Source organism: Pan troglodytes, chromosome 21 (genome assembly GCF_028858775.2).
Source record: "Pan troglodytes isolate AG18354 chromosome 21, NHGRI_mPanTro3-v2.0_pri, whole genome shotgun sequence".
NCBI classification, from domain to species: Eukaryota; Metazoa; Chordata; class Mammalia; order Primates; family Hominidae; genus Pan; species Pan troglodytes.
In genome coordinates, this window is record NC_072419.2 from 57078783 (window position 1) to 57180165 (window position 101383).

Consider the following 101383-nt stretch of genomic DNA (forward strand, 5'->3'; position numbering starts at 1 on the left):
TCGCTTCTCAAGGCCGGGGAAGCTCTGCCGTAAGGCTAAACGCAACACTCAGGGAGCATTTGGAATCTTGCCCTGTGGCCTCTTGCCTCTAAAGCTGCAAGACCCTTTCTGTGGCTCTGTTGTGGAAGGGTAAGGAGTAGAGAAGAACTGCTCAAATGACTGCAGAGATGTAGAAGCTTTCCTTATCAGGGAGAGAATGGGAAGCTGCGATTGCTGTTTCCTGTTACCGTAGTGAACATTTCAAAATTATGACATAAAAATGGTTTTTGTTTGTTTTTTTGAGATGGCGGTCTCGCTCTCTCACCCAGGATGGAATGCAGTGGTGTGATCACGGCTCACTGCAGCCTCAATGTCCCAGGCTCAAGTGATCCTCCTGCCTCAGCCTCCTGAGTAGCTGGAACTACAGGTGCATGACACCATACCTGGCTAATTTTTGTAACTTTTGTGGAGATGGGGTTTCACCATGTTGGCCAGGCTGGTCTTGAACTCTTGACCTCAAGTGACCCACCCGCCTTGGGTGGCCAAAAATGTTCGTTTATGTATTTATTTATTTTTGAGATGAAGTGTCGCTCTTGTCCCCCAGGCTGGAGTGCAATGGCGCAATCTCGGTTCACTGCAACCTCCACCTCCCTGGTTCAAACGATTCTCCTGCCTCAGCCTCCCGAGTAGCTGGGATTACAGGCGCCTGCCACCATGCCCGGCTAATTTTTGTATTTTTAGTAAAGATGGGGTTTCACATCTTGGCCAGGCTGGTCTGGAACTCTTGAGCTCAGGTGATCCGCCCGCCTCAGCCTCCCAAAGTGCTGGGATTACAGGCGTGAGCCACTGTGCCTGGCCCAAAAATGTTTTTTAATATCTGGGTTTTTATTGTTGGTGGTGGTGTTGGGGTGTTTGTTTGTTTGTTTGAGACAGGATCTTACTCTCTTGGCCAGACTGGAGTGCAGTGGCACGATCTCGGCTCACCGCAACCTCTGCCTCCGAGGTTCAAGAGATTCTCCTGCCTCAGCCTCCTGAGTAGCTGGGATTACAGGAGCAAGCACCACCAAGCCCAGCTAAATTTTGTATTTTTACTGGAGACGGGGTTTCACCATGTTGGCCAGGCTGGTCTCGAATTCTCGACCTCAAGCAATCCACCCGCCTCAGTCTCCCAAAGTGTTGGGATTACAGGCGTGAGCCACCGCACCCGGCCAATACCTGTTTTTAAACTATGCTTCTATGAAGATGGGTTGTGCTTGAAATTATTTCACTAGTGGAGAAACACACTAAGTAGGAGCGCGACTTCACATTTTATTTATTTTTTCAGAGAGAGGTGCCCAGGCTGGTCTCAAACTCCTGGTCCCAAGCGATTCTCCCCCCTCAGCGTCCCACAGTGTTGGGATTACAGGTGTGAGCCACCGCCTGTCACCTGTTCTTTAGACTGTGGGGATTGTCCCAGGACCTACTTGCCTCACAGGGTGTGGTGGGGATCCAGTGAGGGCATCTATGCAAAGAGCTTAGAACAGTGCCTGGCACATAGTAAGGGCTCAGGACACATTAGCAACGAATATGGTTTTAGAGATCGGGGTCCCAGACAAAGCTATGCCAGTGCTGAAACAATGTCGATTGGAACCACCTAGGAGCACCTTTTAAAACTCTCAAAGCCAAGGCCACACCCCACACCATAAATTAAGTCACAGCCTCTGGGGGTGGGGTCTGAGCATCAGTATTTTCTGGAAGTTTCCCAGGAGTTTTCAATATGCAGCCACATTTGGGAACTGTCTGGTCTAGAACTTTGTGTGCCTGAGGCCTGCGCTGGGAGAACTGACTTTGAAAAGACACAGACAGGCAGTCATTTTGTAGCTAGAGGTGAAGCAGATGGCGTGGGGGCAGAAGGGTGTGGGACCTGGGACCCAGCGGGGGGCTACGGCTCCCAGGGGCCTTCAAGCCTGGCAACCACTGGCACCCCCACTCCCCCCAGGCTGGGATGGAGCCACTGTCTGCACCCGAGGAGGCCTCCAGAGCAGGAGGCGGGAGCAGCAGCTCTGAGCCCGGCTTGGGCACCAGAGGGAGCTCGTGGGGACGCGCCACGGCTCCATCCCTGCAGCTGGTTCAAACTGGTTTGGGCAGGGTGCGGCCTGGGCGGGCTGCATTCCAGGCCTCAGGCTCGCGGCTGTCCGGGGCCTCCCCAAGGGCTGCGGACCTAGGGCAGGGAGCAGCAGGGGCAGGGCCCCCGGGCAGGAGCCCAGCACCCTGAGAGGCTGGGGAGATGTTTAAAAACTCAGTCCTCTTCGTGTAAAATCATTTACTTGGCCTCCCATGGGGGTCCCTGACTAAGGCTGGCAGCGCGGCAGAGCCCCTGGATAGGGTTATTCCCAGACATCAGTGTGCATTAGAATCGAAGCAGAGCTTGTTAAATGCGGAGGCCCAGTGCCCCCTCTCACCAAAGATCCTGATTCAGAACGTCTGGGATGGGCTTCTGGGCATCCATATTTTTAGCAAAATATTTCTAAGGTACAATCACATATTCAGAAAAAAAGGCTAGAAACAAAATGATTGTCAACCAGCCAACCTGGCCCAGGGTATGAATCGCTGGGACACTTGTGAAGGACACAGAGACCCCTTCCCCAGACCTCCTCTCTCCCCAGGGAAGAGGATTTGGGTAATTAGCACTTTTAGCTAATATCCCAGGCTTTTTTTTTTTTTCATAAGGGCAATTTCCTTTTTCTTTTTTTATTTTATTTTTTTGAGACAGGGCCTGGCTCTGTCACTGAGGCTACAGTGCAGTGGAGTGATCTCGGCTTACTGCAGCCTTGACCTCTAGGCTCAAGTGGTCCTCTCACCTCAGCCTCCCGAGTAGCTGGGACCACAGGCGCGTGCCACCACTCCTGTCTAAGTTTTGTATATTTTGTAGATACAGGAGTTTCGCACTGTTGGCCAGGCTGGCCTCAAACTCCTGGCCTCATGTGATCCGACCGCCTCGGCCTCCCACTCCCAAAGTGCTGGGATTACAGGCGTGAGCCACCATGCCAGCCTGGCTTTTTTTTTTTTTTTTAATGAGTCATTTTAGACATTCATACAGTTTTGGTATTGCTACAAACATCAGCTGAAGAAATAAAACATTCCAAATATTTAAATCCCTCTCAGCTGAACACCTGACGTCAAGAGTTCAAGACCAGCCTGGCCAACATGGCAAAACCCCGTCTCTCCTAAAAACACAAAAATTAGTCAGGCGTAGCTGGGTGCAGTGGCTCATGCCTATAATCCCAGCACTTTGGGAGGCTGAGGCGGGCAGATCACCTGAGGTCGGGAGTTCAAGACCGGCCTGGCCAACATGGTGAAACCCCGTCTCTACTAAAAATGCAAAAATTAGCCAGGCGTGGTGGTGGGCACCTGTAATTCCAGCTACTTGGGAGGCTGAGGCAGGAGAATCACTTGAACCCTGGAGAAGGAGGTTGCAGTGAGCCGAGATTGCGCCACTGCACACCAGCCTGGGCTACAGAGACTCCGTCTCAAAAAAAAAAAAAAAAAAAATTAGGCGTAGTGGCATGTGCTTGTAATCCCAGCTACTTAGGAGGCTGAGGCAGGAGGATCACTTGAACCTGGAAGGTAGAGGTTGCAGTGAGCTGAGATCGTGCCACTGCACTCCAGCCTGGGCGACAGAGCGAGACTCTGTCTCAAAAAATATATATATATTAAATCCCTCTTGGGCTGGGTGCAGTGCCTCACTCCTGTAATCCCAGCACTTTGGGAGGCCGAGACTGGTGGGTCACTTGAAACCAGGAATTGGAGACTGGCCTGGCCAACATGTTGAAACCCTGTCTCTACTAAAAATACAAAAATTAGTCAGGCGTAGCTGGGTGCGGTGGCTCATGCCTGTAATCCCAGCACTTTGGGAGGCTGAGGCGGGCAGATCACCTGAGGTCGGGAGTTCGAGACCGGCCTGGCCAACATGGTGAAACCCCGTCTCTACTAAAAATACAAAAATTAGCCAGGCTTGGTGGTGCTTGTTCCTATAATCCCAGCTACTGGGGAGGCTGAGGCAGGAGAATCGCTTGAACCCGGGAGGCGGAGCTTGCAGTGAGCCGAGATTGTGCCACTGCACTCCAGCCTGGGCAACAAAGCAAGACTCTGTCAAAAAACAAAAAAAGAAAGAAAGAAAGAAAAGAAAAAGAAATCCCTCCCTCCCATACCCCTCTCCAGTTTCTTCTCCCCCGCCCTAAAGTAACCACTTTTGGAACATGGGGTATGTCGTTCCCATGCACAGCTTTGTACTTTTGCTCCATCTGTCGGTGTCCATAAACAATATACAGTGTGGTTCTGCGTGTTTTAAAAACTGTGCTAATGGCACAGTGCCCTACAGAGCCTTCTGCAACACAACTTTTCTTCCTTAGCTTTATGTTTCTGAGATTTATCCACCAGGAGAAGTTTGCTGTGCTCAGGTCAATTTGGTGATCTGAGGCCAGTCCTGGGCTCTTTGTGGGAGATGCCTAGCCAGCAGGCAAGGGCGAGGGTCTGAGACCGGCTCCCAGGGGATGGCGAGGAGGGCTCAGAGCATCAGGGAAATCATAACAATGATGAATGGCCGAGTGTGGGCTCAGTGAGTTCCTATAAAACCCTTAAGCACTTGAGGCCCAAGTCTTTGCCAAGAATTTTCCAGAAAATGACTGGCCTGAAGGCCTGGATATTTGGATAGGGAGAAATTAGCAGTGGACAGATTTGGAAGTGGGAATTGTGCAGTGATGGACTACACAAAAGGCAGGTCAAACATGTGTTGTTTAGGCCCCTACCTAGGGTGGCCAACTACAATATAAATTCAGATTTAATGGAGAGGAAGGTGTGGGACGTCCTATATATTTATTTGCACCCTTGATACCAGCCCCTCCTTTTTAAAAAACAACAACAACAACAAAAGACAGAGTTTCACTGTGTCACACAGGCTGGAGTGCAGTGGTGCGATCATAACTCGCTGTAGCCTTGAACTCCTGGCCTCAAACAATCCTCCTGCATCTGCCTCTCCAGTAGCTAGGACTACAGTTGTGCCCCACCACACCCTGCAATTTTAATTTTTTTTTTTTTCTTTTAGAGAGATGGAGTCTCCTTATGTTTGCCCAAGCAGCTCAGCCTTTTTTTTTTTTTTTTTTTTTTTTTTGTGAGGCGATTTAACATTTAAAGAAAAGTCAGCAGGCAGGGGGCGCTGGCCCACGCCTGTAATCCTAGCACTTTGGGAGGCCGAGGCAGGTGGCTCACCTGAGGTCAGGAGTTCGAGAGCAGCCTGGCCAACATGGCGAAACCCCGTCTCTACTAAAAAATACAAAAATTAGAATTAGTCGGGCGTGGTGACAGGCGCCTGTAATCCCAGCTACTCGGGAGGCTGAGGGAGGGGGAGAATTGCTTGAACCCGGAATGTGGAAGTTACAGTGAGCCGAAATCGCACCACTGCACTCCAGCCTGGGCGACAGAGCGAGACTCCGTCTCCAAAAAAAAAAAAAAAATTAATTAAAAATAAAAATAAGTCATCAAACGAAAAATCAAAACTTCAGACTTTTCTTATACCTATTTGCCTTTTAGTACTTTCCTCATTAGCACTGTTGGGGTGGGAGATGAGGCGCACCTCGCTCTCTTCAGCCCCAAGGCTTGTAAAGGGTCTATCTAGGCCGGCCTCCAAGGGCATGGAGGGAGTGGGTGCGGTTGTGAAATGTAGTGCGCTCAATAGTTTCCTGGTGAAGTTTATTTTAAAATCTGCACCGAAGAGGAAGACGAGGACCGTTACACTCGGCCTTCCCTAAATTCCAGGACCCTCCGCCCGATGCAAACTAGATGCTTTAGTAGGATGGGAACGGGCGGGGGGCGGGCGGCTTTGGGCTTCCTCTAAGCTAGCGCCTCTCTAACCCGGACGCCCGTTAGAATCACCCGGGGAGTTTTAGAAACTACCGATGCCCAAGCCCCACTCCGAAGGATTCCGACTTAATCGGCCTGATGCGAGGCCTGGCTTCCGGGCTTTTAAAAGCTCCCCGGGGATTCTATTTTACGGCCGGGTCCGGGGCCGGGAGCCTGTACTCTACCGGGATTCCGATGGGGAGGGGTGGCTTGCCCCAATAGTTCTCAAATTTAGCTTTGGGTCAACAATCTGGTTGGAACCACCTAGCAAACATCAAAAGATCCTGATGCCCAGGTCTTAACCCAGAGACGGTGTGGTCCAGGCTTGGGAAATTCTAAAAGAGCTCCAGGTGACTGCCATCTGCAAGCGAGTTTGCAAAGCACTGATGCCCAGGTGCTGCGGAGGCGGGCGCAGCGCGCGCCGCTCGCCACTGGGTGGCGCTGCCCGCTCGGCCCGGCGCTCCTGGAGCTGCGAGCCGCGACCGCCGGGAGCGCACCTGCCCCGCCTCCGCCAGGCGGGCCGCGGGGCATGCAGCGGACCGGGGGCGGGGCTCCGAGGCCCGGGCGCAACCACGGGCTCCCAGGCAGCCTCCGCCAGCCGGACCCCGTCGCCCTCCTGATGCTGCTCGTGGACGCTGATCAGCCGGAGCCCGTGCGCAGCGGGGCGCGCGAGCTCGCGCTCTTCCTGACCCCCGAGCCTGGGGCCGAGGTAGGGGACGGGGCTGTGGAGTTGGAGGAGAGGGTTCTCGCGGTTAGGGGTCCGGGCTCCGGACCCTCGGCTTCCCCGGAGCATCCTCTCGCTCCCGGAGTGGGGGGCCCGGGGATTCCCCCCTTCCTGAAGGGTGGCTGCGGGGCGCCACCCAGAGATGTGCAGCGGGTCGTCCCTGCTCGCTCCTCCGGGCGACACCGGGCCCCGGAGGCCCAGGTTCGCTTTCCCTCCCCACCCGGGTCCCCCAGCATCCGCCGGGTCCTCAGGCGCCGCCCTTTGCCAGGCCGGCCCTGGGAGAGGCGGACCCCGGGACCTCTGCTGCCCCGGCTACCTCCGAGCGGTGCCCGGGCCGAGCGGCGCCTCAGGCTGCGGCTGTGCGGGGAGCCCCGAAGCCGCGCTGCGCTGCTGCAGCTCGGAGCGAAAACACCACGCCTCTGTCTGCGCTTTCTATTTTAAAAGCACCAAGTGAAAAGCAGATCTAAAACGAGACCCTCTACCTTCCGGCTGGAGGCATCTGTCGACGCTGTTGTGAAAAAGTTATTTGTCTGAGTTCACTAGGAGTTATTTACGGTCAGAAATTCAACCCATTCTCTTTTTAAACCACAAAAGCAGTACAGGAGTATTTAAAATAAAGGCTATGCACCCCTTTCTCTTTTCTCTCCCACCCCAATTCTAGTTTTCTTAGAAAACCAGCATTAACTCTTTGGTATAAATCATTCCGGACATTTAAAATGCATTTACAAATGTAGATATCTGTATCTGCCTAGGCAGAGTATTGGCTCGTGCCAGTGGTCCCAGCATTCTGGGAGGCTGAGGCAGGAGGATTGCTTGGGATGGGGATAGGGGACGGGGAAGAGTGAGGCTGCAGTGAGGCTTGATCATGCCACTGCACTCCAGCCTGGGCGACAGAGTGAGACATTAAAAAAAAAATCTATCTCGCCAGGCGTGGTGGCTCACGCTTGTAATCCCAGCACTATTGGGAGGCCGAGACGGGTGGATCACCTGAGGTCAGGAGCTCGAGACCAGCCTGACCAACATGGCGAAACCCCGTCTCTACTAAAAATACAAAAATTAGCCGGGCGTGTAATCCCAGCTACTTGGGAGGCTGAGGCAGGAGGATCGCTTGAACCTGGGAGGCGGAGGCTGCAGTGAGCTGAGATCAGCCATTGCATTCCAGCCTGGGCAACAAGAGCAAAACTCCCTCTCAAAAAAAAAAAAAAAACCATAAAATATCTTTCCATATATATATATACATATATATGAGTTTTCTCTTTTTTCTTTTTATTTTTCTCCATATATATATATATATATATATTTTTTTTTTTTTTTTTTTTTTTGAGATGGAGTCTTGCTCTGTCACCAGGCTGGAGTGCATTGGCATGATCTCAGCTCACTGCAACCTCCGCCTCCCAGGTTCAAGCAATTCTCCTGCCTCAGCCTCCCGAGTAGCTGGGACTACAGGCGTGTGCCACCATGCTCAGCTAATTTTTGTATTTTTCAGTAGAGACAGGGTTTCACCATGTTCGCCAGGATGATCTCTATCTCTTGACCTCGTGATCCACCCTCCTCAGCCTCCCAAAGTGTTGGGATTACAGGCGTGAGCCACAGCGCCCAGCCATCTCCATATATTTTTAAAATAATTTTTGAACAGAAGTTTTTAATTTTTTTTTTTTTGACAGGGTTTCACTTTGTCACCCAGGCTGGAGTGCAGTGACACAATCATAGCTCAATGTAGCCTCAACCTCCTGGGCTCAAGTGATCCTCCCACCTCAGCCTCCCGCATAGCCAGGACCACAGGTGCGCACCACTGTGTCAGGTTAACTTTTAAAACAAAGTTATTTTGTGGAGACGATATCTCACTATGTTGCCCAGGCGGGTCTTGAATTCCTGGGCTCAAGAGATCCTCTGGCCTCAGCCTCCCAAAGTGCTGGGATTATGGGCATGCACCACCATGCCTGGCCCATCTATATTAGTTTTAAATGAAACCTCACTTGCTGCTGTAATACTGTCCTGCAACTTGCTTTTCTTTACTCAAAATAGCGTGGGAAAATGTGTGGGGACTACTAATGGGAAGGTATGGGGCTTCGTTTTGGTGTAATGAACATGTTCTGGATGTTAGATAGTTGTGTTGGTTGCACAAATTTGTGAATATACTGAAAACTGCTGAATCGTACACTTTGAAAGGGTGAATTTTGTGGTTTGTGAATTATATCTCAATTTAAAAAATAGCATGGAGGCAGGGTACAGTGGCTTATGCCTGTAATTCCAGCGACTTAGGAAGCTGAGGTGGGAGGATCACTTGAGACCAGGAGTTCAAGACCAGTCTGGGCAACGCAGGGAAACCCCTGTCTCTACAAAAAAATGTTAAAATATAAAAAATTAAAAATAACACGAACAAAAATTTAAAAATTGAAAATAACATGAGCATGTATCCATAAACACTGTCCAACAGAAATATAATTGGAGCTACAAATGTGAGCTACCTATGCAATTTTTTTTGTTTTTGAGACAGAGTTTCACTCTTGTTGCCCAGGCTGGAGTGCAATGGTGTGATCTCGGCTCACCGCAACCTCCACCTCCTGGGTTCAAACGATTCTCCTGCCTCAGCCTCCCGAGTAGCTGGGATTACAGGCATGCGCCACCACGCCCAGCGAATTTTGTATTTTTAGTAGAGACAGGGTTCCTCCATGTTGGTCAGGCTGGTCTCGAACTCCTAGCCTCAGGTGATCTGCCCGCCTTGGCCTCCCAAAGTGCTGGGATTACAGGTGTGAGCCACTGTGCCTGGCCACCTACGCAATTTTTAGTGTTCTAGGAGCCACATGAAAAAGAAACAGGTGGCCAGGCACCATGGCTCATACCTGTAATTCCAGCATTTTGGGAGGCCAGGGCAGGCGGATCACTTGAGGCCAGGAGTTTGAGACCAGCCTGGCCAACATGGTGGAACCCTGTCTCTACTAAATATACAAAAATTAGCCAGATGTGGTGGCATGAGCCTGTAATCCCAGCTGCTTGGGAGGCTGAGGCACAAGAAACGCTTGAACCTGGGAGGTGGAGGTTGCAGTGAGCCGAGATCACGCCACTGCACTCCAGCCTGGGCAATAGAGTGAGACTCTGTCTCAAAACAAACAAACAAACAAACAAAAAAACCCCCAAAAGAATTAAAAAAGAAAAGAAACAGGTGAAATTAATTTCAATATATTTAAAATAACAGTATATCTGGGCCAGGAGCAATGGCTCACGCCTGTGGTCCCAGTACTTTGGGAGGCCAAGACTGGAGGATCGCTTGAGCCCAAGGAGTTCAAGACCAGCCTGGGCAACATAGTGAGGCCCCCGTCTCTAGTTAATAAAAAAATAAAAATAAAAAGTATATCCAAAATATTTCAACATATGATCACTAGTACAAAGTTAATGAAATTTTACATTCTGTTCTTTATCCTGAGTTTTCAAAATTAGGCTTTTGATACTGAACTTTCAGTCCATCTCAGCTTGGACTGGGCACATTTGAAGTGTTCAGTAGTCCCATGAGACGCGTGGCTGCCATGTTGGAGAGCCTAGGTCTCCGTCACCCTCTGGCTTCCTAGTGTCCCATGATGAAATAGTAATTGCTCCCATTCCTGAGCACATACTGTGTGGCACCAGTTTGCCAAACTGTGTTCATGGCTTATGTCATTGTGTCACGGCAGTGACCTGGTGACTGGGATGGTGTTATGTTGATTTTATAGCTCAGCAAACAGAGGCTCTCACGGCATAAATGACTTCGTGTGGATGGACCGTAATTTATGAATCATTCATAAATGGTTCAGGGCTGGTGCGTTTTGCCAGGCAGGGTCCTGGGGGAGGCTCCACGCTCCCCAAGCATACTTTGGTCTAGTGTCCCAGGGACTCAGGCACAGACATTTAGGTTGTCTGCGACTTTTCACTGCCTTTAGCATCCTGAGTGCATTTCTTGTTCCTTCTCTCCCTTACTCTCAGCAGCGACATGTCATTGTGCCCAGTGGCTAAGCCCCAGCTTCGTTTTGTCTCTATTAGGAATAGTCTTTAAGAGAAACTGCGTGTATTCATTTCATTTTCTCACTCAGGGCTGTCTTTAACTCAGTCACGGGTTTGCTTATGCTCATTTGTAAGGGATGTGTAACAAAGAGCCCCAACTCCCTGTAGCTCCATGCAGCCATAACCCACTGAAAGCGCTTGTTGAAGTTTATTTACCAAAAGAAACAGAAACTGCGCCAGAGCAGAGTCACGTGCAGCCTCCACTTTTAAAGCTTAATTCATTACCAGATCCCCAAGCTGGAACAGTTTCCAGGTGGGCACATGAGCAGGAAAAGGAAAACCTGGTTTGCGAACAGGCCTGGACAGCAGCCTCCTCCCAACCAGCCTGTCTCCCGGGGGCACTTTTGCCGCTTCCATGGAGCAGTAGAAATCTCAGTCCAGCCAACCCCAGCCTTAGGGGGCCTGGGCCTCCCTGTGAAGTGGGGCCTGCTTCATTCAGCACCTTCAGCCTCGGTATGTGCCAAGTCTTTCCTGGAGCTGGGGACGCCACAGGCAGTGAGACACACGAGGCCCTTCCCCTGTGGCACTGCCAGACAATAAACACATAACAAGGCCAGACACAGTGGCTCACGCCTGTAATCCTAGCACTTTGGGAGGCTGAGGTGGGTGGATCCTTTGTACCCGGGAGTTCGAGACCAGCCTGGGCAACATGGCAAAATCCCATCTCTACAAAAATTAGCTGGGCGTGGTGGTATGTGCCCCTGGTCCCAGCTACTAGAGAGGCCGAGATGGGAAGATTACCTGGGCTCTGGGAGGTGGAGGTTGCAGTGAGCTGAGATCGCATTACTGCACTCCAGCCTGGGCGACAGAGTGAGACCTATCTCAAAAAAGAAAACAAAATGAAACCGTAACAAAACCTCTAAACTGTAATGAATGTTACAAAGCACAGACATGGGCAGATGTGAGATAGGGCACCTGTGTGTGCACAGAGACTCGGGGTGAATAGAAAATTATTGTCTGGGTGCAGTCATGGAGGTCTTCCCTGAGGCAGCATTGTCTTAGGATGAGGCCTGAGCCTGAGTAGGAGTTGGCTGGCTGAGGAGAAAAATATCCCAGGCAGAGAGAACAGTTCTTGCAAAAGCCCTAGGATGGGATGAAGCAGGGGGTTTTTGGGGATGGAGAGAAGAGCAGCTGGTGGGAGGGGGAGCAGCAGGAGATGGGGCAAGTGAGGGGGCACAAGCTCTGCCTGGACTTCACACTGCTTTCCCCAGATGGAGGAGCTGCTGAGGGGCGGTGCCTTGAGCTGGGTTGGCAGGTGAGTTACTGTTTCCAGGGCCTCGGGTTTTCTGTTCAACCAGTTCCCTGCCACCCCTCTTTCTGGTTTGAACATCCCTTTTTTTTTTTTTTTTTTTTTTTTTTGAGACAGAGTCTTGTTCTTGTTACCCAGGCTGGAGTGCAGTGGCGCAAACTCAGCTCACTGCAACCTCCGCCTCCCGGGTTCAAGCGATTCTCCTGCCTCAGCCTCCCAAGTAGCTAGGATTACAGGTATGCACTACCACGCCCGGCTAATTTTTGTAGTTTTAGTAGAGACAGAGTTTCGCCATGTTGGCCAGGCTGCTCTCGAACCTCTGACCTCAGGTGATCCACCTGCCTCAGCCTCCCAAAGTGTTAGGATTACAGGCATGAGCCACCGCGCCTGGCGAACTTTTGATTTTTCTATAGTCAGGATGAGAGAAAAGAGAAATATTTCTCCAAACTCTGTACCTGGACAAAAGTAGAAAAATGTAAATTAGCCAAAGATGGCCTTGAGTTTCAAGAAAAATGTGGGAGAGGAGTTTTCTTTGCAGAAGCTAAGAATGTTACATCCAACTTGCAAACACGGCACACCTGTGGGAAACTTCCTAACATGTCGCATCCTTGTGTGACCTGCTGGTCCCCTTTGGGCATTCAAGTTTGGGATGCTGGATTAGAAGTCTGTGATGGGGGGCCGGGCGCCGTGGCTCACTCCTGTAATTCTAGCACTTTGGGAGGCCGAGGCAGGTGGATCACTTGAGGTCAGGAGTTCGAGACCAGGATGGCCAACATGGTGAAACCCTGTCTCTACTAAAAATACAAAATTAGTTGTGCGTAGTGGCAGGTGCCTGTAATCCCAGGTACTTGTGTGGCTGAGGCAGGAGAATTGCTTGAACCCGAGAGGTGGAAGTTGCAGTGAGGCCGAGATTGTGCCACTGCACTCCAGCCTGGGTGACAAGAGTGAGACTCTGTCTCAAAAACAAAAAACAAACAAAAAAGTCTGTTGGGGGGACTCCAGGGTATGGTCTACTGTGTCAAAGATGTAGTTCCAATATTTATTCCTTAAATTTTGTTTTCAGATGGGGTCTTGCTATGTTGCCCAGGCTGGTCTCGAATTCCTGGGCTCAAGCAATCTGCCCACCTCAGCCTCCCAAAGTGTTGGAATTACGGGCATGAGCCACCGCACCTGGCCTCTTCCTTAAATTGTATGGCAAACCTGCATTGTGCCATTCTGCTGTAGGCACTGGGCGAGACCAGCAAGACAGGCATGGTACCTGGTGTTGCAGGTGGGGAGGAAGCTAAGCAGACTAGTGACAAACAGAGTGACTAAATGCTGATAAATGCCACACAGGAGACACCTGAGGGGTGATAGGGACTGAGGGGAAGGAGGATGGGAAGGACCGGAGGGCAAAGATCTGACAGCAGATGCCCAGCCACAGGGGAAAGATGAGGGACTGGGAGGTGCCTGAGTGGAGGGACCTCAGTGACCACAGGGGTGTGGGGGGAGGTAGACAGGGCCACACCAGGGCCTGGGTCCCCAGGGGGGGAGTCTGAATTCTGTTCTAGGGTCATGCATGAAGGACAGGTTCTGATTTATCGACTTGTACTAGGTGTGGTAGCTCATGCCTGTAGTCCCAGCAGTTTAGGAGGCTGAGGTAAGAGGATCGCTTGAGTGCAGAAGTTTGAGGTTGCAGTGAACTATGAGTGCCACTACACTCTAGCCTGGGTGACAGAGCAAGACCCTGTCTCAAAAATAATACATGAAAAGATTCATGGCCATGTGGCTGCGGTGTTAGAAAGTACTGGGGGGACCACAGTGGCAGCAGGGAGACCAGAGATGGATGCTGCGCCATCCAGGTGTTCAAGGACTGAGCTGGCCGCCTCCCTGCATCAGAACCTTCCGGGGCATGAGAAGCCAGGGCCAAGGCAGGTGCTGGGAGAGGCAGCTTTTCTCAGATGTGCCTGACTTTCTACCCACAAAACCTGCCCAGGAGCGGAGGGAGCCTTCCTCAGGGCTCTGGCAGCCTCTCCTCACAGGACGTGGCCTTGCTTTGGGTGAGGGTCTGCCTAGAGCCTTGGATGAAGGTCTCCCATCTGGCCGAGCTTCAGCGTCACACAGAGGCCTTAAAACAAACACGTTAGGCCAGGCATGTTGGCCCACGCCTGTAATCCCAGCACTTTGGGAAGCCGGGGCAGGTGGATCACTTGAGGTTAGGAGTTCCGGACCAGCCTGGCTAACATGGTGAAACCCCATCTCTACTAAAAAAATACAAAAATTAGCTGGGCATGGTGGTGGGCACCTACAGTCCCAGCTACTCGGGAGGCTGGGGCATGAGAATCGCTCGAACCCGGAATGTGGAGGTTGCAGTGAGCCAAGATCGCGCCACTGCACTCCAGCCTGGGCCACAGAGCAAGATTCTGTCTCAAAAACAAAACACGTTCCCAAAGATTGGAAATAGCCCAGTGCCCATCAGTGCGGACCAGTGCCATAGCGATGCTTCTGATGAGTGGAGCAGTAGCGGCTGCAGTGGGAGTCAGCGCTGCTTTTGCCCGTGCACAGCAGCGTTCAGCACAGAGTGCTGAGTGAGAGGTGCAAGGGGCATGTGTGTGTGCTGCCGTCTTCTGTAAATAAAAACAGAAGGCAAAAAATATGTATTTTCATGCATCTATAAACAGGAGATTCAATTAAATCAGTTTCTCGGGTGGGGTGGGGTATAGGCATGGTTGGGAGGACTAATATAGATTATAGTTCTCAAACTTTACAAACTTTGGCATAATTTGAGGATCTTTAAAACATACTAGCTGGGGTCAGATGCAGTATCTCATGCCTTCAATCCCAGCACTTTGGGAGGCTGAAGCGAGAGGATTGCTTAAGCTCAGGAGATCAAGACCAGCCTGGGCAATATAGCAAGACCATGTCTCTACAAAATAAAATAATAAATTAGCCGGGTGTGGTGGCACACACCTGTAGTCCCAGCTTGTGAGCTGTGATCGCACCACTGTACTTCAGCCTCGGGGACAGAATGAGACAGTGAGACTAGACTCCCAAAAAAAAAAAAAAAAAAAGAGAAAAAAATACTGATTGCCTGTCCCCATCCCTGAGTATTCTGATTTAATTCATGTGGGTGCAGCCTGGTCATTGGAATTATAAAAGCTCTCCAGGAGGATTTTAAGCCTGGAAGTGACCTGGTCTGATTGGTCTGTTGGAAAATCACTCTGGGGGCTGGTGGAAAATGAATTATAGGGAGGATCCCATGAAGCAGGGCGTATGGGCCTGGGGATCTGGATTTCTTTTTTTTGAGATGGAGTTTCGCTCTTGTTGTCCAGGCTGGAGTATAATGGCGCGATCTCAGCTCACTGCAACCTCTGCCTCCCGGGTTCAAGCGATTCTCCTGCTTCAGCCTCCCAAATAGCTGGGATTACAGGCGCCTGCCACCACACCTGGCTAATTTTTGTATTTTCAGTAGAGGCGGGGTTTCACCATGTTGGCCAGGCTGATCTCGAACTCCTGACCTCCAGTGATCTGCCCGCCTGGGCCTCCCAAAGTGCTGGGATTATAGGTATGAGCCACTGCACCCGGCCTCATGCTTTTTTCACTCATGTTTTGGAGACCTTTTTATATGAATGCACAGGAGCTACCTGATTATTTTCAGCAGTTAGACAGAATTTCATTGTTTGTCTGAATGACACTTTAGGTAACCATTCCTCTGTTGACAGATATTTAAGTTATATGGAATTTTTTGCTGTCACAAAGTGTCCTGCAATAAATATCTCTGCACATACATCATTTTGCATTTATGCAAATATGTAGGATAAATACCTAGGAGGTGTATTACTGTGTCTGAGGACACATGCATTTTAGACAAGATTGAGTGCGTTTAGGGCAGTATGGCCATAGACGGCACATGCATTTTAAATGTTCGTTACTGTTGCCAAATTAACCTTCCTGGAAGTCAGGGTCTGCATGATTTTAGAACAGAGTAGTCAGCCCCTTCTGGACACTCAAACTTCAAGATCAAGCGTCCTTTTGGGACCAGGATGGGAACTCTGTGTTGCTTTGGGGACCTGAGAGGAAAGAGTTCCCGAGTTTCTTCTCTGGGTGGTGGGTCGTTTTTTAACCTGCCAAGTCCTTCCTGGTTTGCAGTTCAAACCTAACGCTACTCAGAGAATCACCTCATTTGCTCCCTGGCTTCCGGGATCTTTCAACCTTCATTTCATCACTTTCATCTTGTGCATAGAGATGAGGATGATTTTCTGCCTGGGCTGAATGGACCTTGCTATGCTAAGATTCTTCAGTATTTGTGTGTGTGTGTGTGTGTGTGTGTGTGTATGTGTTTAAGCAGCATTATTGAGATGTGATTTGCATACATATAATTCACCTGTTTAAAATGTATAATTTAATGGCTTTTCGCATATTCACAGAGTTGTACAACCATCAACCACAACCAATTTTAGAACATTTTTATGACCCCCAAAAGGAAACACTGCACCCGTTACCTGTCATTCCCCAACCCCCACCATGAATCTCCTTCCCATCTTTGTAGATTTGCCTGTTCTGGTATTTCATGTGTGTTTGTGTTTTAAAAACACAGATTGTCCAGAGACTTGAAGGCCACATTCAGCCCACAGACAGTTTTATTTGGCCGTCATAGTGTTTTTTAACTTATCAGGCTAGTTTTGAACATTTTCAAATCGAGAGAATTTGCATAAACATCTGGATTGCCATTTGTCTTGAACAAAGCAGGGTTGGCACATCCCTACCTGGCACAAGCTGGGGCCCAGTAGCAGCCAGCCCATTTAAATAGGGCCTGGGGTCTCCTGTTTGCTACAGTCTCCACCCCTCCCTGTTGTCTCCCTGACCTGGAGGCTGAACATCAGCTGCTCTTTATGACCCCACCTGCACTGCTGTTTTTCTTAGAAGTAAAATCTCTCTGTCAAAAGTGGGAAACTGGCCAAAGCGGTGGTTCATGCCTGTAATCCCAGCACTTTGGGAGGCCGAGGTGGGTGGATCACCTGAGGTCAGTAGTTCAAGACCAGCCTGGACAACATGGCAAAACCTCGTCTCTTCTAAAAATACAAAACTTAGCCAGGCGTGGTGGTGTGCTCTTGTAGTCCCAGCTACTTAGGAGGCTCTGAGGTAGGAAAATCGCTTGAACCCGGGAGGCAGTGATTGCAGTGAGTTGAGATTGCGCCATTGCACTCCAGCCTGGGCGACAGAGCGAGACTCCATCTCAAAAAAAAAAAAAAAAAAAAAGTGGGAAACTGAACATAAACAGTTTGCAGAAAATAGTATTCAGCACAACCCACTTCTCTTGTATTTATTACCTGCATGGCTTCGGTGTCATTTGAGTTTGGAGACCCTAGTAGGGTCCTTTTAAATGGAGGTGGCATCTCACTGGGAGTGACCCAGAAAAGCGACTTACTAGACTTCCTTAGCTTCTGTCATGAGACAGAGTCTGTGGATTGTTTTTCTCACAATTTTCAAATGGGGAGTCAGAAGCACAGAGATGGTCAGAGGTGCAGTTGAGACCACACAGCATAAAATGCAAGGCTGGGACTAAGGCGCCGCCCAGGCTGCTGTTCTCAGGCCACAGCTCTTCCAGGCAGTACGCGTCCCCCCCTTCCCTTCTCTCTCTTTCTGCCTTTCATCTTCCTTTCTTTTCTGCAGTGAATATTCATGAGCACTGTATTGATTACCAATCACTGGATAGCAAACTATCCCAAACCTTAGCAACTTCAAGCATCTGCCATTTCATAGGGTTCATGCATGAACTGCATTCAGCTGGAGGATTGGCCACCCTGGCAGTCCGGCATGGCCTTGCCCATGTGTCTAGCAGTTGGTGCTGGCTATTGGCTGGGACATCTCAGTTCTCCTCCATGTGGCCTCTCAACCTCTAGAGCCTCGCTCACTGGCCTCTATAGAAGAGTTGCCTGGACTTCTTTTTTTCTTAAATTTTTTTATTATTTTTTTAATTTTTGGGGGTATATAGTAGGTATATATATTCAGGGGGTACATGAGATGTTTTGATACAGGCATGCAAGGTGAAATGAGTGCATCATGGAGAATGGGCTGTCCATCCCCTCAAGCATTTGTCCTTTGAGTTACAAACAGTCCATTTATACTTTTTTTTTTTTTTTTTGAGACCGAGTCTCGCTCTGTTGCCCAGGCTGGAGTGCAGCGGCAAGATCTTGGGTCGCTGTAACCTCCACCTCCTGGGTTCAAATAATTCTTGTGTCTCAGCCTCCCAAATAGCTGGGATTACAGGTGTGCACCACCACACACGGCTAATTTTTATATTTTTAGTAGAGATGGAGTTTCACTATGTTGGCCAGACTGGTCTTGAACTCCTGGCCTCAGGTGATCTGCCTGCCTCGGCCTCCAAAAGTGCTGGGATTACAGGCGTGAGCCACCACACCCAGCCCAATTACACTCTTTAAGTTACATTATTTTCTTTTTTTTTGAGACAGGACCTCACTCTGTCACCTAGGCTGGAGTGCAGTGGCAGAATCTTTGCTCACTGCACCCTCCGCTTCCTGGCTCAAGCGATCCTCCCACCCCAGCCTCCCAAGTAGCTGGGACTACAGGCATGTGCCACCATGCCCAGCTAATTTTTGTACTTTTTTGTAGAGATGGGGTTTCACCATGTTGCCCAGGCTGGTCTCGAACTCCTGACCTCAAGTGATCTGCCTGCCTCAGCCTTCCAAAGTGCTGGGATTACAGGCATGGGCCACTGCACCTGGACTTTATGTTATTGTATTTTTTTAATTTTAATAGGTTTTTGGGGAACAGGTGGTGTTTGGTTACATGAATAAGTTCTTTAGTGAGTGGTGATTTCTGAGATTTTGCCGCAGCACTCATCACCTAAATAGAGTACATGGCACCCAATGTGCAGTCTTTTACCCCTCACCTACCTCCCACCCTTTCCCCTAAGTCCCCAAAGTCCATTGTATCATTTTTATGCCTTTGCGTCCTCATAGCTTAGCTCTCACTTACGAGTGAGAACATACGATGTTTGGTTTTCCATTTCTGAGTTACTTCGCTTAGAGTAATGGTCTCCATTTCCATCCAGGCTGCTGCAAATGCCATTATTTCATTTCTTTTTATGGCTGAGTTGTATTCCATGGTATCTATATGTATATATGCCACATATTCTTTTTTTTTTTTTTTTTTTCTTCAGACGGGAGTCTCTTTCTCTTACCCAGGCTGGAGTGCAGTGGCGTGATCTCGGCTCACTGCAGGCTCCGCCTCCTGGGTTCACGCGATTCTCCTGCCTCAGCCTCCCGAGTAGCTGGGATTACAGGCGCCCGCCACCATGCCCGGCTAATTTTTTTTTTTGTATTTTTTAATAGAGATGGGGTTTCACCATGTTAGCCAGGATGGTCTCGATCTCCTGACCTCGTGATCCGCCCGCCTTGGCCTCCCAAAGTGCTGGGATTACAGGCGTGAGCCACCGCGCCCGGCCGTGCCACATATTCTTTATCCACTTGTTGATTGATAGGCATTTGGGCTGGTTCCATATTTTTGCAATTGCTAATTGTGCTGCAGTAAACATGCATGTGCAAGTATCTTCTTCATATAATGACTTCAAGATACCCAGGAGTGGGATTGCTGGATCAAATGGTAGATCTACTTTTAGTTCTTTAAGGAATCTCCACACTGTTTTCCGTAGTGATTGTACTAGTTTACATCCCCACTAACAGCCTAAAAGTGTTTACATTCCCACTAACAGTGTAAAAGTGTTCCTTTTCATCACATCCATGCCAACAGCTATTATTTTTTGATTTTTTGATTATAGCCATTCTTGCAGAAGTAAGGTGGTATCGCATTGTGGTTTGGATTTGCATTTCCTTGATCATTAGTGATGTTGATCATTTTTTCATATGTTTGTTGGCCACTTGTATATCTTGTTTTGAGAACTGTCTATTCATGTCCTTTGCTCACTTTTTGATGGGATTTTTTTTTTCTTGCTTAGTATTCTGGATATTAATCCCTTGTCAGATGCATAGATTGTGAAGATTTTCTCCCACTCTGTGGGTTGTCTGTTTACTCTGCTGACTGTTCCTCTTGCCGTGTAAAAGCTCTTTAGTTTAGTTAAGTCCCAACTATTTATCTTTGTTTTTATTGCATTTGCTTTTGGGTTCTTGGTCATGAAGTCTTTGCCTAAGCCAATCTCTAGAAGCGTTTTTCCAATGTTATCTTCTAGAATTTTTATGGTTTCAGGTCTTAGATTTAAGTGTTTGATGCATCTTGAGTTGATTTTTGTATAAGGTGAGAGATGAGGATCCAGTTTCATTCTTCTACATGTGGCTAGCCAATTATCCCAGCACCATTTGTTGAATAGGGTGTCCTTTCTCCACTTCTTGTTTTTGTTTACTTTGTCAAAGATCAGTTGGCTGTAAGTATTTGGGTTTATTTCTGGGTCTCTGTTCTGTTCCATTGGTCTATGTGCCTATTTTTTTTATTTTTATTTATTTTTATTTTTTGAGACAGAGTTTCACTCTTGTTGCTCAGGCTGGAGTGCAATGGCGCAATCTCAGCTCACTGCAACATCAACCTCCTGGGTTCAAGCAATTCTCCTGCCTCAGTGTCCCCAATAGCTGGGATTACAGGCATGCACTACCACGGCTGGCTGATTTTTGTATTTTAGTAGAGACGTGGTTTCATCATGTTGGCCAGGTTAGTCTTGAACTTCTGATCTCAAGCAATCCACCCGCCTCGGCCTCCCAAAGTGCTGGGATTACAGGTGTGAGCCACCGCACCCAGCCTTTATAGTACATTTTGAAATCAGGTAATGTGATGCCTCCAGATTTGTTCTTTTTGCTTAGTTTTGCTTTGGCTGTGAGGGCTCTTTTTTGGTTCCATATGAATTTTAGGATTTTTTTTTCTAGTTCCATGAAGAACGATGGTGGTATTTTGATGGGAATTACATTGAATTTGTAGATGGCTTTTGGCAGTATGGTCATTTTCACAATATTGATTCTACCCATCCATGAGCATGGGATATGTTTCCATTTGTTTGTGTCGTCAGTGGTTTGTTTCATCAGTGTTTTGTAGTTTTCTTTGTAGAAGTCTTTCACCTCCTGGGTTAGGTATATTCCTAAATATTTTATTTTTTGCAGCTGTTGCAAAAGAAGTTGAGTTCTTGATTTGATTCTCAGCTTGGTTGCAGTTGGTGTATAGCAGTCTACTGATTTGTGTACATTGGTTTTTATATCCTGAAACTTTGCTGAATTCATTTATCAGTTGTAGGAGCTTTTTGGAGGAGTCTGTAGGGTTTTCTAGGTATACTATCATGTCATCAGCAAACAGCAAATTTTACTTCCCCTTTACTGGTTTGGATGCCCTTTATTTCTTTCTCTTGTCTGATTGCTCTGGCTAGGACCTCTAAGTTATTTTAAAATGTACAATTAAGTTATTATTGAATCTAGTTGCCCTGTGATACTGCCTGAACTTCCCTATGTGGCTTCTGGCTTCCCGGAGGGTGAATCAGAAGCTTTGAGGTCTCTTGAGGCCTAGACCTGGGAGTCACAGAGCCTTGCTCCCATCACATCCTATTGGTCTAAGCAAGTCACAGGCCAGCCTAGATTCGGGAGTGGGAAGAATTGGATCCCACCTCTTCACCGGAGTTGCTGCAAGGTCCTTTTGCAAAAGCATTTGTGGGATGAGAGGGAGTTGGAAGGCCACCTTTGAAACACAAGTACCTATTATTTGCCAGACTTTGTTCTAGGCTCTGGGAATTGAAAGACAAATAAAAGAGACAAAAACCTGTGTCCTCCGGAGGTTTCATTCTGGTGGGGAAGATGACAGGAAACAAGTTGAGAAAAATAGTATGTTATTTTTTGTGTGTGTGTGTTTTTTTTTTTTTTTTTGAGACGGAGTCGTCTCGCTCTGTCGCCCAGGCTGGAGTGCAGTGGCGCGATCTCGGCTCACTGCAAGCTCCGCTTCCTGGGTTCACGCCGTTTTCCTGGCGCAGCCTCCCGAGTAGCTGGGACTACAGCCGCCCGCAACAACGCCCGGCTAATTTTTTGTATTTTTAGTAGAGACGGGGTTTCACCATGTTGGCCAGGATGGTCTCGATCTCCTGACTTCGTGATCCGCCCGCCTCGGCCCCTCAAAGTGCTGGGATTACAGGCGTGAGCCACCATGCCCGGCCATGAGAAAAATAGTATGTTAGATGGTGATAAATGCTAAAGGGAAAAGTAAATTGGGGCAGGAGGACCGGGAGTAGGGGAGCTATAGGGTCAGGGAAAGCCTCACCTGGAAGAAATATTTGAGCAAAAGCTAGAAGGAAGTGAGAGACAACTTTCACCAGTAAAGGGAACAGCAGGTGCAAAGGCCCTGCGGTGAGGCTGTGGGTGGGGACGAGCAACAGGCAGTGAGATCAGGGGGAGGTGGAGGCTCCAGATGGAGTAGGGCTGGGGAGGCCCCCATTAGGTGTTTTCTGAGCAGGTAGAAGATGAGGGAGGACTCAAAAAATTGAAGCCAGGCATGGTGGTGCCCATCTGTAGTCCCAGCTACTCAAGAGGCTGAGGCGGGAGGATCCCTGAGGCCCAGGAGTTGGAGGCTGCAGTGAGCTATGGCCCCACCACTGCACTCTAGCCTGGATGACAGAGTGAGACCCTATCTCTAAGAAAAAAAAATTGGTATATAATTCATGTATAAATGTATGATTTTAAAGTATATAGTTTGTTGGCTTTTAGTATATTTACTGTGTTGTGCAGACATCACCGTGACCTAATTCCAGAACATTTCTATGACCCAAAAAAGAAACCCCATCACCATTAGCAGTTATTCCCTCCTCTCCCTGCCACTCCATGCAGAGGGGCAATCACGAATCTATTTCTTTCTGTCTCTGTGGATTTGCCGATCTCTGGACGTTTCCTCCCTCCCTTCCTTTTCTTTTGAGATGGAGTCTCGTTCTCTCGCGGAGGCTGGAGTGCAGTGGCACGATCTTGGCTTACTGCAACCTCCAGCTCCACGGTTCAAGCGATTCTCATGCCTCAGCCTCCCGAGTAGTTGGGACTACAGGCTCATGCCACCAGGCCTGGCTAACTTTTGTAGTTTTAGTAAAGATGGGGTTTTGCCATGTTGGCCAGGCTGATCTCAAACTCCTGACCTCAAGTGATTTGCCTGCCTCAGCCTCCTAAAATGTTGGGATTACAGGCATGAGCCACTGTGCCCAGCCTGGACATTTCTTGTAAGTGGAATCATGTCATGCATGACCTTTTGTGCCTGGCTTCTCTCACTTAGCATCATGTTTTCAAGGATCATCCATGTTGTAGTGTGTGCTGGTGCTCCATTACTTTTTATGGACAAATGATACTCTATTGTAGGGATACATCACATTTTATTTGTTCATTCATCACTTAATGGATATTGGGTCGTGTCTACTTCTTTTTTTTTTTTTTGAGACGGAATCTCACTCTGTTGCCCAGGCTGGAGTGCAGTGGCACAATCTTGGCTCGCTGCAAGCTCTGCTTCCTGGGTTCACGCCATTCTCCTGCCTCAGCCTCCCGAGTAGCTGGGACTACAGGTGCCCACTACCATGCCCGGCTAATTTTTTGTATTTTTTAGTAGAGACGGGGTTTCACCGTGTTAGCCAGGATGGTCTCGATCTCCTGACGTTGTGATCCGCCCCCCTTGGCCTCCCAAAGTACTGGGATTACAGGCGTGAGCTACTGCGCCTGGGCTTTTTTTTTTTTTTTTTTTAATTGAGATAGAGTCTTGCTCTCTCGCCCAGGCTGGAGTGCAGTGGAGCGATCTTAGCTCACTGCAAACTCCACCTCCTGGATTCCCCAAGCAATTCTCGTGCCTCAGCCACCCAAGTAGCTGAGACTACAGGCTTGTGCCACTACGTCCAGCTCATTTTTGTAGTTTTAGTAGAGAGGGGGTTTCACCATGTTGGCCAGGCTGGTCTCGAACTCCTGACCTCAAGTGACCTGCCTGCCTCGGCCTCCCAAAGTGTTGGGATTACAGGCATGAGCCACCACACCCAGGCTTTTCAACTTTTTGACTGTAATGAATATTGTGCAAGTTTTTGTGAGAGCATATTTTTCATTTCTTTTTTATTTATTTTTATTTTTTATTTTTTTGAGACAGGGTCTTGCTTTGTCATCCAGGCTGGAGTGCAGTGGCGCCATGATGGCTCACAGCAGCCTTGATCTTCTGGGCTCAAGTGCTTTTCCCACCCCAGCCTCCTAAGTAGCTGGGAATACAGGCACATGCCACCATGTCCGGCTAATTTTTGTATTTTTTTTGTAGAGACGGTGTCTCACTATGTTGCCCAGGATGGCCTTGAACTCCTGGGCTTAAGTGATCTGCCTGCCTCAGCCTCCCAAAGTGCTGGGACTAAATGTGTGCGCCACTGCGCCTGGTCTGTTTTCATTTCTTTCGGGTGTATTGCTTGGCCATAAGTTGACTCTGTGTTCCTTTTGAGGAGAAGCTGGACGGGTTTTCAGAGCAGCTGCACAATTGTACCCTTCCCACCAGCAGTGCGTGAGGCTTCCAATTCCTCCACATCCTCGCCAGCCCTCATCATTTTCCATTTTTGTGATTGCAGCCATCCCTGTGAGTGCAAAGTGGTACAGTGGAGGATTTGGGGTGGGGAGAGCTTTTGTTTTAACAGGACTGCACAGAGTAGATTGAAGGGCAGTAAGAACAGGAAGCTGGGACCAGCGAGCAGGCTACTGCAAGAGTCCTAGCAAGAGACGATGGTGACTTGCGCCATGGTGCTTGGTTGTATGGGAGAGAGAGTGAAGTAGTTGGATTTGGGTAGAGACATTTTGAAGGTAGAAATGAGAAGATTTGCTGGCACATTGGATGGGGTGGGAGGTGGGAGAGAAGAGTCGAGGGTGCTCCGAAGTATTTGGCCTGAACGAGAGGATGATGGAGTTTCCATTTTTTGAATTAGAGAAGATCATGGGTGGAGGACCCTTTTTTTTTTTTTTTTTTTTTTTTTTTGTGCCAGCCCCTTGGTGAGCAGGGCCAGCCCCTCTTCAATGTTTGGGCATTCCCAGCTGGGAAGCTTGCACTGCCACTTTGTGAGAAGCGGGGATGTGGGAAAAAAAAGTGAAAACCATGATTCGCAGGTGTTTGTTTAAAAAAAAAAACCCACTCACCATCTCCACTGGTCCTTCCTTGAATGTCACTTAAAGTGAGCCTCTCGCCTCCTTCCCCTCTGAGTGGAGCAGTTTATGCCCAGGGGGTTGTGAAGAACAGCGAGGGCATTCATCTGCTCACAGGCTGGTTAAAAAGGCACGTGGGCTGCAGCCTGCGGGACTCTCATTTCTGAGGCCACTTAGGGGATAATCTTGAGAGAAAATTGCCCATGGATGATTTGTGGGCATGGTGGGCTGGCTTATCCTGAGCGCCTTCCTGTTGGTCGGGAATGTCTTGGGCTTGTTTCTCCCTTTGCTGACCAGACAGTCAGCAAACTCTCGCTTTGATCCTTCCTGCTTTTGGGAACCTCCCTAGGTACCAGGGGGTGAGGTGGGGGACTGACCATAGCTGACAAGCAGCAACAAAGGGGACACATTTCTAACTTCCCCCAAGAGCATCTTGTTTTTGTTTTGAGACAATCTCACTCTGTCACCCAGGAGGGCAGTGGTACATCACAGCTCACTGTAGCCTCAACCTCCCGGGCCCAAGTGACCCTCCCAACCTCAGCCTCTCAAGTAGCCGAGACCACACAGGTGTGCACCACCATGCCCAGTTAGTTTTCTTTTTATAGAGACAAACTTTCCCCTGTTGCCCAGGCTAAACTGGAACTCCTGGGCTCAAGCGATCCTCTGGCCTCAGCCTCCCAGCGTTGGGATTACAGGCATGAGCCGCTCTACCCAGCCCCAAAGAACATCTTGTTACACATTCTAGCTCTGGAGTTAGAGTGCTCAGGGTCGAATTCTGGCTTCAATATTTATTAGCTGTGTGAGCTTGGGCAAGGGACTTAACCTCTCTGATCCTCTGTTTCTCAATCCGTATAAAGAGGGAAATAGTAGCACCTACTGCATAGGGTTCTTGTGAGAAGTAAATGAGGTAATTCAAATACAGTGACTAGCCCTTGTTTTTATTCTATGGCGAAAGAGATTGGGTGGGTGCAGTGGCTCATGCCTATAATATCAGCACTTTGGGAGGCTGAGGCAGGAGGATTGCATGAGGCCAGGAGCTTGAGACCAGCCTGGGCAACATAGTGAGACCCCTGTCTCTGCAAAAATTAAAATACAAAAAAAGAGAGAAAGCGAGCTATGGAATGCAACCCCTTATCACGCACCTATTGTGTGTCAGCACTCTGTTAAATCAGTTAGCCACATCTATGATGTCAGGTTAACCTCCTGACCATTCTGCCAAACGGGCCTGATGGTTCCTGTCACAGGGGATCCAGTGGCAGTGAAATGCAGAGGTTAAGCCATTGGGTTCCAGCTGCATGGCTGGCAGAGGGTAAGGTGAACCCAGAAGTGCCGTGACCACGCCGTGCCCTTCCTGAGCGGGCCAGGATGGGTTGCAATGCACTTCCTACAAACACAGTGCTGCAGAAACATCTTGGGAAGGAGGCATCCCACCCTGCTGGGGCATGGGCTTCTGTGGCCTCCCATGCAGGTTGTGTGTTCTTAAGCATGTCTGGATCCGTGTCTGCGTTGTGTGCACCTGCACTCCCAGGATCTCTCCATCACCCGCTGTGCCCCACTCCTCTCTCTTTCTCTTTCTTTCCCCTGGACCAGAAAGAACAACCAATCTTCTCCTCTAACCACAGTGACCTCTTGGCTCCATCCTTTCTCCCTTAGTGCGATAATGACATTTTCTCATTGTAATTTAATTTTGGGGTTGGGTGGGGGAATGATCTTTCTTTTTCCCCGTCTTCTCTCCCCTCTCCCCGACTGAGGCACAGAAATAGTCCCAGCTGTGAGATGAAGGTTGCAGAGTTTAAAATTGCAACTTGGTACTATTTATACTCCAGCCTGAAAGATGTTTTTTTGTGCAGTCGTTTATTTTGTTGTGGTGGAGATGGCTCATGCTGGAAGCAGCAGGAACTGGTGCTGTATAAACAGTTCTCTGGGGACAAGTGGGTGGTGAGGGAGCCTTCAGGTGCAGGGGGCAGGGACTAGGCCTGCCCAGAAACCCTGAGCACGCCTCCCTGGAGCGGGACGGTGTGGCCTGGTAGGGAAAGCAGATCATGTGCTTGGCGAACTTTCTTCCTGAATGCTGGCCATTACAAAAATAACAACAGAAACTGGTATTTTAGAAGTCATAAAAGTAGTAGATACTTGAGGGGGAAAAAAAACCTAATTTTTCTTTTTTTTTTTTTTGAAGACAGATCTTGCTCTGTCTCCCAGGCTGGAGTACAGTGGCACAATCTTGGCTCACCGCAACCTCCTCCTTCTGGGTTCAAGCAGTCCTCCTGCCTCAGCCTCCTGAGTAGCTGGGACTACAGACGCATGCCACCACATCTGGTTAAATTTTGTATTTTTAGTAGAGACGGGGTTTCGCCATGTTGGTCAGGCTGGTCTCGAACTCCTGACCTCAGGTGATCTGCCCACCTTGGCCTCCCAAAGTGTTGGGATTACAGGCATGAGCCACTACGCCTGGCCAAACCGCTAATTATTTCCCTAATTTTTACACAAGTGCATGAAGCAGTTGTACACTGGCAGGCCTTCTGCACGTTCGTTATTGGCTTAATTTGTGAAGCATGAAAGGGTTTTTTAAATGTGTTCCAATGTTTAAACATTGGGGCATTTCCTATCAAATTAGGATTTCTGGCTTCTCTTGGAAAATGGAAAGATCTGGCAGCTCCGGGCCTGCATTTCCTGATGGCAGCTAGTGGCCAGCAGCTGGAGGACTGGATGAGCACCTCTCAGATCACAAGCCTGATGGCCTGTTTCACTCATTTATGTTAATGTCCAGCCTGATGACTGGGTTTTATTTCTTCTTCTTTTTTTAAAGACAAGTTCTCACTCTGTCGCCCAGCCTGGAGTGCAGTGGTGCGATCACTGCTTACTGCAGCCTCAGCCTCCTGGGTAGCTGGGACTACGGACATGCACCACCATGCCTGGCTAATTTTTTTTTTTTTTTTTTGAGACGGAATCTCGCTCTGTCGCCCAGGCTGGAGTGCAGTGGTGTGACCTTGGCTCACTGCAGCCTCCGCCTCCCGGGTTCAAGCAATTCTCTTGCCTCAGCCTACTGAGTAGCTGGGACTACAGGTGTGTGCCACCACACCCGGCTAATTTTTGTATTTTTAGTAGAGATGGGATCACCACATTGTCCAGGATGGTCTCGATCTCCTGACCTCGTGATCTGCCCGCCTCAGCCTCCCAAAGTGCTGGGATTACAGGCGTGAGCCACTGCACCTGGGCTAATTTTTTTTTTTTTTTTTTTAAAGGGATGGAGTCTCACCATGTTGCCCAGACTGGTCTCGAATTCCTGGACTTAAGTGATCTTCCTGCCTCGGCCTCCCAAAATGTTGGGATTACAGGCATAAGCCACTGCTCCCGGCCATGGACCCTTTACATAACATAAAAAATTCAAGTTTCCCTTGTCAGAGTCCCTTTCCCAACTCCTCCTGCCCAGGACTAAGTAAGCCCTGTTAATAGGGTTTCCAAAGAAACTATGGGATGCCCGGTTGAATTTGAATTTCAGATAAACGACAAATTTTTTAAGTATAAGCACATCTCTTAACTATTAGCAGTCTGGCACATATCATTCCAGGCCTTTCTCTGTGAAGACATGTACTTTTTTTTTTTTTTTTTTTTTTTTTTTTTTGAGACGGAGTCTCGCTCTGTTGCCCAGGCTAGAGTGCAGTGGTGCAATCTTGGCTCACTGCAGCCTCCGCCTCCTAGGTTCAAGCGATTCTCCTGCCTCAGCCTCGGAGTAGCTGTGACTACAGGCACACGCCACCATGCCCAGCTAATTTTTGTATTTTTAGTAGAGACGGGGTTCTGCCATGTTGGTCAGGCTGGTCTCAAACTCCTGACCTCAGGTGATCCGCCCGCCTCACACATTTTTTTTGGTATGGTTTGTATCTGACACCGTCTGCAGCTTGCTTTTTCTCTCCGGGGTATCACCGGGGCCACTGTGTTTATTAGAGCAGGCTGTAAGGTTGTGGACTCCATCTGGATTAGGATCCTTGCCCCGTTGTTTGTTAACTGTGTGATCTTGAGCAGGTTACCCCACCTCTCTGAGCCTCCGTGTCCTCATCTGTACAACGTGGAGGATATGGGTAGCTTTGTTATTTCCTGTATTTGTTGATCTTGTCTCTTTTGAAAGCTGCGTAGAATGGAGAGGCCGTGGTGGCTTTAACCAGTCCTCCGTGATGGGCACCAGGACTGCTGCCTGTTTATTGCTCTTTCAAAGGAGGCAGTGGAAGGGGGTCGAGCAGGAACCGGGCACATAATCCTAAGACTTAGTTTGCTTTAAAAAAAAAAAAAAAAAAAAAAAAAAAAAAATGAAGGGTGTTTGTCTCCCTGGAAACCACTTGCTAATCTCCAGGATATCGTCTCTTTTTCAGGCGAAGGAGGTGGAGGAGACCATCGAGGGCATGCTCCTCAGGCTGGAAGAGTTTTGCAGCCTGGCTGACCTGGTGAGTGGCTGCCTGGGAGGCGTGGGTTTAGGCCCAGGCCAGACTTCAGGCCCTTGCTGGAGTTTTCTGCGGAAGCCATTTTGGTGGTGAGTTAGCAACCAGGAGGAATGGGGCAGCGGCCAGCGCTGAGAGGAAAGCCACGTGCAAACACTCCCTCCTCTCTCTCTCTCTCTCTCACTCTCTCTCTCTCACTCAACCCCAAGTGCTTCCTGAGGCGGCCATCTTGATCTCGTCCTTCCCTCGAGATGGTTTTTATTCCGCAGAGGAGCCAGGAGTGGACCACAAGGTGGCACTCTCGGGCACCGATGCAGGGAGCCGTTCAGCGGGGACGCTAGACTATATTTAACTTTCCTCAGCTCTGCACCGTCCCCTGTGCAAACATGGAGACAGCCAGGAAATGGCTTCCGGCCTGCGAGGCCTAGGAGGAGTCTCTTGCCCAGGCCACAGCCCGTGGTGGAGTTGGGCATCGAGTTCCTTCCTGAATCCTTCTGTTCTCTCTGCTTTTACCTCCTACTCTGTCTGATTGGCCCAAATCTACTAGCCTGGCTGAGGAGGAAGATGGAAGACAATGGCCCAGAAGATAAAGCCTCCCACGCCAGAGTCTCAAGAAATCGCCTCTAGAGGCTGGGTGCAGTGGCTCACACCTGTAATCCCAGCACTTTGGGAGGCCGAGGCGGGCAGATCACCTGAGGTCAGGAGTTCAAGACCAGCCTGACCAACATGGTGAAACCCTGCCTCTACCAAAAATACAAAAATTAGCCGGGTGTGGTGGCAGGCGCCTGTAATCTTAGCTACTCAGGAGGCTGAGGCAGGAGAATTGCTTGAACCCGGAAGGTGGAGGTTGCAGTGAGCTGAGATTGCGCCACTGCACTCCAGCCTGGGTGATAGACCAAGATTGTGTCTCAAAAAAAAAAGAAAAGAAAAAGAAATTGCTTCTAGATCCCAGTGTTCCTAGGATTGCTGCCAGCCAGGTGTGGAGCCCCCAGGAGTGCTGATAGAATTTTCTAGAAGCTCCCAAGCTTATTAGAGGCAAACCAGTAACCTGGGCTTGAGGTGTCTGCCTGGAGGCCCAAAGGGTAGAGCTCCATATTGTGACCAGGCCCTGTGTCTCCCCAGAGTGGAGGAAGCCTGGCCACCTGGGCCCAGTGGTGTGCGTTTATGTCCCTGAGAAGCACCGTGTCCGGACCCTGAGAGTGTTTGTGAGAACCCAAGGGAGTAACAGTAACAGCAGCCCCAGATGTTCATTGAACGCCTTTCTTTGTGCCCGGCACAAAGCCACCCTAGACAGCAGGCACTGAGTCATCCCTACCTATTCAGCGGACCTAGGCCCAGCCTCTAGGGTCACAGCAGAAATCCCAAGAGGACCTATGTGGTTTCTTCTCTTGAGTCAATGTTTACGTTCAGATGTGGGTCCAGGTGGGAGCTAGGTAACAAGACAGGCTTTTAACAGCCTGGATTGTCCTTTCTTTACCACCACGCATTGGACTCTTTCTTTCTCTTTCTGTCTTTGTCTTTCCGTCTTTCTGTCTTTCCGTCTTTCCCTCCGTCCCTCCCTTCCTTCCTTCCTTTCTTCCTTCCTTTCGAGATAGAGTCTCGCTCTGTCCCCCAGGCTGGAGTGCAGTGATGCAATCTCGGCTCACTGCAACCTCTGCCTCCCGGGTTCAAGTGATTCTCCTGCCTCAGCCTCCTGAGTAGCTGGGATTACAAGCATGCACCACCATGCCTGGCTAATTTTTGTATTTTTAGTAGAGACAGCATGTTGACCAGGCTGGTCTTGAACTGCTGGCCTTAAGTGATCCTCCCACCTCGGCCTCCCAAAGTGCTGGGATTGATTATAGGCGTGAGCCACCATGCCCGGCTGCATTGGGCACTTTCTCATGAATGGGCCCCATGATAAGCTTGAGTATGCAAAGAGAGTTCAGTCCATCTCCATTCCCATCAAGCCCCAGTGTATGTGGGGAGACTGATTTGGGTACCAGTTGGTGCCGTCCCATGCTACAGTGCTGTTGTGAAGGTAAGGTCAAGGTGTGAAGGGATTCCAGAGCCAGGGGTGCTGAGTCCTGCCTGGGAAATTGGGAAGGCTTCGTATAACAGGTGGTGATGAATCTGGGGCTGTAAGGAGAAATAGAGAATTCAACAGATGGGGAAGGAGTGCATTCAGGCAGAGGGACCAGCCTGTGCAAAGGCGGGGAGGCCAGGGATGTGGTATGGCTGGGCACTGGGTGAAGGATCGTGGTTGCGGGCAGGGAAGGCAGGTCGGGAGGATGGTGTGGATGGATGCTCCAGGGACACCTTTGTTTTCAAATCCCATCCCGTCATCCACGTGGGCATTCTGCGCAAGGAGACCCAGCATCAGCCTGAAGAGGGCTGGGGTCAGGAGTCCATGTGGACAGGCGGAGAGACCCATGTGGCCCAGCCCTGAAAAACCATCACAGCTTCCTGTGGTGGGAAGTGTGTGTCTGTGTTGCCAGGAGACTCAAGATTGCAGGCAGCATCAGGCAGGTCCTCCTAACTCGAAGCCTGGAGATGCTTCATGGAAAGATTTAATCCTGAGGCCACACACAGATGACCCACAGGTCCAATCCTGCCTGCAGATAATTTGATGTTTCTGGGGGGGAAAAAAGCAGGCATTAGCTTGTGACATTTTTAGAATTTCATGTGAAAAATCTAGAGTTCCGGCTTCTCTCAGAAAAGCAAAGATCTGGCCCTCCTGGGGTACTCATTCCTACCTTGCAAGCATCGGCCGCCATGTCACGTGGCAAGCAAGCGACCACCTGCTGTGGGCAGCAAGCATGCTTTCCAGCTTGATACAGTGCCGGCTGCTCCCGGGGAGCCTTCCTGACTCCACAGCCGCCACGTGCTTGTGTATTTTTGATAGATGATGTTTCTCTGTTCTTTTGATCCTACTGAAAGTGGGAAAGTAAAGCCAGACCAAGAGGATCCCATGTTCCAAGAAATGGAAGAGAACATGCATCCTTTTGGAAGCAAAGACTCTTCCCATGTGTCTGTGTTGACAGAATGTGCCCAGCCAGTTCTGCAAATATGTGATGCTTGTGGGACCCCTGGGGGTGTTTGAGCTTACAGCCCCTGCATGGGCACGCTGTGCCAATGCCATTTATATTCTAGAAATCCTCTTGGCCCCTAGAGGTTCATGCTTGGCTTACCTGGTATGTCTGCTGTGTGCTGTGGGGCTACATGACTACAGAGAGAGGTGTCCGGTGATCAGCCCTAGCTTGGGGCCTCTTTTTTCTCTTTAAGAGCTGCTTTGAAATCCAAGTTAGGGATGAGTAGGGTCCTCTAGGGGCAGGTGATGTCACACCACGGACCACTGTCCCCCCAGGTCCCTGCCTCGGTCTTCAGAAACACTGTTTGATCAATTTACAGGTCCGAGAGAAGGCAGGCCCTGGGCTGCACGGTTGAGAGAGAAGCCACTTCCTTTCAGATAAAATTAGGCTGTTAGAAATCAAAGTCCAGCTTCCCGTCTGCTCTATTAGTTCTTCCATTAGCCTGTCTTGATCACTGTCTGTCACTGAAATTCACCCCTCTGTTCTGGGACCTCTTTTAACATTTGATATAATGCCAATTGTTGGCACTTCACTTTCTGATTCCTTCTACTGTGGGGCCATGGACATGTCACGTTACCTCTCAGAATATTTATTTTTTCCTCCGCAAAATGAAAATAATGGTTCTGATTATCTATTGCTGTGTCAAACTACCCGAAAATTTGGTGATGTAAAACAACCACCCATTTATTTTGTGGGCTAGAGCAGGGCACAGAGGACTCAGCTCATTTGAGTCGAAGCTGGCTCCTTCATCACTTGTCTGGTACCTGGGCTGGGCTGGTTGGGGTTGGTTGGTGTAACTTGCCCCGTGCACGCTCTCCACGTGGCTGGCGTGGGCTTCCTCATAGCATGGCTGTTTGACCTCCCCAGAGCAAGCAGTCCAGTGGGCAGGAGGGAAGCTGCCACATGTCTCGAGGCCTAAGTATGGAAACTGACACAGTGTCACTTCTGTTGTAGTTTATTGGTCAAAGCAGTTACACAGCCCAGCCAGAATCAGGGGAGAGAAACTGTATTCTACCCCTCCATGGAAGGAATTAAGGAGTTTGTAGCCGTCCTTAATCCACTACAAATAGTTTCCATCTCCAAAGAGTTACTGTAAGGAATAGATGAGGCAGAGATGTGTGCTTTACACCCACTAGAATGGCTAGATCTTAAAAACCACCAAAATACCAAGTGTTGGCAAGGATGTAGAGCAATGAAGCTCTCATACATTGCTGGTAGAAATGCAAAAAAAAACTAAAGCCACTTTGGAAAACAGCTTGGCAGTTTCTTACAGGTTTTTTTTTTTTTTTTTTGGAGACACAGTCTCACTGTGTTGCCCAGGCTATAGTGCAGTGGCGCTATCTCAGCTCATTGCAACCTCTGCCTCCTGGGTTCAAGCGATTCTCGTGCCCCAGTAGCTGGGATTACAGGTGCCCACCACCACGCCTGGCTAATTTTTGTATTTTTAGTAGAGATGGGGTTTCACCATGTTGGCCATGCTGATCTCGAACTCCTGACCTCAAGTGATCCACCCGCCTTAGCCATCCAAAGTGCTGGGGATTACAGGCGTGAGCCACTGCACCCAGCCTCTTACAGAGTTGAACATGTGCTTAACCCACATCCCAGCAATTCTAGTCCTTGTCATTACCGATAAGGAATGAAAACAAGTGCCCAAACCACACAAAAATTCACACACAAATGTTCATAGAAGCCTTATTCGCCGGGCGTGGTAGCTCACGCCTGTAATCCCAGCACTTTGGGAGGCCGAGGCGGGTGGATCACCTGAGGTCAGGAGTTTGAGATCAGCCTGGCCAACATGGCGAAACCGTGTCTCTACTAAAAATACAAAAATTAGTTGGGCGCGGTGGCATGCACCTGTAGTACCAGCTACTTGGGAAGCTGAGGCAGGAGAATCACTTGAACCCGGGAGGCGGAAGTTGCAGTGAGCTGAGATTGCATCACTGCACTCCAGCCTCGGTGACAGAGTGAGACTCTGTCCCCCCGGCCCAAAAAAAAAAGAAGGCTTATTCATGATACTCCAAACTGAAAACAACCCAGATGTCCATCAGCAGTAGAATGAGTAAAGCAATTGTTGATTTATGCATATATTGGAATACTACACAGCAATGAAAAAGAATTGACTGCTATACACAGCAACATAGATGATCTCACACATGTGATATTGAACGAAAGAAGTCATGGCCAGGCATGATGGCTCACACCTGTAATTCCAGCTCTCTGAGAGGACAAAGTGGGAGGGTTGCTTGAGCTCAGGAGTTTGAGACCAGCCTGGGCAACATAGGGAGACCCCATCTTTATTTTTAAATAATAATAATACATTTAAAAAGAAAAGCTTGACACAAGAATATATTCTGTGCGATTCCACTAGTCTGAAGTTCAGGAATAGGCAGAACTAATCTATGGGTGGTATTAGTCAGGTAGTGGTTGGTTTGGGGAGGGTAGTCATGGCCTACAGGAGGCCTTATGGGGTGATGAAATATTCTATATCTTAGTCTGGGTGGTGATTACACAGATGTAAACATATGTGCGGATTCATCAAGCTGTCCACTTACGAGCTGTGCACTTTCCTTTGTGTCACTTACACCCAGTTAAAGATCATTGCTGAGCACAGTGCTATTTATTAATAATTTTTATTATAATATTATAATAAATAGCACAGTGCTATTTATTAAATGACTAACAAATGGCAGCTACTAATGCCATCATCATTGTTACCAAAGCACCAGAGGGGCATGACACTGATGAAGTTATCCACAGTAAGGCTGGATTTGTAAAGCCTTTCAGCTCAGTGCCCTCTGGGGTTTGGGTAGCTTGTCCAGTCCCTCTGAAACTCCAGTGGCCTTCGGCCCACCTTCTGCCAAGGAGCAGAGTCTTACTTCGCTCACATAAATGGAGAACATTTCCTGTTGGCCTTGGCCCAGCAGTTGCATTTGGCGTGGGTGCATGTTCTTGGGTCAAATGCCCTTGGCTCTCCTTCCTAGGGGCCTGAATCATTCTGGACAGATGACTTTCCTCTGTGGTGACCTCAGCACCTGCTGCCCAGACTTCTGGGTTCTGGAGACCAGGTCTGGAGAGGTGGGAGGATAGTTAGGGGAAGGGTCTGGGGCCTCCAGGCTAGCACACCTGGTTGGGTGTTTGTCCTGGGAGAGGCTCTAGAGCATGGAGGCTTTTTCACTGAAATCTCTTTGCTCTTCTCAGAGCGTAGCCCAAGGCGTGCAAATGTAAACACCTGTAATGTAATGAGAAGTGAGTTGGAGATGAAAAATGTGTCACTTTCCTTTTGAGTCCTCCATAAGAAGAAAGTGCTCCTCTGGGTAGCTATGGATTCCATGTTGGGGAGACTGTAGGGAGTGATGGGGACTGGGGTTAACAAAAGTGGCAGCTGCCACTCAGCTCCAGCTGATTGTTGCCATGTGGAACATGGGCTCAGTGTGGCCAGGTCTTGGCTCAGTGTGTCCAGGTCTTCTGATTTTTCACAAGAAGTCAGAGATCTGGGTTTCTAAGGGAAATATCCTGACTTTGATATCTTGGCATCTGGTTTGGTTTTACTTTTTTTGTTTTTTTTAGGCATGATTGGGCTGACACTGCCTTTGCCCAATGAACGACATCTGTAGACCTCTGGTGTTAGGAAGGGTGGTCTCAGGCCCATCTGGATTAGACTCCTCCCTCTCCCACTTTTTAGCTTTGTGACCTTGGGCCAGCTCATTTAGTTTCTCTGAGCCTCGGTTTTATCTCCCATAAAATAAGGTTGAAGAGGAAATAGTTCTTACCTCACAGGGCCTGTTCCCAGCACATGGTGAGAGTTCATGGAGTGTGCTCTGTTGGTATCGTGCCCCTCTAGACTGGACCTACATTAACCCTGCAGTTCTGTTTTTTCCTTTAATAAATTTTTAATTTTTAAAATAGAGATGGTGCTTCACTGTGTTGCCCAGACTGGTCTTGAACTCCTGGCCTCAAGTGATCCTCTCACCTCGGCCTCCCAAAGAATTGGGATTACAGGTGTGAGCCACCGCACCTGGCCCTAAAGTTTCTTTTATGGTTCCCAGCCCAGGGTGGAACCAAGAGGTAAGGTTTGGGGCCTTTCAGCCCCTAGGATTGCCTTCCCTGGCCCCTCATTCTGAGTAACTACAGTAAACCTCTGGGCAGATATAAACAGTTCCCTGTTGCCTTCAGTTTCAGCCATTGGAGAAGCTGCATCAGAGAAGGGATTTCTCTAAAAATAAAATAAGAAACAGGCTAGGAGCAGTGGCTCATGCCTGCAATTCCAGCACTTTGGGAAGCCAAGGTGGGTGGATCACTTGAGGTCAGGAGTTCAAGACCAGCCTGGCCAACATGGTGAAACCCCGTCTCTACTAAAAATACAAAAATTAGCCAGGCATGGTGGCAGGTGCTTGTAATCCCAGCTACTCGGGAGGCTGAGGCAAGAGAATCACTTGAACCTAGGAGGCAGAGGTTGCAGTGAGCAGAGATGGTGCCACTGTACTCCAGCCTGGGAGAGAGAGTGAGACTTGTCTCAAAAAAACAAAAACAAAAACAAAACTAAATAAACAAAAATAAGGGAAAAAAAAAGAGAAGAGACTTCTTTGTTCCCAATTCTTCGGGATTTAGGGGGCGAGGGTGGTCCTTGAGTCTCCTTTCTACCACTTTCTCTGTCTGCTGTAGGTTGCCAATCCCAGCCCATACCCCCAAGCTCATTCTCACTCCCCCGATTTGTTTCTTTAGAAATTAACAGAAGGATACGATTCAAGTTTGTTCCCCGATGTTCTGACCTTGCCCTGGAATTAATTATCTGCTCTTTGCTACATCAGGGTGATTTTCTCCAAGTTTAGCCTTGTTGAGGAATGAGCTTCTCTCTAGAAATCCGGCCTTGGGGAAGAAAGGGAGGAGACTGAGGACCTTTCCTTGTCACTGGTAACAAATGCTGGAGCCAGGCAGAGCGTGGAGCTGGGGTGAGACAATGGGGAGGGGTGATGACTGTGGAAACCCCAGTGATCAGGCCCATCTGGAGGGAGCAGTCCCAGCCTTTGCTGCCCGGGGAGACTCAGGCCCATCATTGCCAAAGCTGCTGACTTAAGAGAAGCTGTAGATCCAGACCTAATTACTTGAATTTTTAAAACCATATTTGTGTATTTTTTATTTTGGAATAGTTTAGATTTACAGGAAAATTGCAAAGATTGTTCAGAGTGTTGCCATATTAACCCTAAAGTTTTTTTAAATACATTTTTAATTTTTTAATAGAGATGGTGCCTCGCTATGTTGCCCAGGCTGGTCTTGAGCTCCTGGCCTCCATTGTTAACATCTCACATCACCATGGTACATTTGTCAGTACTAAGGGGCCAGGCACAATGGCTGACACCTGTAAACCCAGCACTTTGGATTGAGGCAGGAGGATAGCTTGAGGCCAGGAGTCCAAGACCAGCCTGGACATCACAGTGAAACCCTGTCTCTACAAAAGATAAACAATTAGCTGGGCATGGTGGTGGACAGCTGTAGTCCCAGCTATTCAAGAGGCTGAGGCTGGAGAATTGTTTGAGCCCAGGAGGTCGAGGCTGCAACAAGTCATGATCACACCACTGCACTCCAGCCTGGGTGACAAAGCAAGACCCTATAAAAAAACAAAAAACAACCCACGCCCCCCCACCAAAAAAAAAAACAAAAAAAAACCCCGAAGAAACCAGCATCGTTATGTTGCTGTTCACTGAACTCCACGCTTTGTTTTGATGTCACCAGTTTCTCATGAGTGTCCTCTTTCTGTTCCAGGATCCAGTCTAAGGTGCCACATGGCACGAGGTTGTCACATCTCCTTAGTCTCTTCCGGTCTGTGACAGTTGCAGTCTTACCTTGCTTTTCATCACTTGTGCAGTTTTGAGACATGCTGGTCAGGTGTTTCGTAGAAGGTCCCTCGATTTTTGTGATGTTTTTCATGTGGTTAGACTGGAGATAGGAATTTATGGAACAATCACCACAGAGGAGGAGCCTTCTTATCACATCCCATCAGAGGGTCCCCGATGCCCACATGGCATCACGGATGTGAGCCTGCATAAGGTGGTGCCTGCGGCTTTCTCCAGTGGAATTTGCCATTTCCCCCTTTCCAGACCCATTCAATCCTCTGCACATATTAGGCTTGTGCACATTTACTTTGTACTTGGAGCTTTGATCTAATACTATGTTAATTTTTTGTTGCTCAGCTTGTCCCAGCTTTGGCCATTTCACTCTTGCAGGTTGGCTTCTGTGTCCCTTGGGTAAGCCCCATCTCATCCTTTATTTTGTGGAACACTTTCTTGCTTTCTGGTGCTACAAGATGCTCCAGACTCAGCTCAGTCCTAGAACCAGCCATTTCTCATGGGAGCCCCACTTGAATTTTTATTTGTTTTAGAGACAGGGTCTTGCACTGTCGCCCGGGCTGGAGTGCAGTGGCGCCATCTTGGCTCACTGCAACCTCTGTTTCCCGGGTTTAAGCGATTCTCCTGCCTCAGCCTCCCGAGTAGCTGGGACTACAGGCACGCGCCACCATGCCCAGCTAACTTTTGTATTTTTAGTAGAGACAGGGTTTCTCCATTTTGGCTGTGGCTAGTCTTGAACTCCTCACCTCAGGTGATCTGCCCGCCTTGGCCTCCCGAACTGCTGGGATTACAGGTGTAAGCCACTGTGCCCGGCCTTCAAAAAAAAATTTTTTTTTTTTTTCAAAATATGAGATGAGGAAACCGAGGCCCAGGGAGGCTAGGGGACCAGCCTGGTGTCATAGTGGAGAACAGTGGGGCAGGTGCTTAGGCTGGGCAGCCTGACACCACAGGCCACCCTCTCAGGGCCGATTTTTGACCTTGTGGGATCAGGGCATGAAAAACGAGTATCCCTGAGGACACTGGACACCTAGAGCTAGGTGCCCAGAGAGATGGCAGTGCTGTGACCAGAGGAGGGCTAGGCGTGGGGAGAGGCATGGAGGAGTTTGGTTTTAGATGTATAGGGCAATGGGGCGAAGGTCTCGGGAAACCAAGGGCAAGGGGGAAATGTTATCCTGAACAGTGGTGGGAGCAGATTTTCACGATAACCACAAGAAGTCTGATGTACTTAGGCAGAAAGAGGAGGAAAAACAGGTATAGTTTTCAAAAAAAAATTTTAAATAAAAATCTGGGGCCAGGAATGCTGACTCATGCCTGTAATCCCAGATCTTTGGGAGGCCAAGGCAGGTGGATCACTTGAGGTCAGGAGTTCAAGACCAACCTGGCCAACGTGGTGAAACCCCGTCTCTACTAAAATACAAAAACTACCCGGGCATGGTGGTGCGTGCCTGTGGTCCCAGCTACTCGGGAGGCTGAGGCAGGAGAATCGCCTGGACCTGGGAGGCGGAGGTTACAGTGAGCTGAGATTGTGCCACTGCACTCCAGCCTGGGCAACAGAGCCAGACTCAGTCTCAAAAAACAAACAAACAAAAGTGAGTCACTAGGCCCAGCCCAAAATCTTGGGGAGGGGATTACATGAGGGTGAGGATACCAGGAGGATGAGACCACGGGGGGCACATCAGAAGCCGCCTCCACACTCCACGCCAGCATTGTGCTAAACAGCTCATCCTCAGTATCCCCGCGAAAGAAGGACCATCATCTTGCACCACTGTCCCAGTGAGCAAAGGAGGGCTCAGAGAGGTGCAGTGAGTTGCCCAAGGTCACAGAGCTCATGGTGGGTAGAGCTAAATTTAAACACTAGCCTGACTCCTTAGTCCAGCTCCTGCTGTGCCCACTGGTGTTTCTCTAACAGTGGTCCCCAGATTCCTATTCCAATGTTGCCTCAGACTGTTGGCTGAAAGTGCAGATTCTCAAACTAGGAGAGGCTGGGAATCAGCATTTGAAAGGCTTCCCCCAGGAGATTCAGTTGCTCCCCAGAATTTTATTTTTTTTCTTTTTTGAGATGGAGTTTCACTCTGTCACCCAGGCTGGAGTGCAATGGCTTGATCTTGGCTCACTGCAACCTCCGCCTCCCAGGTTCAAGCGATTCTGCTGCCTCAGCCTCCCGAGTAGCTGAGATTAGAGGTGTGTGCTACCACACCCAGCTAATGTTTGTATTTTTAGTAGAGACGGGGTTTCACCATGTTGGCCAGGCTGGTCTCGAACTCCTGAACTCAGGTGATCCACCTACCTCGGCCTCCCAAAGTGCTGGGATTACAGGCGTGAGCCACCACGCCCAGCTGCTCCCCAGAATTTGAGAGCCATGAATATGTGGCCTTTTTTGCACAGCGAGGATATGATAACATGAAAATGGAATCTCTCGTTCTCTCTCACACACACAGAAGAGTTAGGCTTGGTCCTTGGGTTCTGAAGGAAAAAGTAACCATCAGCGTCTGATATCAGTGATCAAGGGAAAAATATGTGGCTTCATACAGTTCACTTTTGGGGCCCTTGCCAAGCAGAAGAAAATGAAAACTAAAGGAGATGGTGCAAGGAAGTACTTAGGACAGTGCCTGCGTGTCAGAAGCATCTGATACATAAGAGTTGTGGCTTTCATTAACATTATTAATGAATATTAATCGTAATGATCCACTTGTTAATATTAATCCCAATGCAATGAAAACTGGACTGACTTTGACTTTGGTTTAGAGAAGAGATTCTGATTCTTTCCATTCGCTCCAGTTCAGTGGTTTAGAAAATGAAGATATTTAGTTTGGGACTGGTGTTGCTGGGTGGTTGGCGGGAAGTGATTAATTTGTGGTTCAGTAAATAATACCTGGGTAGGTCTGGGTCCACAGAGGCAATGATGTTGGTCCTCCCCTGGGGCTCTGAGTTGTTCTTGGGCCTGTATTGCGCAGGATGCCACCTGGCACCTCAGCCATCATTGGGGTCTGTGTAGACCCTGGCCAACCTCTGAGGCAGGCAGGAGGACACAGTGATGGGGCAGAAGGCCTGATGAGCTGTTTTGTTCCTTACAGATCAGGAGTGATACTTCACAGATCCTGGAGGAAAACATCCCAGTCCTTAAGGCCAAACTGACAGAAATGCGTGGCATCTATGCCAAAGTGGACCGGCTAGAGGTACGTCTAGGCAAACGAAGGTTCTGAGGCTGTGAACTTGATTTTGCTTTTGCCTTTTCCGCAAAGACGCCGATCTGGCCTTGAGCATGTCAGGCATTATGCCCAATGCAGGGGGTTGGTGGTGGGAGTTGGGGAGTCTGCACTCAAGTGATATTTCGAAAAAATCACAAGTAAGAATTTGTTTCCAGGCCAGGTGCAGTGGCTCATGCCTGTAATCCCAGCATTTTGGGAAGCCAATGTGGGAGGATCACTTGAGCCCAGGAGTTTGAGACCAGCCTGGGCAACATGGCGAAACCCCATCTCTACAAAAAATACAAAAACTAGTCAGGTGTTGTGGTGCATGCCTCTAGTCCCAGCTACTTGGGAGGCTGAGGTAGGAGGATGGCTTGAGTCCAGGAGGTCATGGCTACCGTGAGCATTGATTGTGCCACTGTATTCCAGCCTGGGCGACAGAGCAAGATCTTGTCTCAAAAAGAAAAAAAAGAATTTGTTTCCAACATTTAAAAATCAGGGTACTTTATATAAAAATCTGCATTTTAAGCTTTTGAAAATTCAGAAGCTTTGATAACCCTGGGCCCACATTTCCTTAAATACTTTAATCTGTTTATGTTTCAAGGCATAAATATATAATGTATACACGCCTAAGTATGTAATTTAGTGAATTTTTACATATATCGACATCATGTGATGATGACCCAAATTGAGAGAGAGAACATTTCCAGCCCCTGGGTTGCATTCTTGCAGTGTTCTTGCAAGAATGGATGGAGGCTGGGCGCGGTGGCTCACACCTGTAATCCCAGCACTTTGGGAGGCTGAGGCGGGTGGATCAATGGAGGCCAAGAGTTCGAAACCACCCTGGCCAACCTGGTGAAACCCCGTCCCTACTAAAAATATGAAAATCAACCGGGCATGGCGACACACACCGAGGAAGCTGAGGCACAAGAATCACTTGAACCTGGGAGGTAGAGGTTGCAGTGAGCCAAGATTGCACCACTGCACTCCAGCCTGGGCAACAGAGCAAGACTCTGTCTCAAAAAAAAAAAAAAAAAAATGGGTGGAGCTGGTGGCTGCTGCTCCTCAGAAGGGCGTGGGCTCTCCAGTTTTCCACAGTCCCCGCCATGCCCTGTTGCCTTACCGCTGACGTAGCTCACCCATCTTTTACTCGCCTGGCTAAGATGCATGGCATCTCATTTCCTCCTTGCTGCACTGCAGAGTCAGTCCCCTCACTGCCCCCATCTCCTGGAAGAGGAGCATAAGCTTTGCAAGGTCAGCACTTCTCTGGGGTCACACTACTAGTTACATCAAGACAGGACTCCAGCTCATATGTGCCGGTGCAGACACTCTTCATCCACCTGGGGCCCTGGGCTTGGGACCCTGGCTCCTTGCACAGCAGAGGACCCGGAGGCTGAGAGGAGCTTGCGGTTGTGTCATAGTCACCTGGCCAGAGGGAACGTGAGCCCCTCCCAAGCTGCAGAGGGAGGGAGCAGGCGTGGCTGTCAGCACCGAGGTAGCAGAGAATTAACATTCTTGTCAGCAGAGAATGAAGCAGGAATATAATTAAAACTTTGCCCTTGGAATAGCTGATTCATTTGAATTTTATTCCACACGTTTGAAAGAGGAAAGAAAATGTGAAGACTTGCAGCCTGGTTCTCGCCTGGCCTGGGCTGGCCCAGCTGTCAGGCCCGGTTCCTTTCTGAGCATTCAGTCCACTGATGTTGACTGAGGGCCAGGAGAGACCCTCAGCAGGGTATTACCATATCAGCCTCCTATCGCTGCTGGGAGAAATTACCACAAATTCAGTGGCTTAAAACAACACACCAGCCTCTCTGAGCCTACCCTGGCTCAGGACGCTGCCCAATTTAAAAAAAAGAAGAAAAGAAAACACCACACTTTTTTTTTTTTAGATGGAGTCTTGCTCTGTCGCCCAGGCTAGAGTGCAGTGGCATGATCTCGGCTCTCTGCAACCTCCGCCTCCCGGGTTCAAGTGATTCTCCTGCCTCAGCCTCCCAAGTAGCTGGGATTATAGGTGCTTTCCACCACGTCCAGCTAATTTTTGTATTTTTCATAGAGACAGGGTTTTGCCATATTGTCTAGGCTGCTCTCGAACTCCCGACCTCAAGAGATCTGCCCGCCTCAGCCTCCCAAAGTGCTGGGATTACAGGCATGAGCCACCACACTCATCCACAACACACATTTATTATCTTATAGTTCTGGAAGTCAGAAGCTCAAAATGTGCCTTATGGGGCTAAAGTCAAGGTGGTGGCAGGTTGGCCCGTTCTGGAGGCTCTGGGGAGAATCTTTGCCTTTCTTTGCCTCTTTTCTTGCCTTTTCCAGATTCTAGCACAGCCTGCATTCCTCAGCTCGTGGCCCCTGCCTCCTCCTTCAAAGCCCACGGAGTGACATCTTCCTGTCTCTCTGTTGCTGGCCCTCCTGCCTCCCTCTTGTAAGGACCCTTGAGATTACGTTGGGCCTACCTGGATGATTCACAGTGACCTCCCATTCCAAGATCCTTAACTTAATCACACCTGCAGGATCCCTTTTGCCAAGGAAGGTGACATATTCACAGGTTCTGGGACTAGGACATGAACATCTTTGGGAGCCGTCGTTCTGCTGCCCACACTTCTCCAGGATTTGCTTTCATTAGGCAAGTGCTGTGAAGGGAAGTAGCGACGGAGGTATGGGATCTACAGGACCTTGGAGAATGAGTGGAAGGAACTGTGTTAGGTGGGTGGGGGAACTGTGGGAACCGTGTTAGGTGGGTGCAGCTCAGGCAGGGGCTCCAGGCAGGATCTTGGCTCTGAGCAAGGAGGAGATTGGGATGTTGGAAGGATCCTGGGAGGCCAGGTATTGGGGGCAAAGGGGACTCGGACCCCAGTGGGGCCGAAGAAACTGGCAGCAGCAGCCAGGTTGTCCAACCCTTGCCATCCAAGGTCAGGACTTTGGCCTTTATCCTGAGGAGGAGGAAGCCGCCGAAGAGTCAGGACAGCCTAGTGGTTAGGGGCACACACCCCAGAGCCGGGCTTCTCAGCCCCAGTGCTGCTGACCTGGAAAATTCTCTGTTGTGGGGCTGTTCTGGGCATTGTAAGTTGCTTAGCAGCCTCTCTGGCCTCCACTCACAAGATACTATTAGCATCCCTCCAACCCCACTCCCCAGCGTGACAACCAAACATGTTGCCAAATGTCCCCTGGGGGGCAAGATTGCCGCGTTTCGAAGCGCTGATCTAGAGCTGCATAGCCTGGGTTCAAGTCCTAGTGCTGCTGCCTCCTAGTGTGTGACCTCCAGAAAATTCTGAGCCTCATTTCCCTGTAAAATGGGAGTTACGGTGGTGAGGTTCTTGCACCCAAATCCTTGTCGTATTCAACAAACGTTTGCTGCACTGTAGGCTGCCCTGAGATGGGTGCTGGGCATATGGCCAAGGGGAGATGTCGGCTTCCCTGCAGGTGGTCCTGGAGGAGCATTAGACAGGGAAGCAGGCCGGGTGGGGTGGGTCAGCCACAAGAGCACACACCAAGGGGTCCTGGCCAGAGCTGGAACAGAGGGGGCTTCCCAAGTGTGTGACCTGGACCCTAAGGCCTGAGATCTGGTGCAGGAATCCTGGGGAGGGAGCAGCTTGTGCAAAGAAAGGTCCAGAGGTGGGAAAAGGCAGCTTCTCAGGCACCTGGGGCCCGGGAGGAGCTCAAGGTCAGGAATGAGATGGAGTGAGGGGTGTAGCCCATAGGGTAGGGCCGAGGCCTGGAGTTTGGACCCTGTTCTTAGAATGACAGGACCCATCAGAGGGATTGCAGCTGCTGTAACCCCCGCTCCCCACAAACAAGAAAGTCTACATTGATTATTCTTTTTTTGATTCATTCATTCATTCATTCATTGTAGAGACCGGGGCTCACTAAGTTGCTGCCCAGGCTGATCTCGAACTTTTTTTTTTTTTTTTTTTTGAGACTGAGTCTCACTCTGTTGCCCAGGCTGGAGTGCAGTGGCGGAATCTTGGCTCACTGCAACCTTTGCCTCCCAGGTTCGAGCGATTCTCCTGCCTCAGCCTCCTGAGTAGCTGGGATTACAGGAAGGCCCACCACACCTGGCTGATTTTTGTATTTTTAATAGAGACATGGTTTCACCATGTTGGCCAGGCTGGTCTCGAACTCCTGACCTCAAGTGATCTACCTGCCTTGGCCTCCCAAAGTGCTGGGATTACAGGCATGAGCCACCACGTCCAGCAGATTATTCTTAAAGTATACCATTTGGAGGTGTGGGGTATATTTACTAGGTGATACAACAATAAGCACTATCTCATTCCTGAACGTTTTCCCAAAAGATACCGCATGTCTATTAGCAGCCATTCCCCAGCCCCCGGCTCTGGCAACCATTCATCTACTTTCTGTCTCTGGATTTGCCTGTGCTGGACATTTCATGCTAATGGAATCATACCATATATGGCCTTCTGTGTTTGGCTTCTTTCACTTGCCATAATGGTTTCAAGGTTCATCTATGTTGTAGCATGTGCCAGGACCTCATTCCTTCTGTGGTTGAGTCATCTTTTGGTATATGGCTGGACCATACTTCATTTGTCCATGCATTAGCTGGCGCACAGTTGGGTGCTTTTCACTTTACGGCTGTCGTAAACAATGCTGCTATGAACGTTTGCGTACAAGTTTTTGTGTAACATATGTTTTCATTTCTTTTGGGTAGATACCTAGGAGTGGAATTATTGGCAGATCTTTTTAGGAGAGCTATGGAAAGTTGTTTTAGGAAGTTTCTAACAATTTTCCAAAGTGACTACACCATTTTGAACTCAACTCGTTTTAGGACGTTTCAAACAGTTTTCCAAAGTGACTACACTATTTTGAACTCCTACCCGCAACTACTAAAATTTTTTTTTTTTTTTTTGAGACGGAGTCTCGCTGTGTCTCCAGGCTGGAGTGCAGTGGTGCAATCTCGGCTCACTGCAACCTCTGCCACCCGGGTTCAAGCGATTCTCCTGCCTCAGCCTCCCAAGTAGCTGGGACTATAGGCGCCTGCCACCACACCCGGCTAATTTTTTGTATTTTTATTAGAGACGGGGTTTCACCATGTTGGCCAGGATGGTCTTGATCTCTTGACCTTGTGATCCACCTGCCTCGGCCTCCTAAAGTGCTGGGATTACAGGCGTGAGCCACCATGCCTGGCCTACTATAAGTTTTAGATAGAGATTGCAAACTCAGATGCCAACAGGAGCCAGGACTGCTGAGGGACCAGGTGCTAGAAGACCAACCCCAAGCTCTCCCCATTCCTTTCTGGGAACAGCTGGAGCTCAGAAGCAACTGTCACCACCGTGGGGCGTGAATCTCCCGGCTGAAACAGACCTTACTCTGCCCTAGAGTCTCACCAACATTGAGGCTGAGTGGCACTCACCTCCTGTCAACACCCCTGCACGTCTGCTTTCCTTAGAGTAGAGAGAGATTTCTCTGTAACTGATGCTCCATTAAAAGCGGGGAGTCCTAAGTGAGGTTCCAAGAGGGCCATGGATTTTAAGATCAAGTGGGAGATGATGTATTTCTTTTCTTTTCTTTTTTTTTTTTTGGAGACAGAGTATCGCTCTGTCGCCCAGGCTGGAGTGCAATGGCGCAATCTCGGCTCACTGCAACCTCTGCCTCCCACGTTCAAGTGATTCTCCTGCCTCAGCCTCCTGAGTAGCTGGGATTACAGGCGCGTGCCACCACACATGGCTAACTTTTGTAGTTTTAGTAGAGATGGAGTTTCACCATGTTAGTCAGGCTGGTCCCGAACTCCTGACCTCGTGATCCGCCCGCTTCAGCCTCCCAAAGTGGTGGGATTACCGGCGTGAGCCACTGCGCCTGGCTGGTGATGTATTTCCTGTTAGCTCAAGTGTGTGACATCAAACAATAAAACTGAGGGACCTGCTGAGAACCTGACATTGTATGGGGCAGGTGGACTCCAGAGCCAGAGAGCTGGGGCTCTGATCTGCCCCTTTGGTAATTCACCAACCCCCTTAGAGTCAGTGTCAAGGAAGACCCCCATCTCCAGGAAGGGAATGTGCCATCCACCCCTCAGAGTCATTGTGAGGATTAAATGAGACCAGCACCTGCCATCTTGCAGATGCTCAGCAAGGACAAACTATTATGGTGGTTGTAGTTGTCCACAAGGCTGAGAGAGGGATAATTCGTCCAGGATGGACAGTCACTGCTCTGCCCTGCCAGCCGGGAGTCCTGGGGTGACTAGAGTGTCAGTGGCTTCCACAGAGTGTAAGTCCACCCTGCCCTCAGAATCAGTGTGACCTGCCAGGTGAGAGCTTGGAAACCATGAGGTGACCTCTCAGGCCAGAACTTGACCCTTTATCAGTTGTATTAATAAAAACTAACTTTTTTTTTTGAGACAAGTTCTCGCTCTGTCATCCAGGCTGGAGTGCAGTGGTGCAATCACACTTCCTGGCCTCAACCGATCCTCCCACCTCAGCCTCTCGAATAGCTGGGACTACAGGTGTGTGCCACCATGCCCAGCTAATTTTTTGTATTTTCTGTAGAGATGGAGTTTTGCCGTGTTGCTCAGGCTCATCTTGAACTCCTGGGTCAAGCAATCTGCCCACTTTGGCCTCTCAAAGTGCCAAGATTACAGGCATGAGCCACCATGCCCAGCCAACAAAAACTAGTACTTTTGAATGCCTACTACAAGCCAGGGACTATGAGTGCTTTACACATAAGAACTCACTTCAACTCCACAGCAACCCCAGGAGCAAGGTCCTGCTATTAGTCTCATTTTACAGAAAAAGCCGCCGAGGCACAGAGATGAGAAGTGACTCTCCTGAGTTCACACAGGTGGGTAGTGGTAGAACTGGGGTTTCAAAGTTTATGTTCCCCCCTCCTGGATGTCAACACACCTTTCTGGACAGGACCCATGCTCTGAAACTGGGAATTATTTGGTGGAAGTGTTCAAATTCTCCAGGCATAGTGGCTCGGCCTGTAATCCCAGCATTTTGGGAGGCCGAAGTGGGAGGATCACTTGAGCCCAGGAGTTCAAGATCAGCCTGGGCAACATGGCAAGACCCCTGTGTCCAGGGGGGGAAAAGTGTTCAAATTCCTCGGTACTTGCCAATATATTTTTAAACAATGAGGCTTTCCTTCCCTCCCTCTCAGCTGATTATAAAAGTAGTATATCTTTATTGAAGAGGAAAATATGCAGAAATCAATCATGCTCCCTGCACCCAGCCCTCAGGGTGGCTAAGATTAGCAGTGGGCCCTCTCGCTCACCTGCAGCCACCACATCCTGGCTGTGTGGGTGGACGTGTGCGTCTCCTCTCCCTGGAGTCGGAGCTGCCCTGGCCCAGGTTTCAGCCTCTCTGGCTGCGGCTTGGCTGGGCTGGCCTCACTGGCAGGCATTTTGGAGACAGTTCAGACATCGCGAGTACACATTCCTCAGCTTCGCCTCACACTCTCCACCAGATTGGTATTAACGCTGGGAGCGTAAAATTGGAATCGGCTGGAGGAAGGGGAGTCGGCACTTTCGTCTGAGTTTTACAAGCATATGTGCTGGCTGAGCCAGGCCTCTGAGGCTAGAGCCCTTGGCATATGCTTCCTGGCCCATTTCCCACCCACCCACCTCTACACACACACACATGCACACATCTGCACATACACACACACACACACACATGACGTGGCTGATTCAGCCTTTCAGCCCTGCTACAGCCAGAACCCCAGGGTGGCAGCAGCACGAGAGAAGCCTCCATCTTGGGTTCACCCAATGTCGTTTTGCTAAGGATACACTCATTCACTCATTCACTCATTCATTCATTCATGCACGTGTGCATTTATGCATCCACCACCCATATGGGCCCTGTCTCCTGGACCAGGCTCTGGTCTTGGCCTGTGAGCAGTGCTGACTCAGCAGCTTCTGTTTTAGAACCCACATTCTAAAGGGCGTGGACCATGAATAGATAAGAATTTCAGAGGGCAATGAGGGCTGTGAAGACCAGGAATCTGGGTGGCTCCAGAGTGCCTGCCGGGGCTATATGAGATCAGGTGCTCAGGGACAGTTAGATGGAAGCCTGAAAGACAGACTCGGCGCAGTGGCTCACGCCTGTAATCCCAGCACTTTGGGAGGCTGAGTCAGGTGGAACACCTGGGATCGGGAGTTCGAGGCCAGCCTGGCCAACATGGTGAAACACCGTCTTTATTAAAAATACAAAGTTAGAATGGGTGTAGTGCCTCACACCTGTAATCTCAGCAGTTTGGGAGGCTGAGGCGGGTGGGTCACCTGAGATTGGGAGTTCGAGACCAGCCTGACCAACACAGAGAAACTCCGTCTCTACTAAAAATACAAAATTAGCTGGACGTGGTGGTGCTTGCCTGTAATCCCAGCTACTCAGGAGGCTAAGGCAGGAGAATTGCTTGAACTCGGGAGGCAGAGGTTGCAGCGGGCCAAGATCACGCTATTGCACTCCAGCCTGGGCGACAGAGTGAGACTCCATCTTAAAAAAAACAAAACAAACAAACAAACACCCACACACACAAGCAGGGCCACACCCCATGGAGAAAGGAGAGCAGGGCGCTATAGGCAGGGAGTGGAGGTGCAGAGGCCCTGTGGGGTGAGGCTGGGCACTTTAAAGGAACCAAAGGGAAGCGCGTGGAGGGAGGAGGGAAGGTAGGGCTAGATGGCAGGAGGCCTGACAGGTCTTGGGAGGACTGCATTTCATGGTATTATTGAAGGAGAGGCTTTCCCAGAAGCAGCCAGCACTGAAGTGTCCTCATTCCTGTTCCTGGTATGAGAAAAATCTTTTCTATTTTACTAGTGGAACAAAGCAGGCCACAGAGGTGCTGCCTTGTCTGAGATGGCACTGTAGTCCCCACCTCTGCTGCCTTTAGCCATGTACACACATGCATACGCACACTAACACATGCCCATACATGTACTGAGCACAGAGACAGTATGAAAAGACAGACACCAGAGGTCACAAATGGGTGAGTTACATTTTACTGGGCCTGAACAGTATTTTTTTTTAAAGTGTAGATTTATTGCTAACATTGAATAAAACAAGATTTTTCGTAAAATCTGAATGTCCTTTTTAAAATGATAGTGTCTGAGATTTGATGGGCTCTTAATATGTACTAAGCACTCTACTTGTTGAATAAGGTTAGTGTTTTTGTTTTTTGAAATGGAGCTTGCCCTGTCCCCCAGGCTGGAATGCAGTGTCATGATCTCAGCTCACTGCAACCTCTGCCTCCCGGGTTCAAGTAATTCTCGTACCTTAGTCTCCCGAGTAGCTGGGAATACAGGCATGCACCACCACACTCGGCTAATTTTTTTTGTATTTTTAATAGAGATGGGGTTTCGCCATGCTGGCCAGGCTGGTCTCAAACTCCTGGCCTCAAGTGATCAGCCTGCCTTGGCCTCCCAAAGTGCTGGGATTATAGGCATGAGAGCTATTCCACCTGGCCAAGGTTGATATTGTTTTTAATCCCCATTTTTCAGATAATAAAATGGAGGCTAATAGAAGTTAAGTAACTTGCCGAAAGGCACACAAGTAACTGTTGAGAGGTAGAATTTGGATTCTAATCCAGAGAGTCCGATCATAGCTCACTGCGGCCTTGAACTCCTGGGCTCAAGTGATCCTCCTGCCCCAGCATCCTGAGTAGCTGGAACTACAGGCACATGCCACCATGCCTGGCTAATTTTTCAATTTTTTGTAGAGATGGGGTTTTACCATGTTGCCCAGGCTGGTCTTAAATTCCTGGCCTCAAGTGACCCTCCCTGGCTTCAGCCTCCCAAAGTATTGAGATTACAGTCATGAGGTACCATGCCCAGCCAGAATTCTTTTTTTATTTATTTTAATTTTATTTATTTTTAAGTTTTTAAACTTTTTATTTGCATATTAAAAAAATTGTGCATTCCAATAATTAAAATCATTTGAACAACAAGAAAAAAATGGCACTCTGATTAAACTGCATTACAGCCTGCAGGACACCTTGGGCCAGCTTGGTTTTACTCTAGATTTCACTGTTGTCCCACCCCACTTCCTTCACCAACATGCAAGTTCTTTCCTTCCCTGCCAGCCAGATAGACAGATGGGAGAGGCAGGCGCGGCCTTCGTTGTCAGTAGTTCTTTGATGTGAAAGGGGCAGCACAGTCATTTAAACTTGATCCAACCTCTTTGCATCTTACAAAGTTAAACAGCTAAAAGAAGTAAAATAAGAAGGCAATGCTTGTGGAATGTACAGTGCATATTGGCGGCGCACGCCTCATTACGATTCGCCTGCTTGCTTCTCCTGTTCAATCGTTTCTTTGGAAGGCAGTGGATTTTTCTCTTGCGTCTCTGTCTTCTTCAGTTTCGACTTATCGAATTTCTCGATCTCAGCCATATCGGATTTGTCAGACATGGTTACGGAGGAAAAGCGGAGCGAGGCACGCGAGAACGAGCGAAGTCTGGTCTGCGTAGTGGCCACCACTGAGTTGTCCAATTTTATTTATTTTTTTGAGACGGAGTTTCACTCTTGTTGCGCAGGCTGGACTGCAATGGTGCAATCTCAGCTCACTGCAACCTCCGCCTCCCGGGTTCAAGTAATTTTCCTGTCTCAGCCTCCCGAGTAGCTGGGATTACGGGCATGTGCCACCATGTCCGGCTACTTTTTGTATTTTTAGCAGAGACGCAGTTTCACCATGTTGGCCAGGCTGGTCTTGAACTCCTGACCTCAGGTGATCTACCCGCCTCAGCCTCCCAAAGTGCTGGGATTACAGGCGTGAGCCACCGCACCCCTTTTTCTTCTTGAAACTGGCAGCTCTGCACTTGAGGCCTGGAGCTGAATGGTCCCTGTGGGCCTGGACTCAGCTTTCTGGTTGACCCTGCTTCCCATTAGGCCCCCTTTACCTGCTTGTTTCCTGCCAGGCCCTTGGTGGCTTCTGAGTTCGAATATACAGCACATCCACTATTAAAATGAGCAATTGTGTGTCCTTAATGTAGATGAAAAGTACAAATAAATAAATAAGCATTTGGGCTATTTCTATAAAATCAACTTTTAACAAAAAAGGCTTTGAAATCTGATGAATGTGCCCTGAGACCCCCCGCCCCTGCCCCTGCCACTTCCTGGCTTTGTGACTTTGAGCAGGTGACCCAGCCTCTCTGAGCCTTGATTTTCCTCCCCTCTAAAATGGAGGCTAAGAACAAGGTCCCTATGGGGAAAAAGCAAGAGGCCACCAGCGGGAGCTGTGACCGTTGTCAGGGTTTCTGCAGGTGCCCCTCCAGCTAAGCAGGCCCTGCTGCCTTGCAGGGAGCCCCATTGGAGGGAGGCTGGTCGCAGTGATGAAAGGCCTGGAGTCCCCACCAGCCCAGGGAGTGTGGTCAGGAATGGGCTCCAGCCTGCACAGATGCGGCATCATGGCTTCTCCGTGTCCCTCAGGCCTTCGTCAAGATGGTTGGACACCACGTCGCCTTCCTGGAAGCAGACGTGCTTCAGGCTGAGCGGGACCATGGGGCCTTCCCGCAGGCCCTGCGGAGGTGGCTGGGATCCGCAGGGCTCCCCTCCTTCAGGAACGTGAGTATCCTGCCCCGAGAAGTGAGGGGAGGGCCTCTCCCCCTTCCCTCCGCCGACCCCAGCGTGGGGAGGAGCGCGCAGGAAGCAGAGTTCAGGGGGGCACATTTCACTTCTGCAGACAGGAAACGGGTACGGGCGGCCAGGCACCTCAGCCTTTCTCTGTCCCCCGTGAGCCCTGGGCTGTGACGGTTCGTGTGCTCATGTACCATTTATTGGGCGCCTACTGTTTGCTGAGTGCCATCTGAGGTTACGGTGGTGAGCAGAAACAGCTCCTGCCCTCCTGCCCATCCTTGCACACTTAGGGACAGTGCCCAGGATGACATCTAGAATTCCGGCCAGGTTGCCCTTCCTGAGGCAGGAGTCAGCCTCGAGCTGGCCCGACAAGCTGGGGAAGGGGGACGGGCATCCCTCCTGCATATGGCTCTCTGTGGCCTGCAAAGGCTGTTCTCTTCCTCGTCTCTCCTCTGTCTTCCTGGGATCCTCTCCATGGCCCCACAAGGAAGGAAGGATCATGTATCCTTTTTGTCTTGTTTTGAAATGGGGTCTCACTCTGTCACCCAGGCTGGAGTGCAGTGGCGTGATCTCAGCTCACTGCAACCTTTGCCTCCTGGGTTCAAGTGATTCTCCTACCTCAGCCTCCCAGGTAGCTGGGATTACAGGTGCACGTCACCATGCCCAGCTAATTTTTGTATTTTTAGTAGAGATGGGGTTTCACCATGTTGGCCAGGCTGGTCTCGAAGTCCTGACCTCAGGTGATCCACCTGCCTTGGCCTCCCAAAGTGCTGGGATTACAGGCATGAGCCACCGTGCCTGGCCAATCACCCTCATTTTATAGGTGAGAAGACGGAGGCTCAGGGAAGGAGATAAGGGGACTTGTCTGAGGCCACGGGCCTGGAGCGCCTGTTTCTGGTGACTTGCCCCCTTCACAGGAAAGGTGTCACCTAGCGGGGCCTCTTGTGGCTCCTTGGGCTCTGCCTGCAGGTATCCCCTCTACTGCCCTGTCTCCACTGTTTCTACCTGTCCACACCTTATCTCCACTTTATCACAGCAGCCCATTTAGTGAGTGCTTTTTGTTTTTGAGATAGGATCTCATTCTGTCACCCAGACTGGAATGCAGGTGTGATCCTAGCTCATCGCAGCCTGGAACTCCTGGGCTCAAGTGATCCTCCCACCTTAGCCTCCCAAGTAGTTGGGACTGCAGGCACGCACCATCACACCTGGCTAATTTTTCTTTTTGTAGAGACAGAGGCTCGCTTTGCTGCCCAGGCTGGTCTCCGTCTCTTGGACTTCAGCGATCCTCCTGCCTTGACTTCCCAAAGTGCTGAGATTACAGGCATGAGCTACCATGCCTGGCCTTATTGAGTGCTTACGAGGTTCCAGGCTCTGCGTTAGGCATTTTATATGCAGTAATTCATTTATCTTTCCCAGCCATCTTGTGTGCTGGGTACTAACAGTATCTCCATTTAACAGGTGAGGAAATGAAACTTCAGAAAGTGTCAGGGGTTCTGCCCGTGGGCAGAATTTGGCCCATGTCAACTCATTCTATTTGGCCAGGCAATGTATTTAAACATTGCGACTTGAAATGCCTGATAGGACATGTGCTTTCCAGTCACAGGCTCCTGGCCTCATTGTACCTGCCTGAGGCATGTGCTGTTCACCTGCCTGAGGCATGTGCTGTTCACCTGCCTGCTTCCAGGTGAGTGTTTTGCCCAAGCTTGTAACAGCTGGACAGTGGCCTCCCAGATCTCATGGTCTAGGAACTCCTCTTGATCCTTCAGAGACCAAGTTAAAGACACCTCCTGTGAGAAGCCCTCTGGGATTGCCCCTCTTCAGACAAACTCCATTTCTTTGCTTTCCAAAGACAATGAAGTCATGAGCTGCATCCTTTGTCCTCTCCCTCAACTTATGGTGACCATTCCCGAGTGACATTTCCCACTGATGGCTTTAAAAGCACATTTGGGGCCAGGCACGGTGGCTTATGCTTGTAATACCAGCACTTTGGGAGGCCAAGGCATGTGGATCACTTGAGCCCAGGAGTTCGAGACCAGCCTGGGCAACATGGCAAAACCCCATTTATACAAAAAATAGAAAAGTTAGCTGGGCATGGTGGCGCATCCCTGTGGTCTCAGTTACTCGGGAGGCTGAGGTGGGTGGATCACTTGAGCCTAGCCTGGGAGGTGGAGGTGGAGGTGAGCCGAGATCGCATGACTGCACTCAGCCTAGGTAACAGAGTGAGGCCCTGTCTCACAAAAAAAAGCACATTAGGGGCCAGATGTGGTAGCTCATGGCTATAATCCCACCACTTTGGGGGGCCAAGGTGGGAGGATTGCTTGAGTTCAAGACCAGCCTTGGCAACAAAGCAAGACCTTGTCTCTACAAAAAAGTATCCAAGTGTGATGGCATGCACCTGTGGCCCTAGCTACTCAGGAGGCTGAGGTAGGAGGATCACTTGAGCCTAGGAGTTTGAGACTGCAATGAACCATTGTCATGCCACTACACTCTAGCCTGGACAACAGAACAAGACCCTATCTCTGAAAATTAAAAAAAACAAAAAACAAATTTAAGACACGTGGGGGGCAGAAAGGACACAGGACCTTGGCTGCCCATGTCCTGTTAGAACCCAAGTATCCTAACAGTGGGTCCTGCCTGTCATTTAATACACTTCTTGCAGTCTGCACAGTCATCCCGATGAGGTTGGTGCTAGTGTTCCCATTTACAGAGGCAGAGACTGAGGCTTGGAGATGGAGAATCACCTATCCAGAGTCACTACTGGGTTTGGAATCCAGGCCTGTGGGGTGTGAAACTGAGGTCCCCCCAGCACTCCTGCTGCAGGGATGTGGCATCCCCCCCGGGGTGTGGCTGGGGCATGCTGGGACCTGCACCCTCTCCTCTCCGCCACACTGGGCCTTGCTAAGCCTTGGAGAGCCCCCTAGACCTACCTGCAGTGACTTGTTCCAGGAAGCGCGTCTTGGCCAGGGGTGGGTGAGTCATTCAGCAACCCCAGTGTGTTGTTCTTGGCCCCACAAGGGCTTTGTCTGGGGGAGGTGGTGCAGCCTAGTGTGTGCGTATGTGTGTGCAGACCTGAAGGCTCCAGGGCTGTGGCTGCTCCAGGGTGTGAGCTGGAGGGGCCCTTGCAGAATGATGATCATCACCGCTGGTGTTGGGGCCGACTCTGTAGTCGCCTCACACCCCACCCTGTGAAGAGGGTGTGGTCATTGTTCCTGTTTTACAGATGAGGAAACCGAGTCACTGAGGGGTTAAGTTGCTTGCCCACCCAGAAAATGGTGGAGCTGGGATTTGAACTTGTGATGTCTGGGCCCAGAGCTGGTGCCCTGCACCCCATTGGTCCATTCTATGCCCTCCCTGACCCCCGGACCTGCTCTCTGGGAGGTGAGAGTCCTCGTAGGGTGCCCAGGCATTCTCAGTGTCTTCCATCTTGATTATTTCAAAGCTGGGATTTTGTGCCGTCTGTAGTCAGTTCCCCTCAGCGCCTCCTCCCCCAGGGTGGACACCTCCTTTCCTTGACCCTGAAGGGCCATCACCCTCAGAGGCTGACATTCCAGTCTCCACCAAGGGCTTGGATCTCCACCAAGCCCTTCTCCCGGGGCCTGTTCCAATGCCCGGCATAGGTCTGAGAGGCCCAGGCAGCCGGGGGCTCGGAGAGCTTTGGTTTCTCTCCTGGTCTCTCCCCCAGGACCCCACTGCTCCCCTGAGGCAGGTGTTTGAGGCCTCCCCCGACCCCAGGCTGGCCCGAACAGTGACCATCCAGACGCAGCAGCCAGTCAGGGTGACCTGGCCATGTGGCGCCCCTGGGCTGTCTGTTCCTCACCCACCCGTGCTGCCTCCAAAGGGTCCGTGGAGTGGAGAGGGCTGAGGTGGGACAAGGATATTGGGTGGCCCCACGGGAATGCTGGCATGGGCTTCTGCCCCTGTGGGAGGAGCCACACCACTCGCCAGAGGCGCAGCCCCCAGAGAGGGCAGGCTGCCCGCTGCCCAGGTGACTTGGTGCTGGTGTGGACATTGCCTGTGGCCTGGGCTGGCCCGAGGGGTCCAGTGCAGGAAGTGACCTGGGGATACTAGCGATCCCCCTCAGCCAGCTTTCCGACTGGATCCTGGCCTCTCAGCCCTACCTTTGAGCTGCCTGAGAAAGAGGCATTTGCTCCACAGACGGAGCCAGCCTGTGCCCCAGGCCCTTGGCGCCCAGCCACAAAAATGTACGCATGACCATGCTACGACACATGTATTTCATGGCACAAAAGTCCACATTTTCATGCTGCACTATATAAACGAAAAGTTTTTAGTTATGCTTTTATATTGATCGTTATAACATTGTGAGGTTTTAATAAGAATTGCCCCTCTCTTTTATTGTAGCTAAGCCCCTTCTGTGACATGTCTTAGCTGTGTGACCATGGGCAAGTCTCTTAGGCTTTGTAAGCCTCAGAGACAGCCAGGCACAGTGGCTTCCACTCATAATCCCAGCACTTTGGGAGGCCAGGGTGGGAGGATCAGTTGAGCTGGGAACTACATAGGGAGACCACGTCTCTAATTTATAGATATTATTAAAATAATACCTTTTTGAGATCTTAAAGTTATTTTGAATTGTTCCGAGATGGCTTCTCAGTGACCTCAGAATAAAATCCAAACTCCTTGTCATGGCCTGCAAGAGGCTGCATGATCTGGTCACGTTCAGTCTCTCTCTCTTTTTTTTTTTTTTTTTTTTTTGAGACAGTCTCACTCTGTCGCACAGGCTGGAGTGCAGTGGTGCAATCTCGGCTCACTGCAACCTCCGCCTCTCGGGTTCAAGCGATTCTCCTGCCTCAGCCTCCTGAGTAGCTGGGATTACATGCGCCCACCACCACGCCAGGCTAATTTTTGTATTTTTAGTAGAGACAGGGTTTTGCCATGTTGGCCAGGCTGGTCTCGAACTCCTGACTTCAGGTGATCTGCCCACCTCGGCCTCCCAAAGTGCTGGGATTACAGGCGTGACCCACCACGCCCAGCTTAAAATAATATCTTTAAAGTTCAAAAAAAAATTAAGCCTCAGAGAGTCTGACTGAGTCAGTGAGCCGGCACGGGCAGGTTCATGAGAGGCTTTGCTTACTAGAAAACTGTTTGGATTTGATGGAAAATGATGAGGGCCCACGCTAAAGCAGAGGAGGAAAGCTCCGGAACTCTCAGGAGGGATTCCGAGCATGGAGCGGAAGAGCGTCGGCCACCTGAAAAGCCAGCCGGTAGAGTGATCTCAGCTCACTGCAACCTCCGCTTCCTGGGGTCAAGCGATTCTCCTGTCTCAGCCTCCCGAGTAGCTGGGATTACAGGCGCGCACCACAATGCCTGGCTAATTTTTGTATTTTTAGTAGAGACGGAGTTTCGACACATTGGCCAAGTTGGTCTCGAACTCCTGACCTCAAGTGATCCACCCACCTCGGCCTCCCAAAGTGTCGGGATTATAGGTGTGAGCCACTGCACCCGGTTGAAAAGCCAGCTTTGCTTGTGAGGAATGGAGTGGTCCAGGACAGACTCAACACTTAGTGCTCAGCGGTGAGCGGGAATCACGGGGCAGCTGACAGAGCCAGCCCTGCTGTGCCAGGCACTGTTTTCAGCTTGTCAATCCTCATAACATCCCACGAGGGAGGTGCTATTTCTATCTCCATCTTACAGGTGAGGAAACTGAGGCACAGAGAGGGTAACTAACTTACCCAGGATCACACAGTTGGACATGAGGATATGAATCCACGTTCTTCTTTCCATCACATATTGCCTTGGTAGAGAGCTGTGATCTCTTCAGGGAGCTTGTGTCTGGTCCAAGAATACAGACAGTGACCAAATTCAAAGAAAATTCAGTTACAGGTGGGACACAGTGGCTCATGCCTGTAATCCCAGCACTTTGGGAGGCCTAGGTGGGTGGGTCACTTGAGCCCAGGAGTTCCAGACCAGCCTGGGCAATATGCAAAACCCCATCTCTACCAAAAAAAATACAAAACTTTGCCAGGGGTGGTGGTGCATGCCTGTATTCCCAGCTACTCAGGAGGTGGAAGGATCACTTGAGCACAGGAGGTCAAGGCTGCAGTGAGCCATAATCGTACCACTGCTCTCCATCCTGGGAAACAGAGCAAGACTCTGTCTCAAACAACAGCAACAACAACAACAAAAAACAGAAAATTCAGTTAGATGGCTGTTTCTAAAGGGGGCCCTTTAGCTGGGCATGGTAGTGCATGCCTGTGGTCCCAGCTACTTGGGAGGCTGGGGTGGGAAGATTGCTTGAGCCCAGGAGTTCAAGGCTGCAGTGAGTCGAGATTGCACCACTGCACTCCAGCCTGGGTGACAGAGTGAGACCCTGTCTCTGCAAAATAAAATGTACAAAAAATTAAAAGGGATCCCAGGTCTGAGGGGTCAGGAGTGGCCTCTGAGGAGGGGCTGTGGAAGCTGAGAGCTAGATGATGAGTAAGTGTCAGTGTGGAGTCAGAAGAAAGAGCGCTCCCGGCCAAGGGAACTGCCATTGCAAAATCTCTGCAACACACCTGAGCTTGGTGCTTGAGAAATCGCCAGTCCAGCGTGGGCTGCATGAGCCAGGGCAGAGTGGAGAGAGAGAAGGTCTGGGAGGTAGCAGGGACCAGATTGTGCAGGGTCTCAAGGCCACACAGAGGAATTTAACACTATTCTAAGGGCGATTCTTGTAGCAGGGGAGTGACTTGGCCAAATTTGCTTCACTTGGCAAGAAACCAGGGCTCGTTCTCTGCTCTGAGCTCAGGCTGGCATTCAGGGTCTGTGACGTCTTAGGACTTGAACACCAGAGCTGAGCAGGGCACGTGGGTGCCCTCCAGGCTGCAGGTTTGGTTGTTTGGAATGTTTCCTCCCCTGGAAATATCTAATGCTGTGCCCTGAGCTCTCTGGAATCCTCCCCTTGCCAGGTCTCAGGGCCCTTGTCCGGTCAGAGGAAAGAAAAGAGGCTCCAGAAAGGGGCCCAGGTCTTCCAGACAAATGTCCCTGAGACCCTGCTAGAGGGGGCAGCCATCAGCCCACCGCCTGCTTGCGGAGGGCCCCTCACATCTGGAGATGGTTTCAGGCATGTGCGGAAGTGAAAGTGTGAAATGGGGCTGGAGCCCTGCGGGCTGCGGACCTCGGAAGTGCACAGAGGCCACAGCAGGTGTCCCCTTGGCCGGGCCAGCTTCCTGCTGACCGTGCCAGGCCGGCCCTCCTCCTGGCTCACGTGCCCAGAGGCACAGAGCAGCCTCACTAATTTGTTGTAAACCACTGTTTGTTTTCTGCCGCCAAAACATCTTGTTCACGAGGTGTCATTTTGATTAATTTTTCTGATGGAGAAGAACACGGTGCTTCCCAGGGAAGCTCTTTGGCTGACAGCAAAGCTGACTGGGCCAACTCCTGACTCCTGCACAGAGCAGTGCTGCCCTGGGGGAGGGAAGCTTGGCTGGGACTTGGGGCTGCCTGGCCCACCTGTTCACCCCTACCCCCACCAGGGCAGCAGAGGCCTGGGGAGACCGTGCTTGCTGAGACCTTCCCAGAAAGAAAGATGGGCAGAGGGGCTGGAGGGGAGCCAGGGTGGCTTTGGAGCAAAGCAGAGCCAGGACAGGCAGGGTGTGAGATGTCACCTGGTCCCACAGTTGCAGCGCTCCCAGGGTGATCTGGTAACAGCAATGAGTGAGTGAGTCTTCTGGGCATGAGACAGGAGGGAGGTGGGGACTGTGGCGAATTGCAGACCCCATGCCTCACGTACAGGAGTGGAACTTTGCCTGGCGCCAGCCTCGCATAAATGGCGGCCAGTGGTCACCAGGTTTTCCTATATGGGGGAGAAAGCTGGACATTTGGAGGGTTTTTTGTTGTTGTTGTTTTTTGTTTTATGAATCTTCCCATGTCAAAAAGTCAGTATTTTTCTAACTGTTGAATACTGTGTGGAAAAACATGTTGTGGCTGGAGCAGTGGCTCACACCTGTAATCCCAGCACTTTGGAAGGCCAAGGCAGGAGGATCACTTGAGCCCAGGAGTTCGAGACCAGCCTGGGCAACACAGTGAGACCCTGTCTCTATTCTAAAAAATTAAAAATAATAAAACTGTGTTGTACCATGGGCTGCACCCAGCATAGCCCCAGCTCTGGACTTTAGGCTGATGACCTGTACCTCTTCGTCCCCTCCACTGTGGAGGATTTGAGACCAGGGAGGAGTAGAGCGGCATCTTCTCCACTTTTATGCACCAGCCCTGGTTGGAACTCTTCAACTCTAAACAGCAACATGACTAGCAGCCAATAGTTATATTGAGCCCCTACTGTATACGAAGGGCTTTCTGTGCCTCATCTCAATTTCCTGTAACAACACCAGAGGCAGATGCTATTATTCTAGTTTACAAAGAAAGGACCTGAGGCTCAGAGGGGGCTCTTCACTTGCTCAGAGTCACACAGTGTAACTGGCAGAGCTGGGATTTGATCCAGCTTTGACCTTGGTCAGCTGGTCAGGTGTGTCTCTACCTCCCTCTGTGAGCTTCCCAAGGGCAGGGACTGAAACTTCAACTGCCAAGGCTGCAAACTCGAGATCTTTGGGCTAGTTCTGCCTCAACCACACTTGCTCTTCGGCCAGCGTGGTATATGGATATATTTAACTTGAGTTAGTTGCCAAAAAGCAAATTTCATGTGAGATTTTGAGGATGAGAGGGGAGGAAGTTCCTTCTGACAGCAAGTAGTTTTTATTTGGGGGGGGGGGGTTGCTGTTTGTTGAGGCCTATCTGGAAGCACCCCAACTTTGCCCTTGTGGCTTCTCATGAAGAAGCAGAGGTTTGAGTGGGCCCCTGAGCGGCGTCCCTGCCCAGCCAGCATCTGGCCTACCGTGCTCACTTTTGGTGCCTGCTGGTGTGTTTGAGTTTCCCCCCGGTAGAGCACATAGTAGGTGTTCAATAAATAGTCATCAGCGGATGTTCTGAAGACTTCTTGCCTGCCTCCCAGATTTCTTAGGGGGCGTGTCCAGGCACTGGAAGGCTGGAGAGGATTTTCAAGGCTGTAAGGGAGGTAATGAGGCCATGGGCGGAGCTGCCCTGCCCGGGCTGCCTGTAGGAGTCGTCAGTGCCAGGCTCAGCGTGCTCCCCTCCCCCAGCGACCCCCCAGCTCCCGCCCCTTGCCTCCTCTCCCCTTCCTGTCCAGCCCTGCAAGTGGTGGGGGTGCTGGGTCTCTCCCCTGCAGAATCCCCCTGCAGGAGGTGACTCGGGGAGGAGGCCGACAGCTCAGCTTTATCTGGTGGTGGAGGCTGGGTAAGACACAAACAAGAAGGGAGAGGAAATTGTGAGGCGCCTTCTCCCGGCCCTGAACCAGCCACTGCTTCTCCTGCTGCCCCCATCAGCCCTTGCAGTAAAAATGCAGCAGGAGCAGATAGCAAATATGAGGACCACGACTGTGGAGGGCCGAGGGGTGCCGGGTCCCAGCCCCCACCTACCAGCCCCCTCCCCACGGCTCCCAGGGACCTCCCGGGTTTGTTTCCTTCAAGGTCTTTGGTGGAGTGCTATAGGGGGACGGAGGGTTCCTGGCAGGCTGGTTTGGGAATCAAATTGTGTTTTTCAGGCATTTCATTCTTGCTGAGATTTTGAGGATGAGAGGGGAGAAAGTTCCTTCCGACAACAAGAAGTTTTCATTTTTGGGGGGGTGCTGTTTGTTGGGCCCTATGTGGAAGCACCCCAACTTTGCCCTGGTTGGTGGGACCCTCAACATGCCCTTCTCTCAAAGCAGCACCACCGTCAGGGGCATCCCCTGTGGCAGCAGTGCCCTGGGCCCAGCCCTGCCATCCTGGGGTTGTTGGACATTGTTTGCGGCCTTTGCACATGCCGGTTCCCCTCCCTGGAAAACCCTTCCTGCTCCCCACCTGGCAATGTTCATTATTGTTCAAAGCCCCAGTCACACGGTCCCACCCCTGGGAAGCCGCCTGGGTTCCCCCAGCCAGCCTTCCTCTGGGGTCCCCTAACCCAAACCCTCGTTCATTGCCTGGCGGGCACATGGCCTCATCTGCATTTTCTCCTGTTGTTCCCCTAGCCTGAGAGCTGCTCAAGGGTGGGGCCTGTGTCTTGTCTTTGCCATGGTGATGAGAGTTCTGATGCTGCTGGAGTGTTCTGGGCTGTCTTTGGGCTGCCACAAGCAGCACTTACCTGCCCTACTTGGTTCATCCCCAGGCCACCCAGTACAGAGTAACTGTCTCCATTCCGACTCTTCAGGTGAGGAAACCGAGGATCAGAGGAGTTAGAACATTTTAACAAAGCCAGGGCCTGGCCCATTTGATTCCAGAGTCCCACATTCTTCACACCCCAGGAACTGAAATTCAAACACTCACTGAGACCAGGCAAGGCCCTGAGTGATGCAGAGAGGCCAGGTTGGGGCTGTGACTGGCAGGGGAGGCGGGGCCCTCAGCTGCAGCCTGGAACAGAGACCAGAGTGGCCAGGCCTTGCGCTTTTTGTGGCTTTGTGTGTGTGTGTGTGTTTTCTTTTTTATAGTTACACTCTGTTGCCCAGGCTGGAGTGCGGTGGCCTGATCTTAGCTCACTGCACCCTCTTCCTCCCACGCTCAAGCAGTTCTCCTACCTCAGCCTCCCAAGTAGCTGAGACTACAGGTGCCCGCCACCATGACTGGCTAATTTTTGTATTTTTAGTAGAGATGAGGTTTCGCCATGTTAGCCAGGCCGGTCTTGAACTCCTGACCCCAAGTGATCCGCCCACCTTGGTTTCCCAAAGTGCTGGGATTATAGGTGTGAACCACCGCACCCGGCCGAGGCCTTGCACATTTTAAAAGAGCGGATGCAGATTTTCTGTGAAATCAACTGATTTTGAAAACAGGTCTGAGAGGCTTAAATAAATCTCCTCAGGGCCCTTGGTTCAGGGGCCTGCATCTGGGCCTTGGCAATGATCTGCAGTGACCGGGCAGCACCCAGAGGACCCAGGACATGAACTCGTGGGTGGGTACCCACCTCTCCCTGCCCAGCCTGGCATTTGAGTCTCCTCAGTGGGGGACATCATCAAGGATGTGAGGGGTGCCAGGGCCCACGGCTGGTCTGGGTTCACTTTGCAAAAGGGGTTCTGGGTGAGTGCCAAGGGAGGCAGTTGGTGGGATCCCTCTACACCCCCCACATTCTTTCCACCTGGCACTCCTACTTTTTGAGCCAAACACATGATGTTTTCTTAGTCTTATATGAAGTGTCAATGAATGCAGCTAACAACATCCCCTTTCATTTTTTTTTTTTTTGAGTCGTAGTCTTGCTCTGTCACCCTGGCTGGAGTGTAGTGGTGTGATCTCAGCACACTGCAACCTCCACCTCCTGGGTTCACCCAATTCTCCTGCCTCAGCCTCCCGAGTAGCTGGGACTACAGGCACATACCACCATGCCCAGCTAATTTTTGTATTTTTAGTAGAGACAGGGTTTCGCCATGTTAGCCAGGCTGGTCTCGAACTCTTGACCTCAAGTTATCTGCCTGCCTCAGCCTCCCAAAAGGATTACAGGTGTAAGCCACCTCACCCAGCCAACACCCCCCTTTCTAATCGGAATGTCACCTTCAGGGTCACTCATCATAGAGAAACTCTGTCCCTCGCAGCTCCTCGTATCATAATGCAAACCCCATTCGCCCTTAAGATTGCGGATCCAGTTCCTGTAGCATTTGGAGGGGGATAACCAAGAGCAAGGATGCAGACCAGGCCTCACAACCTCAGCACTGTGGACATTTGGGGCCAGGTCCTTCTTTGCTGTGGGGACCATTTTGTGTACTGGGGGGTGTTTTGTGCACTGGGGGGTGTTTTGTGTACTAGGGGATGTTTTGTATACTGGGGGTGTTTTGTGTACTGGGGGATGTTTTGTGTACTGGGGGTGTTTTGTGTACTGGGGGGTGTTTTGTGTACTGGGGGTGTTTTGTGTACTGGGGGGTGTTTTGTGTACTGGGGGTGTTTTGTGTACTGGGGGTGTTTTGTGTACTGGGGGTGTTTTGTGTACTGGGGGGTGTTTTGCGTACTGGTGATGTTTTGTGTACTGGGGGGTGTTTTGTGTACTGGGGGGTGTTTTGTGTACTGGGGGTGTTTTGTGTACTGGGGGGTGTTTTGTGTACTGGGGATGTTTTGTGTACTGGGGGGTGTTTTGTGTACTGGGGGGTGTTTTGTGCACTGTAGATGTTTTGTGTACTCGGGGATGTTTTGTGCACTGGATGTTTTGTGCACTGGGGGCTGTTTTATGAATTGCGGGATGTTTTGTGCAGTGCTGGGTGTTTTGCCGCATCTCTGGCCTCACTCGCTAGATGCACCCTCCCTGCAGTGTAACAACCAAAAAGGAGTCCATAAATTGCCAGCTGTCCCCGGAGGCAAAATTGCCCCGAGTTAAGGACCAGTGGCCCAGAAGAATGACAGCTGTCAAGACTGGGTGATGGTACGTGGGGACTCATCATAGTCCCCTCATTGCTTTTATATGTTTCCTATAAATATGAAAAAGTTTCCTTATAAATATGGAAAAGAATACAAAGTTTAAAAATATATGAAAGCAGGAATTCTGGAGCCAAACAGTCCCGGGTTTTGTATCTTGGTGGTGCTGCTGGCTGGCTCCATGGCCTTGGGAGAGTCTCAACCTCCCCCTCTGTGAAATGGGTGGCAGTTCTCCAGCCTCATGGCCTCAGGTCGAGGATTTGAACGTGCATGATTTGCTTTCCATTTGGCAGCTTCTAAGTAGCAGTATTTTGATGTGGGCGCTGTTCTAGCAGCTGAGGCACATAAGTTGTGGAGAGTGGCGTGCTTTGTTGAGTATTCACGTGAGGCAGGCACCCGGACGCTCTGCGCTGACCTCATTACTCACCTGCTCAGCTGCTGTGTAGTGAGGCAAGTTGCTATCATTGGCCCCATTTTATAAAGAGCAACTGAGGCAGCAGGAGGTGGAGCTTCTCCCCACAGTCAGCGGGAGGAGGTAGAAGAGGTGTCCCCAGGCTGCCTGGCTCCAGAGCCTGCAGTCCTGAGCTCCAGGCTGCCTGAAGGGATTCACTTATGCACTTGGCACAGCGCTAGCACATAGTAGGTGCTCAGTTAGGGTGGGCTGCGAGGATTGCTTTTGTAGACAGCTCTCTCTGGAGGGGCTGATTGTTCCAACCCCCCCCACCATGTGGCACCCTAGGTGTGTCTCTGACGTCTTCAAGGCTGCCAAAGCCAAGTCCTGAAGCTGCTGTTTACAGAATAACCTGTCGCCTGCTTCCTGCCGTGCGCTGATGTCGGCCACCACGGATCTCGCCTGCAGGAATTGAATGGAGTGGCTCACTCGCCTCTGAGCTGCTGCCCATCTGGGTCAGCCCCTCCACACTGCTCATGCCAGGAGCACGCCGGTGCTCAGGGGTGGCCGGGTTTGTGGTGTGTCTCAAGCGATGCTGGGTCATGAGGGGTTGGGCTAGCCACGCCCACCTGGGCACACCCGCGGGGGGTGTCTTGGGTCCCCCTTTGGGTCCCACCTCTCCCACTTCCTCCCATCTTCAGCCCTCCATTCCATCTTGACCACTGGGGGAGGGGCCCAGGCAAGGCCCCACCCTCACCCCCAGCCCTGATTGGTGGAGATTTCGGCCTCTGGCTCTGCATCCCCAACAGTTCTGTTTCCTGCTGTCTCTCTTCCCATCTCCATCTCTGTTGGTATTCTGGTCTGTCTCTATCTTTGTGTCGCTGCCTGGATCCATGTCTTTTGCGTTCATCTTGCTTGTCTCTGCCTCTCTCCATGTGTCTCTGCATCCCTATCTGTGCCACTCCATCTCCTTGTCTCTCCTGCCTGTGTCTCTGTCCCATGTCTCTCTCTATGTCACCTACACAATCGCAAACCTTCACTGTGCCCCCTGTCCCCCAGGCCACAATCCTTTCATCCCCCTTCATGCCCCACCCCCACCTGCATCTCTGGCTCCTCCAAGAGACCTTCCTGGGACCCCTTCCTCCTCAGACTGGAAGGGGAAGGGTGTGGGCTGGCGGGGATAGGACAGGTCTGAGTCTGTCTGCCGTCCACCAGCCTGGCCGGCCCAGGCTGGGCCGTGGGCACCCATTGCCCTTCTCTGAGCCCTGATGTCCACATCAGGGCATAAGTGCGCCCACAGGAGGGCCCCCCAGGGACACTTTTGACTGCGTCACTAGAGAGCAACACTTGGTACGTGGGAACTGTTAGTAACAACAGCCATGAACCTGAGGATGAATAAATGGTGGACCTGGGTCCCCACCTGGGCTTAGGGTCTCTCTGGAGAATAAAACTCACGGGCAGAAACTATCAGCGGATAATAACAAGGTGAGCTGCATGCATCTCACTTCCATGCCTCACAGAGGAAAAGAGGAACGAGCTCAAGGGAAGCTGCAGAGGACAGGCTGGGAAAGGCCTGTGGGAGGGAAGAGCCTGGCCCATGTGTGGCATTCGCAGCACAGCCCACGACAGGCTGCTGGGTCGCAGGCATTCCTGAGCGAGGTTGGGCCCGGCAGGGGATGGCAGGTGTGGTCGGTGTCGGAACGCAGGTTCTGGAATCAAGCAGTGTGCAGAGGTGAGTCGTTTGTCAATGCAGACTCCTGCCTGCTGCCTGCAGCTGTGGATTGGGTCTGGAAAAGGTGCAATCCCTTTGATGCCCACGGAGCCTGGGAAGTACTTGGCTCTGTTCCTGGTCAACTTTCTGCTGGGAAAATAAACCGTGTCTCATTAGGCAGTGAGTTCATCCCGATGCCTGTTCTGGCTGATAACATCACACCTTGTCATGCTGCCAGGCCCAAAGTCAAGGTCAAAGTTCCTGTTACTTAGGGAATCCTAATAATTAACCTGGGAACCTCAGCCGGAGAGGGAGATGCTGGTTTTTAAATGGAGTGAGAAGCTGGAGCAGGGAGGTGGCTGTTTCGGGGCTGGGCATCTCCAAGCGCCAATTTCAAGGTGCCACCCTGATCAGGATTGGTGATCACAGTCTTCCAGCCTCCTTGTCCCTTTTGTGTCTGGTAGCTCTTTGCTGGCCTGGACCTGGCTCCAGAGGCCTTGGGCAGTGCCCCTGGAAGTGTGTGCATTGGTACGGGGCAGGAGGGGCTCAGATGACAGCGGTCAGTGCTTGGAGAGACATGGGGGCACTGCTTGCAGGGCTGCCTGCCAGCATCTTTGTGCCTGACATGTGGCCTCCTATAAGCTCTCACTCTCTGGCCAGCAGTCATTTATTGAGCACCTACTGTGTGCCAGGCCCTCTGATTGATTGATTGATGAGTCACATCCCTTAGTGGCTGAGAGATGTTCTGGCACTTGTAATTTTCAAGCCTCCTTGTAAGTTAAACATTGAAGCAGTATCAGAACTGGCTCCCATAACTGTGATTTAGTTTAAATGTTCATATTTTGAAACTGAATGCATTTAATTACTTAAAATGCAACATTATAACATTGTACGTTTGTGCTGTTCACAAGCTAATGATGGCATTTTAGAAGCATATGAATTCAGGGAGCCCTGTTCAGAATGAAATGAGCCTTCACTCATTGAGCAGTATTTTCTTCCTTTTTTTGAGACAGAGTTTCGCTCTTGTTGCCCAGGCTGGAGTGCAATGGCGCGATCTCAGCTCACCGCAACCTGGGCCTCCCGGGTTCAAGCAATTCTCCTGCCCCAGCCTCCTGAGTAGCTGGGATTACAGGCATGAGCCACCATGCCTGGCTAATTTTGTGTTTTTCGTGGAGACGGGGTTTCTCCATGCTGGTCAGACTGGTCTTGAACTCCGGACCTCAGGTGATCCGCCTGCCTCAGCCTCCCAAAGTGCTGGGATTACAGGCTTGAGCCACCTCACCCAGCTGAACGCTATTTTGTAAGCACTTTCCATTATATGAGCATAATGCCCTATGAGGTAGGAGCAATTATTAGCCCCCATTTTTAGATGAGAAAACAGAGGCACAGAGAGGTTAGTAACTTGGCCAAGGTCACACAGCTAGAAAGGGGGACCGCTGCCATCTGAGGGATTTGGAAATGGGACAGTTTACTGCGCTGGATGAAGGGACTCTGCTCTCAATGCTAGCAGCTCTGGGGCTTTGGTGGGGGATGTCAAAGTGCAAATTCGAGGTCCTCTGTGACCCCCACCTCCACTCCCACCCTTATTCCCATAAGCAACATGAGTCTCACTGAGGGAATGGGCAGGTAGTGGGAAGCCTCTAAGGCTTTGTGCCCTGAGAAGTGAGTTATTCCCCATCAGAAGTCCCCCATTTCTGGTTCTGTTGAGAATGTCCATGGTGGGGTGAGGGTGGGCGGCTCAGCCAGCAGGATGTTCTCCTCTTTCCCTCTGTCTCTAGGGTTCTTGAGCCTGGAGACCACCCCACAGTGTTGCTGCCTGGAGCTTCCTTCCATCCACCTCCATGCCCATCCCGTCCCCGCACAGTCCCCTCTTAGCCTGCTTGTCTGCTCCGGGAGCTGCCAAGAACTAGCGACTCCAGCCCCTGGGCCAGGCTTAACTCTGCTGCCAAACCTCCACCCCATCTTCATTCATTCATTCATTCATTCAAGTTAATACAGTAATCCCTGGTATCCATGGGGCTTGGCTCCAGGAACCCCTTTCAGTTATCAAAAATCCATGGGTGCTTGAGTCTCTAATACAGAGAATATAGAGAGAGAATTTGCATATAACTTACATACATCCTTCCATATACTCTAAATCATCTCTAGATTACTTATAATACCTAATACAAAGTAAATGCTGGACGGGCATGGTGGCTCACACCTGTAATCCCAGCACTTTGGGAGGCCGAGGTGGGTGGATCATCTGAGGTCAAGAGTTTGAGACCAGCCTGGCCAACATGGTGAAACCCTGTCTGTACTAAAAATAGAAAAATTAGCCGGGCGTGGTGGCAAGCGCCTGTAATCTCAGCTACTTGGGAGGGTGAGGCAGGAGAATCACTTGAAACCAAGAGCCAGAGGTTGCAGTGAGCCAAGATCGCGCCATTGTGCTCCAGCCTGGGTGACTGAGTGAGACTCTGTCTCAAAAACAAAAAAACAAAGTAAATGCTATATAGATAGCTGTTACACTGTATTGTTTGGGGAATAATGACCAAAAATCAGAACATGTTCAGTACAGATACAACCATCCTTTTTTTTTTTCTTGAATTTTTTTTTTTTTTTTTTTTTTTTTGGTGAGACAGTCACTCTTTCGCCCAGGCTGGAGTGCAGTGACACAGATCATAGCTCACTGCAGCCTCAAACTTCTGGGCTCGAGCAATCCTACCACCTCAGCCTCCTGAGTAGCTGGGACTACAGGGATGTGCCACCACGCCTGGCTAACTTTTGTATTTTTTGTAGAGACAGGCTCTTGCTATTATTATTATTATTATTGTGTGACACAGAATCTTGCCCTGTCACCCAGGCTGGAGTGCAGTGGTGAGATCTCAGCTCACTGCAGCCTTGACCTCCTGGGCTCAAGCAATCCTCCCACCTCAGCCCCCCGCAAGTAGCTGAGAGACTACAGGTATGCCACCATGCCCAGCTAATTTATTATTATTATTATTAATGTAGACACAATGTCTTGCTATGTTGCCCAGGCTGGTCTGAACTCCTGGGCTCAAGTGATCCTTCTGCCTTGACCTCCCAAAGGGCTGGGATTACAGGCTTGAGCGACCACGCCTAGCCTCGGTTTTGAATATTTTTGATTCATGTTGGTTGAACGCATGGATGTGGAACCCACGGATGTGGAGGGCCGACTGCACTTATCTTTGAACCACCTGTGTGAGCCAGGCACTGTTCAGACCCTTGGCGTGGAAGGAGTAGAGGCCGCCTGCTCCTGGCCCTGGCGATGGCCTAGTGTGTGATATGCCCCAGGGAGAGCCCTGTAAGGAAGGGAAAGGAGAGGTGTCTGAGGAGGAGGAGACAGGGGGCCAGGGAGAGCCTCTGGGGAGGTGACTTGAGAGCCAGGTGGCTGGTGCCCTGGGGGAGGGAAGATGAGGGCCTGGGGACAAGGAGTTCAGGCAGTGGAGGGAGTAGGCTCTGAGGCCAGTGGGAGGCTCAGCCTGGAGGCTCTGAGACCTGCTCAGCCCTTGTTTTACTGGGACCGCTCTGCTGCATGTAGAGGGAAGATGCCAGGTGGGCGGTGTGGAGCTTAGGGAGCTTAGAGCCGCTGGAATGGTCCAGGAGACGTGCTGGTGGCCTGGCGCAGGTTGAGGGGGGCAGGCGGAGGTGGAGAGGTGTAGCCAACTCTGGATGTGTGTGTGTGTTAATTGAAATTTTCTTTTGAGAACATTGTAGATTCACATTCGGTTACAAGAAATAACATGGAGAGGCCGGACGCGGTGGCTCACGCCTGTAATCCCAACACTTTGGGAGGCTGAGGCGGGAGGATCGCTTGAACCCAGGATTTCGAGACCAGCCTGGGCAACATAGGGAGACCCCCATCTCAAAAAAAAAGAATTAGTTGGGCATAGTAGCATATGTCTGGGGTTCCAGGCACTTGGGAAGCTGAGGTAGGACGATTGCTTGGGCCTGGGAGGTTGAGGCTGCAGTGAGCTGTGATTGCACCACTGCACTATAGCCTGGGCGACAGAGTGAGATCCTGCCTCGAAAAAGAACACAGAGAGATCCCTTTCTGTGCCCAGTTGTCCCCAGTGGTAACATGCTTCAAAACCATAGCACAATATCCCAACCAGGATAGCAACATGAATCTGACCTGCTGATCCCATGCAGAGCTCCCCAGTCCGACTTGGACTCATTTGCATATGGCATAAGTCCTATAGGTTTGTACCCATTCCATACAATTTACTTCTATCAGCCAAGACACTGAGCAGGGTCTCGCCAGGTCCCCTGTGCTGTCCTTTATAACCACCCTAACCCTTCCTGTCCTCCAACTCCCTGCCCAACCCCTGGCTACCACTCATCTGCCCTCCATTTTTAAGATTTTGCCATTTCAAAAATGTTCTATAAATGGAACGGTGCAGTCTGTGACCCTTTGGGATTGGCTGTTTTCACTCACATACTTCCCTGGAGATTTGTCCAAGTTGCTACATGAATTAAGAGTCTGGGCCGGGCGTGGTGGCTCACGCCTATAATCCCAGCACTTTGGGAGGCCCAGGAGGGTGGGTCACCTGAGGTCAGGAGTTCAAGACCAGCCTGGCCAACATGGCGAAACCCCGTCTCTACTAAAAATACAAAAATTAGCCAGGTGTGAAGGCACACGCCTGCAATCCCAGCTACTCAGGAGGCTGAGGCAGGAGAATTGCTTGAACCTGTGGCGGAGGTTGCAGTGAGCCAAGATCATGCCACTGTCCTTGAGCCTGGTGACACAGCGAGACTCCATCTCAAAAAAATAAATAAAAAGACAAAGAGTGTGTCACTTGAGCCCAGGAGGTTGAGGCTGCAGTGAGCCGTGATCGTGCCACTGCACTTCAGCCTGGGTGACAGAGCAAGACCCGGTCTCTGGAAAAAAAAAAAAAAAAAAGTCTGGATACGTTTGCAGGCAGAGCCAACAGGATTTGCTGGGGTGGTCAAGCAGCAGTTAGAGATTTGAGCGTGGAGTTCAGCACTGGAGGCATCCAGTATTGTGTCTCCATGAGGCCAAATGAAGTCACCTGGGAGCGGGAGGCCCAGAGGTGGGAGGTCTGAGTTCACATGGATTAGGCGTCTCCTGTGTGGCAGATGCTGTCCTGGGCCAAGAGTTCAGCAGCGAATGGGGCAGACGAGTTCCCTGCGTGGTGAGGGGCTGACCAGCTGCAGCATCGGTGTGGGTATGGACTAGGAAGCAGGTTCGGGATCTCGTTCCCTTATCGTTTCTCTCTTCAGCTGTGGAGGGCTCCAGGGCCTGCACCGTGTGGAGCCCACAGTGTGGGCCTGGGGTGGAGGGGCTGGACCAGAGCTTTGCAGGAGCTGTGAGTGAAATGACAAGGGTGCGGTGTTTCCCTGAAGGCGAGATGGCCTCCGTCCAGCATGGACGGCCTGTCTTCTGAGATGTCCTTTATACATTTAGAATATCATAGCTTTGACAGAGGGATGGGGTTGGCAGGTGAGGGGGGTGCAGTTGTTTTGTGTGTCCATGCCAGGGGCAGGTGACCTGCCTGCCCCTTGGCTTGGGTGCAGAGAGTCCTGGAACCCTTGGAGCGACTACCCCAGCTCGCTTTCCCATCTCCCCCCGCTCCAGCCCCTTTCCCCAGCCTGGCCCCTCATCCCTGCTTCCCTCCCCCTATGTGGCTGCTTCATGTTTGCATCAGGGCCACTAGGCTGTTCCTTCGTATTTTCTTTTCTTTTTCTTTCTTTTCTTTCTTCTTCTTCTCCTTTTTTTTTTTTTTTTTTTTTAGATACGGGTTCTTGCTCTGTTGCCCAGACTGGAGTGGAGTGACATAATCATGGCTCACTGCAGCCTCCACCTCCTAGACTCAAACGATCCTCCTGCCTCAGCCTCCCAAATAGCTGGGACCACAGGCACATGCCACCATGCTTGGTTAATTTATTTTATTTTTTATTTTTACTAGACACAGGAGTCTTGCTATGTTGCCTGGCTGGATTCTTGAATTCCTGAGCTTAAGCTGTCCTCCCGCCTTGGCCTCTCTCTCTCTTTTTGCCTCATTCTTTCCTCCTTATCCTTCTAGTTTTCCTTCTCTCTTCCCCACTTCCCCTCATTTTCCCCTCCTTTCCATCTGTTTCCGCTCTCTGGATTCTGCCCTCTTGTTTTTGGCGCTTGCTCTCTTTTACGTTTTTCTCAAGCCGCCTTTTGTTTCCCTTTGTGTCTCCTCCTGTCTCATGATGTTCATCTCTGTTTCCACTGTGCTGTCTCAGTCTCTCCCTCTTTTCCTTTCTCTCCCTCTTAAAAATTATTCCCCAGACCTTGAAAACCATCCATCCGTTTTCACTCTCAGGGGCCTGGATGGAAGAAAATGTCTTCATCAGGCAAGGACAGCGCAGGAGAGGGGTCGCAGGTGCATGTGCAGGCCCGGCAGTGCTGCCGGGGAGAAGGACGGGCCTGGGCTGAGATGCATGGGCACAGCCAGACCTCCAAGGACACCTCATGTCTGAGGAGAGGGGCAGTTTGAGAAGAGGCTGCCAGGGCTCCCTGGAGGCCTGGAATGGGGGAGAAGGGGCACAGGGGACAGTCCAGGCCTTGTCTCTGAAGCAGGTCCTTCAGCTGCACTTGGGCTGTGCTTCTCTGTAGGGAGGGGGCATAGCTCTAGGGAAGGAATTTCTCCAGGCCTGGCAGGGGCCTGGAGGAGGCATCTGAGCACCTGCTGGTTCCAGGCTGCCTCTCGTTTTGCACTCAGGGCTTTGTTTGTTTGTTTGTTTGTTTTTGAGGCAGAGTCTCACTCTGTCACCCAGGCTAGAATGCAGTGGCACAATCTCAGCTCACTGCAACTTCTACCTCCCGGGTTCTTGTGCCTCAGCCTCCTGAGTAGCTAGAATTATAGGCGCATGCCACCATTCCAGGCTAATTTTTGTATTTTTAGTAGAGATGGAGTTTTACCATGTTGGCCAGGCTGGTCTCGAACTCCTGAGCTCGAGTGATCCGCCCGCCTTGCCTCCCAAAGTGCTGGGATTACAGGCATGAGCCACCATGCCTGGCGAGGGCTTGTTTTTTGAATGGATAACAGCTGCCTGCATCAGGAACTGGGCTCCTCAGAGTAGTATTTGTGCAACCTGACAACATGGTAGGTCAGGTTTTCTTCCCAGAGCTAACTGGTGCTTTTTTTTTTTTTTTTTTTTTTTTTGAGACGGAGTCTCACTCTGTCACCCAGGCTGGAGTACAGTGGTGCAGTCTTGGCTCACTACAACCTCTGCCTCCAGGGTTCAAGCAATTCTCCTGCCTCAGCCTCCCCAGTAGCTGGGATTACAGGTGCGTGCCACTATGCCTGGCTATTTTTTGTATTTTTAATAGAGATGGGGTTTCGCCATGTTGGCCAGGCTGGTCTTGAACTCCTGACCTCAAGCGATACGCCTGCCTCGGCCTCCTAAAGTGCTGGAATTATATTCATGAGACATCACACCCGGCCTAGTTGGTGCTATTTTCAATACTTTTTTGTGGAGCCAACCACCTTCCAGGCCGGCCAACAAAACCTTCAAGGATTCTATTGATAATTCAGCATCAAAGTGAGAAATGTATGACTCTGATGTGACAGCAGTTGGTGGCCAGACTGTAGCCAGCTGTTGGTATGGGATAAGGGGACGGATCTGGAGGTTGGACACTGACTGCAGGCATCTGGGCCTAAAGCTGCCTCCCTTGGGGAGGTGGATCTCAGTGTGATGGGGGACCCCTGAACCCAGCGAGGCCACTGGGCACAGCTGTTGGTTTGTTGCCCTGGGCTACCAAGGACTCTTCCATTTGCTGCTCTGTCCTGCAAGTGGGTCAATCCCAGCTCCAGCCAAATCCATCTGCTCATGTGCCCCCCCAAATTCTACCACCGTTGCCACCCCCGGCCTTTGCCCCATGGTGTTTTCTCAGCCAGGAGCGCCAGCACCATGCTGTCCCTTGTTCCGTGCCCAGGGCTCATCTGTGGCACCTTCCTCGAGTCATCCTTTTGACTGATAGCACAGGATGAAGAACACCATCCTGAGGGCACACAGATCTCAGGTGACAGTTTGAAATGCCAAGGCAGGGCCCCTTTGTCAAACTTACTAAGAACTTCAAGACAGGGATAGCAGAGCGGTAGCCCACGCCCGGGGCCTGATTGCATGGGTTTGCACACTCCAGAGGCCGGCCTGGTCTGTTGTACAAGCATCACGCCGGGGAGTGAGTTCCTAAACCCCACTGAGTCTTAGTTCCCATGGCTATAAAATGGGATCACCATTCATATCCCTGCAGAGGATTGTTGTGTGTGATCATCAAGATAGAGTAAGGGGGAGCTGCTATTGTCCTTACTATTGATCATGATTGATTTTTTTTTTTTTTTTTTTTGACAGAGTCTCTCTTTGTCACCCAGGCCGGAGTGCAGTGGTGTGATCTCAGCTCACTGCAACCTCCACCTCCCAGGTCCAAGAGATTCTCCTGCCTCAGCCTCCTGGGTAGCTGGGACTACAGGTGCACACCACCATACCTGGCTAATTTTTTTTGTATTTTTAGTAGAGACAGGGTTTCGCCATGTTGGCCAGGCTGATCTCTAACTCCTGACCTCAGGTGATCTGCCCGCCTCGGCCTCTCAAAGTAGCATTATTGATACCATTTAACAGCAATTGTTATCTGTGTTATTCCCCCGGCACTTTGCATCTGCCGCCTTCTGTGTGCTTTATTTATATTTAAATGAGCTTTTGGCTGGGCGCAGTGGCTCATGCCTGTAATTCCAGCACTTTGAGAGGCCGAGGCAAGCACATTACTTGAGGTCAGGAGTTTGAGACCAGCCTAGCCAACATGGTGAAACCCCGTCTCTACTAAAAATATAAAACTAGCCAGGCATGGTGGCGCATGCCTGTAATCCCAGCTACTCTGGAGGCTGAGGCAGCAGAATTACTTGAACCCTGGAGGCGGAGGTTGCAGTGAGCCGAGGTTGCAGTGAGCCGAGATCGCACCACTGCACTCCAGCCTGGGCGACAGAGCAAGACTCTATCTCAAAATAAATAAATAAATAAAAATAAAGATATACTTGTGTGTCTATGGTGATGAGACACTTACAGTCAGTGGCCATGTGACAGGAGCAAAGCCCAGGCGCCTTGGTGCTCAAGTAGGATGACTCCGGCACAAACCATCAATTGGAGGAGGGAGTCAGGACTCTAGGACAGAGGGATGGGGAGGGGCAGGAGGAAAGAGGGGACTTGGCCCATGGACAGCAGAGTTTGTTGGCCAAGTTTGGAGGGACCAGACTCGATCAGGAGCTGGTGCCCCATGGAGCCCTGGTTTTGGAGGGTGCCGTGACACCGACTCCCCCCACCTGCTGTCCCTGTGTGTGAGCTTGGATTTAGTAGCCAGCAGCTTGGCAAGACTTCTGGGGCCACTCCTCTGCTGGTTTCCATGTTAACGCTTTTCCTCCAGCTAAAAGCAGAATCTGTGGGAATCCAGGAACCTTCCAGAGCTGCTCCCTAGGGTCAGCATCACCTTAACAAGATTGCACCAGCTTGTCCCTGCTGCTGGCTCGCCCTGGACACCGGCTGCCAGCTCTAGCAGCCCCAAGCCCTGTGCTTCTGTCACTAGGGCCTCGGCAGCCTCCCATGTCCACCAGCTGCTGTGGTCACTGGGCCGGCAGAGGCTGGGGTCAGGGCTGGGCTGGACTGGGCAGGAGGATTCAGATGGGAAGGGGCCGGTGCCCACACAAGCTCTGCAAGGCTGTCCAGCCCAACCCCGAGGGCAGGACTGGACACGCAGGGGCTGCCCACAGAGAAATGGGAGGGGTTCTGCTCACAGCTGTCAGAGTGTTCTGGAAGACTCAGGGCCCTGGAGCAGACACAAACATTGCAGGCAGGACAGGCTGAGGTACAGAAAGCCCGGAGCCAGGACATAGCAGGGCACCCAGGACCTAGGGGACAGGCCCTGGGGGCTGGCAGTAGTGGGGGCTGCCACCAAGAGCTCAGAAGAGCCCAGTTGAGTCTCTCCTCAGCCTTTGACCAGCTGGGACCCTGGGCACGTGGCCTAGCCCTGTTCTCTCCAAGCCCGCTTTCTCATCTGTACAGTGGGCATCAATCATCACAGGTCCTCACTCACGGCTCTTGTAAGCACTGGAGGAGACAGTAGGGGAGGGACAGCAGCCACTGGCCGTGGTGGGGGCCCCAGGTCAGTAGTCCCTTACTTGTAGGGCTCAGAGTAAGCAGAGGCCTCTCCACCGGCATCCTCTTCAGCCTTACGGAGCCTTGGCCTGGTGGTGTGAGCCTGGAGCCACTGCCAGCTTGGATGCCCATAGGGCTTCACAGGTCCTGCAGGCCAGGCGGGGACAGTGGCAAACCAGACAGCGCATGTCATGACTGATGGGGCAGCTCACTGCACCCTGCAGGAATGTGGGCCTGCGGTGGCCAGATAGCTCAGTTTTTCTAGAGAAATAGGCACTCAATGTTTATTTGAACATCCCAGTTCTTCACTGTTGGCAATGAACTCATTTTTAAATTTGTCTGCAAGCCGGATGCTGACCAAAGGTGACCCGTTTGTGCTCTCTGAGTGGGCCAGATCAGGCAACCCCTGAGGGTCCTGAGGTTGGAGGGCAGATGCTGAAGGGACATCCTGGTTCCTGACTGAGAGCTCACCCCCAGCCCCACACAGCTCCGGGGGTGCCTGTGTGCTGGGACAGTGCAGATGCTGGAGCTGGGCAGGCCTGGGGTCAAACCCTAGCTCTGCCAATTCCCAGCTGAGTGGTTATGGCCAAGTGACTCGCTGAGCCTCAGTTTCCCCTTTTGCAAAGTGAGATGGAGGTTCCCTGCCTCTCTCAGCCGCTGTGAGGATGAATGCTCTGTGACCTTTCAGGTCCCATCGCGGGCCGGGCACTCTGTAAATGCTCCGTTCTCGGTCACTGAGGTTGAATTAAGAGAGGCTGGGGCTTGGTTTATGGAGTGAGACTGATCTGTTTCTTCTGTTGGCTTTAAAAAAAACAATTATAGAATTAGAGCGAAGTTGCTATGATAGTACAGAGACTCTCTTTGTACTCCTTGGCCAGCTTCTTCTGTTGTTAACATTTTACTGTGTGCATTGTCACAGCTAAGGAACCAACACTGACACATTATGAACTCAAGTCCACAGTTGCTTCTGTTTCCCTAAAGTGTTTTTCTGTTCCGGGATCCCATACTACATTCAGTCATCATGTCTCCCCAGCCTCCTCTGGCCTATGACAGTTTCTCAGACCTGCCTGTTTTGTTTTGGTTTGGTTTGGTGTTTTTGGTCTTGGGTTTTTGTTGTTGTTGTTGTGTTTGAGAGAGGGTCTCGTTCTGTTGCCCAGGCTGGAGTGCAGTGGCAAGATCATGGCTCACTGCAGCCTTGACCTCCAGAGCTCAAGCGATCCTCCCACCTCAGCCTCTCAAGTACCTAGGACTACAGGTGCATGCCACCATGCCCAGCTAATTTTTTTGGGTTTTGGGTTTTGTCTGTAGAGATGGGGTCTCCCTGTGTTTCCCAGGCTGGTCTTGAAACCCTGCACTCAAGGGATCCTCCTGCCTTGGCCTCCCAAGGTGCTGGGATTGGCCAGGCATGGTGGCTTACTCCTGTAACCCCAGCACTTTGGGAGGCCAAGGTGGGCAGATCACTTGAGGTCAGGAGTTTGAGATCAGCCTAGCCAACATGGTGAAACCCTGTCTCTACTAAAAATACAAAAATTAGCCAGGTGTGGTGGCGCACGCGTGTAATCCCAGCTACTGGGGAAACTGAGGCATGAGACTCATTTGAACCCGGGAGGCAGAGGTTGCAGCAAGCCAAGATCATGCCACTGCACCCCAGCCTGGATGACAGAGAGAGACTCCATCTCAAAAACAAACAAACAAAAACACCCACACAAAGTGATGGGATTACAGGCATGAGCCACCACGCCCAGCCTCAGACTTTCCTTGTTTTTGATGACCTTGACAGTTTTGAGAATATCGGATAGGTATTTTGAACAATACCCTTTAATTAGGGCCTATCTGATGTTTTTCTCATGCTTAGACCAGGGCTGTGGGTTTGGGGGAGGAAGACCGCAGAGGTAAGGCGCCCTTCACATCATAGCAAGGATACTCAACATGGCTCAGCACTGATGCTGCTGGACGTGGGTCACCTGGCCGAAGTGACGTTTGCCAGGTTTCTCCACTGTGCAGTTTCTTTCCCCACTTTCCATACCCTGCTCTTTGAAAGCAGGTCACTAAGTGCAGCCCTACTCAAGAGAGGAGGGGCAGATGCAGACAAACAATTTGGAATTGTTTTGGAACGATTTTGAGATTTGTATCTTCTCCTTGTCTGCTTGCTTTTGCATCTAGCAGTTGTCAATTCTTGGGTGATCCTTTCTTTCTTTCTTTTTTTGAGTCAGAGTCTTGCTCTATTGCCCAGCCTATAGTGCAGTGGCACAATCACGGCTCACTGCAGCCTCGACCTCCAGGGCTCAAGTGATCCTCTCACCTCGGCCTCCTGAGTAGCTGGGACTACAGGTGTGTGCCACCATGACCAGCTAATGTTTTTGTTTTTATAGAGATGGGGGTCTCGTTCTATTGCCTAGGCTGGCCTTGAACTCTTGGACTCAAGCAGTCCTCCCACCTTGGCCTCCCAAAGGCTAGGATTACAGGCTGCCATGCTCAGCCTGATCCTTTCATTTCATTATCTAAATAACCCGGGCTTGAGTCCTAGCTCAGCACATTCACTCTCTGTGTGACCTGGGTGACTCACTATTAACAGAGGGATCATGAGAACAAGAGGATGTATACATCAGGCTGCACCTGGTGCTTTGAGCAAATAGGTTGGTGTTTTTTCCTACTTGTGACAAGAAGTACTAAGGTGGCCCGTTGAGCTGACAGGGTGTCTCAAGGAAGTAGTCAGGGACCCAAGCTTCTCCTGGCTGCTGTTCTGCCATCCGTAGCAAGTGGATTTTGTCTTCCTGGTCTCAAGGTAGCTGCAGCACCTCTAGCCTCACTGCCATGCTCCAGGCAGGACTCAGCGAAGCTGATGGCGTTATCCCTGTTTTGTAGAGGAAGAAAGTGAGGCAGAGGAGGATGAGAAACCCTGCCTTAAAGAGTGCTGTGAGGTTAGAAGTAGTGTCACCTGGTGTGTAGTAGGCATGGTTGTTTTCACAGTAGGATGGGCCTCTCTCAAGCTCCCTGGCACTGGGGGTGCCCAGTGCCCTGGGGGATGAAGGTGGGCCTCTAGCAGCAGGCACCTGAGCTCCTCCACTTGGCCGGCCTGAGGCTTCAGGCTCACAGGGGCTGGCCCAGGCTCTGGTGGGGCTGTGGGTGGCTGGGGCAGACCCTGGACAACCTCGGATCCCAGCCTGCGAGTACGGGTACAGTGTGTCCACCCCTTCTTTTGGGGTGGAGGATGCTGGGCCCAGCAGCCCTGTTGACCTGTGCCTCTTGCCTGGGCAAGCCAGGACTGGCTGGGGCTGCAGTGGTCACCCAAGAACAGCCAACCACATAAAAGTCAGGCCCAAGGACAGTCACTGAGGTGGGCCTGGCCTTGCAACTGGGTAGCCATGTCTGATGACCTACTATTCAGTGCTCACTTGGAAGGGAGATACAGGGAAGGGTTTGTTGTTCCTGTTCTATTTGGGAGAACAGATTGAATTCAGAGGCAAACTATGGTCTAGGGATCAAATCTGGCCTGCCACTGCTTTTTTTTTTTTTTTTTTTTTTTGAGATGGAGCCTCGCTCTGTTGCCCAGGATGGAGTGCAGTGGCGTGATCTCAGCTCACTGCAACTTCTGCCTCCTAGGTTCAAGCAATTCTCCTGCCTCAGCCTCCCGAGTAGCTGGGATTACAGGCACCCGCCACCACACCCAGCTAATTTTTGTATTTTTAGTAGAGATGGAATTTCACCATGTTGGCCAGGCTGGTCTCGAACTCCTGACCTCAGGTGATCTGCCTGCCTCAGCTTCCCAAAGTGCTGGGATTACAGGCATGAGCCATCACACCCAGCCTGCCATTGCTTTTCTAATAAAGTTTTAATTGGCACACAGCCATGCCTTCTGTTTACATATCTATGGCTGGATTTATACTACCTGGGCAGAGTTGAGTGGTTGTGACAGAGACTGTGTGGTTTGCAAAGCCTAAAATATTTACTATCTAGCTCTTTACAGAAAACATTTTGCTGACCCTGACCCAAAAACCATGCAGGGTCAGGGAGGTGCGATTAGGGCTTCCCGAGAGGGAGATGCGGGTGGGCCCAGACTGGCGAGGGGCTGCGGCGGGTTTGTAGAAACAGGGCAGCACAGGGCAAACGGAGGCCCTGAGGTGGTGGGCTTGGCTTTAGAGCAGAGCTTGTTCTGACTGGGGGGCTTCAGAAGAGAGGCTGTGAACCCAGCTGGGGCCTGAGGCTTCACCCTGTCACGTGCTGTGACAGCCATTTGGGGTCTTTGTGAGAAACGGAGCTGCTGGGTGTTGCGGATTGCCGGGGCCAACTCTGAGGCTTCGGCCAGACGCAGCAGGTTACAGGAACCGTGGGGATCTCAGGCTGGGGCTCTTCAGCTCAGCCACCCTCAGCCATGAGGGACTGTGGGCCCGGAGTTGCCCAATGGTCTGATTTTCCAAGAGAAACCGGCAGTCTGCTTTTCACGGGAAATCTGATTTTTACATGTTTGCAGTTAATTCCATTTTTACAAAATCACAAAGCCGACCCAGCACACATGCATTTGGCCTGTGCCCTGCAGGTCTGGGAACTCAGGTGTGCAGGGTGGACGCAGGGAGCTGCGGGGGTGTGGGGAGACTCTGAAAGCAGCCAGGCCCTGCGCCCCAGCACTCCCTGTGGCAGAGGCGGGCCTTGGGCTGGGGGTGGGCTGCGGAGGAGCTCACAGCCGTGTCAGGTTTCTGTGTCTTGACCTATCCTATCCCAGAGCAGAGAACATTCCTGCCTGCGGCCCGGGAGGAGGGGGTGGGGAGCCGGATTCCAAAGGGTTGGACGCACCTCCTGGACCCCAGCGGGGACTCATTCCCAGCCGGAGGGCGAGAGGTGGGACGTGGAGAGCTCTGAAGTCTTCTCTGAGATTTTCAAGGGTGAAAACCCCAGGGTTTGAGTTTGCTGCTCCATCCTCAAGGAGCCCTAGAGGGCGATGGGCAAGGGCTGGTCTTGGAGCTGGACAGGCCCGAGTGGACCCCGGCTCCAGTGCTCCCTCCCTCCCGGGACCCCTGAGACATAGCGACTCCTCCCTTGCAGGCTGCCATGAGAGTCCAAGAGAGAACGGGTGTGAAAGTGGTTTCCGTGGCATGCGGGTGTGCCAGTGAGGGGGTCTGCCTCTGGGGCGTGGTCCTGTCCACCCGCCAGGGCGTCTGCAGCCGGACAGCCCTGCGGGCATCTGGTTGTTTTCAGCCTCACACACCAGCCCTTACCTGCTGATTCAGGTGGCTGGTTTCAAAGCACTTGCTGCCACCCCTGGGGGTTTATTATCTATTTCAGGCAGGACTCTTAGTTACAAGCAACCCTGGTCAGTGTGGCTTAAAGAAAGAAGAGAATTTTGAGGCTCATGAACAGGAAAAGCCCCAGGGTAACTCCAGCCTTCAGCAAAATAGGGTTCACGCGCTCCAAGTGATATTGGCAGGACTCTGTCTTGCCGCGTCTTCTAACTCTGCATCCTTCTGTGCGGGGTTCATTCTCAGGCGGGCCCCTAGTGGGGTGGCAGGAGTGGCCTGTCACCTGAACTCCCAGGAACCTCTGGGGAGAGCATCCCTGTCCCAGTAGCAAGAATCGCAGTGGCCCTGTCACATGCTTACTCCTGGACTGATCTCTGTGGGTGGAGGGTGAGCTGCTCACATGGGCTAGGCCTGCTCTTGGCCCCAGCCTGAGCTGTGGAGGAGGTGGGGAGCTGCTCGGATGGGGAGTTGGGCACAAGGGGATCCCTTAGAAAAATCAAGATGCAGCCGGGCATGGTGACTCACGCCTGTAATCCCAACACTTTGGGAGGCCGAGGCAGACAGATCACTTGAGGTCAGGAGTTCAAGACCAGCCTGGCCAACATGGTGAAACCCTATCTCTACAAAAATACAAAAAAATTAGCCGGTTGTGGTGGTGGGCGCCTTTAGTAATCCCAGCTACTCAGGAGGCTGAGGCAGGAGACTCGCTTGAACCCGGAAGGCAGAGGCTTCGGTGAGCCAAGATTGCACCATTGCATTCCAGCCTGGGCAACAGAGCGAGACTCTGTCTCAAAAAAAAAAAAGAGGGGCCGGGCATGGTGGCTCACACCTGTAATTCCAGCACTTTGGGAGGCTGAGGTGGGTGGATCATGAGGTCAGGAGATTGAGACCATCCTGGCTAACACAGTGAAACCCCATCTCTACTAAAAATACAAAAAAATTAGCTGGACGTGGTGGCGGGTGCCTGTAGTCTCAGCTACTCTGGAGGCTGAGGCAGGAGAATGGCGTGAACCCAGGAGGCAGAGCTTGCAGTTAGCCAAGATCACGCCACTGCACTCCAGCCTGGGCGACAGAGCGAGACTCCATCTCAAAAAAGGAAAAAAAGAAAAAAAAAGAAAAAAATCAAGATGCTAGCACCCCAAGGGGAAATGGACAGACAGGCTGAAACAGCGCCCACCCATGCCCACCACTCTCCAAGACTGTGTCTTGGTCTGAAGAGGAAACACCTGAGCTTCCTGGCTCATGCCCCTCTGCCCCTGCCTGGCTGACTTCAGCCCAGTTCTCCAAAGAGCTGTGGGTTACTCACCCATGTGTCTCCAGCGTGTCCTCCAAGGTGTCAGGCTTGGGCCTGAGTGGATGTGGAGCGGCACCAGCCTCTGCAGCCTTCTGTCTGGTCTTCCAGGCCAGTGGCCCTCCTGAAAAAGGAAAGCATGCTTGTTCTCCATGGAGCCCCTGGGGGCTCCTAGTGATTGACTTCCTTTCTGAGTGCACGGGAAGCAGCTGTTCAATAATCCATTGTGACGTTTGGCCAGACACCGACAGAGCTTGTCTCCCTGCGACCCCCTTGTCCAAATGCAGGGATGACCTTTCCCCTCTGTGACCAGGAAGGATGCAATTGTTGGGGGTTTCTTACATTAGTTCTCTCCAGGCCTAAAGACACCATCACATCTAGAGCTGCCGGCGGCCTCTCGCCACTCCCTCTCCTTGGCTTCTTCATAATGATATTGATTTTTCCTCCATTTTTAGAATCCATCTCCTTGAGGGAGGAGACAGAAACTCCATCCCTCTGCACAGAACCATTTCAAAAAGGAACAGGGGGTTGGGATGAGGCCCAGCTGGCCTAGGAGAGGCCGCCTGGCTGGGCCGGACACTGGCTCTGGCCTGGCCTGGTCACTGACCCTTGCCTGGGTCCTCAGGACCAGGAGAAGAAGGGCCGTGTCTTTTCAGATCACAGAACACTCTTTGGCCCCTAGTCATGTGTCAGGATGAGAGGGGCGGGCTTTGAACTCCCATGATTCACTTGAATGTTGCATTTTCTAGATATCATGACAGCCAGATCTCAGGCCATCATTAAAAAGAAAGAAGGTGAAATTCCACACCTGTGGGTTACCCACCAGCGGCAGCCCTCTGGCTGGAGATGTATCTTGTGGCTCAGCTCCTGTTTGTGTTCTGATTGCAGTGCCATTAGGGGGACGTGTGTCCACTGACCCACAGAGGCAGGGGCAGCTGAGGAACATGCTAGGAGAGGAGGGGCAGGCAGGAATAGACCTTGTCTCCCAAGTCATCCCCTGAGCAGGCTGAGCCAAGAGTGGCTGACTGAGGATTGGCTGGGCACAACGTTCCATTCGCTGTGTTTGAGGCTCACCCTTGGCCAGGTGCGTCACTTGTCCTGGTTTTCCAGATGTGGAGGTGGTGACGCAGGCTGGTATGAGATCCCTAGATGTCAGAGCATGTTTTAGCTTATTTAAGATCCTTTGATGGTTCCCTTCTGCAACAGGCTCGGTGTGGTGTGGTGGTAAGTCAAGGCCCTGGAGCCCAGACGTGATTACCTGGCCACTCTCACTTTTGGGGGCACATGAAACAGCCTCCTGCTGTCTCCACTGTCGTCCCCAGAGTGTATTCTCTCTCCTGCTCTTCCTGAAGTGCAGACCTCATCACACACACAGCCTCCTGCTTACGAGCTGCAAAGGCCCTCAGTGCTCATGGGATCAAGGTCATAGCTTGGCTTGCAAGATCCCAGGTGGACCCCAGACCTTTGTCTGGCTTCCTCTCTGTCTACGCGCTGATCCCTGCAGCCCCCACACTCCACCCACTCAGCACAGGCTGTTCCCTCGGCCTGGAACACCGGCCCTTGGTACCTCTATACCCCCGTTCTCCTGACTCCTGGCCAGTTGCTGCTGAGGCTGTGAAGGTCCCAGACGACTCAGCACCCGGAAACTCCCCCAACCCTCTAGGATGAGCTGAGGCCCCATCTGGGTTCCCCAGGCCTTTGTGCCCGTCCTGCCGTCAGCCCGCATCATAGGGTGGCATTGTTTCTCCTGGTTCATTTGTGTCCCCACTAAGTGCCATGCCCCATGAAGGCTGGGATGGTTGTCTTGTTCACAGCTGTGTCCTCAGTGCACAGGACAGGGCTGGCCTGGTGCACTGTGAGTTGGCGGCTGGTGGACAGATGCTTGGAGGATGTGTGACTTGGGGCGGGGCACCTCCTGAGTCTTGATCTCCCCCTCTGCACTGGGGACATGGTGTCAAGTGCAGGGGGAGGGGCGGGAAGGGGAGCAGGCAGCCTGGGGAGGGGCCTGCAGAGGTGTCTGGCAGTGGGGAAGCTGTCATTGGCCATAGTCTGGAGCCCACATCCCTGTACTGACACGCAGCTTTCAGCTGTAGCCAGAACTGGGTCTCAGCCAGAGTGGGCAGAGGTGGCCAGGAGACGAGACAGTGCAGGGAGCTGGGGGACAGGGTTAGGGGGTGGTGAGAAGGTCCCCTCCCTCTGTCCTCCTTGACCATGCATCCTTGCTCATCTCCACCGGCTCCAACCAGGAGCAGTAGCCCAGGAGCCCTCTCCTTCTTCTGGTGCAGGCCGTGGTCCTTGCAACCTGGACTCTGCATGAGAATCACCTGGGAGCTGTGAAATGTCCCACACCCAGGCCACGCCCCCGACTAGAGACATCTGACCCCCTGGCCTGGGCCCCGGGCATCAGTATTTCATAAAACTCCCAGGAGATTCCAGCGCATGGCCAGGTTTGACAGCCGTCATTCCAGGTGGTTCTTGGTGACCTGGTTTTTCCTGGAGATGCTCAGCAGCCTGCAGGAGCCCGCCAGCCAGCGCACAGTGAGCGGCTTGATGGGAAATCTCCCCTTCTCCGCCTCCCTCCACAAAAATCCTCACCAGAAACGAGGAAGCACTTCTTAAAATGGTTTTGTTTTTTGAAAGAGTAGCACATGCATATGGCAGGAACTCCAGGCAGCACAGATGGGTACACAGTGGAAGAAAAATCAGTCCTGGCCGGGCGCGGTGGCTCACGCCTGTCATCCTAGCACTTTGGGAGGCCGAGGCGGGCGAGTCACCGGAGGCCAGGAATTTGAGACTAGCCTGACCAACATGGCAAAACCTCATCTCTACTAAAAAAAAAAAAAAAAGAAAAATAATTAGCCGGGCGTGGTGGCGCACGCCTATAATCCCGGTTAACTCAGGAGACTGAGGCAGGAGAATTGCTTGAACCCAGGAGGTGAATGTTGCAGTGAGCCAAGATGGCACCACTGTACTCCAGGCTGGGTGACAGAGCGAGACTCCGTCTCAAAAGAAAAAAAAAAATCAGTCATGCCACCAACCACAGCCACTGTACCCAGGCTCTGAGATGGCCCTGCAGAGCTGTCACGTGTCGGTATAGGTCCCTTTGTCACATGTCTACCCTTCTCACCTTGCTTTCTTAGTCCTTCTCTGCCAGAACATATTGATCTGCCTGGCTTTTTCTTTTTTCTTCCCCGAGACATTGTCTCACTCTGTTTTCTAGGTGGAGTGCAGTGGCACAATCCCAGCTCACTGCAACCTCCGCCTCCCGGGTTCAAGTGATTCTCCTGCCTCCGCCTCCCAAGTAGCTGGGATTACAGGTGCGCGCTACCATGCCCGGCTAATTTCTGTATTTTTAGTAGAGACAGGCTTTGACTGTGTTGGCCAGGCTGGCCTCAAACTCCTGACCTCAAGTGATCCGCCTGCCTTGGCCTCCCAAAGTGCTGGGATTACAGTCATGAGCCACTGCGCCTGGGCTGCCTGGCTCTTCTTGATGCCTACAGAGTATTCCATTGTGGAGAGGGCCTGACATGGATGCCTTGGTCCCTTTGGGTGGCCGGCTTTGGCTGTCACAGGCAGTGGTGTCAGAGGAGCTCAGAGTCTTTGGTCATATGTGTGAGTCCTGCAGGATGAACTTGTAGACCGGGAATTCCTGGGTCGTGGAACAAGTGGATCCAAATCGCTGATAGAGCACCATTTCTTGTCATTCCAGAAGTCACCTGCACCGGTGCCCGTGACGTACGAGCTGCCCACACTGTATAGGACGGAGGACTATTTTCCTGTGGACGCCGGGGAAGCACAGCACCACCCCCGCACCTGCCCTCGGCCTTTGTGAGCTTTGTGGTCTTCCCATCAGGAACACTGGAAAGTGACACTGTGTACATGCTGCAGCTTGGGGGTTTTTTCTTTGTATTGCTGTTTATTTTATATTTTAAAAATATTTTTAAAAATGTCGAGATGGGGTCTCACTATGTTGTCCAGACTGATCTCAAACTCCTGGGCTCAAGTGATCCACCCACCTTGGCCTTCCAAAGTGGTGGGATTATGGGCAGGAGCCTCCGTGCCCAGGCTGCTGCCATTTTCAAATTTCCTCCCTGCCTCATGTGAGACCACAGGGTTTGGAGAAGCAGTTGGATCCCACGTGTGGTGATGCCTCCCTCATCGGCCTGCTTGGGGTTCTACAGGGGTTGAGGGACCAGGCCTGGCCGGGGCTGATGGACAGTGGGGACTTTCCTTCTCTCCATGATGGCTTTGCAGGGGCTCCATGGTCCTTCTCTCTGTGATGGGTTTTTGCACGGGGTGTGCTCTGCCACTGTGGTGGGTGGGTGGATGCTGCTTCTGTTGCCTCCAGACCTCGGTGCCCACAGCCTTGAGGATCCTTCCAATAAAGGTGTCAAGAGCTCAGCCCTGGTCTGGTGTGAGAATGACGGGGAGTGATAGTTTCCTTTTCACCTGTGCAGTGTTTTCTAGAAGGTTCCTCCTGTGCCTCACCTGCGAGGGCCTGATCCTGGGCACCTGCTGATGAGGCTCCAGCTGAGGGAGGGGTAGTCCCGGCCTTTGGATTTCCAGCAAGAGTGCAGAGGTCATTAGGACCCCCAGGGTCTTCAAAGGCTTGTTTACCCACATTTCTTCCCATGCAGATGAGTTTCCTGCTATTGTCCTAACACTCCGGATTTCTCACTGTGGCTTCAACCTGCAATGGGTATTTCTGGAATTCCTCGAAGAGCCAAGAACACACACATAATTCCCCTATGCACATACAGGACTGAACTGTAGATCTGCATTAGAATTTCAAGATAATCTCCCTGGGCAAGGTGACTCATGCCTGTAATCCCAGCATCTTGGGAGGCTGAGGCAGGAGGGTCGCTTATGCACAGGGTCAAGACTGCAGTGAGCCGTGATTGTTCTTCTGCACCCTAGCATGTGCAACAGAGCAAGACCCTGTCCCCCACACCCCGAAAAAGTTTTTCAAGGAAGCCTAAAATAATGAATCTGGCAAGATAGAGTAGAGGCCAGGTGCAGCGGCTCATGCCTGTGATCCCAGCACTTTGGGAGGCCGAGGCAGGCAGATCGCTTAAGCCCAGGAGTTTGAGACCAGCCTGGGCAACATAATGAGACCATATCTCTACCAAAAATACAAAAATTAGCTTGGCGTGCTGGTGCACATCTGTGGTCCCAGCTACTTGGGAGGCTGAGGTGGGAGGATTGCTTGAGCCTGGGAGGTTGAGGCTGCAGTGAGCCATGATTGTGCCACTGCACTCTAGCCTGGGTAACCAAGTGAGATCTTGGCTAAAAATGTTTTTAAAAATTAAAAACAGAAAAGCAGGGAAATAGTTTAGGACAATTTTTGGAATTCAGAGATATAGGTAGACCCCTTGTTTCTGGAAAAGTCAGCATTTTTATTCTCTTTTCTTTTTTTTCGAGATGGAGTCTCACTCTGTCACCCAGGCTGTAGTGCGGTGGCATGATCTCAGCTCACTGCAACCTCCGCCTCCCGAGTTCAAGCTATTTTCCTGCCTCAGCCTCCCAGGGAGCTGGGATTACGGGAACACACCACCACGCCCAGCTAATTTTTGTATTTTTAGTAGAGACGGGGTTTTGCCATGTTGGCCAGGCTGGTCTCGAACTCCTGACCTCAGGTGATCCTCCTACTTTGGCCTCCCAAGGTGCTGGGGTTACAGGTGTGAGCCACCATGCCCGGCCAGCATTTTTTTATTGAGGTGACTTTTACAATTTTTTTTTTCTTTAAATGAGACACCTGTCACCCAGCCTGGAGTGCAGTGGTGTGATCATGGCTCCCTGAAACCTCAAGCTCCTGGGCTCAAGTGATCCTCCTGCCTCAGCCTCCCAAGTAGCTGGGACCACAAATGTGCACCACCATGCCTGGCAACTTTTCAAATTTGTTTTATTTTTTGTAGAGACAGGGTCTCCCTATGTTGTTCAGGCTGGTCTTGAACTTCTGGGCTCAGGGGACCCTCCTGTTTCGGCCTCCCAAAATGTAGTGTTGGCACAAACTTTTATTGAAGTATAATTTATATTACAGAAAGGGGTGCCTAAGTGGTTCACTAAATTTTTCACAAACTGAATGTATCTATTTAAGCCTCACCAGACTGAGCAACTAACATTATCAGCACTGAGCAGCCCCCTCATGCCCCCTTCTGGTCCATGCCCATACCCACCCCCACCCCAGGCTGACAGCATACTGACATCTAACCATATGGACTGGAGTTTCTTGTTTCTGTGCTCTGTATAAAGAGAGGACACACGAGATGTGTACCTACGGTGTGTCATCTCTTGTCTCTGGCCTCACCGGCTTGATGTTACCTTGGGAGGTGTCACTGTTGCTGTGTCACTGTAGATCATTCTCATGGCTGTGTTGTATTGGCTGGGACTGTTTTTATCGAAGGGAGTTTGGACACTCTGCATGCCCCAGTGTGCTCAGGGAGAGCACGCGTTGGATGGAAAGTTGGCCGGGTGAGGTGGCTCACGCCTGTAATCCCAGCACTTTGGGAGGCCAAGGTGGGCAGATCACTTGAGGTCAGGAATTCGAGACCAGCCTGGCCAACATAGTGAAACCTCATCTCTACTAAAAATACAAAAATTAGCCAGGTGCTGTGGTGCACCCCTGTAATCCCACCTACTCGGGAGGCTGAGGCAGGAGAATCGCTCGAATCTGGGAGGTGGAGGTTGCAGCAAGCCAAGATCGTGCCACTGCACTCCAGCCTGGGCAACAGAGCGAGACCCTATCTCAAAAAAGAAGAAAAAGGAGAAAGCTAATGTTAATTTTTTAGACAAGCAGTTGAGGACACTCATTTCCAGAAGGGTGAGGATCTGCTGAGTGTTGGGCACTCCCAGGCTTCTTTCTCCTCCCAGTGCCTGAAACAGGGGCCAGGGAGAGTTGGAAGGAAATCCCATGTGATTAAGCCGCAGCAACGTTGAGTGTCCTAAAGCAGGGACCCACAGGCCCCACGCTAGGAGCATGGCCCTGAGGTTAGCCTGCCTGGCAGCACTGTCCGCTCCCATGCCTCTTAGCTGTGTGAGCTGGGCTTTTCACTTGCTCTCTCTGAGTCCAGCTGCCCCTGCGGTAAGACATGAGGATGGCTCTGGCCTGATGGGTTGTGGTGAGGGTGACATGAGGTGAGCTGTGTGCATGCTGGGCACACTGGCGAGAGGCTCTCAGTAATGGGAGGCTGCTGTTGCAGGGCCCGGGCTGTGATGGGGAAAGGGTTGATTGTCCTGCGTTTCTCAGTTGACCAGCGGCATCTGAGGGCCTGAACAGCGAGTGACTCAGGGACTGCCCTTACGTGTCAGAGTTAGAAGTCATGGGAGAATGGAGGCTGCTCTCTGGGTTTCCCTGTCCTGTTAGGAGGGGTGAGGTTGCACAGGAAATCTATGGGGAAAAGGTGACAAGTGAACTGGAAGTAGCCGTTCCAAAGTTCCTAGGATTTGCACTGCCAAACAATGAGCTTTAAGGGACACTTGGAAACATCTGGGGAGAAGGAAGGCCGGGACACTGCGCCCTGCCATCACCAACCCCTAACCTCAGTCCTCGGAGCGGCTCCACTGTCCTTGTGCCAGGTGACTTCATGTGCGTCCTCATTAAAGCAAAGTGCCTGACATTTCCATTGTCCAGTCAATGATGTCCTCAATTGCTGACTATTGATGGCCTCTAACCCCTTGGTAAGGGTAACTGCAGCCTAGGAAAGGGTGATCTGATCTTTTTCTTTTTTAAACAGAGATGGGGTTTTGCTATGTTGTCCAGGCTAGTCTCAACCTCCTGGGCTCAAGCGATCCTCCTACCTTGGCCACCCAAAGTATTGGGATTACAGTCGTGAGCCACCGAGGACTGCCAGTCTTTTTCTTTTGTGGCTGATGTTGGACAGGGACACCAGTAGAAAGGTCACTGCAGATTTCTTCCCAAGAGCAAGGCTCTTCGGTCAACCCCCTTTCCCACTTTCCCAGCGGATGTGAACTTCGTGCTCACCAAAGCAAGAGGTTTCAAGGTAGCAGCCCTTGGGGTTGTATCTGATTGGCAGAAATGTGTGGTTTGCCCTGAATTGTTTTAAGATGTTTTCATGTTGTGACAATTGGGTAAACTTCTGGAAAAAATAGAGCTCCATACCTCACTCAGCACACCTGGATTGTAAATCGATAAGGAGCTTAATGTATAAAATGAATCTATTGGCCGGGTGCAGTGGCTCACACCTGAATCCTACCACTTTGGGAGGCCAAGGTGGGTGGATCGCTTGAGCTCAGGAGTTCAAGACCAGCATGGGCAACATAGCAAAACCCCTAATCTGTAAAAAATAGAAAAATTAGCTGGGCATGGTGGTGCTTGCCTATAGACCCAGCTACTTGGTGGGAGGTGGGAAGATTGCTCGAGCCAGGGAACTTGAGTCTGCAGTGAGCTGAGATTGTGCCACTGCACTCCAGCCTGGGTGACAAAGTGTTACCCTGTCTTAGAAAGTAAAATAAAACGAATCTATTGAAGAAATAGGTTAAAAACATTGGCGAAGTGTACAAAATCGAGAAGCCATAAAAGAGGTCAATTTGATTATATATATATAAAATTTTTAAACTTCTGCATGGCAAAACCAATGGAAAACTCAACCAAAAAATCCCAAAACAACAAAATCCTAAGCAAATTCAAAAGATAGATGACAAATTGGGAAAATATATTTGCATCTCATGCTACAAAGGGATAATCTCCCTAATAAATGTCACCTACAAAAAAGGGAAACAGTAGCAAAACAGGCAAAGGCTATGAACAGGAGTTTCACAGAAAATGCAAAACATGAAAAGATACTCAACCTTAATGTATGCCAATAAGTATGGAAAAATACCCTGAGATTTTTCACATTTCAGGCTGGCAAGGATTAAAATTTTTGATGACACTATTGAATTTTTTTTTTTTGAGACAGAGTCTGCTCTGTTGCCCAGGCTGGAGTGCAGTGGTGTGATCTCAGCTCACTGCAACCCCTGCCTCCTGGGCTCAAATGATCCTCCCACCTCAGGCACCCAAGTAGCTGGGATTACAGGTGCGCACCAACATGCCCAGCTAATTTTTGTGTTTTTAGTAAAGATGGGGTTTTGCCATGTTGGCCGGGCTGGTCTCAAACTCCTGGCCTCAAGTGATCCACCTGCCTCAGCCTCCTAAAGTGCTGGGATTACAGGCTTGAGCCACTGTGCCTGGTCTTGCTGGTGATATTTTGAAGAAACATATTCTTGTACATTGATGGTGGGACACCATTCTCATGGGGGGGCAATTGGCATACCTAACAAAATTAGAAATGGTCCTAGCTACTCAGTAGGCTGAGGCAGCAGGATCGCTTGAGTGAGCCCAGGAGGTTGAGGCTGCAGTAAGCCGTGATCATGCCACTGCACTCCAGCCTGGATGACAAAGCAAAACCCAATCTCTTAAAAAAAAAAAAAAAGGGGGTTGCGGGGGGAAATGTCCTCAGACCCAGTAATTCCACCCCTAGGAATCCAGCTTACACACACAAGAAAGAAAAGATAAATGTACAAGGTTAGTCACTGCACAGTGAGATAGCAAAAGATTAGAAAGAACCCAAGTGATTATTGATCTGGGTTTTATTCCTTTATAGCTCAACCATATGATGGAATACTATAATGTTGTAAAAATGGGTTAAGAGTTCTTTATGAATTGGTGTGGAAACATCGCCAAGATATGAAAGCCAAATGCAGAAAAATGTATGTTGTATGCTATTATCTATGTAAAAAAGACATTACTATTCTCTGGAAGGATAAACACAAATTTGAGAATGGTGGATATCTGGGGTGAGAGGTATCCTTTTCACTGTTCTTTAAAAGTTTTGATATTTTGGTGTTTGCCTATTCAAAAAATGGTTAAAATCAGTTGCCACCAATTAAAAATTAGGAGAATGCATATAAAGAACTGAATTTCCTGTTTGTTTGCTTGTTGCCTTAAGAATGTGAGCCCACTGTTTTTAGTGCCAGATATTCTAATTTTAAACAATGAGCTACATAAAGTCAAGTTGCTTTGGAGGGGGGGTCCTGGTCTCCAGGCTTTTCTTATGCTCAAATTATTTCACTAATTTATTTCACTTGCCTAGCCCCTGTGGGCATTTGCATTTGAGATCCGTAGAACCAGAGACTCAGACAATGGGAAATTTATTCCAAGGATATGGAGTGTGTGAAGAAATGCATCTCGGTCTCAGCTTAATGTGGTGGAGGATGGCAGCTAGATGGTCACTGCAGTTCAAGCAATTGGCAGTCTAGCTAGCACCTCTGTACCCCAATTCCAAACTCCCTGAGGATGAGGCATGGGGTCCCACTAGAGAAGTGTGTGCTGTCCAGGGCTCTCCTTTGGGAGGTGACTGATACCAGGTCAGACATTGTAAGAAAGCTACACCAATATTCCACAAGAATACAAATGCAAAATCAAGAAAATATCAGGAAACAGAATCCAGCAACATATAAAAAAGGATTATACGCCATAACCAAGCAGGATTTCTTCCAGGAGTGCAAGGTTGGTTTAACATCTGAAGATCAGTGTACCACACCATATTAATAAAGGACAAAAACCACATGATCATCTCAATAGATGCAGAAAATAAGCATTTGACAAAATCCAACACCTACTTATGATAAAAACTCTCCTTCTTGGGGTAAAAAGGGGAGTTCTTGGGAAGGTTAGAAGCTAGACAGGTACCCCACAATGTCTGCTTACAGGGTTTACCAACTCCTTGGAGATGTTTAGTTGACTCAGGCAGCTACAGGTTTCCAGGAACCTTCCTCTCCATCTTAAAGCAAAATCCCACTAAATCCCACTTTGCATTATGGTGAAGAGTGCAAACATCTTTGGAAGGAGTTCCAAGTAGTTCTAATTTCAAGCAGCTGTCACAGAATCTCCTCTCTGAGTTCCCTGGGCTTGCTATGGGCTCAAAAGCCTGGAAATTCTTACAGGTGATCATCAGCTTGATGCATTTCAGGCTTGCAGCAGTAGGAGGGAGTGGAGGGCAGCAGGTCTGAGGCTGGCCTCTGCAGTCTTTGCTGGGCCTTCTGGCAGAGTGTGCTTTAAGGGCTGCTCATGATGCTGGGTTTGGAGAAGCAGTTAAGGGGAGGACTGCAGGGGACACAAGCATTATATTTGGTCAGAATGAACATACGGTTCCCCTTAAAAACCAAACCAGTGAGGCATGAGCACCCGAGGCCAGCCTCTCCAACCAGGAGGGGTTTCTCACTGGGCCTTCCACGGAGATGCTCCGTTTTAGACGTAATGGGCGGAGTTTCATCTGGAGGAGCCAGGCCGAGGTGAATGAAAGGGAGGAGACCTGGAGGAGCGGGTCTTCTGTTGGCATCCCCAAGCCTGGTGCTGCTGCAGTGGGGACTCTACCCAGAAGGTAAGGATTCCAGCTTAGGCCACGGTCTCCTTGTTGCCGGGATGAACCAAGGAGATGTTGGGGCAAGTCTACACTCTTGAAATGGTTTTCTACACGCAGGTTGCATCTCTGAGTGTACAGGTTCTTCTTAGGCTGCTAGCAGGTGTTTGTTGAGTGGCGGGGAAAAAGAATAAGTGGTCTCAAAGGAAACTGCCTGGAGCAGACATACTATTCAAGGGAAGGCTCGAGCTTGTAGCCCACGTTCACTGCGCATCCCTTTAAGCCAGTTCCGTCTGGGAATCAGCTGGGCCACACCTCAAACCAATTACATCAGAATCTCCAAGCAGGGGAGGGGAAAACTTAGCATCACCTGTCTTTAAACCTCCCCAGTTGATTTCAGTATGTAGCCAGGGCTGGGAATCACTTGCTTCCAAAGAATACCAGTCAAGAGATTTTTCAGAACTTGCTTCGTCTTCTGAGTTGGAGCAATTGCACCTTTTATCTGGTTTTCATATGGCACAAGGCTTCCTTTGAAGTGCTGGGTCCTAGCATCGCTCTGCACCTTCTGAGTGTAGCATGGAATTGGTTTTGAATTGGTTTCCAGTTTTGGGTTGAACTGCTTTCACCCGAGCTTCAGAGATGGGTCCTGACTAGTCTAAGCCAACCAGGGTAATGCTAGCTCAGTGACCAGGTAGCTTTGGACTAAGCCCATCAGCTTAGTCGGATGTTCTGGAATGGTCCAGTTGGCTCAGAATTCAGGATTCTTTCTCAATACTGAATGAAGGGGAAACCTCTCAGGTTAGGTAAGTGGAAGGCACCCTATGAATACCGGGGTGCCTGCCTAGGATGAAGTGTCCCCGTGGGTGGCAGGATGGAGACAGAAAACCTGAATCCTTGGTGATGTCCCTGAGCAGCTTGCCCTCCCCAGACACAGCCAGTTGCCCCCTTGTCACCTTTATTAAGCACCGTCTGAGCTGGATTTCCCGTTACCTGCCAGTGAGAGTCCTAATTAATATAAAAGGGTCTGAGGTTGGGCAAAGCAAAGTGAGTAGTCACTGCTAAAGGAAGCAGAGTTCCCTGAGCAGCTCTTGGAGCCAGAGCCCAGGCTGGGCTTGAAGCCCATCTGTCAGCCCCTAGCTCAGCACTATCCGGCATGCTAGAGGTAGCAGAGTCATCCTGGGATAAGGCGGGTCTGGGCTGAGGCTCATTTTGGTGCTTATGGACCTGGGACCCTGCTCTGATTTTCCTTTTTTTGAGACGGAATTTTGCTCTTGTTGCCCAGGCTAGAGTGCAATGACACGATCTTGGCTCACCACAACCTCTGCCTCCCCGGTTCAAGCGATTCTCCTGCCTCAGCCTCCTGAGTAGCTGGGATTACAGACATGTGTCACCATGCCCGGCTAACTTTTTTTGTATTTTTAGTAGAGATGGGGGTTTCTCCATGTTGGTCAGGCTGGTCTCGAACTCTTGACCTCAGGTGAGCCACCTGCCTCAGCCTCCCAAAGTGCTGGCATTACAGGCATGAGCTACCGCACCCGGCCTGATTTTCCTTTTTAATAGCGCAAGTCTCAGGCTTGCAGCCTCAGCATGCGATAACAGGTAGCAAAAATCTAATGTTTGTCTTGTATTTACTTTCATAGTCACTTTTATGGTCATCTGAATTTGTGGCAAATTATGGTGATTTTGCTTTTTGGTGACATCGTTTTCCTTTAAAAGGGGGAGTGAGGGTGAGGCATGGTGGCTCACACCTGTAATCCCAGTAGTCGGGAGGCTGAGGCAGGAGGATTGCCTGAGCCCAGCAGGTTGAGGCTGCAGAGCTGTAATCGTGCCACTGCACTCCAGCCTGTGTGACAAAGGAGACCCTGTCCCCCCAAAAAAGTGGTGGCGGGAGTTGAGACATACTAAGAACATAAAGCAGTTGTGAGGCAGATGTGGCACAACTGACAATGGTGGTGGAGTGAGAGTCAGTTTGGGGAACGCTGAGCCAGGGACTGAACACTGTGAGAGTGGGGCTCACACATCTTTTCATTCATAGCAGCAGCCAACTTTCTTCCAAGGCCAGTCTCTATCCTAGGCCCAGGTGCATGGTGTGGCCGGAAATACCGGTGGCTGTGGACTCAGATATCCCATGTCCTAGTCAGCAGCTTCCCCTTTGCCAGCTGAGATGTCAGGACAAGTTAGCTTCTCTGCACCTCCATGTCAGCACCTGAAACCTGGAGTTCCTACTCCCAATACAAGGTTTGGGGGTTTTTGGAGGACAGTGCGGAGGATTGGGGTTGGACTGTTTTGAGGACTCAAATACCTTGGATTCCAGTGCTTTACAGTTAGTCCCAGAACTACACATCCGTTCTGAAAATACCCGTTGGGTAGCTGTGTATTCACGATGCCTAAGATTCAGGTGTTTTTAGGAACAATATTGTCCTTGTAGGGTGTAGTGGAGCCCCTTGTCCGGAGTCCTGTCCTTGGGGGAGAGGGTTCTAGTTGAGCTTCCCCAGGGGATGCTGATCCAGCTTTGCTGGCAGACGGAGTGGCAATGGCTAAGTCATGCCACTGTCTCTTCCTCCATCTCTCCAAGGCGGGATCTCTACTTTTGATTCCTAGACTGGCTACTTCATGTACACAGCTGTCACGTCCCACTGCAGTCTAGGATGGCAGCCAGTACAGCACTCACATCAAGTATATTGGAAAAGCCCTTTTACTTCTGCTTTATGGTTCCTAAAAGGTGCCTGCTCTGCTTATTAGAGTATCCATTTTTCTTCACTTATAGTAATAAGACATTATTAAAGGTACATAAATAAAATAAGGATTTTTTTTCTTTTTTTTTTAAGACGGAGTTTCACTCGTCACCCGGGCTGGAGTGCAATGGCGGGATCTTGGCTCACTGCAACCTCTGCCTCCTGGGTTCAAGTGATTCTCCTGGCTTAGCCTCCTGAGTAGCTGGGATTACAGGCGCCCACCACCATGCCCAGCTAATTTTTGTATTTTTAGTAGAGACAGGGTTTCACCATGTAGGCCAGGCTGGTCTCAAACTCCTGACCTCAGGTGATCCACCTGCCTCAGCCTCCCAAAGTTCTGGGATTACAGGCGTGAGCCACCGCGCCCGGCCAAAATAAGGATTTTTAATTGCAAAAACCAGTTCAGGTTTGAATGGTCTTACACCTTAAGGTTAGGTGGTGTCCTGGATGGGGAAGGGGTTTGCATCACAGATCCATTAACGCTGTAAGCTGAAAACACACACATGCAGCCAAACTCATTAAATAGCGTGGAAGATTTGTTCTGGAAATGACTAGGGACCTTCCTTCCCACGTCCCCTCCTCTTGGTTGGACACTTTGAAATAATGACAAGAACTTTCGGGGGTGATTTTGACTATATGCAACTCTTATATGCTGACTTTAAAACACAACCCCCCCTATACTGTAGCTCCACTACATTCAAGTTACAGCGAGTAGTCCGTTACCGAAGTGGTACAAGTTGGTGGGAAGCAGGATGCAAAGAATTAGCAAATGGGGACCTTGCTTTGGTCAAGCTTTCAAGCCAACTTTCCAGCAGATGGGAGAAATGCCTTTTATTTTCAAACCTGTCAAGTTTGTATCAGCTAAGATGTTTTTCTTCTAGATTACCTCATGGTGACCCACTGATAATTGGTATGTTGGAATGCCATTTCCTAATGGTGGGAACAGCCTCTTCATTTCTAGTCTTCTGGAAGCTTTAGAGATGTTCCTCCATGACATTTTGGTGAAACATGCCTCAACTGGCACCTAATTATTGCTCAGCAGGGGGGCTGGAAGGGTCACAACAGGCAGAAAAACAAAACAAAACACTGCCTGCTACTCTGCAAAATCCATGTGTTCAACATGTTCTACTTAATTTCATTAGGGAAAGAAAATTTCCATCAAGCTAAATGGTTCTCAAATGTTAGTGGCATAGAACCACGTAGAGATGGATGGGCGTGGTGGCTCACGCCTGTAATCCCAGCACTTTGAAAGGCTGAGGCGGGTGGATCACAAGGTCAGGAGATGGAGACCATTCTGGCTAACACGGTGAAACCCTGTCTCTACTAAAAATACAAAAAAAAATTATCCTGGCATGGGGGCACGTGCCTGTAGTCCCGGCAGTACTTGGGAAGGTGAGGCAGGAGAATGGCTTGAACCCAGGAGGCGGAGGTTGCGGTGAGCTGAGATGGCGCCATTGCACTCCAGCCTGGGCAGCAGAGCAAGACTCCATCTCAAAAACAAAAAACGAACCACCTAGTGATAATTCTTGAGTCTCATCTCGAGGACTCAGTGCTAGTAGTCTGAGGTCTAAGTAGTAAAGGAACTACACTTCTGTATGGTAGTACTTATTTGGCAATAAGCAGGTTTGTTTCTAGTGTGAAGCATCTCAGATGGGAAACTCCCATCTTTAATACATTGCAGTTTTCAAATTTGGCACTCATTTTGTTCATGCCAGAAATGGATGTTACAAAGGGGCAGGCATTGGGATCAAACTGACATACAACTCTAGAGCGATATGAGGCATAGACACCCTTTCTGCTTGAATTGCAAGAGGGAATGAAGCTGTTTGATAAAGATTCTCCTCTCCCTATACAATGACAAGGAACCAAAGATAGGATGAGAAAATGCTCTATGTGATGAACAGGGAGAGAAGCCACAGTCCTAGCTTGTCTGAGTGAACTCATTCCCACGAGAAAACCTGCAGGGCCAAAAACACGCCTCCCCACCCCCCTCCCCCGACACCCACAAAAACAAAACAAAACAAAACACACCAATCCTCTGTAGGATACTTAGGTTTTCTCATGTTAGAATTGTTCAGCCTACATTTACAGGCATTCTCTAATTAGGTGGCAGCACGTTGCCATAGCCAACGATCTCCAGATTATTTGAAAAGCAAACAGTAGCAACAATATTCTTTTAAAATGGCTTTTATTGAGACACTTGTAGGGATTCTGCAACATTTCCAGTTGGGAATCTTTATTTCCAACTCTTAGGGTGGCTAAACCCTTTTCTGAATGCCAAAAGGCACACTCCCACCACCTTAATGAGGAAACAAACACACTTATCTGTGTCTGTTCCGATATCCAACTGGGACCTGGACCCCAAGCCCCGTGGTGTCTTGTACAAGTCTCATTAGTCTTCCACGTACAACTCAGAAGCCTGTTAATCAGGGAGGGTAATTTCCAAATAAATGTGAGCTGGCCTAAATCCAGCTGGTTATTTCTGATTTGGTAATCTGTAGTATCTTAATTTGGGGACATCCTAAGTTTTGGCTGGTGCATGTAGAATTTATAGTCTACCTGTATAACAACAGATGCAACATAGCTCCGTTCCAGCCCCAAATTCCTTAAAGGTTCTAGTCTACTCTTGCACTTCTTCCTGTACTGTTGTTGAGAAGCGTAACATTTTAGGGAGAGGCTGGTCAAATCTCTACTCTCTGTTAACAGCATTAACAAGAGTCTTTCTTTTGGAAACGGACTCAGAAGTTATGGACATCAGCCACTTCAGACTTCTTTAGGCCAGTATCCTTGAGGTGACTGACCAGCCTCCTCATGGATTGGAGTTTCCCATCATTGTTTTAATTGCTGGAAATGTTGGCCTAATTCTGCTTCCTTGTAACTTTCTGCTTTTTAGTACAAGTTCTCTTGGGAATCTACGCATGGTAAAAATACCAGCTCCTTCCATCTTTACAGCCCTGTCAGTGCTGTGCTCTTCAAAGCCTTTCCCTTAATAGCAAGAGGGCCAAGAGTGGCAATAGAGGCAGAGCTGCCTGCACTACAGTTGTTCCCATCGTAAGGTGAAAACGAACGCTTAACTTCATCTAGAAGAAAAAAACAAACAAAAAAACCCATCAGGCTATTAAGAT

General features: G+C 50.5%; 2 protein-coding genes across 4 annotated transcripts; one reads left to right on the forward strand and one right to left on the reverse strand.

Annotated features, from left to right (window-relative positions):
• Positions 1-6284: 6284 nt before the first annotated feature.
• On the forward strand, positions 6285-88932 carry BCAS4 (breast carcinoma amplified sequence 4). Of its 3 annotated transcripts, XM_063803110.1 has the most exons (6): positions 6286-6565; positions 29344-29415; positions 41398-41499; positions 52882-53016; positions 87873-87991; positions 88801-88932. In XM_063803110.1, exons 1-6 carry the CDS (start codon positions 6386-6388, stop codon positions 88802-88804), a joined length of 612 nt encoding a protein of 203 aa, XP_063659180.1. In that variant the 5' UTR covers positions 6286-6385; the 3' UTR covers positions 88805-88932. The 3 variants fall into 3 exon arrangements, with proteins under 3 accessions (XP_514721.2, XP_063659180.1, XP_001168029.1); XM_514721.7 differs by lacking the exon at positions 88801-88932 and having other exon boundaries at positions 6285-6565; positions 87873-88564; XM_001168029.7 differs by lacking the exons at positions 52882-53016; positions 88801-88932 and having other exon boundaries at positions 87873-88564.
• LOC101058899 (thymosin beta-4) lies at positions 51546-51923 on the reverse strand. Its single transcript, XM_003953771.5, has one exon. It carries the CDS (start codon positions 51862-51864, stop codon positions 51730-51732), a length of 135 nt encoding a protein of 44 aa, XP_003953820.3. The 5' UTR covers positions 51865-51923; the 3' UTR covers positions 51546-51729.
• Positions 88933-101383: the final 12451 nt, after the last annotated feature.

Excerpts from the sequence above, each read along its gene's own strand:
- BCAS4 (XM_514721.7), top strand. The coding sequence starts at position 6,386 with ATGCAGCGGACCGGGGGCGGGGCTCCGAGGCCCGGGCGCAACCACGGG. Across the intron at positions 6,566-29,343 it reads CCCCCGAGCCTGGGGCCGAG|GCGAAGGAGGTGGAGGAGAC; the intron begins GTAGGGGACGGG and ends TCTCTTTTTCAG. Across the intron at positions 53,017-87,872 it reads GGCTCCCCTCCTTCAGGAAC|AAGTCACCTGCACCGGTGCC; the intron begins GTGAGTATCCTG and ends TTGTCATTCCAG.
- LOC101058899 (XM_003953771.5), bottom strand. The coding sequence starts at position 51,864 with ATGTCTGACAAATCCGATATGGCTGAGATCGAGAAATTCGATAAGTCG.